Source organism: Diabrotica virgifera, chromosome 1 (assembly GCF_917563875.1).
Source record: "Diabrotica virgifera virgifera chromosome 1, PGI_DIABVI_V3a".
In the NCBI taxonomy this organism is placed as follows: domain Eukaryota; kingdom Metazoa; phylum Arthropoda; class Insecta; order Coleoptera; family Chrysomelidae; genus Diabrotica; species Diabrotica virgifera.
Genome location: NC_065443.1, coordinates 17,940,789 through 18,063,522, shown reverse-complemented (window position 1 = coordinate 18,063,522; position 122,734 = coordinate 17,940,789). Strand labels below are relative to the sequence as shown.

The window sequence follows — 122,734 nt, the reverse complement described above, 5'->3', positions numbered from 1 at the left end:
AACTGGTATTTTTTTGGTGGCTCAGCTTGCAATTAAACTGTTGCCTTGCAATTAACACTGATGATGATTTTGTTAAAAATCGAAAACGTTGTGTGCTGTAGCCCTTTAGGGATTTGAATAAAAAAAATGTATACCTTTTACAAAGGATTTTTAATAACATTTTGTGATTGATACACAAGCTACAGGAAAAATTATTTCTTTTCTTTATGGATTTTGTAAAATTAAGGGTAAAAGATGCATAGGAAGACGAAGAATTTGCTGGCTGAGAAACCTAAGGGAGTGGTATAGTTGCAGCTCAGTAGCAAGAGCGGATCCAGGAAGAAGGCCATAGGGCCATGGCCCCCTCCGAGAAATTAAAAAATTATAAATTTAAATATTTGCAGTTCAAATATCTTTAATTTCAAACACATTATATATGTACAAAAGAGGGGATAAATATATTTTCTGGACTAGAATTGAACAAAGGCAGTAACGAAAGCTTCAATAATGACATAGGATGTTTTATAAATCAATAGGTTGATAATTTTACAAAGTGCCAATTATTGTTAGAACGACCTTGACAGCCATCAAAATCGTATCAATTTCCATATTCTATAAACACAAAGAATAAAAAATAAATAAAGCATTACATGGGTCACTAGCACTTATTTTCGCACAGTCAAAAGGAATTGTTTTACAAGTACTATTCAGTTTTATTTTTCTAATGAAAAATATGCTCACAATAAAGGGATGACAGCCCAAAGCCTTGTCGCGAGACCTTTAACATCTTTCGCCAAACTCATAAGCAAAGACGGAGCCATACAAACCCATGAAAAAACATCATACTACAAGGAGTGCGTTCAGGTTGAGCTGGATTTTCTACACCGCAACCCACAAAAGTCAGTCATTAACCAGATAGACTCTCAGAGGTCTAAACAGATACAAAAAAATAAAGAAAGACTACGGCCAATAGTAGAGTCTATATAGTTTTCATGTTATATGTCGACAAAATATTCCTCTAAGAGACAATCGTGATGATGGCCTACTTCTGGGCGAAGATGCTGGACCTAGCAATAAGGGGAATTGTTAAGGTTTAAAATCGCATCAGGAGAAAAGACTCTTAAATAACATCTATTTACAGCATCTTCCTGAGCAACATACATTAGTAGCACCAGTCAAAATCAACAACATGTGATGAAGAAATAATTGAACAAATAATGGATCAGGTTCAAAGTGCAAATTATTACTCTGTCATATTGACGAAACGACCGACGACGTATCCTACGTGGAACAGTTTTCTCTAAATTTGATATACATACACAATAACAACATTCGTGAAGACTTTTCAAGTTCATTGACGCTTATGAGAACTTGAAAATAATTAGTGAAAAATCAAGAAAGAGGTAAAGAACAAGGCCTGACATGAGAAGCATTGGGAAAAATAGTATTAAACTTGTGGAAAGAACTGTACTTGGATCCGAAGATATGTGTAGGAATCGGTACTATGGTAGGAATGGTGAGGTTTAAGGTTTAAGGCACTTCTCACACACGGTAAAAGTGTGAAAAGTGCCTTAAAACTCACCATTTTAACCCTAATTTTTAAAAATTACCCCCCGTACCTTCAATCACCCTCTTCAAAAAATGTTCATGGCCCCTCCCGAATATCGATCCTGGATCCAACCGTGCTCAGTAGATCCTTTTAGAGCAGCCGCCAATAAGGTACGGATAGCTGTGATGGTAGCCAATACAAAAAGAAGAAGTGCCGAAAACTCTCGAAACTCCACTTGAAGTGTCTTAGCAGTAATCCTGGTTACAAGGTATTTTGGGGGTCGGTTCTGACTGCGTATTCAGATTCATGTTTAGCGACCCCACAAATCTCTGAGTAACAAAATTTGGTCCTTAATATACTGATTTTGACATGTTCATGCAATTTTTAGTAAGAAAGTTTTCGTGACGTCATCCTTAACACAATGCAAAAAGTTGTATGTCGATATAGGTGCTGTATTTAAAAATCGATTTATTTTTTCCCAAATGACCTGGTCTATGAAGGTTATATCTCTTGGCTCTTGTGAATCGGCGATGAAGTCAACAAAAATTATCCAAGCTGAGATATTTATGTTCTTGAAGTTGCCCTGCCGCTGAATAAGCAAATACATAACTCGAAATACATATATCGCCTAGTGAGAACAATAGTGGCGAAACTCGAAAATTAACGTTTTTGAGTTAAGTCCGTCAATCGACATCTAAATATGCCCTCTTTTATGTGAAATATCGGCTAACAATTATTTAATTTTCTTATTACTAGAGGGCGCCTACAAGTCTTTACGGTATTGTGAATTTGTCAAATATTTTGATGCATTAACGACGAAAGCGCACCAAAATTTATATCAATACTGGCGAATCTGTAATTACGCCGTGCCTACATGTATTTGAAATATTAGATATTTTATTAAAGATAGTAGTACAATGTGCAATAGTGGCAAATGAGCACTTTTGTCTATGTGGTCGTTTTTGCTTGTGTTTTTTTATAAAACTTCCTACAGAGAAACTCAGTTTCAATCGTTCTTAGGTACTTAGAAATAGCAAATCAAGAAAGCGTCTATCCACTTTGGATCAGTATTGTTTAATTCCACACTATCGAGAACCAATATTCATTTCTAAAAGAAGTCTTACAAAATAAATCAATTCCTTCTACCCACAATGCCACAATAATTTCATTAGTAGTTTGAAATACGAAACATACGTGAGTGAAATGATGAATTTAATTTTACTATTCATAGTTCTTTTGCTTACTTTTTATCTTTTATCATCTTTATCGTCTTCATAATTATTACTTAAGATCTTATTTTGTTATTTTTCTATTGTACTTTAGTTTCATTTTGCGCATAACTGGTGTGTACAATAAAATATTTTATTTGATGCGTTTAATTTATTTTTAAAAGTAAATTTTTTAATTATTTAAAACAGAAACTAAACTGTTGTAGTATAGTAGTATTAAAGTATAGAGGCGAAACATCAAATTAAACATCTTCGATAATGCAATAATGGCGTAACGCAGAAAAAAAATCAAAAATAAATACAATATCCATCTTTTCTTCAAATAAAATTACTTCTACTAATTGGTTTACATATCTAGAAAGCACATTATTAGAAAATTTTTGCAAAATGATTACCTATAAGTCAGTTACACTGTTTAGCAGTTTCATCAAAATTTCAAATACGATTATCTCTAAATGTTCATTTTGAAGTTTCGTCACTATTGTTCTCACCAGGCGATATTATCTTGAAATGTTTATATTCACACACTCGTTTTAGGAATAGAATACCACCTATACAAAAAAATAGTTTTATAATATTTTCAATAAATTCTTCTGATTTGGAAATAAACAGATATTATAATACTGAAGACGGATAATTTTGGTAATATGGTAAACTAAAGTGGGTAAAGACAAAATTTATACTATAATTTTATTATTGTTTATTTTGCTCAACAGGCCATGTAGGCCCTGGGCGTGAAATACACAATTACATTTTTTTACTGTACACACAGAGCCGCTGAGAGGGCGGTACAGCCGGTACATTTTACCGGGGTCCAGCGATGTACGGGGTCCGGCGTCGACCAGACCAAAGACGTAATTTTTCCTGTTTTTTTTTACTCTTCACTTTATGTCCATAATACGTTTAATTGATCCTCAGCTATATTTAACATGACCTTTAGTTGATTTGGTGTAAAATTTTAACAGCAATAAATCATAGAAGTCAAATGCTGCAGTGCAGATAACTATGGATTTGGAGATTAAAAATATATCAGAGCTTCTAGAAGATTTACAAAAAATCAGAAACTGATTGAATATAAAGGGTCAGAATCTAAAGGGATTAGGTCTTCCATTAAATGAAGAATTTACATCAAATAAAGAAAAACGGCGCAAGAATCCTGTGAGATTTTTTGATGATTGCCTGGGCGTAGTAGTGATGCGACTGATAATTCTGAGCCCGACGCAAGATTTCGCTGAGAACTATTTAATATTGTCAAATAGTAAGCAATTTAACCAAAATATTTAATGCGGCAAATGAAATTTATTCGCTATTTAACATTTTGTGGACATTCCAAATTGACGAGAATGACGAGAATATTAAGAAAAAAATGGATATGTTGCGTGAATTTTATAAAGAAGACATCAGTAAAGAATTGATAGATGAAATTTTTCATTTGAGAGCGATATACAAGGATAATATTGGTAAATCTCAACTTTCTCCAATCTTTTTCTTTACGTGCCATCTCCGCGACGAAAGTTGGCAATCATCCAAACCATTCTCTGAGATTTCTCTGCCAAGATATTTTTCTTCTACCTATGCTGCGCTTTCTTTAAATGTTTCTCTGCAATTTCTCCAACAGATTTATTTAATAAAATTAAACATCTCAAATTAGATTCATTATTTCCTAACATCGTTATTGCGTTAAGAATATTTTGCACATTGCCGGTGAGTCGCAGAAGCTGTGCAATGCTGTGATATCTACAATGAAACAGGATTGGTTAACTCGCCTATCACCTTTGTGCATTGAGAATGATTTGGTAAAATCATGCGATTTTTCGAAAGTTATAGACATCTTTCCAATCAGAAAACTCGAAAAGCACCTGTATTATAAATACTTTTTCTGCGGCCGTGCTAAAAGAGCCACTTTCACGCACGCATTCCGTCTCCGAAAGTTGCACTTTCCCGCACGGCGTGCGGGAAAGTAAAATACCTTGTAATATGGCATTATAATATATTATAATACATGAGTAAAACTAATATTTAAATATTATTTACTAATTTATTTCAAATTTATCTCATTGTGTTCATGTTTTAATAAAATTAACGCGATTATTTCATTCATAGGAGATTCTGACCAATAGAAAGCTACATAAATCTAAATTAAATCGATAATTTTTTATAATTTCCCGTCGTCAAGTATATTACGTCAGATGCCCTTCGTTGCTACGAAAAAATACATTCAGTGACATTAATGACAATTAATGTTTTATAAATTATAAAAGTGATGACTTTCAACCGTCAAATTAATATTTATAACAACTGTGTGTTTAATTGTACTAATTTGTACTTACATAAATAAATTACAATAAAATTTTGGTCTTGAACAGTTTTATTCATGAAATAATCGCAACAAATTGCACTCGAATATAGAATTTTAGAGCTCTTGTGCAATTACCACTGATAATTCGATGAAATAAAATTATTTTGACATAATATTTAAAAGTCAGATTAGTGTCGTCATGGAAACCAATATCGTCGTCGTGGTAACCCATTATATTGAAAGTTTGGTTTTGACAATCTTGCCAAAGAATTAATTTGTGTATTTTCACTTCTAAATAAAAATTTATATAAATCTATTTTTTGTGGCTCTTTTCCAAACGTACGGCCCTAGAAAAAAGATTGTTCCTAACTCATGCGAAAAGTGTCTTCCCCGCACTCGACTGCTTGCCCGAACTCCGCTATCGCGTCGTTCGGGTCAACGGCAGTATCGTGCGTGAAAGTATCACTTTCCGCACTAGTTAGGAAAATAACTATTCACTACTATAAATATAATCAAAATTTATTAAAATTTCTTTTTGAAATGTTGCTTATAATATACAGAATAAAATTATATACACACACCGGCAAAATTAGCCGAACACCTTAAAAATGGGACATGTTTGATGTCTCGAATTGCCTAAACCTGTTGTCCGATTTAAGTGATTCTTTGAGTATGTTATAATCTTATTCTTTAAGAATATCGGTGTAATAATATTGTTGCTAGACAGTTAAATGTCATTTTATACCGGGTGTAAAAATCATACTGTGTTTTTTTCTTAAAGTTCGGAACACCCTGTGGAATATTCTAGCATATATAAAATATTAAAATTAAAACTAGATTGTACACTTAGGCTTTCTTAACATTTTCTTTTTTGATTCATTTGCTTATGTTGAAAAATAAAAAAGTTATATGCTTTAACAACTAGCTATGTTTTTTATCAATAAATCCTCATGGTAGGGGAGGAAAGTATGCTAAATTTGCAGTTACTCGAGCGTTATGGAGATCTATTGGATTGTGAAGAGTGGGTGCTAAAACCAAAAAGTTAAGTTTTCCATAAAGTGTGGGACTCTCCATTTTTTAATTTAATTTTCCATTTCCACCAATCGTTTTTTCCGATTTTATTGCGCCATCTATCCATAATAGGAAAAAATGTTGCGAATAAAAGTTGCTTATTTTTACGTCAAGAATCCAAATCTGCAATAAAAATAGGGGGCTCCTATTTAAGATTTTAAAGTAACCCCCACCCCACCACCGTGGGGGTCGTGTTTGGGGGTTTGGTGCTATTCGGTAGATTTTTGAAAAATATTGAATAGGTGCATTTTGCAGTTTTACGATCTGATGTTCATTTCGCGAAATATCGCAGGGTTCGTATTTAAAATTTTTAATTAACCCCTCATTCCTCTCCGTGGGGTGTCACGAGCTCCCACGGAGGTGGGGTGGAGGATTTAATTTGAAATCATAAATAGGAGCCCCCAGTTTTTATGGCAGATTTGGATTCTTTACGTAAAAATAAGCAACTTTTATTCGACATATTTTTTCGAATTATGGATAGATAGATAGCGCTATAATCGGAGAAAAATTATTGTTTCAAATAGAAAATTAAATTAAAAAATGAAAAGTCCCCCACTTTATGGAAAACTTAACATTTTTCTGATTTTAGCACATACTCTTCACAATCCAATAAGTCCCCATAACGCTCGAGTAACTGCAAATTTAGTATAATTTCGTCCCCTACTATGAGGATTTATTGATAAAAAATTTAAAAAACATGGATAGTTGTTAACGCACATAACTTTTTTGTTATCTCATATAAGTAAATGAATCAAAAAGGAAAATATTAAGAAAGCCTAAGTCTAAACTTTAAGAAAAAACACAGTATGATTGGTGCACCCGGTATAAAATGATAGTTGCCTGTCTAGCAACAATATTATTATTTACAACGATATTCTTAAATAATAAGAATATAACATACTAAAAGAATCACTCAAATCGGACCACTGGTTTATGAAATTCGAGACATCAAACATGTCCCATTTTTTAGGTGTTCGGCTAATTTTGCCGGTGTGTATTACATATTTTTACTATTAATAATTTTATTTATATAAAAGTTGAACAATTTTTCTCGCTCTTCACTTTTTGTTGGGGGCCCTTTCGTCACTTCTTGCCGGGGCCCGCTCACCTCTCTCGGCGGCCCTAACACATACAATATACAATATAAAGTATTTATCTTTAAAAATACATAAATAAATACCTATATATTATTGTGTTTCAATTTATCAATCAAAGATAGAATAAAAAATTTAATTTTTTTTATATAACTCGGGCACATAAATTTGATAGACCCTGTATATTGATTTGTAAATATTTATTAGAAGTTAGCTTTCAACGCAAAATGGTTTCTCCTTAATGAATTTTTCCAAGAAGAATTAAAAACATTTTTGTAAATAAAAAGTGAAATGAAAGTTATTTAGGATTATAATTTTAAACCGATTGTTTATTACGGAAAAGGTAAAACCACAGATAGATGTAATTATTAGTTTTTAGAAAAATAGAGGTAAAGAGAATTGGAATTTTAAATATGTTTGTTTAATGACAGGAATATTTAGATAATTTCCGAAAAGTCATTAGTTTTGAGTAGAAGTATTGTTTGAAAGAATGACTGGGTTTTTCGATTGAAACAGGGAGGTGGAGAGAGAAATGTTTCTGATTGGCTTGGAAATTTGGAATGGGGAAAGTTTTGTTTGAATGTTGAGATAGTTTTGGAAAGAGGAATTCATTGTGTTATCGGCAGCCGAGAGGAGCAGTCAAAAGTTTTCGTGAGTAGTTCAGAAGCAAGTACTAGTGGTTGTGTTTGATAAGTGAGGGTAGCTGAAAAGTGGAACGAGAGACAAATCAAATCGAGAAGAAATACCTCTTTGATTCTGTAAAGTCCAAGAGAGTAAGTTACAAGAATTATCGTTATTAAAATTATTTGTGACACCAAGTAAAAAAGATACTTGGGTCTCAGGAGATTATTGTTGAGAGAAAGAGAGGAGAGAGATTTGGAGTTTATTGAACGAGTCCTGGCCAAAGGAAACCTGGCTTGTGTTTTGGAGAAATAGTTGCTGGTATCCTGCTGGATTGTTTGCTGAGAACGGAGAGGGCTTTGATTGGTAGCTTAACATAATCAAGGAGGAGCTGTTTGGGGCAAGAGGAGATATCATTGTGTGTGAATCAAAAAGGTCAGTCAATAACCTATGTAATAGATTTTTTTTAAAATCAGAAGTTAATTTTTACGTAAAAGCAATGAATTTAAGATTCCAACATTTCAAAAATTTAATAGGAAGTATAAGTAATTTTGCGAATACCAAATTTGTTTGTTTAGCTGGGTTTATTAATGGTATCAAGAACAAAGCGATAAATATTTGTTTGAATTAGATTAATTTATATGGTAAAAGTTTCTTTTGGACAGTTATGCCCACAGAATTTAATTGATAAATTTACAGAACATTGCTTTTGATAATAAAGGTAATTGTATGTTTTTATTTATGATTTTTGTATTTATTTCCTTTTCCTATTTTATCCCGATAAGGATCAACTAAGAGATACTGAAACCACGAGAGAAGATACGTATAACATAAGATAATTTAGACATTTTTTTATATTATAAAAAGGCACCCTGAGATTCTTTCTTAATTTTTATGTATGATTTGCCTTAATTAAATAATTGATCAAGTAAATAATAATTAATATAAAAGTAATAGAAAGCAAATCATAACAATATATGCCTACCTTCTATAATTTTACAGATCATGGCACATTCTTGTGCGACAATTTCTCTTGCGCTCTTCTCTCTTCTTATCACTCCTCTTGATTCATCTTCTGTCTAATACCTTGTTTCTCCAGTTATCTATTTTTAATTCACGTAATCCGCTTTGACGCTACCAAACCATCTTTTACGAGGTCTTCCTTTCCTTTTTCCCGACTGGTTTTCTGTTCAATATCATCCTGGTCATTCTATGATTTTCCAATCTTTGCACATGCCCCAGCCGTCTTATTCTATGCGCTTTTATTATTGCGGTGATTTTTGGTTTCCTATCCAATTTTCCGTTCCATTTTTCTAATCTTTCTTGATCTGCCTTTCTCAAAACCCATAATTCAGCTCCATATACAACCGTAGCTCTAATCACTGTCTTGTAAATTCTTTCTTTTGAAACAGACTTACACTTTATTAGGGATCTCAGCATTCCATATTTCCGGTTGCCTTTTGTAATTCTGGATTCTATCTCTTTATTATTTTCATTTCCATTTTCCTTTACTTTCATATCAAGGTAGGTAAACTCTTCTACTCTGTTAAAAATGTATATTTATATAATCTTTCTCCCCTTAGATTTTTGATAAACTCTTCATTGTCTTGCTGTGTAACACCCATTATCATGTATTTCGTTTTCTTTTAATTTATCTTTATGACTAACCTATTTGCTTCTTTTTCTATCTTTATCACAATTCTTTTAAATTATTATTTCTTTGATTTTGCCAATATTGTTAGATCATCCGCGAAAGCGGATGTTCTAACATCATACATTGATGATTGTACAAATGAACATCATACATTGATGTTCATTTTTAATATGGTTTCTTTCATTTTTATGCTGCAATTCCTCATTATTAATTCTAGGCTTCTAGGACAAGATTGAACAACGTGGTTGACATCGGGTCACCTTATCTGAGTCCCTGTTCGATTTCGAAGTCCTCTGAGACGTCTTTCCACAGTACTTCACTTTTTGTTTTTGCCAACGTCATTTTAATCAAGCTAATCAATTTTTTGGGAATTTTTAATTCTTTTAGAGCACGCTACATTTCTTTACAATTTATATGATCAAATGCCTGCTTGAAATCTACGAACAGCTCATAAAGGGTCGTTTATTTTGTACTCATAGCAATTTGCTTGTAATTCTTTTAGCGTGAAAATCTGGTCTGTTACCGAACGCTTTGATCGAAAGCCTGCCTGGTACTCCCCTATAGTATCCTCCATGTTTTCGTTCAGTCTTGTACGTATGCTTTGTGCTAATATCGTATACCCTGTCTCTATGGGTGCTATTCCCCTATAATTGTCACATGTTTGGTTATCTCCTTTTTTTATATTTGGGGCATATTCTAGCCAGCATCCAGTCATTTGACATTTTTCCTCTTCCCTTATCTTTTTCACCAGCCCATATAGTTGCTCGTACCTACAGTTGTTCTCCTCCTGCCTTTAATATTTCATCTGTTACTTCTGCCGCTCCTGGGTTTTTGTTGTTTTTAATTTGGCTGATTATATTCATTACCTCTTGTTTTGTTGGAGTCTCCACTACTGGATCGTTTTCTTCCATGTTCTGTATTATGTCCATCTCGTCTTCTTCAACATTATTTAATAGCTCTTCGAAATAATTTTTCCATTTTTCTAGCACCTGAGCTGTTTTACTTACTAATAAACCTTCTTCATTCTTAATATAGATGCTTCAGCTCTAATATCCTTTGTCCATTCTTTTAACTTTTTGGTAAAATGACCTTATGTATTTAGTTTGAAATGTTTCTTCAATTTCCTTTAGCTTATCTTTTTTGGATATTCTCCTCTTTTTCCTACATTTTCCTCTCATTTCACTTCTTGCATCCCTATACACTTTTCTGTTACTCTCATTTTCCTCACTGCTTCAGGTGCTTTTTCACATTCTTCATACCAGTCATTTATTTTCCCTTTTCTCACTGTACTCTTTAGAACTGCCTTATTTACCTTCCTTATTGGTGTTTTTACTTTCTCCCATCTTTTATCGATTTCCATGACTTGTACGCATGTTGCCAGTTCTATCTTCTCTTTACATTTATTTTTTACTTCTTCACTTTTCAATAGGGTCGAATTTGATTTTCTCTTACCTTCCCTTCTTTTCCTTTTTCCCTTCCCTGTCGCACCCCAGTTTCCCATGCATGTCACTCTTACTAGGTAGTGGTCTAAATTGCATTCTGCTCCTCTCATGCTTTTTATTTTAGATATAAAATTCATGTTCGTTTTCTCTATTACTACATGATCTATTTGGTTAATTGTTTTTACGTCAGGCGACTTCCATGTCCCTTTGTGAATTTCCTTCCGGCGAAGTTGTGTACCTCTTATTACCATGTAATTCGGTACACGTTATTATTTGTTATATAATAATGTTTGCTATGTTTCCCTACTATGTTTTCATATATATCCTCCTTTCCAATCTTTGAGTTGAAATCGCCCATTATTTTCATATCATATTTCGGTGTTTTTTCGTATTTCTCCTCTAGTTGCTCATAGAACATGTCGTTCTCATCGTCGTCCGTATCTTCTATGGGAGCATGCACATTTATAATATGTACTTATATTTCTTCTTTTCCCTTTCATTCTTAGAACACAGTCTGTCAGATATAGGCTTAAATGCTATTACCCTTAATTTCAAGTTTTCCTCTAGTACGAAACCTGTTCTTCTGGTTCTGTCCTTTCCACCACTTGAAAAAGGTTGTGCCCTCTACATCTACTATTTCGGTTCTTAATTGTTTGGTTTCTGTTACTGCAAGCAACTCCAATTTATATTTCATGACTTCTCTTACTAATTCTTTCATATTGCCTGCACCATACGTCCCTTTTACATTTCAAAGTTGATTTTTAGTATCTATATATTTCTCACTTGCCTCGGTCGTTTTCCTGTTACATATCGTTTTTAGATTTTTGAACTTTGCTGCAACTCAAAGCGATTATCCTTGTCATTCGACTTCCAGACTTTGTCGTTTACTGTCAGTTTCTGGAAATCAATTTTTACATTCTTTCTTTCTTCTTTCTCTTTCTTTGCTCGCTTTCTTATTCTTCCGTGTATTTCCCTTTCTATGTTATCCATATCCTCATTTATGTATAGCTTTTCCTGGACAACCTTTGGCAATTTGTTTTTATTTACCATTATTTTTTCTTTATCAGTTACGTTCTTTAGTTCTGCCAGACAGGTTTTATTTCGTAACTTTGTTGCCCCTTAATATTTATTTCCACTTGCAGTTCTTTAGCGCAGAAATACTCTATCATTGTCTTTAATATATTTTGACCGTATATGTGTTGATGTCCATTCCTTTTACGATTACATTGTTTCGTCTTTTTTCTTTTTCCATTTTATCAATTTTTTGTTTCAGATCCTTATTTTTCCTTTTTTATATTATCCTTTTCTTCGCTTAGTTCCTTAATCTCCTGCCTATACTGCTTCTGTTCCTCTTATCAGTGGGTAGTTTTACATGTCTAGTACTCGATCCATTTTATCTTTCTTCAATTTTTCTCCCCCTTCACCGCTCCGCCTCTTGTTTTGACTAGTATCCGTATCATATTCACTGTCACTACCCATTTTTTTCCTCGTGTTAAACCTTCAAGACAAAAGGTCGCGGTTCTATAGCTTTTGTAGTACTTGCAGCTTTAGCTTTAACAACTGGAATTTTATACTAGAAAGCAATCATCCACAATAAGAAAAAATCTCGGATCAATCTTGGTTCAAGAATTTATATTTTTCACCACTACTATATTTATAAATATGTAATACATAACTACTATCTTCACGGGAAATAATGTTGATGGTTCGTCTCGATTTTAGCACATTTTGTGTTTTTCATCAGTATCTCTTCAGTTATCCAGAGTTTTTGGCAGTATTCTGTCGTAGATATTTTAAGGCCTTTTCTGTGGCCTTATTTTGTCTTGCCTATTTATGATATTTACAATAAATGGTGTATTTATTGGAGAAAAATAAATAAAAATTTGTTTGCCCCGACCTCATTTATTTATTAACATTATTTACAATTGTTGAATACTTATTGCTAAGTCATCGATAGATACTACTACAATTTATGTCATTTCTACACAGTTCTGGATAATAATCAACACATTTTACTTCAAATCCATAAATACTACATTCTTATTAGTTAAGTCAGCTATAACTTATTAAATTATAATAGTAATATTATCCCAAGTGTGAATATTGAACATACCATGATTGGTATATCAACTAGAGACACATTTACTTAGGTATCCAAAATCGATGATTTTTTTGCATACTAAGTTTATATTTGTGAAAAATATTAATTTGTTAACAATATTACACTTTATAAAAGTTAACATAGCGACCATATTTCGCAATTTTTTCCAATTTCTTTCGTCACATCATAATCTACATAGCATATTTTTAGCAAGTTTTTTACTATTTTACTATTTATTTGGATTGTTGGTAGACTTTAGCAGCAATAATTCTGTTTTAGTTGGTTAATTTCATACATTTTGAAGATGAAAAGCGACTTAACAAACAGTTCTGAAATTGATAGAGATTATTTTAAACATATAATTAATTAGTGATGATTAATGAATAAACTATGATTAACCCTTAAACGCCCAAGGGTGGGTAAAAAATGTCCACCTAATGCGTATTCCGTTATAATATGTTTATTACGTGTTTAAAAATTTTAAAATAATTATTTATTGTTAACAACACAGCCCTTTATCGAATGTTAATTTCTTTCTACCGATATTTTTGAAAATAAAAGTAGCATCTTGAGTTAAATATGGGTGGGCATAAAAAGTACATCCTTGGTAAAGCTTATTACTAAAGGTTTCTATATAATTTCTCGTTGCTAGGAAGATAATCCATATAATTATCGACGTATAATTACATAATCTATATAATTATCCGCCAATGAGGAGGTTGAAAGGAAGAATATGGAGAAAATCGACAAATCTGAATTACTGGCTTTTACTGGTATGTTAATTTTGATGTACATTGTAATTTTGTTGTAAGGTTTGTAAATTGTTTATATTAATATTTTAGAAGATGCTGTGTTTATTAAGCATAAGATTCTTAAGTTTACTCCATTTTCAACAACTCTTAATAAATATATTAGCTATTTTCGTGGTGGACATTTTTTACCCACCCTTGGGCGTACATGGAACCTAAAAAAGGTTGGGCGTTTAAGGGTTAATGAATAAACATATATCTATATACAGTGCTAGTCAAAAGTCCGTACCCCCCCTCGTATCTTTTGAACGGTTATACCTATAATAGTGAAATTTGGAGGGAGGAAATAAACGGCCGTAAGCTTCTTAACTAGTAATGACAGGTGACGTAATAGTGACAGATGACGTTACAGAGCCACTGTGACCGATAATTTTAAATGGGACCTTATGGCAAGTGATATCTCGTTTGAATGGTATTCAAAATACCTATTCAGTCATACTATTTTTTTTGGGTTTTAGTTGATTTTGATTTTGGTGAATAAATTAAATAAAAATAATATTGTAGTTTCGCATTTAATTAATAAAAATTCAAATGTTCGCCTATGGTTTTTTTGTCAAAAAAGTTGACGTTTTTCAATTCTCTAGTAGTTTTTAGGTCAACGTCAACCTTTTGACAAGTAATCATTTGCGGATTTTTGAATTTCTATTAATTAAATGCGAAACTACAATTTTATATTTAGTTCATTTATTCATCAAAATTAGCTTAAACTCAAATAACATTAGTATGACTGAATAGGTATTTTCAATACTTTCAAACGACGTATCACTTGCCATAATGTCCCATTTAGAATTATCTGTCACAGTGGCGCTGTAAAGTCATCTGTCATAATTACGTCACCTGACATGACTAGTTAAGAAGCCTACGTCCGTTTATTTCCTTCTTCCAAATTTCACTATTATAGGTATAACCGTTCAAAAGATATGAGGGGGGGGGGTACGGACTTTTGACTAGCACTGTATAAAGTTTCCTACTGAATTGCAGAATTTGTTTTAAAAGCGTAGCCGCAAAATTTAGAACCAATGCTTTTTAAAGCATAAGCATAAATTTTTTTTTAATCCTGAGAAAACTAGTAAATATTTTTGAAAAATTCTGATTCGGATTTTTTGCACAATCTTACTCAAAAAGGACTCCTTTTAACAAATTTGCATGTTGCCAGGACCAAAAGGCGGTCAAAAATTTTTTAAACGTTTTTTTTTTTGTTTTTTTCCTAAAGTTATTTTTTTGCATGGAAAAACGTTTTTTTAGGTTTTTTGGATCTAAACAGAAAAGGTCTTTAGTGACTTTTCTCTAAAAATGATAGTTTTTGACATATAAGCGATTAAAAATTGAAAAATTGCGAAATCGGCCATATTTAACCCTTAAAAACTATGTGAAAAACTGAAAATTTGAATGTTGCCAAGGTAAGTAGGTATTCTTTAAACATCGGTTGATGAAATCCCGAAGAGTTTTTTGCAATACAATATTCAAAACTCCTTCGTTTTTAAATTGCTAATCAAGCGTGCGCGACACTATTTTCCACCGACAGTATGGTGAAAATGAAAGGAATAAATTCGTTATTTCGTAAACCGGCAACTTTAAGGAAAAATCTCGAAACAGGTCGATTTTTATTTTTAAGTTATGATATTGTGGCATATATGGTATACTAGTGACGTCATCCGTCTGGGCGTGATGACGTAATCGATGATTTTTTTAAATCAGAATAGGGGTCGTATGGTAGCTCATTTGAAAGGTTCTTCAATTCTCTATTCAATGTAAACATTTACATAATTATTTATACAGGGTGTCCTTCTACTTCTTTTTTTGTCAAATAATTTAATTTAATAAAAATTTTTGGACACCCTGTATAAATAATTATGTAAATGTTTATATTATTGAATATAATAGAATTGAAGAACCTTTCAAATGAGCTAGCACACGACCCCTATTCTTATTTAAAAAAATCATCGATTACGTCATCACGTCCAGATGGATGATGTCACTAGTATACCATATATGCCAAAATATCATAACTTAAAAATAAAAATCGACCTGTTTCGGGATTTTTCCTTAAAGTCGCCGGTTTACGAAATAACGAATTTATTCCTTTCATTTGCACCATACTGTCGGTAGAAAATAGTGTCGCGCACGCTTGATTAGCAATTCAAAAACAAAGGAGTTTTGAATATTGTATTGCAAAAAACTTTTCGGGATTTCATCAATCGATGTTTAAAGAACTACCTACCTCGGCAACATTTAAATTTTCAGTTTTTCACATAGTTTTTGAGGGTTAAAAATGGCCGATTTCGCAATTTTTCAATTTTTAATCGCTTATATGTCAAAAACTATCATTTTTAGAGAAAAGTCACTAAAGACCTTTTCGGTTTGGAATGATCCAAAAAACCTAAAAAAAACTTTTTTCTATGCCAAAAAAATAATTTTAGGAAAAAAACAAAAAAAAAACGTTTAAAAAATTTTTGACCACCTTTTGGTCCTGGCAACATGCAAATTTGTTAAAAGTAGTCCTTTTAGAGTAAGATTGTGCAAAAAATCCGAATCAGAATATTTTTCCTAGCGGATGCGCAGTGGCTTTCTAGACTAAATCGGAGTACGTTATAATAATGATCCTCAACTTAAGAAAATTACAAAAATCGAACTTTTTCAGCATTTTTACAAACTCCAAATGAATACTGCCACATATCAATGTAGATCAACTCCATTTTTACAGTTGGCATTATATAATCTGCATTATGTAATTGTAATTATGTAATCTTATGTAATTTCTTATTGAAATTCGTCAACTGGTAAATTCATCTTGTTTTCTTTCATTAAAAGTTATTGAAAACTATTTTTGAAGGCGCAAATTTATGTTAAATATAAAATATTAAAAATATTTTGCACAAACAACAGTATGGGCAGTATCCATTTACAGTAAATAGTTAATCAAAGGCCTAAGGTTCCAGAGGTTGGTCCACAAGAAAGACATTTTATAGCCGTTCCCAATATTCTGGAAAAATAAAGGTACATATTTGTATGAGTATTTAGGTAACCTTATGGTAAAAATGTTTGTGAAATTTCTACAGGAAGACGTTTTAAAGAAAAATGAAGGAGTATAATGTATAACAGCAGATAGTTTATGGACTTCGTTAGTAATTTCTTTGATAATTATGTAATTGGTGCTGACTCTGTTATTCTGAGTTCTTCTAGGTTGGTGGAGCGAATATTTATTGAGAAACATCAAAACTAATAATCTAACGTTTATTCTTTCAAAAAGTTATATCTAAAAAGGGTGCCAAATTATGCCTCGCAGTCTTATCAAAGTTAAACCAGTATTTTGTAATATGTGTAGGTGCTGTATAATACACAGTGATACCATCAAGTTTTTAAAACTTCTTAATGTATAATGCAGCATTTCACAGATGACACGATGCTGTTAGAAAATTTACTAAATGTTTTAAATGTTTGTAATGTAATGTAAGTATGTAATTTGATAAACAATTTCAGCAGCTTTTCAACACGCATTTGAATATTTCACAAATATTTTCTGACTTTTGTCTTGAACTAATTAAGGAAACAGGAAATGATTACGTTGTAACCTTTCGTTTGGTATCTTAGAATGCGAAGTTCAGCCACCCTGTATATTACTAAAACTTATTGTAAACAACACAACTAAACTATGTCCCTAAATATATTCAGCGAAAAAAAAAATTAGGTTATAACCCTTGCAAGTTTGTTTTAATTGATAATAACCAATATCTAGGCTAATTGGTTAAAAACATTTCTCTCCATGGCCATGGAACTGCAATTAGCAAAGAAATGAACACATCTTAGAAACTAAAAATAACCAATTAATAAAAACTAAATTTAAGTGTTAAAATATCAAACATGCAAATAATTTTAATGATAACTGATTACTGATAACAAATAACTGATTACTGTATTTCAATTTAACTTTTAATTTTATTTTCAATTTCATTTTCAGTTTTATTTTCGATGTCAATAATTTGTGGTAGAACAAGTTTTCTATCAATAATTTCTATCGAATAGCGAAGAGTACCGCTAGTGTCACAAAGATCTTTAATCATATCAAAATTTGTCGTCAAATACATGTTTCCGATGAATTTGTTGTTATCATTCTTCAGTGGGTAACAGGGTCCTAGCAAAGAAACTACTTCTTTTCCTGTGTTTTTTAAAAATATTCCAATCTTAAATAAGAATGTCTTGTCGAACGATGGTTTATCCAAAGAGTACACAGCAAACCTCATTAAGCCGCTTTCTGCATTTACGTCCCAATAGCAACGGAACAGAGTGTCGTGTATGTACAGTAGTATGTAGTGATACTGATAGTGGATTTTGCGTCTGTCTGCAACTGGGTAAAAAGTTGTGACTGTTCGGGTTATCTCCTTTTGAAACACTATTTTACCCGGATGATTGGTTTTGCAATGGCCTATTATTTCAGATCGCATTCCTTTCCAATTGCAGCTCCTGTATCTAGTAAACAAAAGTTTAATTTTAATTTTTTTAAATCTTATCTAGAGAATTATAAATTTTAGAAATGAAACCTAATAAATAATTTATGTTATTTTAATTGGTTGGCAAAAAGTGAGTTTTAGTTTTCCACAATTAAATGATTAGGAATAGTGTTTGATGTGGTAAAGTGCAGTGCCTTGTAAAGCTGGGATAAAGGTCAAGGTGTCCGAAAAGTTGATCCGGATTTTGACTTTTTGCGCGCTACATGTGAGAGAACGTTAATTAATACCCGAAAATAGAAAAAGGTGTATTAATGTAATAATAATAGAAAAAAATATACAAAAGTTAGATTTTATTATAACAAACGTTATATTGAGAGTATGTCTAGTATAAGAGTACAAGAGAATTGGAAAAAGAGAAGCAGATATGAGTATAAAGAGGAGGAATTATTTGGAAAAGGCAAGGCTGTGAGGAGATCAGTAAATAAGAGCGGTAACCAAAATGACGACATGTTGTATATTATGTATATGATGCATAAAATTCTGTCAAAGTAAGATGATATGGCAAAATAAAAAACCTGTGCAGAGAGCAAAGAGACTTTGAATTGTATGAGAGAGTTGAACGAAAAGAATATGCAGTCAAAGAAAGAACTCAAAAAAGCAAATAAATAGAACAAATTAAGAGAGACAAAGAAAAATAGGCGAAAAAGTTGATTTTAAAAAGCGATCTGTCCAGTCAAGACCCACTCGGGTTGTAGAGCGAGGTGAAGAGAAGAAAAAAAAGTATAAAATTTTATTTTTAGTACTGGACAACAAACCGTATGTCTTCCAATTTATTACTGTGACTCAAACAAGAATGCCACAAAATTGTAAATTTCACAAATTTCGCAGAACTCCTTTTGCTTCCAGTGACTTCTGCAAAGACTAAAATTTTAATTTAATATTGTTCTTATCTTTAGAAAAATATGGGCTAAAACTGAATATGTATAATAAACTAAAATAGACTAAAAAAATATACGATAATAATAAAAAAAAAGGAAGGGTTGAGAAATACAAATACCTGAGAACCTGGATTTCAGAACATTATAAACAAACAAGCAACAGAAAAGCAAGGGTTAGGACAGAAATAGCAAGAAATGAGTTGGTAAAAATTCTCTGCAATCAGTGGCGGCTGGTCAGGGTCGGCAGTGCCGACCCACACATTTATGGACACATTATAGATTTTTTTTTAAATATTTAATTTAATCAGAGTAGATGATATTCATTTCTGTGAAATAAAAAAAAATATCTGTGAGATAATACAGACTAAATTTTATTCATTGTTTTTAAAAAAATTCGATCGATCCCATACGTTAAGTGATCCCTGTGCGCTGTGCGTAAGAGACTTTTCAAAAATGATCCTATAGCCATGCACCCGATTGCGATTGTGTGTTTTCAGCAAGCCGCCCCAGATTGAAGATTTGCTTGTAATAAAAAGCTATGGAATATTAGCCGATAGACTATTATTGTTATTAATTGTTCGTATAGCTAATTTTTTAATTTTAATATACAGGGTTGGTCGAAACTCGGAATGAGTATTTTCTGAGTTTTCTTAAATGGAACACACCCTGTATTTTAGTATTAGCATTGTAAGGGAATAATATTTTATGGTACTTTTTTATTTCTTAAGCATTCTCTATATCTAACTGCTTTCAATTTTGAGTTATGGGTGATTCCAGCCAAATATTAATTGTAACAAAAAATACGTGAAATTTTATTAGGTTGGTCGTGAAAATATTCAGTTGCCAATAATTTTTCGGAAATGAATACATGTTAATCTAGACTTATCTTTAAAATTAGCAGTAATGGTTGAACTATCAAAATAACTACGTAATTAAGATTGTTTTCACAATTAACAATTAAGCACAAATAAAAGAAGTTAGGTATAGGGAATGCTTAAGAAATAAAAAGGTATCATAAAATATCATTTCATTACAATACTAAAATATAGGGTGTTCCATTTAAGAAAACTCAGAGAATACTCTTTCCGAGTTTCGACCAACCTTGTACACTAAAATGAAAAAATTAGCTATACTAACAATTCTTAACAATAGTAGACTATAGTAAAACCATTTAAACATAAACAGTTTTTGTTGTCAAACTGCTACAACTCTACAGGGTGTGAATGTTGCTACGAAATTTAGAAAAAAACTTAATTACCTTTTAAACTACCCTGTATAATATTACAAAACCTCATATTTTAAAAAGACGACACCGAGGAGAATATAAAAATATTAAAACTTCCGGTATGACCGGAAGTAGCAAATAGTGAAAATATTTTCATTAAATAGATCACTATTTAAAACCCCTTCACTTCAATTTTAATAATTCTGTTGCTTTTAGTCCTCGATATATTTCTAATAGGACAGTTATCTGCCTCACCCTATTATAGTGATGATGATATCCAACCTCCGATTGGGAGACTGCACATAAATAAATATTTTCATTATTAGGGCCAAAAAAAAGTTGAAGTATCTGATGAGTGAATAATATGTTTTTCGTACTTCCGGGCCTAAAGTGACAACTTCACTCCCTTGTGACAGGTACTAAAGTGTCACATTTAATCCCTCCGGGATTAAATATTGACGAAACTCCCGGAACGATTAAATCACAAACAAACGAATTTAAGGGATATTTTATTGAAAAATATAATTAATTAGAATGGTAATTAACGTTAATATTCAAATTAATATTGTGACAGTTCGTCATATTGACCAGTCTTTCCTGGGTTAATGCAGCAGGTAACTGACGAGTAACAGATAGGTCCTTTTCATATTGAACTGGTGTTTGTTTCGAAGATCCTGCGGAAACAGGAAGCGAGAATGAGGACTGTGGCATAACTATAGTGGACGAATCGGCGACTTGACCAAATATTTTATCTGAAATTTTTTGTTTATTTTTAATAGACGATTCAATATATCCCTCGGCCACGTTGGAGGATTTCCATCCTCCATGTCTCTTCAGCACGTCTATTGTTGCTCCCGAATCAGCTAACAAAGACGCAGATGTGCGTCTAAAACAATGTCCCGTATAAGACGTCGCATTTTCTAATTTCAAGAAAGCTGCTATTTGCCGTGGAATTGTACCAAACATGTTTTTTCCTACTACTCGCGTAGTACATTCTTTGTTGATGTATTGAACAAAAAATTTTGAATGAGTTGTCCCTGTCTTTCGCAATGCCACATATTTCCGAAATATCGCCACAAAACTGATGGCACTGTTTTCTGAATTTTTGATCACAAAATTTCGGTCAATTTTATTTTTGGTGTTTCTAATCGCAATTAGGAAGGAATCGCCCAAATCTCTCACATCGTCGATTTCTAAATCAACCAACTCTTTTCCACGACAAGCTCCCGCAACGCCCAAAATAAGTGCAACCTACAAAAAAATTGATTTCTTAAAATTTCTGAATATAAACAAATTTCCAAATTTACCTTAAGCATTAAATATTTATCATCCGGAGCCTCCCGTAAGAACTGATCTACCTGCTCAGACGTGAGAATTCTTGACTTCTTTGGCTTAAATCCCTCATTTCTTCTCTTCAAAAAAGCTAATAATTTTGGAAATTTACTTATATCAATATCTTCTCTAATGTTAATAACCGATTTCAGCATTGAGTAATGTGCCCAGAGAGTTGAGGCACAAACCGCTTTTGATTTATCATCGAAGTAGACTAACAGCGCATTTTCAGTAGGTTGTCTCACATTTTTTAAGCGGCACCACTTTTTAAAAGCATCGTACTGCTGCTCGTATAGTTTTCTAGATTTCGGTGGTAACAATTCTTCACCTACTTCGGCTGCTCTTTTATCAATATCAGATACACCTTCTTCACTCATGATACCAATAATTATCAATAACAATGTTTCTTTACAATGACACTAGTAATGACAATGTTTCTAAATTATAACTGTCACAACGCAATGTTACTATGGTAACTTATTTTAAAGACAGTTTATTAAATGAGTTGAAGAGAGAAAAAACTGATTGAAATTATTGAAATAATTAATAAAATCATACCGGAAGTACGAAAAGTATCGTATATACCTTGCGACTGAAGTACATTTAATCCTTCAGGTAAATTATGGCCCTCCCTGCGGTCGGGCCATAAACTTTACCTTCAGGATTAAATGTACTACTTCAGTCCCGCGGTATATAATGTACTATTATATCCTGTATGATTTAGCTACCCGTCAAAAATTAATCACGCAGTATTATGTGTCTCTACAAGTCGCCATCGTTCTTTTTCCGAAGTCAGTTTGCCAAGTGTCGGCTTTTGAGATTCTTTGATGCCAATGCCGACCATTGGCGTGGAAATTAAGAAAAAGGATCAGTTCATCACACGCATATTTCAAGAAAAATCATATAATTTTTATTAATTTTTGCATAATTATATTCAGGAAAATCTCTCAATTTTTGGGCATAAATTGTTTAAACAATTTTTTAAACAAATTAAAAATATCACCTTTTGTGCTCCAAAAAATATTTTTTAGGTTTTTGGGTGACTCTAAATAAGAAAGGTACGGTGTCATTTTTCTCAAAAGTTAATAGTTTTCGAGTTATAGGCGATTTAATATCTGAAAAATGCGAAAATACGTATTTTGGAGGCTTAAAACTCATATTAAAATTATTATCTTTGTGGTTGTCAAGAGCTTAAATTAAAGTTTAAATATTCATTTTGAAGATTCTGAACAGTAATCGGGTCTAACTTCGATTTAGACCGTTGTTTTTTAATTGTTAATTATGCGCGTCCATCCGATTTTAATGTCGTATACTATTTCAAAAATCTCTTATTTTGCTTTGTTCTGAAAAACATTTTTTGAAGTTATACTTCTTTACCGGCGATAGAGGGTAAATTTTTATATGGGAAAACCTAGCGACCGGGCGCATGCGCATTATAACTTTGTTCTGATTGGATGTTCAAATGACATGTCAAAAATTATTCAATATGGCGGTTGTGGCACAGCTGTAGTTAGATTATTTATGGTTGTTGCGTTTTAAAATTTGTGTGAAAAGAAACAACAAACAATATACTGCCTTTTTAAATAGTTTTCATATACCTATATTTTTGGACTTTTGGACTATTTTGGACAAGGAAAACTCATTCTAATTTGGTAAGTAGTTTTTATTATAATCATATTGTAATTATACATTTGTATTAGGTTGAAATACATACATTTATTTTCTCAAGAATGCGGATTTTAGAGAGAAATCCCAAATTAGGTTCGATTTTTATTTTTAAATTATGATTTTTTGGCGTAGATTTATTTATCTAGTAGGTATGTAATGCTTTGATTTACATACTTAATTTGATTAGCAACAAAAGTTCTACCAATCTTCATCTAATATATTGTTTTCTTACTGTTTTGTTATATTTTTATATTTTCTTCCACAAAATTTAACCTACATAATTTAATTTTCAAAACAATTGTCAAACAGTAAAACGTTCAGTTACCGTATTTTTCCACATGATAAATAATGTAAGATTGGACGAGTGAGTCTACGCTTCGATTACGAGTCAAAGCGGCACGAAATTCAAGGGTTCAATTCCCGAGGCAAGTTTTACTTTTTTATTTTTTTTAAGCATGTTATGATTGTAAGTATATTTGTTATATAATTTTTTTTTTCAGAAAATGCGTATTTAAAATTTTTGCCAACAATTATTATCGTTCAGAAATCATTTTTTCTTTGTGGCATTTTTCAATGTGTTTGTGTGCGTTTTATTCTTTTATTTTTTTAAATTTTTGGTATTGTTTTAAAAATCACATAATATGTAGTAGAAGTATAACTTCTTACGTGCGTACAAAGTACACACACATTCTTTTTTTTTTGTTTATTTTGTGTGTCATTCTAAACAAAAAAGGTTTCTTGTAATTTTCTAAGATGTTAATAGTTTTCGAGTTGTAAGCGATTTAAAATCTGAAAAATGCAAAAATACGCATTTTCGAGGCTTGAAAACTCATATGTAAGTTATAGTTTTTGACGTTATCGTGTGCTTAAATTGAATTTTAAACATTCATCTTCAAGATTCTGAAGAGAAATCGGGTCTAACTGTAATTTAGACCGTTGTTTTTTAATTGTCAATTATGCGCGTCTATCCGATTTTTATGTCGTACACCATTTATTTCAGAAATCTCTTATGAACTTCTCAGAACAATGAAAAGAAATATTTTGTGTTTAGAATGGCCTACAAAATCTAAAAAAAAATGTTTTTTGAAATAGTATACCACATAAAATCGGATGGACGCGCATAATAAACATTTAAAGCACAATGGTCTAAATTGAAGTTAGACCCGATTACTATTCAGAATCTTGCAAATTAATGCTTAAACTTCAATTTAAGCTCTTGACAACTTCAAAAATAGTAATTTAAATATGAGTTTTTTAAGCCTTTAAAATGCGTATATTGGCATTTTTCAGATCGCCTATAACTCGACAACTATCAACTTTTGAGAAAAATGACAAGGTACCTGTCTTGTTTAGAATGACCAAAAAATTTAAAAAATCATATTTTGGAGCAAAAAAGGTGATGTTTTGTTTAAACAAATTCTGCACAAAAAATTAGATCGACGCCCTTCAGATTTGTTTAAGGGGATATTTTTGAACAGGAATTTGCAAATAAATCGAATTATAAATTTTTTCAGACTGCAACGTCCTCACAATATGGAATATCTACCTATTTTCTTTGTAATAAACTAATAAGTTATAAACTGTCTTATAAACATTGATAAACGTGCTTTGCAGCGGTGTCAACCCTACCCAATCTTTTATTTCGTCACTTTCGTTTTAAGGAATGATATGCAACAGCTCCTAATTTAATAATTTTATAGATCGTCTTTTACCCGATTTTTGTTTATTCCTGAATTCTCGAAACAATTGCATTATCAGTCATTCCAGTATATTCTTTTTTGAAACGAGTTCACATTGGACGTGCAAATCGTTTTTTTAATTCGATTAATTATTTATAGAGTAGCAAAGTATAACCTAACCTTCCAGTTACAACTCCGCCACTGTTGGATGGACAACGACAAAATTTGTCTGTAGAGACACAGGTGTTCCGCTGTGCTGTGTTGCCATCAACGATGGCCGAAATACGATGCCAATTTAACGTTAGGCAGAGTAGGGAAGAACTAACTAATAGTGTTCTTTTGTTGTTGAATTGAAACGAAATATAAATATAAGTAATGGATGTGACAATCACAGTTTGGTTTTTTATTACTTAAAATTTGATACTTTCAATGTTTAAACTTGTTTTAACATTAAAGCAAATTCTTAATATCTCGTTAAAATCAGCAACATGGCAACGTCAATTTAAAAGGGGCTTCTTAATTTTGTCCAGCCTACAGTGTTGCCGATACTCCAAAATTTCTTTAAAGTATAATATATACAAAGTTGCTTCAATTTTATTAGTGATGGCCCATTGAAATCTTATGTACGTAGTTAACTAATTTATATGTTTTTTAAGAATATTTTCATATTATCTTTCTCACAGTGTCATTGAATAACAATTGAATATTAAAGTACAGAAAACATTTTCAGAATATATAAACTTGGGAATTTTAGGAAATATATCTGACAACCTTGATTCGAAAGCCGGTCTCTTTGATATCAATATGACTGCTGATTATGTTGGAAAATTATTAGTGGATAAACGTACATTAAGAACTATACCCAGTGTATAATTGCCTGTATTCAGTGGCGGTTCTAGCCCGGGGCAGGGGGCAGCTGACCCCCAATTTTTACAGGACTTTTGTACTATAATATTCGTTAAAAAGTCACGTTATCTTGTTTATTAACCGGTTGTGTTCCCTTGCCCCCCAGTTTTTTTGTCTACTTCTGTGCATTCTGTAATACTGGCCACTGCCACTGCCTGTATTCTACTTCTAGGACAAGCACACAAAATATTTTTAGAATAATTTGTGTAACAATCACTAGCTCATATTCTATATTGCCGTAGAAACGATAATAGTTATTTATGAAACAGTTCGTGAAGTATGCTTTTTGCGCACGCAAGCGATCTTCAGAGCTCGAGCGGTGCGAGTGCTATACATCGCGTAAGTGCGCAAAAGGTACCTACTTCACGCACAGTTTCATACAATATTTTATCTACGATAAACAAAGTCCAAATGGAGAACTGTATCAAGCAGACCACGAGGAAGACCCAAAACTAGATGTGAGAACCAGATAGTCGAGGAGCTTAAGAATATGGGAGTCAGAGAATGGGTAACCATAAGCAAAAATAGAAACGAATGGAGAAAAACTGTATAAGATGGCAAGTCACACAACCAATTGTAAAACGAAAATGTTAATGCGGATTGATCCACCGCGACAAACGAATCGGAAGAGCCCAAAGAGGACGGCAATCACTCCGCTAGGAGTGTGGATGCCATGATGATGATGAAACAAATAAAAAAACTGCAACTCCTCGTCACTGGAATACAATTCTACTAAAACTTCGACATTTAAAAATTCAAGCTTCTTTCAAACGACAAAACTGTCAAAACTTTTGTTGTAATTTTTTGCTCACATGTCATTACCATGACAACGCGAAAGTTAAGGATATTTGATTATATGAAAAAGCTTGCCAAAAAACAGTGCGAAAAAGTAAATCTCATTTAAAATATATTGTTACTTCACGCACGTTTTAAGCCCTTCACGTACCTACTGCGATCTATAATGACAGTTTTCACAAACTAAAAACTTATACATAATATAAGATAGAGTAGATAAAATAATTTATAAATCCATAGATTTTTTATTTTTGGAAAAGTTATCTCTCGAAAAAGAAAATCCCTTTTTCTCAAATATTTATTTGCAATTTCCTTTCTATTCCTCTGTTCATGTTTTTCCCTCTCTTCTAGTATGCTTTTTCTCATGAGCATCTTTTAGTGCGTCACAGTTTTTCGATTCCTTTCTAACGCATTAAATTGCATGTGACAGAAAAAACGCACGTCAGTGATTACATTTCGTCGGTGACATTTATAACATTTATTCTAGTTGTCAATAGATGGCGCTATAATCGAAAAAAAAAATTATTTACTAATTATATAATATATCTACGAATATAATCTGTACAATTTATAAGACTATACAATATACAAATTAAAGAAAACACCATTGTATAAATGCAATAAACACAATTGATTTGATTTTATGCCAAATTGCAAATAAAATGTGACAACTGTCAGATTTAACCAAAAATGTCATGTCACTAAAATGTATATTATCACGGACTTACCTTTTTTTCTATCATTTGTGACGCACTGAAAAATGCTCATGAAAAGAAGCATATCTCCGCAATTAATTGCTGTTAAGTTTCTCTAGGACTACCTCTTCTTTTTTATTTTAACTTCTTACTCGTGTCTCGTTGGTAGTGTGATCAACTCCGTTGAAGTCGAATTCGGGACAAAGCTGAAAAAAAAAATACCTGAAATCCGGGACTTTTCCAATGAAAATCGGGCCTTTTTTTTAAATGTAGAACTTGTGCATACATAAATTGTTATTGTTTTTGAATCTTCTTTCAGAATACGATAATAATTATTAAAATATAGAAACCAAAAAAAGTCTACAGTTCGAGTTTTCGTAGAATTATAGTACTACGATATAAAATGCATGAGTTTTGGATGTGGTACTTATTGGTATGTATCAGGTTTAGTGGTGTATTTCCTACACTCTACAAATTGTCGACTTTTTCATCTCACCAATTCAATGTAAAGTGAATTCTTAGAAGAATAAAGTACTCAAAATTTCAAAATAGAATTTTACCAAAACGTTGAAAATTCGGATGGCCCGGAAGCCTTGTTCGGGACGCCGGGACACGACTTCGTAATTCGGACCATATCTCGGATTTTTCGCACTAGTTGGTCACACTACTCGTTGGTGATTCCCTGCTTAAGTGCCATAAGTGTTTATAGAAATATGTGCACCATGCAGTGTATTTTTTATTACCATTGTTTATACTTAAACTGACTCTTCAAGGTAAGTTTAGACCTATTTAGCGATTGATAATAGTAGAATGCCCTTTGAGATATTTGAATTGTTACAGCCGTGTAGTTCTACTTGTTTCGTCACGAGCAGCAGCCATGTTTTATACAACGAAATTTCTAAATCCGTCCCCTTTGACGTCTATTGGTGTCAGCCTATGATGAGGATAGTTCTAGTGTTAAAGATGCACCATGTGCCATTTGTGGAAAACGTTTTTGGCAAGACAAGTGAAGAGAAAAATGTATAAGGTGTTCAGAATGCTTTAATGGTATCATGAGATGTGTTCATCTTCAACCAAAGTCAAAAATTTTGTTTATGATCTACATATTCTGGATGTGTAAATCGATATAACTTATGTATAAAATGGATAAACATGTTCTCAATAAATTTAATAAAATAAGAAATAATACTGTTTAAATCACGTTTTACAAAAAACGTCATACATACGTTTGCTTAAATAAGTTTTTTCAATTATTTTAACTCTAAATAAAATTACATAATGTAAGATTTTGCTTAAGGGGACGGTATTTGGGCACCTTACCTTACAAACCTTAGTGGGCATGAAACTGAAGAAAATTCACAATATTCCTCATGGGTTGTCAGTGAGTCACTCTTTCCACTGAAAATGCATCCTAAAAATAATAAAATTCATTCGTTATTTTTTAATATACAGGTTACTAGCAATAAGTATGATTGCATCTTTTCGGAAGTAGTTGTATTTAAAATGTTGAAATAATGGGCGAAAGAATATTGCCGTCAAAAGATATCTGAACTACGAAAATTGAGAAGTAGATGCTTAAGAAAACAATGTGTTGTTTATCGTAATGTGTACAATTCTGTACGGGCGCAGCATCAGAGTTCTACATTGATATTCACACTGTGTGTGTGTGTGTGTGTGTGCAGTAGAGCTAAAAGGAGCGTCTATTGCGTTCATCGATGAACGATCGTCGCTGAGCGAAGATGGCGGTGTATACCTACTGCTTGTATGCAGTGTGGTGCAACGTGGCGTAAGTGATAACGATGTTGAAAAAGTAACTATTCGTTACAAAGTACTCGTTACTTACGAATACCGAAATAACGATTATTATACAGAGAGGTAAATCGTTACTTTGATTACTCTGATTACTTCGTGCCAATCGTATCAGAACGAGTACCTATTTTGATTTTGAGTATTGTATCTACTCGGTTAATATCGGAGTCGGACCGGTATTCCACGAGTGTTAGGTATCAGTACAGTTAACTAAAATTTTATCTATGAAGGGCGAAGGCTATGACGAGTTTAACAGGATTATAGGGCGCTGAGAAGTATCTGACACAGAATATAAATATCATTTAAGAGAGCATGCGCCCAGAAACAGATGTCTATACGATTTGTCGAGGTAGATAATTCACAGAATTTCACAGATGTTAGTTCTTTTGAAAATAAAAATGCAACACATTAGATTTTAATAATAAATACACACTATCCATATCAGACCTAGAAAAAATAGCTTAGATTGACCAGAAAATATGTAGATATAAAATATAAAATAAATGATAATATTTCTAGACTATGATCATCAACTTTAATTTTACATGTAGGTATGGCATTGTAGTGCGGCCGATATGTGAAACAATTGCACATTTAATGATACAAGCATATAATTTGGACCACCTATACTACACATATAAAGGTTCAAATTTAGATATGAGGCCATCTCAGCTTTTGCCTTTTACAAAAATGGCGGACATTCAAAATGACGACTATACATATGTGTTTAATAGTACCATAACTCTTGAACGAAAAGTCCGATTTTAACCAAATTTGGTATATAGGTTCTTTTTTTGATTTACAAGACGAATGTGGTGAACCAGAAGAATCGGTTTACCAAAAGGTGTGTTTTTACTGGTTGTTTATGTAAAAATATGTTTTTTTTAATTTTTTCCCTCCGTATACAGCGTGTCTACTTAAGTTGGAAACATATGGGAAACTTTTTTGTTATTGATTTTACGAAAAAAAGTTATTCTTTATAAAAAGTTCTGCATGCTCTTAAACCTAAGATTCAATCACTAGATATCAAATTTTGTCAATATTATACGAGGTATGTCAAAAAATATAAACTTCGTTCAAGAGTAAAGTACCTTTATTTCTCTCAATATCGAAAATTATTATTATGAAAAGTTGTTTGGAAATAAAAACTAAGATCAAATATGCAATCACATGCTTCTAATTGGAAAAAAATATTTTCCAAATGTTTCTCAAATTTATTGATAACTTCGTTTTTATTTATTACACATACGATAACTCTTTTATTATTACTTTTACGAAAAAAAGGTATTCTTTATAAAAAGCTCTGTATGTCCTAAGACCGAAGATGCAACCATCAGATATCACATTTTATTAATTTTATACGAGGTATGTCAAAAAATATGAATTTCACTCAAGAGTAAAGTACCTTTATTTTTTACAATATTGAAAAGCGTTATTAAAAAAGTTGTTTAGAATTAAAAACTATGTTTCAATATGCAATTACATTCTTCTAATTGAAATATTGTGAAATATAAAGGTACTATAATCTTGAGAGAATTTCATATTTTTTGACACACCTCGTATAAAATTAATAAAAGTTGATATATCATGGTTGTGTCTTAGGTTTTAGACCATGCAAAGCTTTTTATGAAGAATAACTTTTTTTCGTATAATGAATAATAAACGAGTTATCATATTTGTAATACTAAACAACGATGTTGGGTATCCATAAATTTAAGAAAAAAATTTTATTTCAATTAGAAGCATGTAATTGCATACTTGATCTTAGTTTTTAATCCCAAACAACTTTTTAATCATAAGAATTTTCGATATTGAGAAAAATAAAGGTACTTTACCCTTGACCGAAATTCATATTTTTTGACATACCTCGTATAATATTGAGAAAACTTGATATCTGATTATTGAATCTTAGGTTTTGGGAGATGCAGAACTTTTTATAAAGAATAACTTTTTTTCGTAAAATTAATAATAAAAAAGTTTCCCATATGTTTCCAACTTAAGTAGACACGCTGTATATTGATTTTTCAAAAAGGTAATACCGCAATTGAAAAGAGCGTAAAAATATTTTGTAGAAAATTTGTTGAACTTTTTAGATATGTTAATTATCATTTAATAAATGCATAACGTATCTTCACATGTACCTATGTGTGGCAGATTCGTGCAAATATTCTAAGAATTATTGTGAATTTAATAGTAGAATCATATAATTTGGACCACATTTACTACACACATCAAGGTTCAAATTTAGATAGGAGGCCATCTCAGATTTTACCTTTTACAAAAATGGCGGGCATTCAAAATGGCGACTATACATATTATGTGACTAATAACACGATAACTTTTGAGCGAAAAGACTGATTTCAACCAAATTTGGTATATAGGTTATTCTTTTGATGTGTAACACCAAGGTCTTAAACCGAAAGAATTGATTTACCAAAAGTTGTGTTTTTCCTAATTTTTATGTAAAAACATGTTGTTCTTTTACCAATTCTTTCACCCTGTATATATTAATTTTTCAAAAAGGTAATACCGGCTTTGAAAAGAGCGTAAAAATATTTTTTAGCAAATATTTTGAACTCTTTAGTTGTGTTAATTACCAATTAATAAATGCATAACGTATCTTCACATGTACCTATGAACCTATGTGCGGCAGATTCGTGCAAATAATATAAGAATTATTGTGTACTTAATGCTAAAAGCATATAATTTGGACCACATACACTATACATACAAAGATTTAAATTTAGATATGAGGTCATCTCAGATTTTGTCTTTAACAAAAATGGCGGGTATTCAAAATGAATCTGCCGCACATAGATACATGTGAAGATACGTTATGCATTTATTAAAAGGTAATTAACATAACTAAGAAGTTCAAAATCTTTCTTAAAAAATATTTTTACGCTCTTTTCAATGGCGGTATTAGCTTTTTGAAAAAATTATATATACAGGGTGGAAGAATTGAAAAAGAACAACATATTTTTACATAAAAAACAGTAAAAACACAACTTCTGGTGAACCGATTCTTTCGGTTCAAAACCTAGACCTTACTCATCAAAAAAAGAACCTTGATGCCAAATTTGGCTTAAATCGGACTTTTCGTTCAAAAGTTATCGTGCTATTAGTCACATATCTATACAGCCGCCATTTTGAATGCTCACCATTTTTGTAAAAGGCAAAGTCTGAGATAGCCTCATATCTAAATTTAAACTTTTGTATGTGTAGTATATGTGGTCCAAATTATATGCTTCTACCATTAAATTAACAATAATTCTTATAATATTTGCACGAATCTACCACACATAGGTACATGTGAAGATACGTTATGCATTTATTAAATGGTAATTAACATAACTAAAAAGTTCAAAATATTTCCTAAAACATATTCTTACGCTCTTTTCAATGGTGGTATTACCATTATGAAAAATTAATATATACAGGCTGAAAAAATTGAAAATAAATTTTTTACATAATATAAAATAGTTTAACATAAGAAACCAGATAAAACAAAACTTCTGGTAAACCGATTCTTCCAGTTCACGATATCGATCTTGTAAATCACAAAAGGAACCTATGTAGCAAATTTGGTTGAGATCGGACTTTTCATTCAAAAGATATCGTGCTATTAGTCACAAATGTATAGTCGCCCAATTTGAATTACCGCCATTTTTGTAAAAGGCAAAATCTGAGATGGCCTCATATCTAAATTTGTACCTTTATATGTGCAGTATATGTTGACGAAATTATACGTTTGTATCATTAAATGTGCAATTCTCATAATATTTGCACGAATCTGCCGCACTATTGTTTTTATTAGACCACGGCATTTAACACTAAAAACACAGGAATAAATCTATTTTTAAATATAGTAGGTACCTAGAGACTTGCAACTTTTTGCATTGTATTTAGGATTAGGATGACGTCTGGAGAAAAGTCTACAATAAAAAAATAGGTGGAAATGCATTATTACATTTTAAAGTGTATAAGACGCATCGAAAAATGCATAAACATGATAAAATCATGTATATTAAGGGACAGATTTTCTTATTTCGGGGTATTGGGGGTCACTGAACACGAATTTGCAATCAGAACCGACCTCCGAAACACCTGGGTGCCCAGGATTACTGCTAAGGTACGTCATCTAGAGTTTCGAGGGTTTGTTTTTGGCACTTACTTGATGCAAACAGATTACTCGAGATTACCAGTGGCGGCTCGTGATTTTTACAATAGGGGAGGCTATACCTAACTCTAAAATATCTAGACAAATTTGCACTAGCAAAAAAATGCGCCAAAAAATGTAATGTAAGGCCCCATTTTTTGACCATTTTTTATTTAGATTTCATAATATCACCCTAATTCATAATTTCATAATATCATACCATTTTAAAAATAATTCGTCTAATTGTAAAAGTTTAATACCAAAGTTTGTGTCGTTTATTTGTTAACAATTCCATCTTTGTAAGTAGATGTGCATATCAAAATAAATACAGATTTGAACTTTTGCAGTCCATACAGGTTCACATTTTTTAAGATACTCAACTGAATTTTTTTTAATTCTAAACGCGGCCTACTTAGTTTTTGAATTAAACCCAGAAAAGTTCTAGCACAAATTTCATACTTCGTTTTCTCGATACTTTACTTTTTTGACTTATGACAATCTTTGAGCGGAGGTGCGATATGTATTTGTATAATGTTCTACTGTTCGAAATTTCCCACTTTAAGTGGTAAGCTACAATAGTGCCACATTTTTTTATTTCCATAAACGAAAACGATTTCCTAAATTAGTTTTTAGTTTTTTGAGCTACCTATACGTAGAAATTTGCAAAAGTTTACAGATGTCAGCAACAGCTATGCTGTCTATTCTCTTGTGATAGTGTTATCTCTCCAAACAAGCGATAATTTTAAATCAAATTTTAGAAGTATAACTAAAAATGATCAGAAAAGTTAGTAGAAAAAAGCAAAAAAAAACTAAAACGGACTCAAATAATTACTATTTTATAATTATGAAAAATCCAGAAACAAAATATTTTTAGTAAATAATGATTGTTTTTGTGTGTTCTATAAAAAATATATAGAATGGTTTCTTATTTGAATTTTTTGTTTATTTCCGTGCAAAACTACACAATAATAATTAATATACTTACCCTGGTCACAATATTTGCATGGAAATAAGAGACAGGCATGTATTTGCTCCAAAAGAATGCATCGGTAAGGGCTCTTCTCAGCTTTACATAAAGCACAGTTCTCAATGGTCTCAAAACAGTGAGTGCAAAAGCTGTGTCCAGACACACATTGTCCTATTGGAGGATGCATGTATTTAAAGCAAACAGGGCACTCGAAATTACTAATGAGGCTTTTTACAATAGTTTCGTTAGTTGCCATGCTAAAATCATTTAATAATTCAGAGGTATCTGTAAAATAGTTATTTATGTACCGCCTCAGTAAAGTTACTCTTTATCGAACGAGTCTGATATTATGAGCAGAGCGGGAACAGACGAGTTCGATAAAGAGTCTTTACTGACGTGGTGCATACAAAATTTTATCGCCAGCAATTTGATATTGGTTTTAATAATCGCTGTGTCTAGGTACACGCTAACGTGTACGCAAATAAAAAAGTTAGGTATTGTACCCTCGGAGATCGCTGGGAAAATGTACACTCAAAATAACAAAATTCAGTTTGGCAACACTGTGTTAATGTTAATAGTAACATATCTCTCTTAAGATAAACAGAAGTGTAATTTAGTCCAGACAATTTAATATATTTTTTTGCCAAGAAAAATGAGATTTTTCAACCAAATAATGTTTGAAATATGATGTGCAAAATAATTTTTAATTGGGTTCAGCTAATGAGCTTGCTTTTTTGTCATTAAAGTAGAAAAAACTTGAAATTTCACTCATTAAATCATTATCGTCTTAATTATTTTAACTGTATAATATCCATCCACCAATTCGGAATGATTAATGGGTTGTTAAAACACTTTATCTGTAGCGGCTTCTGGAATATATTAAAAATATCGAATTTCATTGATAAAATGCGCATATCCCACCGATCTTCGCTTCGATCATACACGCGAAACGTCATAAAGTCAGTGACGTCACTATTTAGCGTGCACTGTTACTGGTTTTTTGCATACACGCTAACTTGAGTCGCGTGTATGCTGTGGTATAGTCGAAGCGAAGATCGGTGGAATATGTGCATTTTATCAATGAAATTCGATATTTTTAAGATATTTCAGAAGCCGCTACAGATAAAATGTTTTAACAAGCTATTAATCATTCAGAATTACTCGACGGATATTAGTACAGTTAAAATAATTGAGACGATAACCGGACAATAATGATTTAATGAGTAAAATTTAGTTTTTTTTACTTTAATAACAACAAAAAGCAAGCCCATTAACAGAACCCAATTAAAAATTATTTTGCACATCATATTTGAAACATTATTTGGTTGAAAAATCTCTGTTTTGTTGGCAAAAAAATATATTAATTTGTTTGGACTAAATTACAGTTGTGCTTATCTTAAAAAGGATATTTTACTATCAACTTTCACACAGTGTTGCCAAACTGAATTTTGTTATTTTGGGTGTAAATTTGTTCCACGGATCTCCGAGGGTACAATAAGTGTATTTTATATTGTACCGCGAGTGTCACAGTCAAAGTGTTAGAATTTGTCTAATCGCGTTGTGCTGACACTTTAATATTGATTAGTAAAAAGATTTCTTATTTTTTATTTGTTTAGTGTTTGTTTTTAAATAAATTATGGAGTGTGAACAAATATTTAATTCTTTTAATAAGTTTAACAACATTTTAAAACAGTATGAAAAAGAGACCATAAATTAATATATATTTTTTTAGTTATAAGTGAAATAGTATTACCGTCCAAAATTAAAATAAAAGGAAGACTCAAATAATAATTTTCACAATAATAATTAACTTACGTATAAAAATTATTTTAACAGTATTTTTTGTACATGTCATGTCAACTAAATACATATTTATTTTGCTAACCTGAATATGAATAAAAAACTTTTATACAGTGAGCACGTAAAGGTTGGAATAAATTCAATTCTTGACATAAAAAGAAGAATTTATGTAATTTATTTAATTCAAAATATATTTTACTGCTCTCAGAAAGCAGAAAAAAATATTTATTTGAAAAATAATCATCGCTTTTCGCTTAAATAAAATGTTTAAACTGTCGAGAGGCATGTGGGTGGCTGCATTAATATTGAATTTAAGCAAAAAACAATATTTATTTGTTAAATAAACATTCTTTTTCCGTTTTCTAAGAGCAGTTAAATGTATTTTGAAATAAATAAATTACATACATTCTTCTTTTTATGTTAACAAATTTAATTAAAAAAAATTTTTTTGGGCACTCTGTATAAATAATTATGTTAATGATTATATTACTGAATACAGAACTGAATTACCTTTCAAATGAGCTATCACACGACCCCTATTCTGATTTAAAAAAAAATCATCGATGACGTCATCACGCCCAGATGGGTGACGTCACTAGTATGATATATATATATATATATATATATATATATATATGCCAAAAAGTCTTAATTTAAGAATAAAAATTGACCTGTTTCGGGATTTTTTTCCAAAATCGTCCGTTCTCGAGAAAATGAATGTATTCTAACCTTTACGTGCTCACTGTCTATACATTCATTTATTACAATTAAGTTTGAAACATCTGAATAGTTCTGCTTCCCTTCCCTTAATAACAAATATTTTGCTATCAAACAAACACTAAACATTAAACATATCAAAATAGCGTATACCAAAATATAGTCACTGCGCACGCTAAATAATGACGTCACTGGCTTGATGAAGTTTAATTCGCGTGTACCTAACTTTTTTATTTGCGTACACGTTAGCGTGTACCTAGACACAGCGTTTAATAATACTTACCTACAATTTACAATTTAAATTTTTTTTTAAATTTCAGACGTAATAAAAATTTCATGACAGTGATGACAGGTGACTTCTGCATGATGGCCGCTTTCGATTTTTAATCGATAATTATCAATATTGAATAATTCTAAATCGGTAAAGTGTTGATTTATTTTATATAAATGTAATTACAAAATACTACAGAAATTCACTTTCCGACATCAATTTAATTAACAATGTATATTTTGTTCAATATTTTTAATAATTAAAGTAAATAAATAGTTAACTCGAATAAATAATCGATTTACTTCCATCGACCACTTACACTCAATTTCGATTAATCGCAGCAGGTAAAGGAAATTCTTCTTTCAGTACAATAAAGTGTTACTTTACTGCCGCAAATGAGGGCAAATGAGTACAGTAATGAATGAATTTTGGCGGTAAAGTATTTTTATAATTATATCATTAAATTAGACAAGCCAAACACAAAGTTACCATTTTCCATCATGTGCCTAAAATGTATGTATTGTTTGCGATTGTTTTGGATTATCGCTAGACAGTCGACAGCCAACGACTCACTCTGTGACTCTGTTGTACGGTTAACCCTTAAGTACTAACATCCCGTCTCTCAGACGGCATCGCTTGTCGAAAGTGGGATATTTCCCTTCCTGGAAAATTTTGAAGGTCATCCGTTTATGACTTTTCAAGTTGGGTTGTTCTTTAGTAGTATTGAATTCGGCAATTTGCTGCAGGTTGATATTCGAAAGATATTTAGCGCCAAAGTGTGATTTCCGTCTAATAGACGGGGTGTTGGATTTTACATTAAAGTGCATTCCACCAAATTACTATTATATATATTTATACATATCTGGTGAAGTCTCACAGTTACCACTCTAAGCAGCAGATGAAAGCATACAAAAGCCTTCAGGCAGTCAGGCACAGAAATATTTTACAGCTGGATTTGTTTTTAAAGTTGGAAGTCAGGAGCAACAACTACATAAGTACCTACAAGAATATTGAGGAAATCCAGCTCTTCGATTCTACTGGGCAAACTAGAAGATTGAAGAGGACAAAGCCTTTTGAACTAGTTTGAGTGATAGGTGATAGTGAAAAGCAGAGCATAGTCTTTGTGTGCCTGTGTATGTTAGAATAGTGATCGATCTTGTTAGATTAGATAAGAGACACTATGGGGTAGGCTCTTTATTTTAAGGAACAGTACTAATTTAGGGTAAATTAAAATTGCTCATTGGTCAGTTATGACCAGATTGTAATTGTAATGTACAATTCAATACAATAAATAATCATCGTAGTGATGATTTAAAAAAATACCTATATGACAATACTTTGTACAATAAAAATGTTTATATTTATCAAGGATGTATTATTTGGTATGGCTACATAAACTTCTGGTATATCGTCGGTGATGTGACAATACCTCCTATCTGCTTTTTCATGAATTTTTTAGGAGACAAAAAACCATGTTTAGGGTCTCTCCTGTTTTCACATGTGAATTTTGACATGTTTTGTAGTAAATCGATAGTTGAATTATTGAATTTACTACAAAACATGTCAAAAAATATCATATGAAAATAGGAGGTGACTGTAAAAAAAGTTTTAAGTCTCTCTTACAAAACTCATGAAAAAACAAATCGGATGTATTGTCACATCAGCGACTATTCGCGGTGTGCAAGTACTTGGAAGGGAAACGAGAAACGACCGTGCGCGAGTCGCGGAGAAATATTGCAACTATCTTAAATAATTCATATTGTCAATTGAAATTGTCAAATTGACGTATATTTCATACCTTCTGTCATTGAAGCAGAAAAATTATATATTTCCACAATATTGATGTGATATGCAATTATTATATAAAGGTAAATTTAATTAATTGTATTTTGCTTGCAGTACTGCATTTTAATAACTATGTAATTTTATTTACTACATACACTTGTTTACGTTTGCATAACATAACCTGCATCTTATTTTTTCTTCTTAATATTTTTTGGACTATGGCCTTGACAATTATCCAGCAACCAGGACTAATATAATTGGCCAATATAATTAAAAGTGCGAATAAAAGTACAGAGGGTAGAAATAGAGGTCGCTTTGCCGATCTTGCACGGTCCCAATATCCAGGTAATGTATAAAAAATATACTGTGAATGTCCAAAGTGTTTAACTATGTATTACTAAACCGAACATAGCCGCGAGACGGACGGGATGTCAACTGTCAAGGTTAATGTCAACCATTAAAATATTATCTGTTAAAATATAAGTTCGTATTTGGGTTTCAATAAACGATTATAAAGCTTATCCAATTATTAAAATATCCTAGTATATATATGTGGATACATTAATTTTAAACATGGCACAGTCACACATGCATGGACCTGTAAAATTGCCTCCAAATTTCGACTTACAGGGGCAGAATGCCGCTACCACATGGAAGTTTTGGAAGATATCATTTGAAGATTATCTATTAGGAGCCGAGTCCGCTAGAATAATGTGCACAATTGCAATCCCCGATGGAACTGCTGAGCCCTACAAATACATGATGGAACAGCTAGAGGTATATGTTAATCCAAGAGCCAATGGAGTGTTTGAAAGATACAAGTTTTTAAGCAGAAACCAAAAAGAGGGCGAATCTGTTGAGCATTACCTCACTGAAGTAAAGCACCTGATGAAATCTTGTAATTTTAATGTAACACACTCAAATGGTAGTGACATAACAAAAAATAGACAGAATCAGGACCACCATCACGATCCTCACAGTACTGCCAACTTAGGAATTATTAAGCCCCCAAAAACATCTATAAATACTTCAAACAATCTTAGCCACAAAAGGACCAACAGCTCAAAATCAGGTCGTCTAATCAACCCCCCCCCCCCCCATAGAATGGACCTTTGAGGGGAAGGTGTTTAATTATGTATTACTAAACCGAACTTAGCCGTGAGACGGACGGGATGTCAACTGTCAAGGTTAATGTCAACCATTAAAATATTATCTGTTAAAATATAAGTTTGTATTTGGGTTTCAATAAACGATTATAAAACACATTAATTTTAAACACAAAGAACATTTGGAGACATTCATGGAATGTTCCAACAAGACATTCAAGGAATGTTTAAAATGCTGACAGAGGACTTTTCTGGGACATTCTTGTGCTTTTGAGGACATTTCAGGAATGTTTTTCAATATCCTGTGTGTACATTCTAGGAATATACATGGAATGTTTGGTGTTATTAGGGTATGGGCCATTCCACGAACATACGCCTGTTTTGGGTTACTTCTACAACGAATATTTTACTGTGCAACATAATAAGTACGAAAGTAAATGGCGCTAATAATTATTCCAATTAACAACAATATAATTTGCAATTTACTTTCGTTCTTCTTATTTTACACAGTAAAATATTCGTTGTCGAAGTAATCCAAAACAGGCGTATGTTCGTGGAATAGAGTATGTGTTTACTGTTTCAATATACAGGGTGTCCCGAAAAGATTGGTCATAAATTATACCACAGATTCTGGGGCCAAAAATAGGTTGATTGAACCTCACTTACCTATATACAATATTGCACACAAAAAAAGTTACAGCCCTTTGAACTTACAAAATGAAAATCGATTTTTTTTTCATATATCGAAAACTCTCAAAGATTTTTTATTGAAAATGGACATGCGGCATTTATATGGCAGCAACATCTTAAAAAAAATTTAAGTAAAATTTGTGCACCCCATAAAAAATTTATGGGGGTTTTGTTGTGGCACTATTAGTTAAACACATTCTTTTTAAAACTTTTTTGCCTCTTAGTACTTTTTCGATAAGCCAGTGTTTATCGAGATATTTTGAATATTTGTCGAATCCACCACATATTTGTATATGGTTAAGTACGATTATAGAGACCTGTTAATAATCTGAAAATTTATTTATAATTTACATTTTTAGGTATATTTTGAAAAAGAAGCTACATCTCGATAAAAGGTGACTTATGAACAAAAGACTAAGAGGCAAAAGTTTTAAAAATACTGTGTTTAACGAATGGTACCACAGTAATACTTTAATTGGAACGTACACAATCATTTGGGGGGTTTAAAGGAACAAACCCCCCATACAATTTTTACGTAAATATATTGAAAAAGAAGCCGCATCTCAATAAAAACTGACTTATCGAAAAAATACTTAGAGGCAAAAAACTTTTAAAAACGTTGTGTTTAACTAATGGTACCACAATAATGAATTAATTGGAACGTACAAAAAAGTTTGGGGGGTTTAAGGGAACAAAATCCCCATAAATTTTTTATGAGGTGGACAAATTTCACTGAAATTTTGTTTCAAGATGTTCCTGCAATAAGAGTGATACATGTCCATTTTCAATAAAAAATCTCTAATAGTTTTCGATATATTGAAAAAAATCGATTTCCATTTTGTAACTTCAAAGGGCTATAACTTTTTTTATGAGCACATTTGTACTAAAGTAAGTTAGGTTAAATCGAACTATTTTTGACCCCAGATTGTGTGATATAATTTATGACCATTCTTTTCGGGACACCCTGTATAATTGAAATATTTATAAAAATTCTTTTTTATAGATATTGCAAACATTTTTCGCATTTTGATTTTGTTTTTAGTTTACAATGAAATAAGAAAAGGTAACCCAATACTGAAAGGTAAAATAGCATTGTAATAATTATTAAACAACAATAAATAATAAACATTAAAAACATTAATAAACATTAAACAAAAATAAAGAAATCCATACAGAAAATACCGGTAATCAAATCAGCGCTCAGCGCATTCTCTCTAATAGTATGCTGTTATTAGTACGTACTTTAACGGTAAAATATTGCAAAATCGCTAAATTTTAAAGAACCGCTTGGATTGACATGAAATTTGACATAAACATAGCTAACAAGTCAAAGAAACAAAAGTGATATTGTGCTGATATGTGCTTTTTCCCCGGGGGTAGTGTTCACCCCCTCTTGGGGGGTGACTAATACTGACTAATTATAATATAAATAAACTGACTTAATTTTAAGTAACTTTTGTTCTATAGAGTTTTTTCACTAAATCAATACTTTTTGAGTTATTTGCCAGTGAATTGTTCATTTTTTCAACAAAATAACGACACTTTTAGACGTTTTTTTAACTCAAATATTAAGTACTTTGTCGAAAAACATTCTTAGCAAAAATATAGCCTGTAAAAAATTTAAAAAAGTGGTGTATATATCACGTCTCTATGTCTAGTAAAAGCAGAGTTATAGCTACCTAAACATAGGTTCATATTCGTCAAATTCCAAATGGAATACTTTAACGTGAAATAACCAAAAATGAAGCACATTTCGGGAAAAACTCATTACAACTTATTTAAAGTGTTTAAAAAATCTTCATTTTTGTTTTATAAAAAAATTTCTAGCATCAACAGTAAACAAGTTACGCTTAAAATAAAGTTAGTCCCTTTTTTTTTGGTAAAAAAATCGGGAAAATCACCCCCTAATTAGTATCTTAAATGAACTTATCGTTATGACTTCACAAGTTTCTTGACTCGTGTATGTATTGTTTATATGATCTGTAAGTTTCATCGGTTCAAAGTCCTTATTTTTGAAAGGGCTGTAGTTAAAAGGGGTTGAACGAGTTACTGATCACGAATGAATGCAAATTTAGAAACACCAAATCTTAATCAATTTTTGTCTAAGAGAAAAACAAAAAAATACACGATATTCAGAAAAGCAATGCTGACTTTTTTTGTTTTTCGAGATTTTTGGTATCTCTAACAATTTTTAAGTTATTTTGAAAACAAGCATATTTTTCAAAATTAAATTTTTTAAAAATTTTACTTTAAAACCAAATTTTTTCAAAGGAAGCACTTTGAATCGATGAAACACAGATCATATAAACACAACATAATAAGTAAAATAATTTGTGGAGTGGTAACGATTAATTTCATTCAAGTTGCTAATTAGGGGGTGGTGTTCCCGATTTTTTTTGCCAAAACAAAAGGGACCAACTATATTTTGAGCGGTACTTGCTTAAATTTAATGCTAGTAACTTTTTATAAAAACAGAAATAAATCTTTTATTAACACTTTAAAAAAGTTATAATTCGTTTTCCGCAAAAAGTGCTTAATTTTTTGGATATTTCACTTCGAAGTATGTACATATATTCTATTTGAAATTTGGTGAATATGAATCTATTTTTCATTGGCTATAACTCTGGTTTGACGAGGTTCAGAGACCTAACGCGTACACCATTTTTTTACTTTTTTACAGACTATATTTTTGCTGAGAACGTTTTTTTCGAAAAAATACTTACTTTTTGAGTTATTTGCGAAAAACCGTCTAAATTGTAGTTACTTTGTTGAAAAATAAACATATTCACTCGCAAATAACTCGAGAAGTGTTGACTTGGCGAAAAAGCTCTATAGAATAAAAGTTACTTAAAATTAGTCAGTTTATCCGTTTCCGGACTTATTTTGGACTTATATTTTTCAGCCCCCGAGATGGGGTGAAAGTCACCCCCAGGGCAAAAGCACACATCGGCACAATATCACTTTTTCTCTTTGACACGTAAGCTATGCGTATGCCAAATTTCATGTCAATCCAAGCGGCTCTTTAAAATTTAGAGCAAAAACCGTGAAAGAATGTACTATATACGGTCCTGCTAATTTAAAGATTTATTGTTAACTTACCCAGAAATGAATAAAAGGTTTGTAAGAATAATAATACTACGAATAGTATAAATAATAATACACACTACTTGTATCACTACTGGAAACAAAAATGATCAACAATTAACCGTCTTCACAGGTCTTGATGCAAGATGCAACGCAAGCTAATCTAAAATGGAGTGGATTATGGTTGATCAGGTTGATGGTAATGTATGTAGTATATCAAATTTCGGGGAACTACAGAGGCACTTTCCTATGATAGACCAGGACATCTAGAGCAAAAAGCACTGGAAGAAATCGATTTTTAAATCTGTAGCGGCATGACAAAGCACAAAACTTGATAACTCCGATTTTTGCCAAATATGCTTGTATTTGCTTGATATGTTATTTAGTAACAATTCGTCATGTTGGTAGAGTTTTGTATGTCTATGATGAAGGTTAGACCCTTAAAAATGATAATGACAATACAGAATACATGATACGTCCGCTGTGGTACTTATTTATTAGTTAACAAGTTAACAGGGCAGAACTTGATACTTATATCTAACTTGATTTCTTATGTTGACAGTTATTGATATGTCCATTTACTTTTCGTTTTTGAGTAAGCAAAGCATGATATTTTTGTTTGTATTCTGAAGAAAATCATTAAAAAAGAGGTAGGTTTTCATTAAACAATCTAATACCAGTTAATCAATTTCGTTACACCGGTAATGTGGGAAGTTGAAAATCACATTGGCAACTCGTTTTGAAAATTTCAAGAAATTAGAGGACCTTTCAAACTTTCAAAATGCTCTACTGCTACTGAATTAGATTAGATGCACATATCAACTATTGCCAAAACTCTACAGAAATACAGCACCTATAGAGACTAGCAACTTTATAGACTGTGTTCTAGATGACATGAAAAAATTCTCCAATAGAAAAATAGGTGGAAATTAATGCTTAATTGCATTTACAGTGCATATAATGCATTCAAAAGCGCGTAAAAATATCAAAAACGGTATATTAAGGACCAGGTATTGTTACTCCAGGCGAGGTCAGGAGTTGTGGGGTCGCTGAACATAAATACGTACTCATAATCAGCCCCCGAAGCACCTGGTACACAGGGTTACTGCTAAGGTACGTCATCTAGTGTTTCGAGGATTTTAGCCACTAAATTGATAAAAGCAGATTACTCGGAATTTTTGGTATCACTGAACACGAATATGATATCAAAACCGACCCTCAGAACACTTAGTGTACATGGTGACTGATATGCACGTCATCTTCTGAAATTTCGAGGGTTTTCGTGTTTCCTAGGTCGGTCTGATGGCGTATTCGTGCTCAGAAACCCCAAAAACCACTTAAGTAATCTATTTGCATCAATTTAGTGTCAGAAAGCCTCAAAATGTGTAACTGTTATGCAAGTCATCTTTTGGAATTTCAAAGGTTTTCGGTTTTCGAAAGTCGGTGCTGATGGCCATTTTGTCCACTGCTGGACATAGATCTCACTCATAATTTTCCATCTATTTTGATATTGTGCCTCTTGCATCCAATTCCTATGACAAGGTTTAGATCATTAGTCCAACGTGTTCGTGGACGACTTGTGCTTCGATGGGCATCATCTCTTGGTCTCCATTTTGCCACGTGACCTGCCCAGTTCCATTTCAGTGTTGCTATTCTCTCTACTGCATCAGCCACTCCTGATCTTTGTCATAGCTGGGGTTTGTCAACTTGTCTCGTAGTAAAACACCCAACATTTTGGGTTGCCCCAGTGCCCTCTAAGATACACGGATCTTTTACACTGTTCTTCTTGTCATGGTCAACGTTTCCGGAGAAGCTCAACGATTTGGTTATCTTTTCCTGTGCGAATCTCATAACCTAGGTATTTATAGGCCATTACCTAATCTATGGATCCTGTTCCTACGCAGATATCTTCGACTACAAGATTTGTCATCCTCTGGGTTTTAGATGTGTTTATTTTCAATTCCCCTTCTATCAAGGAAAGGTAGAGCTGATTTAAAAGTTCTTTGGTCTCATCTATCCTATCAGCCATTAGCCGGTGCCAGTAGCGAGTAATCCATTTGCATCAATTTAGTGTCGGAAAGCCTCAAAATTCCAGAAGATTACGTGCATATCGGTCACCCTGGGCAGTAGGTGATCAGAGAGTCAGTTAGGATATCATATTCGTGTTCAGCAACCCCAAGTAATCTATCTGTATCAATTTATTGCCGAGAACCCTGGAAACTCTAGAATATGCGACGTGCCTCAGAAGTGGCTCTGGACACCTGATGTTCCGTTGAACACGTATTCGTGTTCAATGATCCCAATAATCTGTTTGTATCAATTTAGTACCCAAAACTCTCGAATCTCTCGAAACGTGAAGTGCCTTATCAGTAATTCTGGGCACCAGGTATTTTGTGGGTCGGTTCTGATTATGTATTCATGTTTAGCAACCGAAAAATCCGTGAGTAACAAAATCGGTTCCTTAATATGCTGATTTTGACACGTTTCTGCACTTTTGGTTAATTTTATGCACATTTCTACTCATTTTTATATTGCAGACTATTTTCCTGACGTCATCAATAACCCTAAAGTTCGCGACATCATGCTCGAATCGTTTTCAGTAGTCTCCGAAAAACGTGATTTTACAAAGAGGTGTCTGAAACGATACGTTCCAGACAGTGTGAATTGTTCATATTTAAATCCATTAAAATCAATATTTTTCGGAAACTAAACGCTACGTGCTGAAAACGATTCGTGCATGATAATATGCGGTGACCTTATCACAACGCAAAAAGTTGTAAGTCGATAGGTGCAGTATTATTTAAAAATCGATTAATTTTTTTCCTAAATGCCCTGGTGTATTGTGAATCAGCCTTGAAGTCAACAAAAATTATCCAAGCTGAGATATTGTTTATGTTCTTGATAATAAAATGTAAGTTGCCCTACCGCTGAGTAAGCAAATAACTCCAATATCTTTAAAAATCTTTATATTCACACACCCGAAAATCGTTTTAGGAATAGAATTCCACCTACACAAAAAATAGTTCTATAATGTTTGAATAAATTCTTGTGATTTGGAAATAAACAGATACGTTGATAAGTATGAGGTATTTAAGTACAAACCAAAGACTTTGGATAATTGTGGTATAAATAGTGTGACCAACTAGCCCGAAAAATCCGGGACATGGCCCGAATTACGAAGTCGTGTCCCGGCGTCCCGGACAAGGCTTCCGGGCCATCCGAATTTTCAAAGTTTTGCTAAAATTATATTTTGAAATTTTGAATACGTTATTCTTCTAAGAATTCACATCAGATTGAATTCGTGGTACGAAAAGAAGTCGACAATTTCTAGAGTGTAATACTAACACCACGTCCAAAACCCATGCATTTTATATCGTGGTGTTATAGATTATAGTTCTACGGACTATAGGATATCCTATAGAACTCCTATAGTTCTATAGGACTGATCGGGTCTCAAATGAGGAGGTCCTTAGAAGAATGGGGAAGAACCGAGAAGTACTAACCACCATCAGATCTCGAAAGTTGGAAAACTTTGGAAACATTATGCGAAATGAATCCAGATATGCCCTCCTACAAGCCATTCTGCAAGGAAAAATATTTGGAAAGCGAGATCCATGAAGAAGAAGAACATCCTGGTTACAGAACCTCAGAACCTGGTTCAACAGAACATCTGTGCAGCTTATTCGCATTGCTGCAGATAAAGTGAAGATTGCCATGATGATCGCCACCATTCGTCACGAATAGGCACGTCAAGAAGAAGAAGATAGTTCTATAAATACTAAAATGGTGGATTTTTTTCGTTTCTGTATTTTCATTATCGTTTTCTTAAAAAATGGCCCGATTTTTATTGAAAAGTCCCGGATTTCAGGTATTTTTTTCAGCCTTGTCCCGGATTCGAGTGACTTGGAGTTGTTCACACTAGGTATAAAGTAAATCAAAGTAGGATCGTGTAAACAAAATTTATCCTGAAAGCAATCAGCCAAAATAAGAACTAAATAATCTCGGATCAATCTTGGTTCAAGGATTTATATTTTGCACCAGCACCACTACTATCTTCTTTAGGTACCGTCTTTAGCAAGGAGGTTGGTAACCATCACAGCTATTTTCACTTTTGAGATTGCAGCTCCGAATCTCTGAACAAGTCGATGGAACTACAGTTATACCACTTTCTCAGATTATTGAGCCAGGAGATGCGTCTTCTTCCAATACTTCGTTTTCTCTGTATTTTTCCCTGCATTCTGGTTTGTACAGTTTGTAGCAACATGTATTTTAGGGCTTACAATACCGAGCCAAAATCTCAATACCGGTATTTGGTATTTAAAATTTCAAATACCGGGATCCCGGTATTAAAACCGGTATTATGAGTAATAAATATACACGTTATATTTATGTTATAGTCAAAGCCCGAATTTCAGGCACTCCTAGGTTTGACTAGGCAATCCTCAGGTCTGACTGACGGTCTTAGTCAAAGCCCGAAATAAATTACAGTTTCGGCCTTTGACTAGTTAAACCTAGGAGAGACTAAGTTGGTCAGGCAAAGGTCGAAATTTAATTTTATGAAATCGGGGATTGACTAGTCAAACCCCGATCAGCTGTTTAAATGTCGTAATTTGTTAGATTAGGTTTAATAAAACGTCATTTTTTAATTTTAATATTTACTATTTTTTTATTGTCGTAATTAAAAATAAAAAAATAGTTTTTATTCTCACATGTTAAGGCATTATAGCATTTAGAGTTGCACAATACGTTAGGCCTTTTACACTTACATTATATTTAAAGAGCATTTCTTATTGCAGCAGCATTTTATAAAGGCTTGTCCTCCAAATGTAGAATCTTTTCTACTAATTTCTCTTAGAGACAGCTTAACGTCTGGAACATCTTCGAACTTAAGAAAATTCTCTTTGCATTCTCTTATTTGATTTCTCGAAAAAAGTGTGTTTATTGTACAAACTATATATAAACCGTCAATTATTTTATCTTGTATGATACCCAGAATATTTTGAGCATCTCCTTTAGCTCTATCAAAGCTCGGAATAAGTATTGTTACAGTTTTTCCGATCAAAATTGGAGGAATTGTTTTTACCTAATTGTTTTATAGCGTTAGCGTGGGCATAGACCTTTAATCGCCTTTCCTTTATTTATTTTAACCTTTTCTGTCTGTGCCCACGCTAATGACAAACTGTGCACAAACAGAAAAGATTAAAATAAATAAAGGAAAGGCGATTAACGGTCTTCATGCCCAGGCTAATGCTATGAAACAATTAAGTGAAAAAGAATTTCCTCCAATTTCGATCGGAAAAACTGTAACAATACCTATCCCCAGCTTTGATAGAGCCAAAGGAGATGCTCGAAATATATTGTGTATCATACAAGATAAAATAATTGACTGTTTATATAGAGTTGATACGAAATACAGAAGAAAAAACACACTTTTTTCAAGAAATCAAATAAGAGAATGCAAAGAGAATTTTCTTAAATTCGAAGATGCTCCAGACGTTAAGCTGTCTCTAAGAGAATTTAGTAGAAAAGAATCTAAATTTGGCGGACAAGGTTTATAAAATGCTACTACAATAAGTAATGCTCTTTAAATGTAATATAAGTGTAAAAGGCCTAACGTATTGTGCAACTCTAAATGTAATAATGCCTTAACATGTGAGAATAAAGACTAATTTTTTATTTTAATTACGACAATATAAAAATAATTAACATTAAAATTAAAAAATGATGCTTTATTAAAAATAATCTAACAAATTAAGACATTTTAATAGCTGATCGGGGTTTGACTAGTCAAACCCCGAATTCATAAAATTAAATTTCGAACTTTGCCTGACCAACTTAGTCTCTCCTAGGTTTGACTAGTCAAAGGCCGAAATTGTAATTTATTTCGGGCTTTGACTAAGACCATCAGTCAAACCTGAGGATTGCCTAGTCAAACCTAGGAGTGCCTGAAATTCGGGCTTTGACTATAACATTTATACTATACTCAGTTGTTATATGGACTTGTCATTAAATAATATATGAAACCTATTAAATTTTGTTTTCAAATGAGTAGATGTTATTTATAATAAGTATTAGATAGAGAGTAGGGATACATAGATACAAAAAATGTGGAAATAGAAAAACTATATATTTGATTCTAGGATAAATTTTGCGTATAATAGGATAGCACTTTTACTTATGAAATTTGCTATTTGTAAATTAATTTAACTTTAAAACAAAGGAAGGACGGAGGAGGACGTAAAACGGAGAATAGAAATAGCTCAAAACACATTCAATATGCTAAGAAAAATGTGGTCTTCACGTCAGATTACAATTAAAACCTATTCAACAGCAACGTGAAGACTGTATAGGGCAGAAACCTGGAAAGTGTCAAGAAAATGTATCGGACAGATGCAGATATTCATAAATAAATGCCTAAGGAAGATTCTTAACATTTACTGGCCAAACCGTATATCAAACCAAGAGCTATGGACAAGAACTAACCAGGAACCTATGGAAAAGAACTAACCGTAGAAACGTGGAAAAGAAGTGTCGAAAAAGAAATTAATGCTATTGGGAAAACCTGGGCAGAAATAAAGATCAGTGTAAAGGATAAGACAGAATGGAGGCAGACAGTTGACGCCCTATGCTCCGCATGGAGTGAAGAGGGATAAGTATGTAAGTAATATTTTAAATTATTATAAATAATTCAGAAAATAAGTGAGCCTAATTTATACACCACCATACAAAAAAAATGAAAAAAAGATCTAAAAATGTTAAAACAATTCTGATTGATAAATCTTACGGCTTTTTAAAAATTTAAGAATTTTTATATAACTCATTTTATGTACATATTTGTATACAGGTGTGGTAATGGTAATCTGAAAACTGCAGATAGCGCGCATAATTGGTGCAAAAAGAACAGTATGAGGTTGTTCTGCTAACAGAGAGAGACCGAATATAGTATGAAATTAGTACCGACATATGAGCTTGTTTTAACACCCATTAGATTGAATTGTAGTTTTGTCCAATACAAGTGACATTCAGTTTTGATAACGGAAATTTCAAATAAACGTTTATTTTTTCATTGGTAAAAGGTCTGGTTTTATTGGCAAAAAAAAACAGAATAAAGAAATTTATATATTTCAAGTTAGGAAAATGGTATCCGTTACAACTGAACATAAAATTCAAATTAATAACTGGCGTTATTGTGGAAGTAGTGCCGACCATATAATCGGTAGGTTTTCGATTTCATTCGAAGACCCTCTACCAACAAAATCTACAATTCACATTATTTTTAAATTTGAAAAAACTGGTTGTGTCAAGAATTGTAGAAAATTCACGGATAGTGATGAAAATTTAATTTAAAATACTTAAAATTATAAAATTGTTATTTTTCAGAATCAGTTGTTTAAGTTTTTGCCGTTGAATTTATTATGTTATTTTTCATGAACTGAGATTAAAGAAACTGTTGATTTAATCTAAGATCTGAACCTGCTTTTATAATCTTGTAATTACATCGTTGAGATATTTCCCCAGACCATCTAAAAAATAAACTTTCTTTCGGAAAAAATGTACTGAAAAGGCTGGCCATAGTGCTTATGGGTCTAAAGCGCTGGTTTCCTCGAAAGCGGTGCCGACAACCTGCGATCGTAACACTGCGATGAATGACATCATAAAAAACTGTACCATGCAAAATAATAGCGTTGGTTTCCAAGGATGCGTTGGAAGCCACCGCTTGCTGAGCTTGCACATTCCATTGCCGCAGTGAAGAACCTTGAATTTTTCACCGTAATCTGACGTCATTCATCACAGTGTTACGGTCGCAGTTTGTCGGTGCCGCTTTCGAGGAAACCAGCGCTTATCACAGACATGTGGTTACATGTTATTCTCTCGGACATACAAGCCTATATAATATTTTTTTCTCAGTTCGTTGCGTTGTCTTACTGCCCTATAGTCAGAGAATTTTTTTCTATACCTGTAGACGAGATTTAATAATTTGGTTGTAGAAACTGATATAACCCTTCGCCTTAAATTAACGACTTGTATGTGTAATAAACGTGTTTAATAAATATTTTTTGATATTGGTTGATATCGGTTGATATGGTTGATATTGGTTGAATGATATTGGTTGTTTATCTTAAAAAATAATTTCTTGTAATAGCAAAAAATATTTTAGAAGAAAGTTTATTGTGCGTCAATTCACTTTTTATAAATTAAGCTAATACCGAAATACCGGTATTTTTATTATAAATACCGGTATCGAATACCGGACAAAAATCGTCCGGGATTCCGGTATTCGGGATCCCGGAATCCCGGTATTGTAAGCCCTAATGTATTTATCACCTCTCATAATGTGGTCGAGATACTGTAACTTTCTTATCTTAATCGTATTTCCTATTCCTTTTTCATCTTTCTGACAATCTCAACATTTGTTATTCGGTCTACCCAACTTATTTTTATTATTCTTTGGTAGGTTTACATCTCGAATGCTTCAACTCGATCACTTATTTTTACTTACCACTTACCTACCACTACTATATAATATATAACTACATACTATGTATATTCAAGGGAAATAATGCTGATGGTTCGTCTAGATTTTAGCAATTTTCTGTTTTTCACCAGTATCTCTTCACTCTCTTCAGTTATCCAACATTTCTTAGCTGTATTCTTGTCGTAGATATTTCAGAACATTTTCTGTGGATATTACCTTTTCTTATCTATTTATATTTACAATAAATAGGGGAGTGCAATTAGAACGAAAACATGCATTGTTTCGGAAAAATTCAAACAAGCTTATATTTTTCTAAAACTTTTTTGTTAGTTTATATACATGTTAAAGTAAAAAGTTGTACTCCCAGATTTGGCCGCTAATTGCTTATTAATTGTTTAAAAAATAACAATTGTTTTGTATAAATAATTTTAAAAATATCGTTAAATTCATCATTTTACTTTGATCAAATATGTTTCTATTTTGTTTTTGATTATGCTGAATCCGAATATGGCATTGCATTTTGAAAATTATTATACAGAAGCGCTCTTATACAGTGTGTCTGCGTAGCTAAGAACCACATGGAAACCTTTTTTATTATCAATTTTACGAAAAAAAGTTATTCTTAATAAAATGCTCTGGATAGTCAAAAATCTAAAATTCAACCATCAGATATCAAATTTTATCAATTTTATAAGAGTTATGTCAAAAATATGAATTTCGTTAAAGAATAAAGTAAATACCTTTATATTCCAGAATATCAAAAATGCTATTATGAAAAGTTGTTTGAAATTAGAAACTATGTCTAAATATACAATTACATCATTCTAATCGAAAAAAATCAATTTTTTCTCAAATTACGGATAGGTAACACTCATCGTCATTTTATTACAATTATGATAATTATTTTATTATCACTTACGAAAACAGTTATTCTTCATAAAATGCTTTCCCTGGTCTAAAATCTGAGATACAACCATGAGATATCAAACATTTTTAATTTTTTACGAGGTATGTAAAAAATATTAATTTTTCTTAAGAGTTAAGTGCCTTTATTATTCACAATATTTTAATTAGAAGGATGTAATTGAACACTACAACAAATTTTTTAATTCCAAACAACTTTTCTTAATAACAATTTTCGATATTGTGAAATGTAAAGGTACTTTACTCCTGAGTGAAATTCATATTTTTTTACATACCTCGTATACCATTAATTAAATTTGATATTTGATGATTGCATCTTAGATTATATAAGATGCAGGGTATTTTATAAAAAATTACTTTTTTTCGTAAGACTGATAATAAAAAAGTTATCAATAGGTTCCAAGTTACGCAGACATACTGTATAAGAGCTAAAAAAAATTATTTTGCTGAACATTTATTATTGCTGAAGCTTATTATTAAATGTATTTTAGGTAAGTTTTACAGAAAAAAGTTTTGATCACTTTATATAAACATTTTTTTAGCTGGGAATTTTCGGTTTTTTTATTACATTTTTGTTATCTTTCTGAATTTTCTCAAAAAGAAATAGTTTATTAAATCTCTAAAGTAAAATAATTCAGTGCATTTTAAAGATTACATCCTAAGCTTTAAAAAAGCACTTATAAAACTGTAGCAGATCTGTTCAAACTTGAGTAATACCGTCTTAAAATGGTGGTAATTCTATAAAACTACGAAAATTCGAAAAACTGCAAAATCATTTGAATTAAATTTTTGAGATTTTTTTGAATGAAACATCATTTAGTAAGATGATTGAAAGGTAAGTTTTGCAAAATTTAGAGTTTATAAGAAAAATTGTATTAGTTACACATTTTTAAATCATTTTTAAACAAAATTCATGTAAGGCTCACTTTCCGCCCACACCGTACTTATGCCCATACATTTTATTTCTTTCTATTACGACTATAATATAGCTAAATTGTTCTTGTTTCAAGTTCAATTTGTAAAATTTCATTTGATCCATTAGTTAAAGAATTACATTAAAGTAACTGAACCGTGCACTTCGCCGTACGTTAGTTTACAGTGCGCCAATGTTTGTGAGAAGGGTGACTTTAGCGTTATAAATAAAAAATTATAGAAGATACAGATTTAATTTTAGAAAATTCTTTATATAAGGTTTTTTTGTAAACTTTTCTGAATTTTTCAATGGTCAGTTTTTTCTAAAATTTATATTTTCGTAGTTATTTAAAAAACATCTAATTTCGTAGTTCATTTGTTTAATAAAAAATGAAGCACCTACTTCTCGAGTAGAACTTTTTGATATGTTGTTTTTTAAACATTTCTTAATGAAATTACAAAAAGTTCTGTCTTGTTTGATTTTTTCCTAAGTGAAAATCTATATACACTCCCCTAAAAAGGTGTATTCATTGGGGAAAAATAAATAGAAATCTGTTTAACCCAACCTCATTTAATTATTAAAATTATTTACAATTTTTGAATACTTATTGCTAAGTAAGTCATTGAAACTACTACAAATTTAGGTAATTTCTGCACATTTTAGGTTTATCAATATAATAAATATTATTTACATAGTACGATATATTCAAATCTAGGTACAATAAAAAAATACCTAAATATAATTTATTTAGAATTAGAATAGAGGTAGAATTTGTATAGAAAAACATAATGTATGTGCTTGTGTTTAAGATTAAGCTGATAAAACTATTTATAATATTAAATTGAAATAAAATCACATTTCTACGTATCTTCAGTGAATATGTGTTCACTTTTCGTAAATGATGCTGCTGACTTTAAACTTTGTCTAAATAAAAATTTAGCCTATCTCAGTCATTATGTGGAAATATTTATTGAAATTTACAGGGATGTAGGTAATTCAGCAGTATAAAATTTAGGAAAAAACGGAAACGAAAGAATAGGAAAAAAGAAAAACGAAAGAAAACAAAGAAAAGGTTTACAATTTTAATTACAATAGAGGACAAATCGAAAGTCAATCGGTTATGGGCAGTATCACAAGTTGAAGAAGATAAAAAAGTATATGCCTGGTTAAATAGGAAAGCACCTCATCCCACAAAAAAGAGGATTCAGACCCGGCAAATCTTTCTCTCTCCGGCCAAGTTCTCGCCCAGGACCCATTGAAGAGGATTTTAAATTAAAACTTATAAGGGGGGTTGCTTTCGTAGATCTCACAGCAGCTTATGACACAGTAAGATACACTAAGTGGCATTGCTCCAAAAATTTGTACGACACTCTTAATGACCACCATCTACTTAGGGTTATACATTCTTTGTTTCAAACCAGACATTTTTTCGTCATAGAGAGGTCAAAAGAATGTCCTCCCATAGAGAAGTAATCTAGCAACAATGCTTTTCAATTCATAGACAAACGACCAACCATTCCACGACAAATAAAGCACTTCCTCTCTGCTGATGTTGCAATATGTGCCCAAGAAAAAGGTTTGAAGAAGTTGAAGAGAAACTTGAAATTGCCTTAAATACAATGACTGCGAAATACCTACAGAATTCGGTGAGATCTAATCCTAAGACTCAAGTCTGTGTCTTTTACCTACGCTAAGCGAGAACTCTAAAATGTTTGAAATGGCAATACAATGGCATCAGAATACACCGACTAACCTGAATATCTTGGAGTTACTCTGGACCGTTCCCTCACGTACAGACAGCACTGCATAAAAACAAGAAGGAAAATAGGAACTAGGAAGATAACTCGAGGTAAATGTTATGCATGTCCTCGCGTTTTAAGAATAGTGGCACATATGGGGAACATCCATAAACTACGTCGTTGAAAAGGGGGAGGGGACTTTCCTTGTTAGGGCGGTATACGACAGGGGGGAGGGGGCCATGAGTGCACATCCGACGTCGTTTAATGTTCACGGGTATTAAAAAATACCCTATTTTAGAATTAAATAGAATTAGTTTATACATATTACCTTTATCGCATACTTTTCATTTCGATTTTATCACTCGCAGCCTTGATAATACTGCCAGCAGTTTTGTACAGCATCATAAACAATAAAACATTGTTCTATGTCTTTAAACAAACGCTTCTATGCAGAGCAACGTCTGGAAGCAATAAATATTAAACTGTTCATTTATTTAGTGAATACTCTGTGTGAAACAATTATACAAGAATGAATAGAAATAAAATATTCTATTCTATTTAGTTAGTACATTGTATTTATAGTATAGTATCAAGATTTATATGATGCAGTTAAGAAAGTATAGGAACTCCGATAAAAGTGTTGTCTTTTGTTCCAATAAAGCCAATTAGTTGTACAGTGAATTGAGAGAAAAAGTACGATAATATTAATGAGCTACATTAGTAATACTGATTTGGATATATTCGTAAATAAACTTTGAGAGCTAACTTTAAAAAATCCAGAAATAATATGGAATTTAAAAAAAAATCACAAACGACCGACTGAGGGGGGGGGGGTATTAAAAACTCCAAAATTTTTACGACGTATTTTATAGATGTTACCTAGTTTGTTTTTCAACTGCGTATAGCAACTGCATATTTTGCAATATGCGTAACCAGTTTTAAATCGATCTTTCCTCAGCTAAGAACTTAAAATACGGTTAAGTTATGTATGAATTGTCAGTGCTTTACTGGCATAGAACCGTGAACACTAAAGAAGTGTGAAGAATGTGAAAAGAATATGTTTGAGGAATTTCTCTTTGAGTAATTTAATTGGTATCGATAAACATCAATTCCGAAGTGTTAAGAAGAAACTGATCTACCTGTGACATACGATAAGAGCAGAAAAATCTGAATTATTTTATCTTCGAATAGAAGAAGAAGAAACAGAAGGAGAAGTTTAAGAAATGTCACGATTGGTTCACAACTATCAATAAACATACGCTTAGAGAAGGATTTTGTAGAGTTTATGATTGTCAACCTTCAAAAACAAAGACGGCATTTGACGAATAAGAGGATTTTCCAAAGTTAAATGATACAACTAAATAAATAAAATGAGACTGAAGCAATAAAACACGGAACTTAACCAGAATTTGGTGGAAGCATCTTCATTAAGTTTGTACTATTATCTTTTCCCATAAACAACCGTCAAAAACTGACTGAGAATAATACTTATGAAACATTTACTTAAGATAACATAGACAAGATAACAAAATCATAGTGTTTTATAGAAAGACAATTGCTGAATATAAAATTGATAGAAGACTTAAACAGCAAAACTTAAAAAATAGAAAATAAACTGTTTCTGAGATAAAAGGACGACACGGCTGGAACAAAATATTTATGCATTACAACCATGAACTCTAACAGCAAAGAAGAAGACCACACCTTGCAGGAAAGATGAGTAGGTTTTTGTCCAAAGGAGGATGTTCTTTACCGCTTAGGGCTTAGCCACTACGTAGACAGTATAAATGCAGTATGAGATGCATTCAAGAAGACTGCTGCATATTGAATAAAAAAAAAACAGACCAATATATTCACTGAAGAGTCTGAAGAAAATTGTAAAAAATACTATTACGTCTTATATGTTGTTAAAACAAACTTAAAAATCACTATTTAATAATATACAGAGAGGTTCTAAATTATGGAATAAATTCATTTTCTCTAAAATGTACGACTTTAGAGAAAAATCGCGAAACAGATCGATTTTTATTTTTAAATTACAATTTTTTGGCATATACTTCATACTAGTGACGTCATCCATCTGAGTGTGATGACGTAATCGATGATTTTTTTTAATGGGAGTAGGGGTCGTGTGGCATCTCATTTGAAAGGGTGTTCAATTCTTCTCTATACAGTAATATAAACATTAATATCATTATTTATACAGGGTGGCCAAAATAATATTGTTTGAATTAAATAAATTGACGAAAAACGAAGAATGTATGCAATTTATTTTACTCAAAATACATTCTACCGCTGTCAGAGAATATAAAAAAAATGTTTATTTGGTAAATAAACATTGCTTTTCGCTTAAATTAAGTGTTCAAACTGCCAAGAGGTAGGTGGCCGGCTGTTTATGATTTAATTTAAGCTAAAAGAAATGTTTATTTGTGAAATAAACATATTTTTCCATTTACTGACAGCAGTACAATATATTTTGAGTTAAATAAATTACAAACATTCTTCTTTTTGCGTCAATTAATTTAATTTAAAAATTATTTTTTTGGTCACCCTATATAAATAATGCTAGTATTGTTTATATTAGTGAATAGATAATTGAGGTACCACACGACCCCTTTCAAAAGAGGTACCACCCGACCCCTATTCCCATTTAAAAAAATCATTGATTACGTCATCACGCTCAGATGGATGACGTCAGTAGTATGAAATATACTTATGCCAAACAATTATAATTTAAAAATAAAAATCGACCTGTTTCAGCGTTTGTTTCAAAAGTCGTCCATTTTAGAGAACATGAATTTATTCCACAATTTGGATCCTCTCTGTATATGTTTTAAAAGTTAAAATTTTACACACAAATAATTACTGATTACTCTGGACTACTTTCAATTTCAATAATTTCTGGTAGAACGAGATTTCGATCAATAATTCCTATGGAATAGTTAAAATCACCATTAGTGTCACAAAGATCTTTTATCATATCAAAATTCGTCGACAAATACTTTTTCCCGATGAATCTGTTGTTATCATTCTTGAGTAAGTAGCAGGGTCCAATCATGGAAACAGCCTCTTTGTTTGTATTTTTTAAAAACATTCCAATTTTAAAGCAAAAGGACTTGTCAAACGATGATGATTTTCCTAGAGAGTACACTGCAAACCTCATTAAGCCGCTATCTTGTTGCAAGTCCCAAGAGCAACGGAACAGAGTGTCGTGTATGTAGACTAGGATGTAGTAGTGTCTGCCTACAGGTCGGCAAAAGTTCGCCACTTTCAGTTTTTGTTCGTTTTGGAAAAATATGTTTTGCGGATGTTTAGTTGAGCAGTGTTCTATCATATCAGATCGCAATCCCGTCCAGTCACAGCTGTTGAATCTGAATAATAAAAGTTAATTTTAATTTACTTAATTTATATGAAAAGCGGACTTTCAAATCGCACTTTATCCATATTTTACGTTTTTCAAGAAATGAAAAAAACTGCTATTCCGTTAATAAAGTTAAAAAACACAAAATTTGAAAAAATGTACTTTTTTATTATTTTAGGCGTTTATTGAATACCCGAATCAACTCAATCCACGGTATAAATAACAACAATTTTTTGATGGACAAAATGTCATTTGATTGTTTTTAAAGGAGAAAATAATGTAGTTTGATTGTCCCTCTATGAATAAAAATGTGAACTGAAAATCCATTTGTGCGTGTTCGGAAAGCAATATTGTAAATTAAAAAAATCATATGACATGTACATATGTCGTGCTTCAGAAGGCAACAACATTCTTCTCCATCTTCACATTGATCGCAGGTCTGGTCATTTTCAATTATTTCACAGTATTTCACGACACTGATCTTTCAAAATTGGATCTGACCAAATTAACTCTGGATCTAATACCCATTCTTTGCCTGATAAACTAACTAAAAATTGTTATAAGCTATCCAGTTTTTCCTTCTTAACAGCATGCTCCATTGGCAGTTGCAGCAGTATGTACTATGTTACTTAGATTTTTATTTGATTGAAGTTCCTAAACTTGAAAACTTTTTAGAAGAGTCATCATTTCTGTACAAAACCTATGTTTTATATATTTTACTTTCCCCAGCAGTTTGTTTGCCTCGAGTTATGTCTATTCTTTTAGTTTCACTATTGTCTATAACCTATAACTTTTTTGAGTGAAAATTCTGCTGGTTTTATGTCATACAAAGTCCAATCAGAGCCCAGCTTGAAGATTTGTCCTTGGGAAAAGCCATTGTAATTGTTTTAATAGTTTTAGGGGTATTATTCAAAAGCCACAAGGTGAGCGTATGTACCATGTGGGATTTTTTATTCTGACCCCCACATCCATCTTAAAACAGTCTTACATGTTTAATATCTGGGTGTAAATCTTTCCTTTTGTTGAGAATGTCAGCCATGCGGAACTTATTTCTACTGCACCTCTTCCTGCTGCTTCATGGTCAAGTTTTCGAGTTCGGTGGTCGAGTTTTTGTTGCAATATCTGTCACACAAAATGTAAAATAAGGTTTTATCACGGTCATTGCAGGACAAACGACTCGCGTTTTGTCCAAAGTAGCGCTATTTGTTTGTCTCTCGCTAATGGACAAAATGGGTTTTGTTTGTCTAGGTTACTTTTGAAGTCAAAAATATACGTGAAATATTACGCATAGGTTTTCTAGGAGTATGTAAATTAATAAATGCGACATGGTCTCGGAGAACTTCCCTCATGTATTTTTGAGCTTTCACATTGCCTCTATTGAATAAAAAAAATCAGTACGAGCTTGGTAAGAGATACCGCCTCAAATCATTATCAACCCTACTCTCTAATCAGGTTCGGTTATAATGCATGAAGCAAACCATTCATTTGGACACCTGTAGACATGATGAACATCTATCTGGTCATTTTAGGACTATTCTGCTCTCATCTGAGAACAGTATATTCTTGCATTCCGATACAGTCCAGTCAGCAGGTTCTCGCCCAAAAGCAAATCTAGCTCTATGGAGTTGTGGGGAAGTTGTGGGACGCGAGCTGGATGAAAAGCATTCAAATTGCTTTCTGCCAGTCTTCTTCTATATGACCAATGAACGGTGCGAAATTGCATGACATGGTCTTAGAGAACTTCCTTATCATATTTTTGAGTATTCACACTGCCTCTATCGAACACAACAAGATCAATACCATCTTAGTAAGAAATACTTCCCCAAATCATTATTGACCCTCCTCGGTAAGCCACTGTTTCGGTTGTAGTGCATGGAGCAAATCTTTCATTTGGACACCTGATTGATTACATATACAGAGAGAGTCTGTAAAGTGGAATAAATTCAATATCTCAAATACTAATTGTTTTTTTGGAAAATGCTCAGACCCGTCGATTAGTATTTCAAATTGTCCTTTTTGACATTCAATAAAAATGTATACAGGGTGTCCCAATTTAGAGATATGACGTCATCGTCGATTTTCTTAAATGGCAACACTGTCATTTTGATAGCTAATTTGATAGGGTTTGTAAAGTTATACATAACTGCAAAATATCAAATTTTTATTCTCTACCATTTACAAGATAATAGAAAATAACAAAATTATATCTGTAATTTGGAATATATTCAATAATTAAAATACTAACTGTTTTTTTGAAAAATGCTCAGACCCGTCGATTAGTATATCAAATTGTCATTTTTGACATATAATAATAATGTATACAGGGTTCCCAATTTAGAGATATGACGTCATCGTTGATTTTCTTAAATGGCAACACTATCATTTTGATAGCTATTTTGATAGCGTGTGTAAAGTTATACACATCTGAAAAATTTCAAAATTTTATTCCCTACCATTTACAAGATAATAAAAAATAACCAAGTTATGAAGAACAAGAAGTAATCAAATAATAATTGAATTTATTTATTTCAATTAAGCAAATGCTCATAACGTTGCCCATTGACAATTTGACAATAATTGAGGGCAACATTATGAGTTTTTGCTTAATTTATTGAAATAATTAAATTCAATTATTAGTTGATTACTTCTTTTTCATAACTTTGTTATTTTTTATTATCATCTAAATGGTAGAGAATACAAATTTGAAATTTTGCAGTTGTGTATAACTTTACACACCCTATCAAAATAGCTATCAAAATGACAGTGTTGCCCTTTAAGAAAATCAACGATGACGTCATATCTCTAAATTGGGACACCCTGTATACATTATTATTATATGTCAAAAAGTACAATTTGATATACTAATCGACGGGTCTGAGCATTTTTCAAAAAAACAGTTAGTATTTTAATTATTGAATATATTCCAAATTACAGATATAACTTTGTTATTTTCTATTATCTTGTAAATGGTAGAGAATAAAAATTTGATATTTTGCAGTTATGTATAACTTTACAAACCCTATCAAATTAGCTATCAAAATGACAGTGTTGCCATTTAAGAAAATCGACGATGACGTCATATCTCTAAATTGGGACACCCTGTATATATTATTATTGAATGTCAAAAAGGACAATTTGAAATACTAATCGACGGGTCTGAGCATTTTCCAAAAAAACAATTAGTATTTGAGATATTGAATTTATTCCACTTTACAGACTCTCTCTGTATACTAGTAAATAAGAGGTATATGAACAGCTGTACATATGTCAAAACTACATAGCATAGACATATGTCTTTTGACTTTGAAACTACAATATTTAGCATTTGACGCAGAAGAGCTAACATAAAGTGTAGCTTGATTACTATTGGTCTTAAAAAAAAATAAAAAAGGTTTTGTTTATTTTTTTAAAAGGTACATTTTTGTTAAGTAAAGTTGTTTTGATAAAACGAAAACTTTTGGAGTTATTAGCAGAAAACTTATTAAAAACATTGATTTTTTCTGTATAAAACTAACACTTTTAATAGCGAATAAATCGAAAACTATTAATTTTATCAAAAAAAATGTATAGAACGTTTTTTGCTTAGAAGGAATGTTTTTACCAACTTTTGCTAAAAATATAATAAAAAAATTTCCACCCCAAGATGGCAACCACCCCCTGGCAAAAGCGCCTTTTGGCATCATATAGATTTTGATCCTTGGACTATCCACTACTTATTCTCAAATTTTCAAGAAAATCGATCCATTCTGTAAAAATTGCGAGGTTTTGTCCCATTTTAAGATCCATTACTTGACTATTAGTGTTTATACAGAGTGTCCAATATGTCGGCATCGTATGGGAAACTTTTTTATTCTTAGTTTTATGAAAAAAAGTTATGCTATATAAAAAGTTGTGCATGGTCTAAAACTTAAAATACAACCATCAGTTATCAATTTTTTTAAGCCGTATACGAGGTATGTCAAAAAATATGAATTTTACTCAAGAGTAAAGTAGCTTTATTTTTCACAATATTGAAAATTATTATAATGAAAAGTTGTTTGAAATTAAGAACTATATTTTAATACGCAATTTCATAGGTCTAATTGAAAAAAAAATTGAATTTGTTTTTTAATTATGGATAACCAACATTATTTTCAGTTATTTCAATTATGATAACTCTTTTATTATTAATTTTACGAAAAACAGTTATTCTGTATAAAATATTCTGCATGGTCTAAAACCGATAATACAACCATTATACATGTTATATACATGTTATATCAAATTTTGTCAATTTTATACGACGTATATAAAAAAATATGAATACTTATATGAATTCGCTTAAGAGTACTTAAATAAAATACCGTTATTTTTCACGATATTGAAAATTGTGATTAGTAAAGTTGCATAGAACTAAAAATAATCTTCCAATATGTAATTACATCCTTCTTATTGAAATATTCTGAACTATAAAGGTACTTTATTCTTGATCGATATTCATCTTATTTGACATACCTCGTATAAAATTAATTAAATTTGATATTAGATAGTTGTATTCAAGGCTTTTGACCATGCAGAACTTTTTACAAATTATACATTTTTTTCGTAAAATTAATAATAAAAGAGTTATCATAATTTAAATAACTGAAAATAACGTTGGTTATCCATAAAAAATTAATTTTTTTTTTCAATTAGACGGGTGAAATTGCATATTAAAATATAGTTCTTAATTCCAAACAACTTTTCATTATAACAATTTTCAATATTTTGCTGCTACTTTACTCTTGAGTAAAATTCATATTTTTGACGTACCTCGTATACGGCTTAAAAAAAACTGATAAGTGATGGTTGTATTTTAAGTTTTAGAACATGCACATTTTTTATAAAGAATAACTTTTTTTCATAAAACTAAGAATAACAAAGTTTCCCATATGATACCGACTTAATTGGACACGCTGTATATTATATATGTAGGGGTTTTCTAAATGAAGTCTATCAAAATGGAGAAACCGCAGGCGCAATTGACAAATATCCCAATATGTTTACCTCCTTTTATACCTGGTATGTAAATCGGCTTGCTGGGCCCTTGATAAGGGGAAGCTCATGGTGTTTACAATCAGGGCCGTCTTAAGCATACACGGCACCAGGGTGCAAGACTCATCTTTGCGCCCCCTTTTGTCAGAAGATTATACAGGGTAGCGAGAGAGTATAGAAACACGGTAATTTCTCGGAAACCGCTAAAACGATTTTTATAGCTTTTTGTGAGCCAGGGTCTTCTAATGCGGCCGATATTATAGTGGTAATTACATTGTTGTCAAATCTTCCGTTTCTCTGGTAATCTAATGAACTTTCTTATTTTAAATAGAACACTATATATTTTTGCGTTTTTAAGTAGGTAATGAACTTTCTTATTTTAAATAGAACACTCTATATATTTTTGCGTTTTTAAGTAGGTATCTAAGAAATTTTCATGTTATGTTCCCTATACCTAAATGCCACAATTTCGGAATTATTATGACATTTATTAAAAACAATTTTAAAGGAAATTTAAAAATCAATTTTTTCGGCCCGGTTAGCCATTTTTTAGGTTTTTTGGATCATTGGGAATAAAAAAAGGTCTTTTATAATTTTTCTCTAAACAATTTAAAACTGAAGAAAATCGAAAATAGCTGATTTTCTAGGTTCAAAAACTTAAGTAAAAAATATTATTTTTGAAACTACAAAGTGCCTAAATTCAAACTCAAACTTTATTGTATCAGCTACCGATAAGTGATTTGGTCTTATTTCATTCTAAAATATTGTTTTTTAGTTGTTAATGCAGCCCGATCGCCCGTCCTCTCTTATGAGTTTCATTAACAATAAAAAACAATGTTTTATAATAAAACGTGCCAACAATTCTTATAGGGAGCTGATAGAAGAAGGTTTGAGCTTGAATTTTGGTACTTCGTAATTTTAAATATTATTCTTTTTACTTGTGTTTTTGAACCTTTAAAATCGTCATTTTTCAATTTTTTTCAGTTTTAAATTGTTTATAACTCGGAAACGATTAACTTTAGAGAAAAATTACAAAAAACCTTTTTTTATTCCCAATGATCCAAAAAACCTAGAAAATGTCTAACCGGGCCGAAAAAATTGATGTCTATAATTTCTTTAAATTTTTTTTAATAAATGTCGCAATAACTCCGAAATTATGGCATTGAGGTATAAGGAATATAACATAAAAAATAATCAGTATTTCTTAACGACTTCAAAACGCAAAAAATATACAGGTTGTTCCATTTAAAATAAGAAAGTTCATTAGATTTCCAGAAAAAAGGGAGATTGGACAACAATTCGTGTAATGTGTTCTGATAGCGTATTATCAAATACATTCTATTAATTTTAAAAAGTTATCCTATACATGGAACCTTTGACTGGTTCCTCTTAATGGTAAATTTTGTCGTGCTAAAAATGTTATTATTTCGATAATTCTTTCTAAAACCGCCGTCCACCTTTTTCTTTCGCGTTCAACTGCTGCTGAATTGACAGAATCTACTGTATGACTTTCTAGCAAGGTTTTTTTTAGATCTAGGTACATATTTTTTTTTTTCAGAAATTAAGTGGCTACCCTTCTCTCACGTCTTTCTAAAAACGTAAAATAAACGTCTTTCTTGTCGCAAACGTAATAAAGAAAATTAACTTTTAGAAGATCAGCATTTATATTTTCCTAGTATAAAAGGCGTCGCTAAAAGTGGGATACATACATAGCTCCCCAACGGCAATTATACTTTTATCAGCAGAATCGGATACACTGATAATTTTTACAAGATGGTGATTCATTGTTACTCGACATTCAATATTGGTCAAAATAGTGTACCTACGCGTCACCTTTTTGAAATTATTGTCGGAATAAACTAAATGGGTTTCGTATTACATTTGCGTATTGTAGGTGTAGTAAGATTAAAAGCCTTTGTAAAAAATACCGAAAGCGCACTTGTACGTTTTTGTTATTTTTAGGTTTTTTAAGGACAAAAAGCGCAATTTTGAGCTTAGCAAATGTTCGGCTTGCGCCCCTTGGACTTGGCGCCCGGGTGCCTCGCACCCCTTGCACCCCGGGTTAAGACGGCCCTGTTTACAATTTACCATTGCGTTTGCCGCAAGTATGCAAGCGCATTGATGCAAAGATAGCTGAAATGAATTGCTGGTTGTAGGCCAGTATGGAAGTCAACGTCCTAAGAATAATGCCCCGGGGAATATAATTTCGATAAATAGGCCTGGATCCCGCGTACCAAAAAAGAGTTGATTAATAGCAAGTTGAAATTCTGTTAATAGCTTAACGGTATCTAGTCGGACAAACTTTGATGTACGGCGGGAACACTGAAACAGGGAAAGTTTTAATTGTGGAACGTGATTTTAATTTTGGAATGTGTCATCCTGGCAAGTTTATGACTGATCGGTCATATTACCCGTATGCGCGCCAATGGTGAATATTAAATTTTTAATTTTATGTCAAAAAATCCGCAATAACTACCTCTTAAAACCTACCAAATTTAATTTGCATATCTCGTCTGGTTTTAGAGCAATAAATAAATCGTCAGTTTGTAAGAAAAAATTCAACACCCCGTATCTCGGAAACGAAATATTTGCTGACAAACGTTTATCAAGCCAACTGTCACTATTTTTTCATGCAGAATTACCCCTTAAAGTTTGTCGCACTTATGTAGAAACACCGTGTATTTATGAAGAACATGTCATTTTTAATTTTTTCTATCTTTCATTTTACTTTGTATATCATACAAGTCTTATTTAATATTTAAAAAACTACGTACTTGATAATATTTTCTACGCATTTTAGAAGTCTCCGATAAAAAATATTTCATGTTTGTTTGTTTATCCTGAAGAACATTTGGTTCAATCTTGTTTTTATTTCTCGATTGAAATATTAAGAATTTAAGAATGGTTTCCGTTAAGAAACGATAAGTCTCTTTATAATATTGAAAAGCACTTTTCAGTATGTGTTTGTTTTTCTTTTAATTAAGTGGGTCGCATTTGGAATGAATAATTACCTATCTTTTATTAAGCCGAAATGGAATTGAATCATCTAATTGCGACGTATAAACACCAAAAACCTTCCAGATTTTATCGTTTATTTTTTTAACTAATGATTATAATTATTGGCATCGTAACACAGAGTACTGTATTGGTTTTTTTATCTGCTAAATATTATATCATGCAAAAAGAGCAGGGTTTAGTATTTTGCTAGGATTGGTTGGTAGTATCAGGGTAATGTGAGCTGGGGCCTGAGAATCGATCGTAGGAAGTTAAGAAAAATTACTATCGACCAGACGATCAAGTAAATAGGTCGATTCTTATTTCTTAGTTAACTGTGCAATGTCTGGTGCTGGTGTGATGTCATCCTTTTCACCAGGCATAATATGTTGCATTTAGGTGCAATAGATTATCATCGTGTTCATCTTCGATGGTCGATAGTCACCATGGTAATATCTTGTTTTTCGGTGTGGAAAACACCTCCAGTTCCTTCGGCAAGCAGTTCATAGTTAACCAAATATCTCAAGCTGTTCTTATTAATAATCGTAATGAAATGAAGTCTTTTTTTTACGTTACTACAAGTTAAGTTACTAAAACAAGTAATGCATTGCTGAACTTTTCAAACCACATACTACTGTATATTCAAAAATTGTACCATCAGTTTTGTATTTTTGTGGTACCTACCAGTGAAGTGAAAAGTGCTACGACCGTAATATCTGGACTTAGCGTTGGAAGCTGCAGGACATTTTTGCAGAGACACAAACGTACCTACTTAATATTGTAAATTTATTTGTATTTGTGGATAATACGATAATACCTCTTACAAAAAATGTAAAACCAGAAAGAGGTCCACATTAATTTCTTTTTTTAATAATTTTTTTTTGTTTAATAAATAGTATTCATTTGTAATAATGTTTGCTTGTTATTAATTATCCATCTCCCTTCTCTCTGGTCAACTGAGTAAGAAATGATAAGGTAGGTTTTATTTATATTGGGATTTAATTTCAGTATTTTATATATGCTAGAATAGGGCTTCCCAAGCTTATTCGTAATGTGACGCCCTTGGGATTTTGGTATTTTTTTGCGACGCCCCTCGACCCAATCCCCAATAATAGTTACCAATTTTAGTACTAGCCTAGTAACAGGTTATACACTATTTGAATATTTATAATTTTTATTAGAAATTAAGAACGAAATCTAAACATAGGCACAAAAATAAAAAGGGATATTTATTTATGTTACTGGTTGGTTCATGTGAGGGATGTGCTTTATTTTTTGAGCACAGCTTAATGAAACTGGGGCTCCAGTTTTGAAATTGCCACTCCATTGTTTTAGTTTAGGTTTGACCTGTACTTGTTTTTAATTACTGCAACTGTAGAAAAGCTCGTTGCGCACAAGTACGAAGTCGCAAATGGTAATAAAACCTTTATTGCAGTAGTGCTGATGGCATGATATTCACGAGAAGCTGACCTCCAAAATTTAAACAGTTTGTCCTTGTCGTACTGAAGCTTTAGGTTGGAATCACAGAACAATTCTATTAGTTGTTCTTCTTCCTCTGTTAAAAGTATTGATGGAGTGGATGACTGCAAAGTGTTCACTCAATGATATCATATGTTGTGTAAACATATTTTTTAAAGAGACATCGACGATTTCTATCGATTTTTCTTGTAGAGTAGGTACCTTGTAAAGCAGGGAAACGGTCAATTTCTTGTTGAAACAAATATGTCACAGATGTATGTTAATTTTATTATAAACTCTGAATTAATAAAATTTTGTACATCATGTGATTCTGTATGTCGATACGTGTAAAATTTGTTTCTTAATTCGTATACACGTGCGAGTACGTTGTCTTTGGACAGCCAACGGGAGTTGTACAATGTTGTGAGTTGTTATAATAATAAATTAAAGAAGTGTGTTCAGTCCCCATTTCTTCATAAAGTTTAACAAATGGAAAACTCTTGATTTCACGGGTCGTGTGTTACTATAGTTCACCACTTTAATAATGCTATCCATCAAAAAACTTAATTCAGGTGTAATGTTCTTGGCTGCTAAGGCCTATCTATGTCTGACACAATGTTACCATTTTACACTTGGAGCCTTGGTTTTGATGAGAGCTTGTAGTCCTCCATACTCTTCAGATATCGTTCTGCCACCATCCCTACACACGAATGCACTGTTATTCCAGGATAATTTCGTGGACCATCGGATCATTTTCGGATTGAACAATTTTTTGAAGGGTCTATCAACTTGATGTTTAATTTTTATTTGATTTATTTATTAATACATATATTTTATACTCATTTAAAATCAAATAAATATATTTTCCGGGCTGCCGGGAAAAATTGGCTACAATAAAAAACAATGGAAAGGAAGACTTGAGAAGGCTTATGTTCAGATGTGGACGTGAATGGCTAGACGAAGAAATATATTTTTGTATTAAAAGTACGCGCTGATACGCGACGCCCCGGGGACAACGACGCGACGCCCAGGGCGTCGCGACGCACAGTTTGGGAAGCCCTGTGCTAGAATATTCCACAGGGTGATGCGAACTTTGAGAAAAAAAAAAACACAGTTTTATTGGTACACCCGGTATACAATGAAAATTTACCTGTTTAGCAACAATACTATTACAGTGGCATTGTTAAAGAATCAGGCTATAACATGTTCAAGAAATCACTTAAATCGGCCAACAGGTTTAGGAAATGGGAGTCATCAAAAATGAAAAAATTTTGAAGTCGGCCGATTTCTATGCACGTAAGTTTATTTTAGTATAAACAGAAACAGGTAAGGATAAGGCCGTCCGCACATGGGTCGATCGAAGACACGTCTCGAAGTTCGCACGTCTTGTAAGAACCCTGCGGCACAAGCGATTGCTCCTCGCACAATATTCGATTCAGTTTGCTCATATCTTCTAACCAGGAAGAACGCATTCTTTATATTATCAACCAAAACGACTATTTCGATCTGTAAAAAGTACGGTATTGTTACATTTTTAGTATAATTTATATACAATGAGCATTATAGAATTGATGGTAAATATTTTTTTGAAGATATTCTTCTTTAGCGGCGAATCGATTGAGGGTAAAATTGTACATTTACCGCGCGCCTGCGCACACTGACAGCATGTAGTTCTGACAGTATGTAGTTCATTGCTAATTTTTCAAGATAGGTATGTATGTATCTGTAACCGTGCAAATAAGTCATTAAAAGAATATATTAGTGGTTTAAAGAAATGTATTATTTTATAATTCTTGTGTTTTTGGATTAATAAAATATTATGTAAGCATAATATTTTTACACTATATGTCGCCGTGTTGTGTAATTATATCCGAAACTTACATGTTTATTTCTAGTGCCTCGATGGAGTAGTTAGAAATGTGTTAGCACTGAGATTGGAAGGTTGCGGGTTCAATTCCTGGGCGTTTCATATTTTTTTTTATTTTTGGTTGTTTTAATAAAAATTTTTTGAAAGTGGTAGATAAGAAAGTTAGCTTGATTTTTAAATAAAATACAAATAACCTTTTAAGTATATTTACTTCGTTTAAATTACCATTTATATAATAGAAGAATATCTTCTTACGTGCGTACATAGTACACACACATTCTTTTTTTTAATTTTATATTAAACGTCTAGAAACAGCAGTTCAATGTTTTCAGGATTTTATATTACAAACAATATATTTCCCCAGACGACTACTATTAAATTTAGCGTAAAAACAACAAAAAACAAAGGAAACAAATAAAATAAATTTAATTCCATGTCTGGAAACGTGCGTCTCACTCGAACTTTCTCATACGCTACCGATCGCAAGGGACGAGAGTTGTACAAGACGAGGAGATTTGCAATCTTAAACATCCCGTCTACGGAGCTCAATGCAACAAGGAAGGAATTTGGGTGGCGGGGAGAGATCTACGCGACTGGAATCGAGTCGACTACTTCGAGCGTCGACCCATGTGCGGATGGCCTTAGTATATGCTAATCGATATTAAAATTTGTTAAAACAACAGTTATCTGAAAAAGTGTTTACTAACCTCAATGGGCATAAAACTGAAGAAAATTCACAATATTCCTGGTGAGTTGTCATTAAGTCACCCTTTCCACTAAAATTGCATCCTAAAAACAATAAAATTCATTATAATAATAATAATAAGGAGTTTATTTTATTTTACATTTACATTTTTTTACGTATGCATGAATATGTTGGATAACATAATTAAAGAAGTTTATCTTTAAATTAATTATAATATTACAATAATCAAAATTAAAAGTCTGTCTTATATTACAACCAAAAGTTATATAGCATTTACAAAGTAAAAAAGAATATGAAATTATTAATTATTTTAAATAAATATAACTTATGGAAAATTTTATTAGTAACATTGTCCTAATATTCATAGGCGTAACCAGGATGATCCTAAGGGGGGGGGGGGTTACAACTACTGGAAGGTCTCTGAGGGCTATGGTGTTAAGCGTATAGAGCTCAAAGTACATCCCAATGGGGTGGGTTACAACCCCCAAAACCTCCCCCTGGTTACGCCTATGCTAATATTTATATATTTTCTACAATTCATACATGTCACATTAATGCTTTTTCAAAATAAACAAAAAATCCCATTTATGTCCCGTAGGATGCGCAGGCCGCATATGAAATGCCTCCCGAAATAGGATTTCTTACCTGTCGCTAAAATGGTCACATACGAATTGCCTCCCAAGCTTTAAATAAATTACATGCTTCTAATCTTCATGTGAAGGTGAGACGTTGCCGCATCTTCGTCCCTTTGTAAATTTTTGGCAAAATTGGTAATTTGTTATTTAATTTATTTTATTTTCAACCTTTATGTATTAAACATTATTGACACTAGGCGGTATTTATAAATTTTAACTAACTTATACATATATAATTAGTTTTATAACCATAATATATATTTTATAACAACCATTATTTTTTATTATTAATAGGTAATTTAACAAAAAATACAAAAACATATTAAGTATTTTTAAGATTTATTAAAAATAACATCACAAAAAAACTTACTTGGAAAATATTACAAAATGTGTATAGAAATATAAAATTACAAAATATTTTTCCTAAATTTATATGATACTACTTTGACAAATTCTAATCTATTTCTTTTACAGTCTCTTAATTCTAAAATTTTTTCATTTAGAAAATTTATTTTTGTTGTACTTTCCGCAACAATTTTTTTTGGTGTCGAAACACAATTCATTTTAATGTAGGTATTTATTTGAAATTGTAAAATTACATCAATAAAATTATTAATGTTAGGATGAGGGCAGTAGAAAGAAGAATTATACTTGGAATGAAAATTTTCGCATGGGTATGTGGTTCTTTGTAAGGATGAAGAGTGCTCAGCCCAAAGATGTAGAGGAAATGTCGAATTTTCAGATATGTAATTATCAACAAGATAATCACAAAACTGGGGACTCTTTCATCGACTGGTTTAATTTCTGCCAAATCTACAGCAAAAAAATCGCTAACATCTTTAGGATGTAAGAATGAAAGACCAAAAATATAAATAAGAAAATGCGTAATTTCGATTAAGTCAACACCTTTTTTCTGGTATTCTGGAGCTAATCCCAGTGCTTGAACCTTTCTATACCATGCCTGACCCAAATGAAAACGACATCCATGAAGATCTGCTTCAGGAAATGCCATACGAATACCATTATGAATGGAAATTTCAAAGTCTGAAGTTATTACTTTAGGGGATACAGGACAATTAATTCTAAAACATTCTTCTATGATATATTTAAAAGCGAGATAATATGAAGATGACTTTTTATCTTGAAGTAAACAAAAGACAAGAGGAATATAATGTCCACTTTTCAAGCCATGTATACTAAACAATTGAGTGAAAAAACGAGGACAGTATTCAAAAGTTCCGTCAACATACCAATTGGAAACAGTCGAAAGAAAACGAAGATTTGAAAACATGTTAATATAACAATATGATTATCTTTGTCATTTTTAATTATAAAATTTTCATTTCTATTTGTAATAATAGAAGATGAATCGAGAGCTTTATGAAATTCAGATATATTTTTGGGAAGTTTAATTAATGAATTTATGGTTCTAGGATAATATAAATTTTGTCTCACCCTATTGATATCATTGATAGTAAATGTCTCTATATTTCTCTTCTTAAGTTCTTTACAGATGAGCTTCATTGGTTTTTCGCTGAGATCTTCCACGACTGCTCTTTTTATTGAATTGCTTACGGCTTTTCTATTGTAAACTTCGGCAGACAACTTCTCGTGGTTATGATCATATTGATTCAATTATCGTATTTTCACAAATGCTTTGCAGGTTTTTTTAGTACATGTCCACCGTTTTACTGTATCTTTGGCCAACATTTTTTGAAAACCGAATGTAAAACCATCAATTATTGATAGTAAAGGTTTACGCTTTTGACTGACACTTATTGTTGATTCCATTATTTCGGACGTTATGACTTAAACACAATTTGATCTTGAAATCGACGAACTGACAAGCTTGAAATAGACAAACTAACTGGTGCAGGAACTTTCAAGTATTTATACAACATTTAGCCCATTAGCACAATTTAAAAAAGAGAATATAAACAAACAAAAAGATAAAGGTAAAAGTACCTATTCATGGAATCGTTAAGAAGAGATTAGAATCGGAATTGGAATTACTCAGAAAATACCCAGAGAATATAAACAAACAAAAAGATTGTACCTATTTATGGAATTATAAAATGGAATTATAAATATGGAAGAGATTAGAATCGGAATTGGAATTACCCAGAAAAGTTGGATATTAGATTGTCGGGTAACAACTTTCTTTTCTAAAAAGAAATATGTATGTCCTACTGCGAAATATTTATGTGAAACAAATTTTTTGTACACTGCATTAAGAATTAGAAAATTCAAAATAAATAGATACTACCTATTTAAATTATGATTTGGCAACATTGTGTCATTATACAGAGATTAAATAGACAAAATATCAGCCTAAATGATTAACGAAACGGAGGCATTTCGATTGTACCTGGGAGGCATTTCATGTAAGAAAATATTTACCTGAAAAAGTGGGAGGCATTTCGATAAGGCCGGATGCGCATGGGGTATTTTTGAAGATATTCTTCTTTAGGCGCGATTCGATTGAGGGTAAACTTGTACATAAATCTGTGCGCCTGCGCACACAGACAGTATGTAGTTCCTTGCTAATCTTTCAAGATAGGTATTTATGTATCTGTATCTGTGCAAATAAGTCATTAAAAGAATATATTAGTGTTTTTAGTAAATGTATTATTTATTATAATTCTTGTGTTTTTGGATTGGTGTTTCTCTGTAGTAAAATAATAACATATTATGTAGGCATAACATTTTATGTGTTGTGTAATTATATCCGAAACTTACATGTCAATTAGAAGGACCTCGCTGGTGTAGTTGGAAGGGCGTTAGCTCCGTGATTGGAATGACGCGGGTTCGAATCCTGGGCGATTCATACTTTTTTTTTATTTTTGGTTGTTTTAATAAAAATTTTTTGAAAGTGGTAGATAAGAAAGTTAGTTTAATTTTTAAATAAAATACAAATAACCTGTTAAGTATATTTACTTCGTTGAAATTACCTATATAATAGAAGAATATCTTCTTACGTGCGTACAAAGTACACACACATTCTTTTTTTTGTTCAACAGATTATATTGTAATGGTTTCTACAATATGTATATTATTAATATTTTTTTTACCAAACTCTATTAATGAAAAAAAAAAAAGAAAAACGAAGGAATTGCCTAAATTATAAAAAAAAACAAGTAAAATTTAAAACAGTTATAACTACTATAAAATATTAGGTTGAAATTACTTTAATTTGCATCTCTTTCAATTAGAGAATGAATAACAGACCTCTCAGTGTTTAAAATGAATGATTTAATAAATTACTTAAAAAGACCTTTTGAGTTAATGGTCGTTAAGTACATTTTATATGTAACTGGCAAAAAATTGAAAATTATGATACTTAGAGAAAGCTTAATGATCTTTGTCCTATGGTCTTTTTTTTTAAGCAATTTGTATGTTATCGTCAAGTTTATATCTTGTATTATAGTTATGTTGAGTTGAATGAATTATGGAGTCATTCTTATAAATATGTAAAGCGACATTAAGAAAATATGTTTGCCTGATATCCAAAAGTGTTGTTTCTTTAAATAGGGAGTCTGATGGGTAAGTGTTGTTTTTATTATAAATTATTTTTAGGATTTTTTTTTGTATTATTTCTAATTTTTTTAGATGAGTTTTCAAGGCAGAACCCCATGAGGTGATTGCATAATTGACTCTGGATTCAACGAGTGCCTGGTATACAATTTTAAGGTGAGTTGTTTTTAAAATAGTTTTCATATACTTTAATTTATACAATAATGTCCTTAAATTGTTCGTTACGTTATTTATATGCATATCCCATTTAAGGTGAGAATCAATAATTATGCCCAAGTATTTAATATGATTTTTTAATTTTATTATTTTATTTCCTATTTTATCGGTCTGAAGAACTGTAAATTCGGGTAAAGTATTTTTATAGCTGCAGAAGGGAATAAAAAAGGTTTTTTCATAATTAATTGTGAGTTTTTTGTATTCGAACCATCCAGAAATGTTTTTAAAATCGTCCTCTATTAATTCTTTTAACTGTTGCCACGTATCGCCTTGGTAAAATATTGCTGTATCATCAGCAAATCCAATAATGTTTCCTTTAGTTTTTAAGTGAAATAAATTATTAATATATATAGAGAACAAGATTGGCCCTAGAACGGTACCATGAGGCACTCCAAAATTAATTTTATTATTGTTACTCACCGAATTTCCTATTCTCACAGCTTGTTCTCTGTCGTTTAAGTAACTTTTAAACAGGTTTAAAGGTACTCCGCGAATTCCTATATCCTCCAAGGTCTCCAACAGCTGACCGTGAGATACAGTGTCGAAGGCCTTGGCAAGATCCAGAAATATACATATAGATGGTTTGGCTGAGTCTATTGAATCGTAAATTTGGTTTATCAAAGTAATTATAGCATCATTCGTAGAAAAATTCTCTCGAAAGCCAAACTGAGATTTTGACAAAATATTATATTTATTTAAATAAGCGGATAATCGTGTTTTGACACTTTTTTCAAAGATTTGTGAAATTGTTGAAAGCAGTGAGATTGGTCTATAATTTGATAAACATTTCTTGTCTCCCTTTTTGTGCAATGGAGTAATAATGGCCTTTTTAAATTCAACTGGGCATTGTCCTGTTTTAAAAATAGAATTTATTAAATTTAATAAATAAGGTGCAATTATTTCAGAAGTTTTTTTAATTACTTCGGATTTAATCTTATGTATACCTGGTGCATTTTTATTTTTTAATGTTTTTATTAAATTTATTATTTCTGGTTCTGTTACGGGTGTTAAAAAGAATGATGCGTTGTTAATTCGGAACTGATTTTTATTAAATGTAGGGTTATTCGAGACATCTATTTTTTCTGAGAGTTTTTCTCCAACTCTACAAAAAAAGTTATTGAATTCTTTTGCTATATGTAATGGATCCTTAACTGCGGTCCCATCCTCCGAAATTATTTCCTCTATTAATTCTTTATTTTGCTTATTACCACAACCGTTAGTTAGTGTCCACAGGTGCTTGGAACTATTTTTGTTTTCTGTTATTTGTTTTTCATAAAAATTTAGTTTTGCTGCCTTAATAGTTTTGTCAACAATTTCGCGGTAGTTTAGATACTCCAGTTTTTTTGCATTATCTGTACGATCTTTGTTAAATTCTTTGTAAAGTTTATTTCTTTTTTTAATAGAGTTTATTATGCCCTTAGATATCCATTGTTTTCTTTTAATGTTTTTACGCTGTATTTGTGTGCTATGTGTGTTTTTTTCAATGTATAAGTTTAGTACTTTTGTTATTAACGTTGCTTTTTGGTCCACGTCATCATCATCGAGGTGTTTGTATTGTGTCCAGTCATGTTGCTGTAAGTCTTGTCTTAAGTTGTTGTAGTTTATATGTGTTATAGTACGGTCATTATATTTAATAGACAAGTTACTTACAAAAAAGATTTTGTAATTTTCCTTGTTTTTAAGCATCTCAATACTGTTCAGTAGGAACTGGTGCAATGACTGACAGCGAACTGTAGGTCACCTTCACATTATACTCTGCTAAATACTCATCCAGTGGCCGACCGATGTTACCACAAGTGATCTTCCTCCTCTATCTTTTCTCCTTCGTAAGGATGTAGTGGCGTCGTGTAAGTCGTTTGACTATTTCTGTCCAATTATCTCTTTCCTGCGCGTGTTTTTTTGCTTCGGAGAATGAGTAACCAGTCATGTCCTTTATTTGGTCCGACCATCGTAATGGAGATCTTCCTCTGGATCTTCTGCCCTCTACGTTTCCTTCACCTATCATTCGTTCCATGCCTTCTCTTCTTCTAGATATCATCATCATCAACTAGCCTATATTTGTCCACTGCTGAACGTAGGCCTCCCGTAAAAATTTCCACCTATTTCTATCTTGAGCTTCTTGCATCCAATTTGTGGTGATGCGCTTGATATCATCCGTCCATCTAGTCGGTGGTCGTCCTCTGCTTCGATATGCCTCCTGCCTTAGTCGCCATTCCAGAATCTTTTTGGTCCATCTGTCATCCGTCAGTCTGGCAACATGTCCTGCCCAAGCCCATTTAGCCATGGCTATTCTTTCAACTGCCTCCGTGACTCCTGTTCTTCTTCTTATTTCTAGGTTTGGTACTTTATCTCTGATGGTAATACCTAACATTGATCTTTCCTTAGCGCGTTGTGTAACTCTTATTTTATTTATTGTTCTTTTTGTCAGAGTTAGTGTTTCTGCACCATATGTAAGAACCGGCAAAACACACTGGTCAAAAACCTTTCTTTTTAAACAAACTGGAATATTAGACTTGAAAATGTTATTTAATCTACCGAAGGCAGCCCATGTGAGACCTATCCTTCTTTGTATTTCAGTTGTCTGGTTATCTCGGCCTAAGCGAATCTCATGCCCTAGATATTTGTAAGCTATTACTTGGTCGATGCTATGACTCTCAATCTGAATTTTATCGCTGACTACAAGGTTGGTCATAAATTTTGTCTTTGAGGTGTTAATTTTAAGACCAATTGTTTTTGACACTTTACAGAGCGTGTTCAGCATTTTTGTAGCTTTATCAACTCTATCAGATATTAAATCGATGCCATCGGCAAATCTTAGGTGGTTCAGATCCTCCCCGTTTATATTGATTCCCATATTATCCTCTCCTTCCATTTGCTTAAACATATATTCAAGAACAGCTGTAAACAATTTCGGGGAGATAGTATCACCCTGTCTAATTCCACGTTCTATTCTAAATTTCTTGGTATCTTCATGAAGTCGAACACAAGCTGTACCAGTTTCGTAGATACTTTTAATCAAGGCGATATATCGGTAGTCAATGCGGCAGTCCGCCAATGCTCGAAGCATTTTATGATGATCTATAGTATCGAACGCCTTTTCATAATCCACGAATATAAGAAAGATAGGCTTGTTATACTCTGTGCACTTTTCTATTAGCGTTTTTATAACTTGTAGATGATCGTTTGTTCCGTATCTGGAGCGGAACCCAGCCTGTTCACAAGGTTGGTAACTATCCAGTTTGTTCACAAGCCGTTTTGTTATTATCTTCGTGAATAGTTTGTATGTATGGGAGAGCAAACTAATAGGTCTGTAGTTCTTCAGATCTGAAATGTCACCTTTTTTATGCATTATGGTCATTATTGCATTATGCCACTGAGAGGGGGTTACGCCTCTTGTCAAACAAACATTGAACATCTTTTTCAACACATTTATTAACGTTTCTCCTCCTTCTTTGATGTGTTCAATGACTATCCCATCTTCTCCAGGTGATTTATTGTTTTTCATCTCCGAGAGAGCTGATTTTATTTCCTCTGTTGTGATATCTGGGATGTCTTCTGAGCCTACATTTTGAACTTTTGGTATTTGACTTTGATCAGGATCTGGAAGTTCTTCTCGCTTATACAATTCTGAGTAAAAATCTTGAGCAATTTTTAAAATATCTTCCTTATTTGTTGTTATTTCTCCTTTTTTATTTACAAGTTTACAAATATTTTTCGATCCTTCAGTCATTTGTCGGCGCAGTACCTTTAAACTCTTATTTTTATCAATGGCTTGAGTTATGTGTTCAGTGTTGTAATTTCTGACATCTTTTCGAATGGATTTTGTGATATCTTTGTTTAACTGTCTAAGTGCTGCAAAATTATCTGTGTATTTGTTTTTCAATTCTCTTCTTTTGTTTATAAGGTCTTTAGTAGCTTGAGTAAGTTTATCTATCTTGTTTTTTCTTTTTTCCTTATATTTGCTATGAGCGTTTCGAATCGCACTGTTTATTCGCATGTTTGTCACCTCTATATCTAATGCATTTTCATTTATATGTTCTACTTCTTTCAGTTCTGAAGTTATGAGATTCTGATAAGCTACACTATCTTCTATCGATTCCCATTTATTAGAATGCCTCTCTGTTATCATTGCTGTCCTCTCTTGTCTAATGTTGATCAATATTTTTGCTCTAACCAACCGATGATCACTCCCAACAGTGATTTTATTGATTACTGTAACATCTTGGATAATATTTTTTCTGTTTGTGATGATGAAATCAATTTCGTTTTTTGTTATGCCATCTGGACTAACCCACGTCCACTTACGTTGTTGGTTCTTTTTGAAAAATGTGTTCATCACGTATAGCCGATGATGTAACAAAAATTTAGTAGCATACCTCCTCTATCATTTCGCTCACCATATCCAAATGAGCCCATAGCCACTTCTGCGTTATCTTCTTTATATCCAAGTTTAGCGTTAAAATCGCCCATTAAGATTAGGTGGTGGGTTTTATCTTTTTCCATAGCTCTATTTATATCTTCATAAAAGTTTTCTATTTCTTCATCGCTATGACTCGTCGTGGGTGCATATACTTGGATAATTTTAATAGAGCATCTCTTGTTCAATTTTAGTATGAGGTACACAACTCTTGAGCTTAAACTATCTATTTTTATAATTTTATCTAGGTGTTTCTTGTGGACGAGAAAACCTACGCCGCCAACTGCCTTATCGTCTTCTCCAATGGAATGTAACAGATGCCCTGATTTGAAAACTAATTGGTTTTCTCCTTTTCTTCGTATTTCGGAAAGTCCCAGTACATCCCATTTTATGCAGTTAAGTTCTTCCTGTAATTCAATGAGCTTATCTGCAGTTGCAAGCGTTCTTACGTTATAAGTGGCAATATACAATGTTTGTTGTCCTTGGTAGCCGTGTCTATCCCCGTGATTCTTCGCACCCTCTGCCCTTGGCCCGATCCGGTGGCTACCGTCACCAGGGACCGTTGGGCCGCCGGGGACTAAGGGCATTTTTCTAGTTTGTGTCATGTCATTTACGGGGGAAAAACTTCTAGATATATTATGTGCAAAATATCTCAGTATATATTTTGGTTGATAGTTGTGGTGAGTCTAGTTTTTATGTTAAGATTAGCTAATATTGTATTATTTGTGCGATGTGCGGTCCATGGTATGCGCAACATTCTCCGGTAGACCCACATTTCAAATGCCATTATACGTTTTGAATCTGCTTTTTTGATGGTCTAAGTCTCTGAACCGTAAGTGGCGATAGGAAATATTAACGCTTGAACAAGGCGTAATATTGTGTTTTTTGTAATGTCCATTATGATGCGTCTACGGATCTCGTCTTCCCATCCTCCACTGTTAGTAATAACGGACCCTAAGTAATTAAATTGTCTGACCACTTCGTAACCTGCCAAGTTTCTTATCTCCGTTTGATTGTTTCTGTTTCTATCGATGATCATTACTTTGGTTTTCTGTATATTTATTTTCAAATCATATTCCGCACTCACCGTTCCTAGCCTATTCATAATTTCTTCCAGTTCTTCTGGTGAAGACGCCATTATAACAGTGTCATCAGCATAACGTATGTTTTTGATTTTTAGTCCTCCTATAATTGCTCCACCTTGCCACTCCTCAAAAACTTGACGCATAATGTGTTCACTATATACCTATATATTGAACAGAATTGGGGATATTAAACAATTATACATCCCTGTCGCACTCCAGATTTTAATTCGAAGTTTTTCGAAACCACATTATTAAATCTTGCATTAGCGGTGTTATTTACATAAAGTTCTTGTAATAAATAGATTAGATGTTCTGGCGTACTCCTTTCACCAAGTATATGCCACATTTTATCCCATTTTACGTTATCGAAGGCCTTGGTGTAGTCAACAAAGCACAAATATGTTTCTATGTTAAACTCTCGAATTTTTCGACGAATATTAAGAATGCGTTCTCTTGTTCCTCTACCTGGGACGAATCCGCATTGTTCTTGGGGTATTTGCGGTAAGAGAAGTGATCTTATATACTATTAAACTGTGGTTTCTAGCATATCTATACTTATTCACTTTAGTAGGCATATACTAATGGTGCATTTATTTTAATAATGAATTTTCTATCTGGGACCTTTTTCTTTTTACTAAAAGATGTCGATACAGCATCTTAAAAGTGGATTTTTATATTATTTTTAAAATTTCACTTAAATACGCAGTTTATTTTCGTCTTGGTTCAGAGGTGTTAACCTAGCCCTATTGAAGACGCCTAGAGACAGAAACAGCTATCTAGCGATAGTGGATATCCTCTATATATAGTTATCTTTTATATTTTACATTATATATATTGAAACAATCAGTATAATGTTAATTTATACATTTCTATCGCTAAATTTCCTACCTCTACTATTTTCATCGCTTTTTATCTCACAACTTAATATGTTTTCCATCTTTTGCGTTAGTTTGCCGGTTATTAATGCGTTCACCACTGTATACAACAGTTTTTATGTATCTGAATTTTTGGTTTATGTTGTACGAAACTATGTATAGAATAATTAAATAATATACTTACCCTGATCAAGATATCTACATGGAAATGTGAGAGTTGCATGTATTTGCTCCAATACGATGCATCGGTAAGGGCTCTTGTTGGCTCTACATAAAGCACAGTTCTTAAGCTTTTCAAAACATTGATTGCAGTAGCTATGTCCAGAGAGACATAGTCTTATTGGAGGATTCATGTATTTGAAGCATACAGGGCACTCAAATTTGCTGATGAGGTTTTTTTCAAAAGTCATCAAAGCTTCGATAGTTATCATGCTAAAATTGTTTAATAATTTAGAGATATCTGGTGGTTAAAAGGAGTTTTATAATTATATCATTGAATGTTTAAAGACGAAAGAAGAAAGAAGAAGTTTGAGATTGGAAATTATTACAAAAAATGACACTGTAGAACTAACTTGAAGCATATTTAAAAAATACTGTAAAAATAGTAGCAGATGACACTAGAAAGTAAATCAAGAAACAAGAAAAGCAATGTAAAGGCATGTATAAGAGGAATATAAATTAGGGATAATGAAATGTGACAAGCTACGATTGGAAAGCTTAAGACTAAAAACAAAACGCGGAAACTGGTCACGTAAAGCAAAGAGAAAAAACCAGTGGAACATTCCGAAACAAAAAGAATAAATTTTATAAAGATACATTGAAGGATATAGAAGATAATTATAAAAATAAGCTAATTAGAAAGAACTATTACTAAAAAAACGTAATAAAAAAACAAGAAAAGAACGTTTACTAAACTTAAATCCAACAATTAGAACTCAAGATATGGTAAAATTAGTGCACAATGCACATTGCAAATTGCAAAATAAGTATTTTTCGAAGCTTTATCGACCGTAACTCGGCTTCTGCGCATGCAAATGAGCCTTGGAACATCTCATTTTAAATCTTCATTAATAGGCTTCCAAACAGAGTTCGTTAAATTACTCGATCTTCATTTGTTTTAAAGTTATAAACATTCGAATTAATAATTTTCTTAAAAAAATTGTACATTAATTTGTTTATAAGGGTTTTAAGCAAATTTATTTAGCTATAAACATTTATACTTTAAAAAGATAAAGTTTTTCAATCCTAATAGCAACATTAATAATATTAAAAATATTACTAAAATATTTTTAAATTGAAAACTTATTGGTACAGTTCCCTGGTGACACCTCCAAGGCTTCTAAAATTTTCAAGCCAAATGGATGCTGCAGTGAAGACAAAAGGGAAGGAATTCTACACTATGCAATTCACAACCCCCGTCTGCAGCTTGGTAAAGTTCCAGCGGAAAATGCACCTAGTTACTCCACGGAGTAATACTACTATAAAATAAAAATATATACCATTTTTATTCAGTTGCAATGCGAGGCCAAAAATGTCTTAACTTTCACTTAGATTAGAGAGCGCAACCAGCACTCTTATCGACGATTTCACCTCTTGTTAGAGGCTCTTCAGAGAATGCATAGGTTGCTTTTCTCTAATCCAGTAAATTTTTCGACATATATTAGTCCCACACTGCAACTGACGTGAATGGATTAGGTGACTAGCGTCATCTGTATTTTAATTAACAATAATGATAGAAGAACTCAAAAGAAACATTTTTAGCTTACGAAAATGTTTGTAAGTTTATTTTTGGCCAAGATATCGATATTTTAATAGTGCGCTCTGAAGCGCAAGATCGGCTCACCGCGTAAAGGTTCACGCGCTAACTTCCCGATGCAAATTATATAATTTCTATGTATATATACGTTATCTTCATTTTTCATTTTTGAAGATCCTAATAAAATTTTATCATATAATTCTTATAATTAAATCATCATACTGTAGCTCGTATCACCTTTCATTCTATTTACTTTGTCTTCTATTTTTTGTACTAAATGAGAGAAAAAAAACATTAAAAACTAATATTTCAGAAATAGAACTAAAAAGTAAGTTGATATTATTTATAAATAGTATTTTTACAAACTTTTTGTTTCATGCATCTGAATCGAGAAATACAGGGAATCTCAGCTTTTTTACATCTGCGTAAGTTCTTAGAGCGATCTTTACAGTTACATGGTGGTACTAAGTCTGCTCTTGTAGGCAGTAAAACTAAAACTTTCTGGAGCTTCAGAGTCTAGTTATCTATATGCTATAGGTATAATCTATATCATATAGATATCCAATGGATACTGGATAGTATCCATATAAAGTGGATCTAGTTCTTTTGCAGCATCATAAAGGCACGTCAATTGTGTGTATGCCGCCACAACATAAATGCTCGTTTTATATGCAATGATGATGCTGCAAAATAACTCGATCCACTTTTATATGGATATCATATATTGGCTCATTTGCAAGCGTAGAACCCGAGTTACGATCGATAAAGCATCGAAAAATACTTGACTGTGAGCCGATGTTGCGCCTCATAGGGCGCCATTAAAATATCTATATTTTGACCAAAAATAAACTTACGAACATTGTATTAAGCTCAAATTATTCATTTTAAGTTCTTCTATCATTATTGTTAATTAAAGTATAAATGTTTACAGCTCAATTTTACTTGAAACCCTTATAAACAAATTATTGTACAATTTTTTTAAGAAAATTATAACTTCAAACGGGTATAACTTCAAAACAAATAAAGATAAAGTAATTTGACAATTTTTTTTTGGAAGCCTATTAATGAAGCTTTAAAATGGGATCTTCTAAGTGTCATTTGCATGCGTAGAAGCCGAGTTACAATCAATAAAGCTTCGAAAATACTTACTTTGCAATTTGCAATTTGCGTTCTTCACTAATTTTACAATATGTTGGGTTATAATTGTTGGATTTCAGTTAAGTTTTTTTCTTCGTTTTTTATTAACGAACAAATTTTATTTTAAACATTCTTTTAGTTTGTGAGCCAGAGCCTTATAAACAATTAAATTGTTTATAACAATTTTTTGACCACTCGGATCGGAATCCACCCTCGAAATTCATAATCAGCAGCCAAAAATCCATAAGAAACCGTTGAGTTTGTCCATCAGAATTGAAAAGGACACGGTGACCCCTCTGGCGCCCAGACTAACAGGGAAAACCCGCATCTACCACTGGTGAATTACCAATTGCGTAGTGCCGGTATTACTTCTTGAGATCAAAGTGCCGACATGGAAGAGGTTTTACTGTCGCTATTTATACTGTGACCAGGTTCTGTGTTCTTTGACCAGCTTGTAGGGTGGTTTGTAGAAGTGCAGATCTGGATTCATTTGGCATAATGTGTCCGAAGTATTTTAACATTCGAGATTTGATAGACGTTTTTGCTTCTTTGAAATAAGACTTGTAGTGAGCCTCTCTCGTACCAACAGCATTTATAAATAGTTTAGGAGACGACTGATAAGGCTTATCCTTGATTCGTTGTCCGTTAGTTAGACTAGTTCTCCTTGTATATTATCGGAGCTTGCTGCTTGCTACTTTAGTTCAGCTTACGGGGCTATCCTAGTGTAAAAGAACGAAATTCACATACTTTTTTTAGGAATATCTAAAATAAAAATTACTGTACCAATTGTTTGAAAAATTTGCATGAGCATTTATTATAAAAAGAAGTACATGTAAAAAATTTTCATAAAAAAAATATTGAAAATTAAACGATTTATGCGCCATCTACTGGCACGGTGAAAATAAAAAACATGGCTATACTACTGCAGTGATTGGGACTAATAGAGATCCTGAAACATAAAATTGCAAAGTGAATATTGAAATATAAGTTATTTTCTATACCGTCAATTAGGATTTTTGAAAAATATTAAAATTTGGAAAATTAAGTGTTATATTTTTTTTAATTACATAGCTGGAACATTTTCAGCAACAAATTGACATTTTTTATCCGATTAAGAAAACCCCTAGTTGATGGTATAGGAAATAACTTATATTTCAATAATCACATAGAAATTTTATGTTTGAGGATCTCTATTAGTCCCAATCACTGCAGCAGTGGAGCTGTTTTTATGTTCACGGTGACAGTAGATATCGCATAAATCGTTTAATTTTCAATATTTTTTTATGAGAATTTTTTTACATGTACTTGTTTTATAATAAATGCTTATGCACATTATCAAAAAAATTGGTACAGAACTTTTATTTTAGATATTCCCAAAAAAGAATGTGAATTTCGTTCTTTTACACTAGGATAGCCCCTTAATAAATAATATAGTGAGGTATCCCGAATAAAGTACGTGCCTCCTAGTGGCGGAATACGGGCAACAATACATTGGCTTATAGGGCCGTCCTTACAGTAGGGATCCTGGCCTATACAGAAAAATGCAGGCGGGTGTGGGGTAATACTGCTTACTGCACTTTGGTTGCATTGGTGGTCTATTGGGTAAACGTGCAGGGCAGGGTATGGTGCTGATAGAAAAGGCATTCAGGCATCACATATCCAAACAAAACCTTTTCAGGCCATAAAAATTAAAAGACCTTCTCCAAAGATATAAAAACTTATACTGAAATGATGGCATCTCCTGAGGTAAAATATATCGGAAGTAAAATGAGCCTCCGTTCGGATCTCCGGGTGAGGACTATCTCGACGTGAAGAGACCGAAATATCCGAGAATCAATTTGGGTTTATGCAGGGCAGATCAACAACAGATGCAATTTTCATTATAAGGCAGTTGATGGAAAAATACAGGAGTAAAGAAACAAACGCTCATATGGTATTCATTGATCTTGAGAAAGCATATGATAGAGTTCCTCGAGAGACTCTGTGGTGGGCACTCAATAAGAAAGGAGTCCCTGGTGAATAGGTAAAGATTGTGAGGAATATGTATGAGGGAGTAACGACTAGTGTTAGGACAGGTGTGGGAGGGACTGATAAATTTCATGTGAAAGTAGGATTGTACCAAGGCTCTGTGCTTAGTCCGCATTTATTCTCATTAATTTTGGACCAGATAACAGCGAAACTACATGGTAACATTCCATGGTACTTAATGTATGCTGATGATGTCGTGTTAGTAGGAAATAGTGAAAGAGACTTAGAACAAAAACTGGAACAGTGGAGGCAAGCTCTGGAGGAAAAAGGTTTAAAACTTAGTAGGACAAAAACAGAGTATTTGGAATGTTCATTTAAAGATGGAGTTACTACAAATAAAATGGTATCTTTGTCAGAGCCGGATTTAAGGCAGTGAGGGCCCCTGGGCAGAATTAATGTGGGGCCCTACCACCTACTATTAAAAAAATTGTTGTTATAACTATGGTATAGAGCCAACTACAGGGTTTTCCCTTTTAGAAATTAAAAAGAAATGTTGATCTACCTTTATAAATATATTTTTAAATAATAAAAAATACAAGAGCTGTATCTTGTTACAGTAAAATATTAAAAATAAACATAGTAAGATGTAGGGTTAAAATCCGGTTACTTTTCGAGATTTTTTAATTGAAAATTCCTTGATTATCTCGGACATGTCTAGTTGCTTTAAGACATTAAAGCTCATGCTCATTATAGAGAGATGATTAAAACGCTCTTGGCCCATCATAGACGAAGTCGATTTGTAATTTACTTAAACTTTGAGAATGATCTCTCCCCATTGCAAATAGCATCAGAACTAAATAGACACGAAGTGTCACCACAACGGTTTCTTTTAGCAATCAGTACAATTAAAGTTCTTTACTTATATTTGAGGCCTTGAGAGTCAGAGTGGCCTAACTGATTTTAACATTACTTTACATATTTAAAGAAAATGATCATAAGCTGTCAATGTGCGATTGTTTTAGTAATTGTATGTTGACCAATAATGATTCTTGGTCACCATAAAACTACTAAAACAATCGGACATTGTTAGCTTCTGATCATTTTCTTTGATTATGTAAAGTAATGTTAAAATCAGTTAGGCCACTCTAGCTCTCATGGCCTCATTTGATGAGCCGATTCCCTCTTTAAATGAATTGAAAAAATCTACCAGCTTGACACCTAGGTTTTCATCTAAATCATTGCTATAAATGTCGGTAAGGTTCAGTGAGTGAGCATCGATTTCATTGGGAGTTAAATTTTCCAAATAATGTAAAAATCCAAAATTGGAATGAATGGATTCATATGCCGAAAGCCTCTGAGATAAAGAGGAAACGAAGTGATCTATAATAGCGATAAAATTTTAAGATTCTGAAGGTGTCGTTTTAGTCTCTGAAATATTCCTTAAAAGAATATAAATTCTTTAAGTGATCTAAGTGCCGCCACTCCTGAATTATGGTCAATATTTGGATGTTGGAGAATACCACTTGTGCTGTTTGTCCTCTCTAAGATTTCATTCCAAAATATTGCAAATATTCCTGTATCCAGTAAACACATTCGAAAATACAAACCAATTGCATCGCTACGAGTTTCAAATGTTTGCTCATCGTCTTCTGAAATTTTGGATAATGCTCATTTCATCTGATTATTACCTTTAACTAGTGCTTTTGCGGCGTCACTTCTAGCTGACCATAGTAGTATTTACTCTTTTATTAACTCAGTTTTTAAACATTCGAAACAAGTTGTATCTATATGCAGATGAAGTGAAAAATACATATAATTCATAATATAATAGTCCTTCCGAGAAATCAAAAATGCTATGGCAGCAGGATACCACTCAGCTGCAGCTTTTGCAACTAAATTTAGAGAGTGGGCAGCACACAGAATCCACAACGCCAAGATATTATGTTATCTAATTTTAGCCTGAACACCATTGTATTTTCCACTCATACTCATAACTGACGCATTGTCGTAGGACTGGTCCCTGCAGTTTTTCAAATCGATAAATAGCATCTTCTTGCAAGAATGTCATTAGAGAATTAAATATATATTCTGTTTTATGGCCGTGATTAGGAAAAAAATATGACAATCGTTTCAACAGGAATGAAACCTTCCATGTAACGAAATATCACAGTTAATTGATTGACAAAAATTACTCTGTGTGAATAATGTGCTGATTTTTTTAAGTTTGGGGCTTTGTGGGGGCCCCGGGCAGCTGCCCAGCCTGTCCCCCCCTTAAATCCGGCCCTGATTTTTGTATGGTGAACTGATTGTAAAAAGCAATAGTTTTAACTACCTGGGATCGGTATTACAGAGTAATGGAGAAATAGATGGAGATGCATCCAGTAGAATTAAGAAAAATTCCAATGTAGCTGAAGGGAAAATTCTATAAAACAGCCATAAGACCGGCTATGATGTACGGAACTGAATGTTGGGCAGTGAAGAAGAACGAGGAACAAGGAATGCATGTGGCGGAAATGAGAATGCTTAGATGGATGAGTGGAGTGACAAAGAAGGATAAAATTAGAAATGAGTATATCAGGGGAAGTCTTGGTGTGGCAGCAATTGATACCAAAATGAGAGAGCATAGATTAAGATGGTTTGGTCGTGTTCAACGTCGAGACGTTAATCACCCAATATGAACAATAGCTGAAGTACAGATTCCTGGAACCTGTAGGAGTAGAAGACCAAAGAAGACCTGGGGAAAGACGATAAGGCAGGACATGTTGGTAAAGGGGATTGACATTGATATGACCCAAAATAGAATTGTGTGGAGAAATGTAATTAGGGAAGCTAACCCCTCCTAGGGATAAGGCAAAGAGAATGATGATGATGATGAGGTGGAGATGATAATAACGAAAGAGAAAGATAGGATAACGCAGTTCAAACTCAGAATATAATACACTATTTATGTAATAATTAAAAAAAAAATAATTAAAAAAAAATTTAATATTTTCTTTTTAACTTACTTTGTTATGGTAACCATGGTTAGAAGTTAATTTGATTTCCACAGCCAGTATTTTTCTCAACACTATTATAATATATCGTCAGTTTATTAAAACCTAAGTATATGTTGTATTCATAGATTTTAGAAACATATACGGAAAACACTTAAGTACCTAATGTAGTAAAAATAGGTACATCCAAAGCAATCCTTTTGGTTAAATTATTGTCAATTCAAAAATATGGACCTGCAAAAGAATAGAGTAAGGTTAGGGATTGCAATGAAGAGGATTTCTCAGAATATTAATGCAAAATCTAACTAAGCACTGGTGTTCCAAAAATACTTATGATTTACAATACGTCAAATTATTGAAGATAGGTACAAAATAGATACGATTATATAAGTAACGGTTATCCAAGAACATTCAACAGCCATCTCTATGTTAATGATGACAATGTCATTGGCAACTAATGTTTACATCTCCATACCATTGAGAATGTTACTACACATGATTTGCCGTCTAGAGAAAGAAAAAGTAGGAATAACCGTAAAATATTTGCGCCTACCCTCTTAAGAGGGAAGTCTACTGTGACAAGGGAATAAACAGGCCGATTTTCCGGTTTTTTTTCTAACAAAATGTGGTTCGTACATTAAATTAAATTAAACCGTCATCTTTATTATATATTCAAGTATTTGTAAAAAAATTTTTCAAGTCGAAATATTCAAAATAGCCGTCGTGGCACTCCTTCAAGCGCAGGTCCGTTTTTTTAGGTGCCCAAACGGTGTACATGAAATCCCACGTCTGGGTGATCTGAAACAAAAAACAAAATATGGTTATCATCTACATAGTATTGACTCTCGTCTGACGGAGGATTTTTTTGATATCGTTTTTTGTTTAATTGCTATAAACAATAATAACATCAAATTTGGGCAAAAAAATAGAAAAAAATTTCAAGAATTTTTTTTTCGGCGTCAAAATTTTTTATCGACAAAATCCTCCGTCAGACGAGAGTCAATACTATGTAGATGATAACCATATTTTGTTTTTTGTTTCAGATCACCCAGACGTGAGATTTCATGTACACCGTTGGGGCACCTAAAAAAAACGGACCTGAGCTTGAAGGAGTGCCACGACGGCCATTTTGAATATTTCGACTTGAACATTTTTTTACAAATACTTGAATATATAATAAAGATGACGTTTTAATTTAATTTAATGTACGAGTCATATTTTGTTGAAAGAAATAGTCCGGAAAATCGGCCTGTTTTTTCCCTTGTCACAGTAGACTTCCCCCTTAACATGACTTCTGTAATCTTGGTTTTAAATCAAATAAATAAAAATAAAGTTAAATTAATTATAAAATTATAATTATCTTACTTGTCCAGCTGTCGCGTTCTCGCATCTAAGTTCTTGTTAAATCTAACTCTGAATGTGGAAGTCTTGAGTGAAGTAGTGAACTTGTTCAAATCTCAAAATTTAGCCAGTTGATCAACATTTATCGAAATATAATAGATGTAAAGAAGTCGTATTAGAATATGCTTAAGAATTTCTTATAAAAAACGTTAACAAACTAGTGGAATGTGGAGTCAGAATCGGAATCTACAAATGAAAACAATTTTGGATTTTGTATAAAAACCTACATAGAGCTCTTTATTGTTAACCCATAGCTAATATTATTCCATATTGGTAAATACAATCGAAAAAATGAAAGAATACCCATGAACGATCACATCAATCACTTATTTTGTATTTGCTATCTTTTTCTATAACAAAAGTTTGTTATTTATAGAAAAAGACTGTATGTAATCTTACCTTTATTAAAATATTAACATTTTATTATTAATAATTTATAATACCATGACAAGAAGTATCCTCACTTATGGGTGTAAAAATTGGACAATAAATAAGAAGACCAAAAATAAACTAAGAGCAAGAGAGATGGAATTCCTAAGGAGAAGCTGCAGAGTAACAAGGAGGGATAGAATAAATAATATAGAGATAAGGAGAAAAACGGAATGGGACTACATCGAATAGAAGAGATCAACCTGGTATGGACATGTCAGAAGAGCAGACCAAAATCGTTTGATTAACCGAATAACAGAATGGAGCCCGATAGGAAAAAGGAAGAGAGGCAGATCCCGAAGATCCTTCAGAGACGAAGTGGACGAAGAAATGGAGAAAGAGCTGGAGAGTACGGTTGAGTAAAGGAATACAGTGAAAACTGTGGAAATCCTTAGTATATTATATACAGGGTGTTTGGTAAAGAATCGGCCATAGCTTAACTTTAGATTCCTGAGGTTAAAATAGGTCGATTTAAGCTAACTTACCTTATTACGAAAGTTGATAATAAGCGAAATACAGGGTGTCAAAGTTAAACTTTTATTTTATTTATTTTTGAATATTTCCTGACAGGCATGGGATAACAACACAAAATTTGGTAAGTGGTGCTGATACTGTACACCCTACTAAATTACGTTAAACAAATGTTTCTGGGTACTACCAGAGGCGTACGACGGGGGACGTGAATGGTTGACTCCTCCCAAATTCTACGCCACTAGCGGAATTTCTATTTTAGTGTAATTTTTGAATGTACCAATACTTTCTCTGTAAATAACATACTCTTCATTCATAACTATAAAGCCATCAGTTTTCGAGATATTTGAAGCTAAAAACGAACGAGCGTAATACATTAATCAAAATAACTGTGCCTTTTTATTTTTAACTTCAAATATTTCGAAAACATCTCTTAAAAGTTTAAAGTTGATACCCTGTATTTCGGTTATTATCAACTTTCGCACTAAGGTAAGTTAGCTTAAATCGACCTATTTTAACCTCAGAAATTTAAAGTTAAGCTATGGCCCATTCTTTACCAAACACCCTGTATAATAATAATGTCTAATCGCAGACCACTTACAAGATACAGCTTCTATGATAAATTTGCTTAAAACTCTCTCAGAGACAATCAAATGCATGAAATACAGATGCGAATAGGCCTGACAATTAAGCCATATTCTAAAAGTGCAATTCTTATTCTCATGTGTCTCAAGCCAAAGGTTTTATAATATTAATATTGACGTAAAAATCTGCAAATAAACTAAGAGTTATACAACCAGCCATGAAACGTGCAATACTGGACGTGAGCCTTCGAGACCACATAACAAATCAACAAATGTGACAAAGATCACAAGTTCAACACGTCATCGAAAAAGCTTAAGTGGAACCGGATAGGGCACTTAGCTAGAACACCAGATGGATGGTGGATAAGAAGATTCATTTTTAATAAATTATATCGATAAGCAGATTAAATTTAAGCAACTATTACAGCCAGGGTACGTACATAGATATCATAGATTTTATAACGAAATACTTGTACAATTTGTACAAGCAATACACACAAGGATACATGACAGTTTGCAAGGACAAAAATGGGGTAATTATCGGCGAGAAAGAGGAAATAATGGCAAGGTGGAAGGAGCATTTTCCAGAGCTCTTAAATCCAGAAAAATATCAAAACCGAGATGAAGAACTAACATCAGAACATCTAGTTGAGCAACCAACATTGGAGGAAACTATAAATGTCATAAAACATCTAAAAAAATAACAAAGCACTTGGTACAGATGGTATAACTGCAGAACTGATAAAAAATGGTGGACATGTGCTATGGAAGCGTATCCATAAACTAATCTACCGCATATAAGCACTAGAAGTCATACGTCATACCAGAAGATTGGAAAGTGGGAATCATACTTCCTATGTACAAGGGGAGAGTCAAACAACCCTGCGAAAATTATAGTGGCATAACAGGCTTAAATGTCGTCTACAAGATACTATCAGGAGTTACATACAGCCGCCTGGAATAATTTTCGGAAGAAATGATCGATGAATTCTAATGTGGTTTCAGATCAAAGAGGTCAACTACATTATGTTAAAAGGTGTACATGAAAAATGTGTTGAATATGACATACCAATTTACAATTTGTGTATCTATTTCAAACAGGCGGTTGATGGAGTAGATAGCCAAAAGATGTTAAAGCAACTATCTATGTTAGGGATACCCAGTAAGTTAGTTAATCTTATACGAATGCCTTTGGCAAGGTGATGCCTCATCAACAACACTTTTCAATCTAACTTTGGAATCTGTTGTTAGAAAATTGGATATGAGCGGCTGTATCAATATATGATAATTGCAAATATGCGCATATACAGCTGATGTTGCCATAATAAGTAAAATTGTAGAGTCACAAAGACTAAACTGGCTTGGTCATTTAGAAAGAATTCCAGATAATCGAGCTATAAAAGTAATCCAAAAATGAAAGCTCCAAGGAAATAGAATAAGATAAAGGCCCCGTAAAGGATGGATAGACAACGTAGAGGGGGATCTTAAAAGGATGAACATCAGGCAGTGGCAAAGGAAAGTATCCGACAGGGCAGAATGGAAGAACATTGTTAAGCAGACCACGACTCACAAAGGGTTGTAGCGCCATGAGAAGAAGAAGAGGCTTGTACAACTGGTTTGGTTTGGTTTGGGAATGGTTCCACAGAATTAAGAATTTGCCTCCTTTAAAAAAAACTGAAACAACTATCTACCGGCTAACATAAATAAAAAAATATAATTCTACACTGTAAAAACTAAATATATGTACTTACCCTGCGATACGCCGTAAATTTCTGAACATGCGAAGAGTAAGAAGAAGATACAAAAAGAACGCATACGCACAAAAAATGAAGAACATGAGAACATAAACTAAAACATACGAATACAACATATTTTTACTACAAACAAAGACAGCAAAGACAATAAAACATGCTTTTGGACGAACGCTCTTCACTCTGTGACCGCTGGACTGGTCAAAAAGTTCCACAAAAATTGACTAGATACTTTTTGTATCAATTAGTAGACCAGTCTAATTAAGGATTATATTTTAATAAGCCACACATACATCGGTAATAGTCTAGGGATATTTTTATAACATAATAAAATTAATAAAAATAAATTCACGTGATTATTTCATTCATAGGAAACTCCGACCAATAGAATGCTACAGAAATAAAAATTAAAGTGATTATTTCATTCATAGGAGATTCTGACCAATAGAAAGCTACAGAAATCTGAAATAAATCGATAATTTTTGATAATCTCCCGTCGTTAAATATATTACGTCAGATGCCCTTCGTTGCTACGAAAAAATACATTCAGTGACATAAATGACAATTAATGTTTTAAAAATTATAAAAGTGATGCCTTTCAATCGTCAAATATTTATAAAAACTGTGTGTTTAATGGTACTTACATAAATAAATTGCAATAAAATTTTGGTTTTGAACAGTTTTATTCATGAAATAATCGCAACAAATTGAACTCGATCTCTGAAATTAATATAGAATTTTTGCTCTCGTGACACTTTGACATAATTTCACTCGCCTTCGGCTCGTGAAATTAAAACTGTCAAAGTGTCACTCGGGAAAAATTCAATAATTTCAGAGCTCTTGTGCAATTACTACTGATTATTTTTTAATGATTTTAACTTCCAATCGTATAGTAAGATTTTTGATCACGTGTTTAATTCTGTCCAATCAGATTAGAATTATACTAGGAATAATCTGCTGTAGAAAATTACCGATAGAATTTTTTAAGTGATTGTTTTTGTTTAAATGCAACCAGAGCGTCGATTTTTAACCCTTTGCTTCGTTATCGAACGTATTCGCTACGTATACTGATACGAAGCGAATACGTTCGATGACGAAGCGAAGGGTCCAAAATCGAGGCCCAGTTTCCTAGTTTTGACAACTGTCACATTTAAGAAAATATCCATAATATACTTTTAGTTATGCTTCTTCTTCTTCTTGCAGTACCGTCTCCTATCGGAGGTTGGCTACCACCACAGCAATCTTAACTTTGTTGGCTGCAGCTGTGAACAACTGTATTGAACTGTACCCATACCACTCTCTTAAATTTCGCAACCAGGAAATCCTCCTACGTCCCGCATTTCTCTTTCCCGAGATTTTTCCTTGGATGATGAGTCTTAGCAGAGAGTACATTTCTCCTCTCATTATGTGGCCTAGATATTCCAGTTTTTTTCGTTTGTATGGTTTTTATGACTTCGCATTCCTTCCCCATCTTCAGCAGAACATCTTGATTTGTTACTCTTTCTGTCTATGGTATTTTCCACATTCTCCTGTAACACCACATCTCTAATGCCTCAATGTTTTTGATGTTTATCTTTTTCAGCGTCCAAGCTTCCATGCCGTACAGCAGAACAGAGAAAACATAGCACCTCAACATTCTTGTTCTTAAGTTTATATTTATGTCCCGGCTGCATAGGAACTTTTTCATTTTGACAAACGATTGTCTCGCTATCTCTATTCGCCTCTTGATTTCTCTTGTCTGGTCATTAGTATCAGTGAAGCAAACCCCTAAATGTTTGTAGGACGTAACTCTTTCAACTGGCTGATTATTTATTGTTAAATTCACATTGGTGTATAGTTTCTTCGTTACAATCATGAATTTAGTCTTTTTGATGTTCAGTTTTAGACCATATTTATTGGTATGAGTGTTTATGTTTTCCATCAAATACTGTAAATTTACTAGGTTATCTGTTACTATTAGCGTGTCATCAGCGTATCGTATATTGTTAATTAACTCTCCGTTAATGTTCATACCAATATTTTGCTCTAGGAGTGCTTCCTGACATATTGTTTCGCTATATATATATTGAATAGTAGTGGAGAAAGCACACAACCCTGACGCATACCTCGACGAATCTCAATTTCTTCGGTTAATTCATTATCAACCTTGATTTTTGCTGTCTGTCCCCAATACAACCTGGATATAATATTAATGTCGCGAGTGTCGATGTTTTTGCTTCTTAGGATTTCATACAGCGTTTGGTGTCTGACTTTATCGAAGGCCTTCTCAAAATCTATAAAACCTACGTAGAGGTCTTGGTTTACATCCAAACATCTTTGCATTAACACACTCGGACCAAACAAAGCTTCCCGTGTTCCCAGTCCACTTCTGAATCCAAACTGTGTGGCGCTTATGTCCTCTTCTAGTTTATTAAATATTCTTTTGTGAATTATTTTTAAAAATACTTTCAGTGTGTGGCTCATCAATGCTATAGTTCTGTGGTCTGAACACTCTCTGGCGTTATTCGTCTTCGGGATTGTGACAAAAGTAGAGGAGAGCCATTTCTTTGGTATGATGCCTGTTCTATAAATTGTGTTAAAGAGGTTCACCATTATTTCAAGTGTGTCGTCGTCTATAAGTTTCAACAATTCTACAGGAATTTCATCTGGTCCTGCAGCTTTACCCCCTTTAGTGTTCCTTATAGCATATTATATCTCGCTTTTTAGGATTTCAGGCCCTGTTGTGTCGTCTACAGGTTCTGCCACTGCTATTCCTGGTCTTTCGTTTGCAAAAAGTTCTTCAATATATTCTGTCCATCTTGCCAGTTTTTCATTTAAATCTGTAATTATTTTACCTTTTTTGTCTTTTACGATGGATGCTTGTTTCACTTTTTTACCTGTTATTTCCTTGATCTTTTTATGCATGTTAAAGCTATCGTACTTTCTTTCATATTCTTCTATGTCTTAGCAGTTTTCCAGAACCCACTTCTCTTTGGCTTCTCTAATTTTTCTTTTAATCTCACGGTTCACTTGTTTGTATTTTGTCTGGTTGTTTTTATTTCTTCGCCTTTTCTCCATGAGGTCCAAAATTTCGTTTGTCATCCATTCCTTTTTCCTAATTTTGTTTGGAGCTAAGGAGCCTTCACCAGCTGTCATAAGGGCCTTTTCTATCTCCATCCATTTGTAATCTACATTGTCTGTGTTCCTATTTTTTGCAGCGAGGTTTCTAAGATTGTTGTTTACCTGTTCTCTTGTCCTTTCCAGTATAGTTGCGTCTTTCAGTTGCTTAACGTCTATCTTTTGTTTGGCTGCATTTTTCTGTAGTTTCTTGAATCTTATATTTACTACAGCCACCACTGGATTGTGATCCGACTCTATATCAGTGCCTGGATAGGTTTTTGTAGACGTGATGGAGTTTTTAAACCGGCTTCTGATTAGTATATAATCGATTTGATTCCTGACGATGTTGTCTGCATTATCCCTTGGTGATGTCCACGTGTACAATCTACGGTTTGGTAATCTGAACATTGTGTTCATTACTGCAAATTCTTTTTCTTGGCAAAATTGTACCAGACGTTCACCTCGGTCGTTTCGTTGTCCAAGTCCAAATTCACCAGTGCATCCATCAGTTTTCACCTTACCAACTTTAGCGTTGAAATCGCCCATGATTACGGTGACCTCTTCTTTTTTGATCGATTCCAGAATGTCCTCGAGTTGCTTGTAGAATTCTTATATTTCCTCATCCTCTTTCTCCGCTGTCGGTGCATAGACTTGAATAATGTTAATTTTTCCTTTGTTCGACTTTAGTTGGATTGCTATGATTCGTTCTGAATATGGGGTAAAACTTAGTACCGATTTGTTGACTTCCCTTTCGACTATTATTCCGACTCCATAACGGTGGTTTGTATCATCAGTTCCCGAATAGTAGAACATGCCGTTTCTAGTTGGACATTTGCCGGATCCTTTCCACTGTACGTCGCTGATACCAAGTATTTTCACATGTACTCTTTCCAGTTATGCATCTAATGTCAAATTGTGACTAGGAGAACACAAATAGGCACATTTAAGCGCTTGATTTACTTCGGTAAGATTATTTCATGAATAAAACTGTATTTATAAATAAATTAACTAACATTTTATTAATATCTTCATCTAAATATTTGCTAAACTGTGCTCTTCACTTTGACAAATTGAACAATGTGTGTCACATTAATTGGGAACAATGTCACTGACTGTTTTTATACAAAGATTTGAATTTTATATAAAATGTAAGTATTAAAAAATAATCTTACGAATATCACACGACAGTAAGAATAAATAAGAAAATAATGCTTCGTTTTTTCTCAAATTTGTTGTCATTTGGCAATTTGGGTTATTTGGGCACTGGGCTATTGCCAGACAACAAATTTTCGAAAAACTGTGCATTATTGTCAATTTCTTCTCACTCTCTTTTGATATTATACTCGATTATTTCATTCATAGGAGATTCTGACCAATAGAAAGCTACAGAAATAAAAATTAAACTGATAATTTTTGATAATATCCGGTCGTCAAGTATATTACGTCAGATGCCCTTCGTTGCTACAAAAAAATACATTCAGTGACATTAATGACAATTAATGTTTTAAAAATTATAAAAGTGATGACTTTCAACCGTCAAATATTTATAACAACTGTGTGTTTAATTGTACTAATTTGTACTTACATAAATAAATTACAATAAAATTTTGGTTTTGAACAGTTTTATTCATGGAATAATCGCAACAAATTGCACTCGATCTCTAAAATTAATATAGAATTTTTGCCCTCGTGACACTTTGACATAATTTTTAAAATTAAAACTGTCAAAGTGTCACTCGGGAAAATTCAATAATTTTAGAGCTCTTGTGCAATTACTACTGATAATTTTTGATAATATTCCGTTGTCAAGCATTACGTCAGATGCCCTTCGTTACTTCCCAAAAATGAACATTCAATGACATTAATGACAATTAATGTTTTACAACTTTTCACAGAGAATACCAAGAAACAGGTTTAGCAAATATTCAAGTGAAGATATCAATAAAATATTAGTTAAAATGATTTAAGAAACAGTTTTATTCATGAAATAATATCAGTGGCTCCTTCTGTAAATTTTTGGCAGTAAAACATAACGGCAAAAGTGATAACAAATATTTGATAAAACTTTTTACAGGAGAGGAATAAACTATCCCAGAGAACGGCAGTTCTCGCCAGTGGCGCGCAACGCCCGTATACATGCGACACTATACTATAGATATATACCTACACGAAATTTTCGATTTTCTAAATCTGACTTAATTAAAAATTGGACCAAATCTCATCTTAAAGTTTAGGAAAAGACTCGCCCATACATATATCAAGCATCCATTTTGGTCAAAGGGTGTGGATTTTACCACCCTTCTCATTTAGGGTATGTTTTTCGTTCTCGTCCCCAAAACTTCCAAAAATTTCAAAAATTTAAGTCCGATCTCTGAGGCTTCTGATAGTACTGATCATTATCTTTTCAACGCATCTTTAATTAAAAATCGGTTATAAAAAGGGGAAAATGTTTGTGGCTATGCGTGTGTATTATGTATATGTGTGTGTAAAAGTTACACCGATCTGAAATTTTTCGTGCTCTTGGCCTGACTCTTCTCACTCCATCTGGTTTCTTGACTATAAATGTGTCTCAACGGCTCCATCTCATTCATTCTCTCTAAGTGGAATAGCCACCACATCCTGTAACTACCAATACTAGGCCCACGTCTAGTCCGAATTGCGTTTCGTTTCTTGGGCCTTGTCGAATTGCGTCCCAAATATTTTGCTTACCTGGCCACCGATAACGTCTAGTCCGAATTGCGTTTCATTTCTTAATTAGCCAACCCAATTGCGGTCAGAGGATAGCTTAATAAATATTAGGTAAGCAGGGAAATATAATAAACGTAATATCAACTAACAGTTTATTTTTATATAAAATATTATATTAAAAAGCACCGAATTTATAACTAACACATTTAACGAAATTGTATCTTGAAATTTCACCCCTGTTATACTGGTTGATTTTCTGTTCGAGAAAAATATATTTGCTGGAGGTATCTACAGGCTTTATCTACATTTCTAGAAATATTTTGTTTAACAGAATTTATTTTTATATAAGAATCGGTTTGAATGCGCTTTAATGTTTCAACAAACAAAAAAATATTAGGATGTGGAGACAAACAATAATTTTTAAATTTTGAATGAAATCCCTCACAAGAATTAGTTGTTCTATATATAGATGCGCTATTCTTTGCCCAAATTTGTGGAGGAAATGTGGAGTCCTCTTCAGTTCCTGAAAATATATTTGCTGGAGGCTTTATCTACAATTCTAGAAATATTTTGTTTAACAGAATTTATTTTTATATAAGAATTGGTTTGAATGCGCTTTAATGTTTCAACAAACAAAAAAATATTAGGATGTGGAGACAAACAATAATTTTTAAATTTTGAATGAAATCCCTCACAAGAATTAGTTGTTCTATATATAGATGCGCTATTCTTTGCCCAAATTTGTGGAGGAAATGTGGAGTCCTCTTCGATATACGTTTCAACTAGATAGTTTGCAAATGCGTCAACTCGATGATCATCTGGTTTTTCAGGCATAAAATCTTCCACAAAACAATCTCCAACTTGGCTCGGAGGAAGATATATTAGGCCAAAAATATGCTTCAGCCATTTACCTATTTCTGAGTTCTCGTTCTTATACTCAGAACTCAACCCCACATTTTATACTTTACGCCACCTGTAACAAGATTATAGAATAAATTCTTTATTCCAGAAAGTACTTACATTCAAGAGAAAGTTTGAAACAGGTCAAATTTTATAAAAAAATACATCTTTAAAAAATAATGAGAATATTTGGGAGCCAATATTTTTATAGAGGTTATGACGACATTTTTTTTGTCAAAAAATAAATTTTTTTGAAGATATTTTACCTACAATTCTTGTTTTAACTTATATCAAATGCAGTTTTTTGTAAAAAAAAATTGAAAAAATAAATATTTGAAAAAATAAATTACAGTGAAGTTTGAAATAAACATATTAAAATGTTTAGTTTTACAGCAAAAAAATATGATGACGTCATAACTCAAGTTTTTCTTAACAATCTATTATTTGCCAGTTACATTGCTATACGTATTACTTACCAAGCTTGAGCAAGATGAAATCGACAACTAACAACATTTGCTTCCAGAAAAACTTCTCGCAGGCTGGAGTGGATACCTAATTCGTAATCAATCACTATTTTCGTTGGATTTAAATTGTATCCCAAATCTTTTTTCTTTAATAATTCGAATAATGTAAGTGAATTTTTGCTTATTAGGTAACAAACAAAATGCAACCGGAACATAAGTGTCATTAATCAATGTATGTAATGTAAACATTTGAAAAAAAAATTTTGTGCAATAATCGAATGTTCCATCCATAAATAAAGTGGAATTGTTACACATAAATGAAAGATTAGACAGACATGAAAAAAGAACAATATTAAACTGTTCATCATTAATCAACAAAAACTGTTCATTTTTGATAGTAAATATTTCAATTTGTTTCAAAAATTCTTGAACATCCTTGGCTGATTTTGGCAATTTTGAAACCGTTTTCAATCGCGTGCGATTAATGTTCTTTTTTATGTATTGGACATCTTTTGTTGACAGAGAGGTAAGTACTTCGCTTTGCTTTTCGATTTCCTTGTGTAACAACTTCGCAGGTCGTTCCGCAATATCTTCTGTCGCTTTTCTTTTAAGAGAATTGTTAACTTTCTGGCGAATTAATACTTCTTCAGCAAGCTCATGATTGTGTTCAGCACTAACTTTTGAAAACACATTATTTAATGTATATAGTTTTGCTTTACACTTTTTATTTGTACAATACTACACAGTTTCACCTTTTTTCATTCCAGTACAACTTTTTTAATTCACGAAACTTTCTAAATTTGAATTTTTGAAAAACTGTAAGTGGTTTTCCCCGTTCACTGAACATCATTTCAAAATCCATTGGTGCGATTGTCTAAGTTCACTCTTTACTGTTTGGAAATAAATTTTACAATTTTAAAAATTCCACCCTATCAAGTTAATCTCCACTTTCTCTTATTTTTACTAATAAACTAATTAGGTAAACCCAGGTAATACTATGTAGGATTAAATTTTATTGTTAGAAACGGAACGCAATTGACCATACAAAACACATTAGCGATATAACCTGAAAATCCCTCAAAATTTTGGTCGCAATTCGGATACCTCCCCCCATCGGCACATTTAGAATGTGTGCATTGTACGTTTGTTAATTTGGAGGTATCCGAATTGCGTCCAAAATTTTGAGGGATTTTCAGGTAATATCGCTAATTTATTTTGTATGGTCAATTGCGTTCCGTTTCTAACAATAAAATTTAATCCTACACAGTATTACCTGGGTTTACAGGGTTTACCTAATTAGATTCTTAGTAAAAATAAGAGAAAGTGGAGGTTAACTTGATAGGGTGGAATTTTTAAAATTACAGTTTATTTCCAAACAGTAAAGAGTGAACTTAGACAATCGGGGGAAACCACTTACAGTTTTTCAAAAATTCAAATTTAGAAAGTTTCGTGAATTAAAAAAGTTTGGTGAAACTGAAAATTAAATGAATTACACAGATTATTCTTTTTGTGTCAATTGATTTAATACAAAAAATTGTTTTGGGCACCCTGTAAAAATAATTATGTAAATGTTTATATTTCTGAACAGATAACTGAATAACCTTCAAATGAGCTAGCACAGGACCCCTATTAGTATTTAAAAAAAATCAACGAATACGTCATCACGCCGATAAGGATGATATCACTATGATGATATATTTTATAAATGCCAAAAAATCATAATTTAAAAATAAAAGTAGACATGTTTCGTGATTTTTCCTTCGCTGGTTTACGAAATAATGAATTTATTAAATTTGGCTTAGCCACACTTTATATTATGTAGAATTAGGTAAATCAAGAAAAGACAAAAATAACCCAAAAAACGATTTATTAACCAAATGTGGTGCATGAAACTCCTCTAAACAAATATCATTATAAAAATACGTTTTAATATAAAACAAGTCATATACAGTCGGAAAAATGAAACAATACCCATGAACGATCACATCAATCTCTTATTTTGTATATGCTATCTTTTTCTATATAACAAACGTTTGTTATTTATAGAAAAAGACATTAAATACAATATAAGTGATTAATGTGATCGTTCATGGGTATTCTTTCATTTTTCCGATTGTAAATGATTATAATGCGAATACAAATATCAAAACATACAAAACTTATATTATAAATTAGAACTACACAAGTAATAAATGAAAATTTCCTATTTTATACAGTATTTTCTGTTTTATTTTTTTTTGTTATTTTTTAAATTATTTTTGTTATTTTTTAAAAACATACAAAACTTATCTTATAAATTAGAACTACACAAGTAACAAATGAAAATTTCTTATTTTATACAGTATTTTCTGTTTTATATCTCTTGTTATTTTTTAAATTAATTTTTTGAATCACTACTATCTACAATACTGGGTAACAGTAATACAATATTACAAAGAATACAATAATTTTTAATTCAACATCATTTCTACGCTATTATGTATGAGTATGCTATGTACTATTATATGAGTACTATATAGTATTCGTATGCGATGTAAAATGTGAATTTTACATAGCATTTTTAGTTTTGTAGTCTATACATTTGAAGATGACAAATACATCTCAAGTTACTTATAGATAAGTAATACATTAAAAAATATCATTATACATACAAGGCGAAAATAGAAATTTTTATAAGTAAAACTAACCTATTAATATATATTTTTTTATTAAGAGCGTAGGCGCAAAAATCCTGTATTTTTGAAAAATAGTATTAGATAAATATATCTCTATAGATATTTAGAAAAAAAGTATTTTTGAAAAATTTAAAGGCATATGCATAGAGTATGAAAGATTACGTTATTACCGAGGGCCGAAAGTCCCTGAAAATTGCTAAGTTTATTTCAAGTTACAGAGGTGAAAAAAAAAACAGACAATTGAGTGTGATTTTTAATTTGAAATATCTTATTCAAAAGAAACTTTTTGTTTATTCTACGGGACTTTCGGCCATGGGTAATAATTTAGTTTTTCATTCTGCGTTTAAATTTTTCAAAAATATTTATTAGTCTTTTCATGATTCGAAAAAAATGATTGCATTTAAAAAGCATTGGCTCGAAATTTTGCGCCTACGCTTTTAAAGCGTAGCTTTTATACTGGTGTTGTATTAACTATTACTGATTACTCAAACTATCAGCTAAATCTGTTAGAAATTCGATATATTGTGCTGGTCCTAACATCGCTTCTCTCAAACAATTTGCAGTTTTAGATGAGTATGAGTTCACCATAAAGTTTAAAAATGATGAAAAAAGTTCATTTATTTCGATACAAATCATATTTAAACCCATTATACCTTGTTGGTTTACTGAGGTTCATATTGTGCTCAAACTATTTTGTTTGAGATTTCACATTCATGCGCCAGAATTTTTGGATCAATGCGTTGTCAGTAAAAATTTACTGTTCGCTAACACAAAATCCATTAGGTAATAAAACGCGGACTAACCAAAAAATATATACTAAAATACTAAAAATATATTTATTTGTCAAAAACTCAATTATAGAGAATAACTGCTAATGCATTTTGAACTTTTAGATATCTGTAATTTTATCAACACTAAAATGTTCTTTCATATTTATGCATTGCTGACAGTAATAATGGATTAATTTTTTTATAATATTCAAAAATACAGAAAAAAAGCTGCTTTCTAGTATCGTGAAGCAGCATAGTGTAACGTGTTTCTTAATGTTTGACAGCAGCCTAGAGATTCATCTATAATTGTGCTGTATTATGTTTAACCTCGGTATAGAGAAATAAATAAAGTAAGTAAACTAACCAGTTTTAACTGGAAGTAGAAGCCATTCTAGGATTATCATCATCGATTTTGAAGATAGACACCACATAATGCAGATCGAAATTGCTATCACAAATTTCTTGAAGTACACTGATAAGCAGAATCATTGGCGTCCATGGACAAAAACTAATCGTGGTTTACCAAAAACTGATATTTTTGACTTCAAGCTATAGCTCTGCAGTCAGTGTTTCGCTTCAAAAATTTCATTTCGTAGATTTAGTTGGTTTCCTGTTCCTGGTGGCCTAAGTAGTAGCATGCTAATCGTAGCTATCTGCATTTCTCGTCCATGGCTTAAGTTAATCTGAAGTAGCATTTATGTGCAAAAATCATGTATATTCTGGCACTGTGATGGCATAAGTCAAAATTTTCGTAGCATAGTTTGTTTACTGGTTTTATGGAATATGTATATTGTGCAGTCACTGAAGGTTTTCACCTCCGTTTTCTTTGAACCTCCATCGATTTTCATGAAAATTGGTGAGTAATTAGAGGATGCCTCAAGGAACAAAGGTGATATGATGCCAACTTGCACTTTTACCCTGGGGGTGGATGCCACCCCTTCTCGGGGGTGAAAATTATTTTATTAAAAATGGTACCATAAGTCGATAGAGGGACAATTTATAAACAAAATTTGTTATATAAAGTTATAAAAATAAATCAACACTTTTTGAGTTATTAAAGACCAAAGATTTTATTTTTTTCGTAAAAAAATGCATGTTTTAAATCGGTTTTTCACGTATAAATCAAAAACTATAAGCTTTTACAAAAAAGTTATTATTACTGAAATTGAAGATAATAAAAAATTGAAAACATTTCTCACATAAAGAACTAAACTAATGTTAGTTCAAAGTGAGTTATTTGCAATTGAATGTGTATTTTTTTCGACGAGTACTCAAATCTAAGTATTCAAGCTTAAATGACGGGAAAACGATGCAATGTATAAAATATTCCTGCTAAACATTTGTCAAAGTACTTCGGAATACCTATCAAATGAGCTTTAGAACAAGGTAATAGCGTCAAAATTAAGCAAGTTATAATGAAAATAAAAGAACCGTTTCGAATTTTTTAGGAAAAAGTGAAAAATAAATTACGAAAACTCTCGGGGACCCCTGGCCCCCTCTTCCAATGGCATTTTAGGTTTTATTACGCCGAAATAACTAATGTCCTAAGTAATAATTTAATTTTTTATATTAAGGTGCCTGGGGCCCCAGCTTAGCTCAGGCCTCAGGTACCCGTGTTCTGTTCCAATAGACTAATTTCAGCAGTGAAAAATTAAAACTTTATGTTGAGTTTTACGGTGCCCCTGTAAGATCTTTTTAAAATTGTGTCATTTGAAAATATTTCGTTGGGATCGACTTTTAAAATACAGTGGAACCCCGATAAGTCGGCCCCCGATAACCCGGAAGTCCGGCTAACCCGGACCGATTTTCATCAGACAAACATTTTAACAAATAAACAATTTAACAATTTTATCAAACAAAAAGGTATGTAGGCAAAATAATATTTAAGAGATAATGTGTATTTGTGTAATTTGAACTATACGATAGTAAAAAGATTCATGACACACGGCGGCAGAGCGACCGTCTCGGCTTATTGGAAAGAACAGGCACCTGTCTGTATTCCTTTTCCTTTATTTTTGTCAAACTGTCTTAGCATTGTTTAAAATAGACTAAAAGACTATTTAAAAAAATCTTTTTTAACAATGGGCTTAGTCTGTTCTTAAATAACAACATTGTTCCTTGTGACCATATTGTGTGTAGTATAGACGTGTTGTTCACTTCCGTTCTGTAATCGTGCTTCAGATTGTGTTTGCGTGTTTTTTGTCTACGTAATGGCAACAAAACGTAAAAATGTTGTAGTGACAATAGAAAAGAAACTAGAAGCATTAGGTAGAATTGATAAAGGCGAATCTTTAAAATCAATTTATTGCAGTATCATACGGTGTCGGTACATCTACAGTATGACTGAGTTTTTTACCAAGAAATGAACAATACTCTACACCTACACTCTATACAACTACTTATACGTAATTTAGATGTGTACTGTGCATATGTGTTTCATGTTTTTGTAATTATAATGGAGGTTATCTGTAGGTATACTGTATTTTATTAATTTTTACCATATTCTCCGGCTAACCCGGATGTTTGATAACCCGGATCGGCCGCGGTCCCGATTAATCCGAGTTATCGAGGTTCCACTGTACATATTTTTATTTTCCTCGTTAAAATCTATGCACTGCAAACCAAACGGTGGCTCCTGCGGGGCCCCCCTTGACCGGGGGCCCCGTATAATGGGATTTATCTCATTATTTAGATATTTTAGAAATCCTTAAATTACCTTAAAGTATTCGTTAGATATTTATTTATAAAACAATATCCAGTTACCACCATACCCGGGGCACTGCCCCGGTTGCCCCAATGGTAGTTACGGCCCTGAGTCGGAGGGTTAACTAGCTCTTAAGGCAAGCGTCCACAGGTCCGCATCGTACGCATCGGACGCATCGTACGTATCGGATTAATTTTTCATACTGCGTCCACTGTATCGGCAGCGATCGGATTGCCGATGCCACTACCTGCTAGGGTAGAAAAATTCCTAAGGTAGACTTTAAAATTTGTTGTTTATTTATTTATTGGTTGTTTATTTAATTTAATAATTAATTTATGCATATTAACTACATTTATTAGTATGATAGTTTAATGTATCTGTTTAGGAATAAAAAATCCACAAAAACGTGTTGAACGAAATATCTACAAAACGAAACATGCTAGGTACATACAACCGATATTAAAATAAAGCCTGTAACATTTACTACAAAATGCATTACTAATATACAATATACAGGGTGTACCATTTAAGACAGTGAAAAAAGTTGTATTTGCAAATAGTGATCACATTGTATTTTATATTGATATACCTATGTCAAAGATATTAAATTATTTAAAAATGACACTATACTGATAAAACTCTCATTATGTCATTTTAAATATTTCAGCTTATACACCAATTCTTTCGGTAGACCGCAAGCTACAGCAGAAACACGACGGTAGACCGCATAGTATCACCCATTTTCTAACTAATTATACATTTTGATATAAAGGAATACACAAAGCTGTTACAATTTGGTTTAAATGGAAAATAGTAACTACATCAGTAAAAGTTTCTTTAGACTTTAGAGATTAATAATTAAAGTTGCCTTTCTGAAATCGCAAATACCTTCTGTGTTTTTAAACAGTTTAGTCCTGTCGCCAGGGGGGGTACAACGGCCTCCTTAATTCAGATGGACTTACCCAAGTTTTTTTTATGTATTTTGACCCGTAGAACACGAATTTTTTGGGTAACAGTTGATCCGGATGTCGATAAGATTGTTATAAACAAAGAACTTGAGGAATTACATACCAGCGATTTTTCGCAAAACAAGATATTTTTTTGTATTTTTTGGGTGATTCTCAGCAAAAAATGGTCTTACAAGTTTTTTCGTAGGACGCGTAGTTTTCGAGATATACGCGGTTAAACTTTCAAAAAATCGAAAAAGTGCAATTTTTGAACCGGAATAACTTTTGATTAAAAAATAAAACAGCAATTCTGATTACTGCATTTGAAAGTTCAAGTCAAATTCTATCGGTTTTGATTGTTTGCATTGCTAAAAAATAAGTTTTTATTTGTTAAATAAAGATATAAACACATAGTGTTTCCCGGGCCCGATGCATGCGTTTTAATGGACGTAATGTACCTAGAAATTCTGTATGCGCGCCTACTCGTTCGATTTCAAATTAGAAATGCATTGAAAACATCATTCAATCACTATGTGTTGATAGCTTTGTTTAACAATAAAAAAATTATTTTCTAGCAATGAAAATAATCAAAACCGATAGAATTTTACTTGAACTTTCAAATGCGGTAAGCAGAATTGCTATTTTATTTTTCAATCGAAAGTTATTCGGGTTCAAAAATTGCAATTTTTCGATTTTTTGAAAGTTCAACCCCGTTTATACCGAATTACCTTCATCCTACCAAAAAACTTGTAAAATAATTTTTTGCTTAGAATGACCCAAATAATACAAAAACATGTTTTGTTTTGCGAAAAATCGCTGTTATGTGATTCCTCAAGTTCTTTGTTTATAACAATCTTATCGACATCCGGATCGACTGTTACCTAAAAAATTCGTGTTCTACGGGTCAAAATACATAAAGAAAACTTGGGTAAGTCCATCTGAATTAAGGAGGCCGTTGTACCCCTACTGGCGACAGGACTAGTTTGGCCAATCTGTACTTGTAACACACTTTGAATGAGTAATAATTGTAAAATGAGTAATATTTATGATATTTTAATCCCCATAATCAACTTACCATGGGCTGTAATATTTTTACCTGAATATACCTAATATAAAATAAAAGTTAAAACTGAGTTTACTTGTTTTATTACGAAGAAGATCATTATCAAATGAAAATTAGCCGTAGATTAGCTCCCACTGGGCCAAGCGAAATTCCGAACAGAGTGCGTCCACTGGTCGGCATTTCGAATGATTCATCGGCACGCATCGCAAAAGTTGCCTCTCGAAGGAACCCTTCGGCATTACCGATGATACGATCCGTACGATGCGGATTAGTGGACGCAGTTACATAAGTTTTTGTACAAGGCAAACTAAAATCCGTTGCGTACGATGCGTGCGATGCGTACGATGCGGGTTTGTTGGCGCTTGCCTTTAGACTAATAATGCAGATCGCCACTTTCATTACAAAGTCGTTGGAGTACACTGATAGGAAAAATCATTGGTGAACTTGGACCAAAAGCTAAATTATTGTGATTTGCAAGAAACTGGCACTTTTGACTCAATCATATAATAATTCTATATTCAGTGTTTCGCCTCAAAAATTTTATCTTATAGATGTATTTCATTTCCTTTTCCTGATGGCCTAGGTCGTAGGTAGTAGCATGCGAATCTATGTAAGTCATCTGCATTTCTAGTCCACGGATAAAGTTAATCTAAAGTAGTACTTGTGTGCAAAAATCATATACAGTATGTCCCTGTAAGTTGTATCCATATGTAAAACTTTTTTATTATTAATTTTACGAAAAAAAGTTATTCTTTATAAAAAGCTCTTCATGGTACAAAACCTAAGATTTAACCATCAAATATTAAATTTTTTGAATAGTATACGAGGTATGTCAAAAAGTTTGAATTTCACTCAAGAGTAAAGTAGCTTTATTTTTCGTAATATTGGAAATTGCTACAGTCGAACCCGCTTATTGGAATAGCCTTCGTGACAAGCAAAATTATTCCTATAACCGGATATTCTAATAACCGATCATCGGTGGCTAGTTGAAACGTTTCGGGACCTCAACTTTCTATTCATTAAACCGAGATATTCCTATAACCGGTATTCTAATAAGCAAGTTCGACTGTATTATGAAAAGTTGTTTGGAAATAAAAACTATATTCTAAGATGCAATTACATCCTTCTAATTGAAAAAAAATTTTTGAAAAATTATGGATAACTATCATTATTTTTTCAGTTATTTCAATTCTTATAACCATTTATTATTAATTTTACGAAAAAAAGTGATTCTTAATAAAAATTTCTGGATGGTCTAAAACTTAAAATACAATTTTATACGAGGTATCTCAAAAAAGATAAATTTAGATCAAAAGTAAAGTACCTTTATAGTTCAGAATATTTCAATTAGAAGGATGTAATTACATACTGAAACATAGTTTTTAATTCTAAATAACTTTTCATAATAACAATTTTCGATATTGTGAAAAATAAACGTGTTTTACTCTTGAGCGAAATTTATATTTTTTGACATACCTCGTATAAAATTGATAAAATTTGACATAAGATGGTTATATTTTAGATTTTAGACAATGCAGAACTTTTTATTAAGAATCAATTTTTTTCGTAAAATTAATAATAAAAGATTTATCTCAATTAAAATAACTGAAAATAATGTTAGTTATCCATAAATTTCAAAAAAAAAATCAATCAGAAGGATGTAATTGCATACTAGAATACAGTTTTTAATTCCAAACAACTTTTCATAATAGCAATTTTCAATATTGTGAAAAATAAAGCTACTTTAGTGAAATTCAAACTTTTTGACATACCTCGTATAATATTCAAAAAATTTGATATTTGATGATTAAATCTTAGGTTTTGGACCATGCAGAGCTTTTTATAAAGAATAACTTTTTTTCGTAAAATTAATAATAAAAAAGTTTTCCATATGGATACAACTTACAGGGACATACTGTATATTCTGGTTCTGTGATGCCATAAGTCAAAATTTTTGTAGCACAGTTTGTTTACTGGTTTTATGGAATATGTATAGTGTTGTGAGTCTTCACAATTGTATCAAAACATAACACAAAAATGTGCTTTTATGCTCGGCTGGTTAACTGCTTTATAATATTAAAAAATACAAACAAAAAACGCTGCTTCTATTATAGCGGAGTAGCATAGTATAACATGTTTCTTAATGTTTGACAGCAGCCTATAGAGTCAAAAAAGCTAATAGCACGTAGTAAAATGATGTCTGTACTTGAAACTAGATTTCACAATTTACATTAAAAATTACTGTGTAAGATAAATATATCTTTTAAATATACAGTACTCGATTGTGTTTGTATCAGACATTAAGAAACTTGGTATAGAGAAATATATGAAATAAATAAACTAACCAGTTTTATTTAGAAGTCGAAGGCATCATGTTAGGATTACCCTCTTTCTCTGCGGTGATGGACACTACATAATGCAGATCGCCATTTTCATCACAAAGTCGTAGGAGTACACTGACAGGAAAAATCATTGGTGAACCTGGACCAAAAGCTAAATCGTGGTTTGCCAGAAACTGACAGTTTTGACTCAAACATATAATTTTGTGTTCAGTGTTTCGCCTTAAAAATTTCACCTCGTATATGTATTTGATTTTCTTATTCTGGTGGCCTAAGTAATAGCATGCTAATCTAAGCCATCTGCGTGTCTCGTCCACCGCTAAAGTTACTCTAAAGTAACAATCATGAGCAAAAATCATATGCATTCTGGTATGGTGATGGCGTAAGTCAAAATTTACGTAGCATAGTTTGGTTACTGGTTGTGTGGAATATGAGTAGTGATGCATGTCTGCACAATGGTCCAAGAGTTTATAAACCGTGCCACCCCAGCTGCAGAGTGAGGTGTAGTTAAATGGGCATCCCTTGATGGTATGTGTGCATTCCTTTTCATGTTTGCCTAGATCTCTATGTCGCGCTTTGAAATCACATCCGTTTTCTTTGTACTTGCACGACAGGCTGACTTTGTAGTACTGAGCCTCCAATTGCAAATTCCGACGATCAACTTTTTCAGATGTACATAAGGAACATCTATATATGAGCTTGTAACATTCGAAGCAGAAGCTATGATTCAGTGCACACGTTAGAATAGGTGGCCTCATGATATAACGACAGATGGGGCATTGGAGCTGTCTTGTAATAGCTCGCTCCGTTGATTCATCGAGCACTTTATCCTGTAACAATAATTTCAAAATATAGTTATATAGTTATAATATTTCAAAATATTTCAATTTTTGTATTAATATTCTCAAACGTCAGATATTATCAAGACTATCAGCATAGGCGCCCATACACACGGGCAGGGGGGGCCGTGGCCCCCCTAGCTTTTCGGGAAAGAACAAAAATTAAATTTATATTACATAAACGTATTTTTGTCAAAACATTATTGGATAATTTTGAGAGATAAATTGGAAACAACATATTTATTAATAAAAAACTCACATATTGGGTAATTAATAGTTTAACAGAAAATCTGTGTGTCTGCGACAGCGGTCTATATGGAATGTGCATAATACACATTTCGCACAGTCACGGTATGCTATTAGTAACGAAAACATTGAAAGAGATTAGAAACGTGGGAACATAATATGTATATACTGTAATCGACACCCAAAATTACAAATTAAATGAATCATTTATAATACTGCAAAGATAATCATATCAGCAAGAAATCCGATCTCTGACCGATAATCACTATGAGCCATTTGTCTTTGAGAACTGGCACTATAAAGTGTAAAATCTGTGAAGTGATTATATTTGTTATTTGTTTTCAATATTAAGTTTTGTGTACACTGAATAGAACCATCTTTATAAGCACCATTAAGTAATTATATTTTATATTTTAAAATAAATTCATATTAAAAAATAATTTTTAAAATTTATTGAACATAGTTAGTCAAATTTTAGTTTGTAAAAGTATTTTTTATTAAGTAGATTATTTTTAAAGTCTACATTATGATAAACAGAACAATTTTATTTAAATGAAAAACAGGTGATCTTGCATGATGAATGAGTGTTATATACAGGGTGTCCCAAAAAGTAGCGGAAAGGTCAAATAATTCGCGAAATGAACATCGGATCGAAAAACTGAAAAATATGTGTTAAATATTTCACAAAAATATATGCAATGACACTAAACAAGTCGCCCAGTCCAACCCCTGGGTGTGGAGCGGGGGGTAACTTTAAAATCTTAAATGGAACCACTAATTTTTGTTGCAGATTTGGATTTTCCTTGTAAAAATAAGCAAATTTTATTCGAGCCATTTTGCGAATTGTGGATAGATAGCGCTATAATCGGAAAAAACGATATATAGTGATACCATAGCAAAACTATAGACACGATTCTAATATTTCGAGAAATATACTTCCACATGAAAAACTAAAAAACACGTGTTTAATATTTTTCAAAAATCTATAGAATGACACCAAACACGATTTTTCATTCCACACTCTGGAGATGGGGTGGAAGTTAACTTTAAAATCTTAAATAGGAACCCCCGTTTTTTATTGCAGATTGAGTTTCCTCCTCAAAAAATAAGTAACATTTATTTGAAACTTTTTTTAGAATTGTTGACGGATGGCGTTATAATCGGAAAATGCGATTTATTTGCACCATCTATCAACGATTCTAAAAATGTTTGGAATATATGACTTATTTTTCATAAGGATTCTAAATCTGCAAAAATAAAGGGGGCTCCTTTTTAAGATTTTAAAGTAAAAACTTGGCTCGACACATACTCATGGTTAGTCTAATCGCCAAAGTTGAAGGCAGGGCTTTGCAAGCATTGTATTCTTTTCAAACCGGTTTTAAAGAGAGGCGCATTTGGTTCTTTTTTAATAAAAGCTCATCAAGACTACAAACATTTTTACGAAGATGCCCGATCACATTAAAAGAGCAGTTGGCATCTAGAATCCACAAGCAAGGCCAACAGTGTTTGTGATTCGATCGAAATGAAAAAGAAAAACATTATTGAGCAATTGGATAGTGGGATTAAGAACTAGTGAATATTAATAGGAAAAAACTTAAATCGCGTCTTTAATTTTTTGTGGTACCCATGACCCTTTAATTTCCATTTAAAAACTAGGTCTAGTATTTAAATGTATGAATAATTTCTCACAATAGGGTTCAAACTAGGTTTTTTAGGTGGTTTAAACTACAGTTTAAACTGACTTCATCTATAACGAGAACTGAAATGGTGGATTAATTATCTCGTTATAAGCGGATCTCGTTATATCAACAATAATATTGAAATATTTTGATGTCTCTTACGTAGTTTATTAGGTGTCGATGGTCAACGCACGAATCAGAATTGTCAGCACCACGTCGGAAGAATTCCTCATTGACACCGGGCTTAGACAAGGAGATCCTCTCGCCCCCCTGCTGTTTAACTTCGCACTGGAACATGCAGTAAGAAAAGCTCAGCCACAACTGACAAACGGATTTGCCGCCCAAGGATCAAAAATACTATTGGCCTTTGCGGATGAAGTGGACACAATTACACAATCCACCAGAGATGCAAAAGAAGTTTTCACCCTATTCGAGAACGGAGCCAAGGAAGTTGGTCTTAAGGTCAACGAGGACAAGACCAAGTACATGGTGGTTACGAAGAACCCAGGACCAAGGGTTAGACAAAACGTAACAATTAATGAATACAACTTTGAAGTCGTCAAAAAACTTAAGTACCTGAGAGCGATCATAACATCTGAAAATAAATATGAAAAGGACGTGGCAGCCAGGATCATTGCAGGAAACAGGGCAAATTACTCTTTAATGACCCTACTTAAATCAAAAATACTCTCAATACCAGCAAAAATAAGAGTATATAAGACAATAATTCGTCCCACAATAACGTATGGAAGCGAAACATGGACTCTGAACCAGCGGGAAACGACAAAATTACTGGTACTAGAAAGAAAGATACTGCGGACTATCTATGGGCCTTGCAGAGAAAATACTACAGGAGAATGGAGAAGAAGACACAATGATGAACTCCAGACAATATATGGAGATGAAAACAGAGTACGCTACATTAAAACAAACCGAATACGATGGGCGTGTTGGTTAAAATTATAAACTAAAAAGTTTATAATTTTAACCAACTCAACTCTTTTAAGTAAACATGAAACTAACGAAATATGATGACAAAATGTTTAAAAACTAACAACTTCTTTTTTAATATGTTTAAACATTTTGGACAAATTTCATTGTTATCTACATACTTCAAAGATGACACAGTAAAATTTTTAAAGGGAACTATTTACAGCGACCAAAGAAACAGCGAGGTAAATTTGAAAAATCATCAAAATTGATTTTCGACATTCTTGTATAAAATTTGATTTTTGAACATGTTCCACGAAATCTAAATAAAAATAAACTTCATATTCGGATTCAGCGACCTCGAAAACATAAAAATAGACCAAAATTGGTCATTCACCTTGAATTTGATTTTCGTGGTCGGCATAACAATTGCTGCCGCTCGACTAATATATTATATTAGATAGAAAAGTATTTTTTTTATTGTATTCCTATGAGAATTCGAGAATCTGGTCAAGATTGGAGCGCTGTAAAACCTAGATAATAAATAAAATTAAACAACTTTATAGTGAAAAGTGTTCATTAAAAAAATCCTCTACAAAATCGCTATGATGCTATTTTATTGTAAAATGAACGGAAAAAAGTTATAATCTCCAAAAGGAAACTTTTTACAAAATTTTCTCATATTTTTGTTTATAACTTATTTGTTGGTCACTTGACGATAAAAAGTAATAGATATAAAATTGTAGAAAATTTAAATTGCTACATTTTATGTCTATTTAAATTTTCTGTAGGATTGCTAGTTTGGGAGTTACAGCGCGAAAGCCCTTTGCACCTCTTTTTCCAATATGGCGGCCGGGGGACAAGGGTGTCGACCCCAAAAACTTGAACTTAAGCTTCTACTGAACCCCCCTACACATTAAAAAAATAAAATTGACTCCTCTAAGAAATGCAACCCTAAATGTAACATTTCAATGGCCTAAATCGCGATTATGTTTTTCTGACACTTATGCAAGACTGGGCAGTTCCGTGTCGTATGTGCTAAAGAAATGTCAATTCTAAGGTTTATTTAAGTTAATTAACATTACAAATATTTCAGCGTATTATTAATATATTTCGGCAAGAAATGAAAACCGATTGAAATCGTTAATTAGAATAAATAATTATGGTAGGGGAGCAAAGTATGCTAAATGTGCAGTCACTCGAGCGCTTTGGGGACCTATTGGGTTGTGAAGAGTAGGTCCTAAAACCAAAAAAAGTTAAGCAAAGTTCTCTATTTTAGTGGGCGATTGCCATTTTTTAATTTAATTTTCCATTTCCAACAATGGTTTTTTCCGATTATAACGCCACCTATCCAGAATTCGAAAAAATATTTCGAATAAAAGTTACTTCTTTTTACGTAAGGAATCCAAATCTGCTGTAAAAATGAGGGTTCCCATTTAAGATTTTAAAGTATCCCCCCACCCCACTTCCGTGGGGCGTCGTGTTGGGTATCATTCGATAGATTTTTCAAAAATATTGAATAACTGTATTGTACAGTTTTTCGATCTGATGTTCATTTCGCGAAATATCGTGGGATTCCTATTTAAAATATTAAATTTACCCTCCACCCCTCTCCGCGAAAAGTCGTGTTTGGTATCATTCGATAGATTTTTAAAAAATATTGAGCACATATTTTTTAGTTTTTCGATCTGTCATTCATTTCGCGAAATATTCGCTTTTTTCTTGTGAAACTTTGGGACTCGCCCATTTCCTTACGCCCGGCTCAAATCGACAGCTTTTTGAAATATACACTCTTTTGCATGTACTTAACTTACCTTATCTTAATCTGATAATTTCGAGTTTCTTTAAGGATAGATTTCTTTTTCGGGCCCCCCTTAACGAACTCCCCTGTGTTAAGAGCCAATATATGGTAGAGGTACATCTACAGGGTACCAGGTTTTTCCCCATATGATAATCTGACGCGCTCGAGTAACTGCAAAAATCCCTGCTTGGGCTTCCCTACATAGATATTATTTGTACAGCAAACAAAAACAAAGAAAATATCTCTGACAAGTAATGACATGAACATGGCCATGAAGAAAAGTCACATTCTAATGTTTTGACAGTGCTATGACGTCAAAGTTTTGACTGACGTAAGCGTACTTTTGAAGTAAAAAGACTGTAGTAGGTTTACTTTGGCGTTAATTTTAAGAAATGTTGCTGGCTAAATGGGCGCAGCTCCCAAAGGCCATAAAAGAGAAAAAAATTACTTAATGATTCTCTCTATCTATCTATCTAATCAGCCCTAAACATCCATCCTTGAATATAGGCCTCCTCTTCCTTCTTCCATGCCTCTCTATCTTGGACAGTTTGCATCCATTTTGACCCAGTGTGCTTCTTCAGGTCATGTGACCATCACATTTGTGGCCTTCGCCTTTTTCGTTTGTGGTTCCACGGTCTCCAATGTATAATTACCTTAGTCCATCTTTCATCCTTCTGCCGTAGGGTGTGTCCGGCGAACTTCCATTTAAGCTTTGCTACTTGGGTTGAAACATCCTTCACTTTTGTTTTGTTACGGATCCATTCGTTTCTTTTCCTGTCTGATAGTTTAATGTTCAGCATTTGTCTTTCCATGGATCTTTCTGTCTTTGCTATTTTTTCCACATTTTCTTTTGTAAACGCCCATGTCTGAGAGCCATATATTAGAACAGGGAGTATACATTGATTGAAGACTCTTAGATATTGCGGGTATTTTCTGTCCTTTAGAATATAAGACAGTTTTCCGAATGATGTCCAGGCCAATCTTATTCTTCTCTTTATTTCTTCGGTCTGATTTTCTTTATTTAATCTAGTGATTTGTCCTAGATATATATACTCTTTTACTTGTTCTATTCTTGTTTGTGCCACTGTAATTATTAGTTCTTCTTGTCGATTGGTCATGGTTTTTGTTTTACTGTAATTCATCTTCAGTCCTATCTTTGTCGATTCTCTATCTAGTTCTTCCATCATTCTTTGTAGTTCTTCACTTCTTTCTGTTATTAATACAATATCATCAGCATATCGTAAGTGATTCAGATATTGCCCGTTTATGTTTATACCCAAGCCATCCCAGTGTAGTTATTTGAACACATCTTCTAGAGCTTGGTTGAATAGCTTGGGCGAGATGGTATCTCCTTGTCTTACTCCTCGGTTTATTTTAATAGGCTCCGTTTGTTTCATCAATGATTCTCTAAACTTTCTAAATAAAACTTGCGCGTGCGCTTTTATCATTCTATGCACATCCGCTAGGATGGACAACAAACCAAATTATACAGGGTGGGCCAAAGAAAAAAGTCCACCTCGATATTTGGCAGTAGTTATTATATTTTAACGAAATGCTGAAACAGGCCGATATTTATGTTTATGTTCCAATTTTTTGCCATATATTTCATACTAGTGACGTTATTCATCTGACCGTGATGATGTAATCGATGATTTTTTTTTAATTGGAATATGGGTCGTGTGGTAGCTCACTTGAAAGGGTGTTGAATTCTCTATTCAGTAGTATAAACATTAATATCATCATCTATTTCCAAATAAACATTTTTCTATTTTCTGACAGCAACAGAGTGTATTTTGAGTTAAATAAAATTATATACATTCTTCTTTTTGTATTATTTACAAAATTAATTTAATTACTACTACAACTACAAAAGTTATTGTTTTGGTCATCCTTTATAAATAATGATATTAGTGTTTATATTAGTGAATAGCGAATTGAACATCCTTTCAAATGAGCTACTAAACCCCTATTCCCGTTTAAAAAATTATCGATTACGTCGACACGCCCAAATGGATGACGTCACTAGTATGAAGTATATATCAAAAAATTGTAATTTTAAAATAAAAATTGACCGGTTTCGGCATTTCCTTAAAATCTAATAAATACTGCTAAATATCGAGGTGGACTTTTATTATCTTTGGTCCACCCTGTATATTATAAAGATGGAAAACTATAGTTATGAAATAGCCGAGTTGAGTCCCGAAGATGGGTAAATTGAGTCCCGTGCCTACCTGTGGCTTAGTCGGTCTACGTAATGTTTTTTAGGAATGAGAAAACAATAACTTATTTTATAACATATAATTTTATTACAAAAAGTATAGCTAAAATATTTACAGTAAACAATATAACCTACATTTAGATGCTAAGTAAGGTATTTAAACGCCAGTCTATGTATATGTATGTTTTTCTCTATTTGGCAATAAGAAGAAAACCAAAAGTATATAATGATCTTCTTTTAGACCATGGATGGAGAACATTTGCTTAAAGAGCTTTGGGCAACATTCAAAAGTTCCATCTATAAGTATAAGTGGTGTCCAAACCTGCTAAAAATTGTAAATTTCTGTTGCAGGAAAACATAATCATTTGGTATTCTATGTCGTTTACCGTTAGTCATTTTTGTTGGTTTTCACTAAAATATGTTAATTTTCTTAATGAGTTTCTTCCATACTTTTTGGCGATTTAGGCAGAAAAGATCGTCGGGCGTTATACATATTTTTCGGACCAATTCCACATCTTTGGTAGTCAAGGTACTAATATCGCCATTTCGTAATTCCTCATGCATATTTTTCATACCACTAATTTTCATAGGTCATTTACTGATATCTTCTACGGTCTTTCGCTTCAAGAAGTTATAACATTTTTTTTTAATTAACATTTGACGATTGAGCACATCTTACTATGATTGTGGTCATCCATAATTTCCGTCACTACATTGTTCCCTTGGGTTTTTAAAAATGCTTTACATTTTTCTTTCGTCTGCGCACAACAAATCCAACGCTTGCAGTCATTTTTTAAAGATTTGTGAAAACGATATTTGAAGCCATTCAACACAATCAATTGTTCTCCTTTTTCACTAAGAACAATTTTTACAGAACTAATTTTGGCAATCAACTTAACACCGTAACATATACAGATAGATCGCACTCTATATTAAATATTTTGTAGTGTACAAGTGTACATACTTATTAATTTTTATATTTGATTACCATAAATGCATAACCAACAAAATACTTACAAATTAAAATTTATTAAAAGGTAATTAGAAGTATTACGATGCCCGGGACTCAATTCGACCATCTAAATATTTTGACCCTTCATTAATTCAGGTATACGGGAATCAATTTACCTATGCCCATGAAAACATTTATTACTAAATGACCAGAACATAAGTAACAGCAGATATAACTGAATGACTAAGAAAAACACAGCAGAAAATACAAATAATATTGTTCAATTACAAGCAAAAAAGAAATAGATAAATATAATAACCAAAAATAGCAGAATTTTTCAATTTAACATTACTTAACTAAATTTAATAAATTAATAGAAATTGATGAAATTGGAATTACAGTGTCAAGCTACGGAGAACTGGATAAAGAAGTGAGAAATCAAGTTCAAGTAGAAAAAGCAAATAGACTGACATGATGTCTTAACACCATATGGCGAAACCGACATTGATCAACACTGAGATGGAGTCAAGAATTTATAAAGCCAGTGTAAGACTAATAATGACATATGCATCAGAAACACGACCCGATACAAACCACAACACAAAGACTACTGGAAACGGTAGAGATGAGAGTACTAAGAAGAATTTCAGGAAATACAGGTATCAAAAGAGGAATGAAGACATTAGAAAACAATGTAACATACAGTGTAATAATAAAGTAGACACTAAATAGAAAAGAGAATGGAATAACCATATAGACAGAAGGGGGGAAGCACGCGTGTGGTCAAAATAGCAGATAAATCACCAATCGATAGAAGTATCTGCCGACCGCGCAAAAGATGGAGTGACAACCTTCCATAGAGGTATCAATTCGCCAATGAACAAGCAGAATTATTGCTTATAACGGGGAAGAACAATAACTAAATAAAATAAACAAAATAGATGGGCAACAAGAGAAATTACTGGATGGCTAAGGAAAACAGCAGAAAATATAAATAATGTTAAATTAAGCAAAAAAAATTTAAAAATAAATTAAAAAAAAATATTAAACAATAGGCAAAATTATAGCTTCGTTCGCGGTAACGATCCTGGACAAGTCCAGGACTAGTTACGAATTCTCTTAGTACTCGGGTTGTACGCAAGCGCGGTTCAGTATCAGTTCAGGATTGATTTACACCGCGAACGATATTAGAACTAGTCCATAACACTATAACCTAGTTTTTATGTATCCATCTTATTTTGATGAATTTGGTATTTTAATTCAGATTTGCATGAACATTTTACTAGATCAGATCAACCAGATATATGTTTATAGTATGAATAGGCATGCGGTTTAATGAAATCTTTTATTGTTATAAGTTTAAAGGTTTTAGTGGCTTTAATAATCTATGAGACCGTATTAAAATATTCTCCAAATATTTTTTCTAAGAAAAAAAAATTGTTCTCTTATACTGGTTACTGGTATTGTATAATTGTTATTAATTACATGGAGTATTTTTAATATTTCTAATACCTACATATTTTAATATTAACGTCCATATTAGGTATTGTTTATCAATATTATATTAGGGTATCCTCGTCTAATAAAGATTTCATAGTTATACCTATGTTATTTTATTCATTTTTTCAAATAGTGCATTTTACATTACATTGGTTATTTTTGTATCACAAATAAAATAAATATTTAACTTTAAAGAGACACACAGTATTTAGTACATATACCTTCATATTAAAAAATGTTTTATTTGTTTATGATGATATTAAACTGTAAAAATTATACATCAAAGTATGTAAAA

The 122,734-nt window shown here is 32.3% G+C and overlaps 2 protein-coding genes across 4 annotated transcripts in view; both read right to left on the bottom strand.

Annotated features, from left to right (window-relative positions):
• Positions 1-16,327: 16,327 nt before the first annotated feature.
• On the bottom strand, positions 16,328-94,871 carry LOC126887513 (E3 ubiquitin-protein ligase sina-like). Of its 3 annotated transcripts, none has more exons than XM_050655142.1 (8): positions 94,626-94,871; positions 91,355-91,576; positions 90,002-90,223; positions 82,320-82,567; positions 71,375-71,456; positions 34,488-34,726; positions 28,855-28,945; positions 16,328-18,315 (listed from the first exon to the last, which is right to left on the bottom strand). In XM_050655142.1, the coding sequence occupies exons 3-8, from the start codon at positions 90,016-90,018 to the stop codon at positions 17,772-17,774; spliced, it is 1,221 nt and encodes a 406-aa protein (XP_050511099.1). In that variant the 5' UTR covers positions 90,019-90,223; positions 91,355-91,576; positions 94,626-94,871; the 3' UTR covers positions 16,328-17,771. The 3 variants fall into 3 exon arrangements, with proteins under 3 accessions (XP_050511099.1, XP_050511111.1, XP_050511104.1); XM_050655154.1 differs by having other exon boundaries at positions 16,328-16,831; XM_050655147.1 differs by lacking the exon at positions 91,355-91,576 and having other exon boundaries at positions 94,626-94,819.
• A 17,414-nt stretch (positions 94,872-112,285) lies between these two features.
• LOC126886640 (uncharacterized) overlaps positions 112,286-122,734 on the bottom strand; it is a 14,466-nt gene continuing 4,017 nt past the window's right edge. The window contains exon 2 of the mRNA XM_050653634.1: positions 112,286-113,104. Coding sequence (XP_050509591.1) covers positions 112,286-113,104 — 819 coding nt within the window. The remainder of the gene's footprint in view (positions 113,105-122,734) is intronic.

Bases quoted from the DNA above. Each gene is read 5' to 3' on its own strand.
- LOC126887513 (XM_050655142.1), bottom strand. The intron at 71,457-82,319 runs GTAAGTATATTA...TATTGTTTTTAG, and splicing joins ATGTAGATATCTTGATCAGG to GATGCAATTTTAGTGGAAAG. The intron at 34,727-71,374 runs GTTAGTAAACAC...AAATGATTTTAG, and splicing joins TCAGTTTTATGCCCATTGAG to CATGGCAACTAACGAAACTA.